The 130,064-nt window shown below is 47.2% G+C and overlaps 2 protein-coding genes and 1 long non-coding RNA gene across 4 annotated transcripts; all 3 read left to right on the forward strand.

Annotated features, from left to right (window-relative positions):
- Nucleotides 1-413: 413 nt before the first annotated feature.
- On the forward strand, nucleotides 414-83,965 carry DDC (dopa decarboxylase). The gene is made up of 15 exons (XM_082632698.1): nucleotides 414-490; nucleotides 19,025-19,253; nucleotides 21,342-21,455; nucleotides 23,533-23,652; nucleotides 38,035-38,169; nucleotides 39,942-40,085; nucleotides 51,089-51,155; nucleotides 56,103-56,197; nucleotides 62,162-62,229; nucleotides 70,171-70,247; nucleotides 73,442-73,461; nucleotides 74,840-74,938; nucleotides 77,320-77,421; nucleotides 80,923-81,130; nucleotides 83,599-83,965. The coding sequence occupies exons 2-15, from the start codon at nucleotides 19,053-19,055 to the stop codon at nucleotides 83,610-83,612; spliced, it is 1,464 nt and encodes a 487-aa protein (XP_082488824.1). The 5' UTR covers nucleotides 414-490; nucleotides 19,025-19,052; the 3' UTR covers nucleotides 83,613-83,965.
- A 9,615-nt stretch (nucleotides 83,966-93,580) lies between these two features.
- On the forward strand, nucleotides 93,581-97,007 carry FIGNL1 (fidgetin like 1). 2 transcript variants are annotated; one of them, XM_082632026.1, is made up of 2 exons: nucleotides 93,581-93,649; nucleotides 94,830-97,007. In XM_082632026.1, the coding sequence occupies exon 2, from the start codon at nucleotides 94,841-94,843 to the stop codon at nucleotides 96,872-96,874; it is 2,034 nt and encodes a 677-aa protein (XP_082488152.1). In that variant the 5' UTR covers nucleotides 93,581-93,649; nucleotides 94,830-94,840; the 3' UTR covers nucleotides 96,875-97,007. The 2 variants fall into 2 exon arrangements, with proteins under 2 accessions (XP_082488152.1, XP_082488151.1); XM_082632025.1 differs by lacking the exon at nucleotides 93,581-93,649 and adding an exon at nucleotides 94,333-94,525.
- A 22,460-nt stretch (nucleotides 97,008-119,467) lies between these two features.
- Nucleotides 119,468-121,441, forward strand: LOC309810463. The gene is made up of 3 exons (XR_014294993.1): nucleotides 119,468-119,582; nucleotides 119,841-119,929; nucleotides 121,320-121,441. It is a non-coding gene; the product is annotated as an uncharacterized lncRNA (long non-coding RNA).
- Nucleotides 121,442-130,064: the final 8,623 nt, after the last annotated feature.

Consider the following 130,064-nt stretch of genomic DNA (forward strand, 5'->3'; position numbering starts at 1 on the left):
CCGTAGCCCTGGCACAGAAATGAAAGAACAATTCCCCAGGACCACAACAAGCTCAAGAAACAGAAATATTTTTCAAAGATACTGTTGGAAGAATTACCTTACTCTATGGGGAAAAACTGAGAACTTTACCCTAAAATAAATTTCAGATGGAGGAAAGCTCTAAAGGTAAATATCTCAAAGTATAAAATGCTAAAAGGAAATAGAAGTCAATGTGTATACATTTTGAGTAGAGGATAGTTTCCTAAATTCCCCAGAGATGAGCTGTTCTCTGTAGGTTTCTCAAGATTTCCTCGACCTTTATCACCATTAGAAATTAATATTTAACCAGCATATGTGGCTGAACAAGCTAGGCCTTGTGGATCTGAAGGGGCAAGAAGTGTGCAGGGCTGCAGCCCGATTCCTGAGCTGCTCCCCCACGTTCTCCTCAAACCCCAGAGCTGGCAAATTCCCGATAGGACCCGAGACCCAGCGGGGCCTGAGTTCCCAGCAGGTAAGTCCTGGCTTTCTGCTTAATCGGTTATGATTGTTGGAAACGGCACCGCCTGGACCTTGACTCTGCTGCCCTGGTGCCGAATGTTGGCGTCAAGGTCAGCTCGCTTGGAGACTGGAGAAAACAGGGTCTATCTACGTGCCGTCTGTGGGGCCACAGGCACCACGCTGTGGGGAGGGATGCTGGCGCTCACAGGTGCTCACACTCACCCATGTGTGATAAGGTGGGGGCGGGGGACCATCTCGGGGCTGCCGCCAACACAGCAAGCACGGGACACACATGTGGATTCCTTTGCTCTCTACCACTTGCCTCCCACGTGGGGGGGGGGCCTCTGAGCCTCTGTTTCTTCCTCTCTAAAATGGGGATTTTAATAGTACCCACCTTGTCAGGTTCCGGTGAGCCCCGACTCTCATAACATATGGAGAATACCCGGCACATGGGAGATGCTGAGTAAATATCAACCCTTCACTTCTTAACATCTGTGACGCTGCACAGGTTCTCCCTTCATGACACATGGTGTAGTCTCCCCACAGGTAAACTCAGAGTCTACCTGTGCAGTGGGATTTGAGAGAATTAAAGGATCTCCCCTGCCAGTTTAGCAGGCTCATTACAGTCCCATCAGAAGATACAATTCTTGAGAAGGAACCTTTGCTTCTCCATCAGGCTGGAGTTAAAGCAATACCTTTTGGTTGTTTGCTGTTGGGATTCACATGCTTGGCCTCTATGGTATCCTCATCTCACAAGGGAGAAAACTGGGACACAGGAGGTGAGGAAGGTGGTCCAAGACCTCACAGCTCGTGACCATGGAGGTAGAACTTGGATCGTTCTTGCTGTACCACCCGGTGCTTTCCGCCCGGCCCTTCTGGGAAAGTGGTGCCTATTGAAGCACTTACCATGTCCCTGGCCCTGTAGTGAGCACCACAGGAAGGGTTAATCTGAGCCCCTTGGAGGTCAGGGAGCACGATGTGGATGGACCAGACAGGAAATGCAGGGCAGTTGATGGGATCGAGGGGGGGATGGAGAGGGTGGGAGGTGGAAAGTGCAGGGCTGCACACAGGGTGGGGGGCTCTGGGCTCCCAGGGTGGGTGAGGGCACAGAGGGCGTGGTCTTCTAGGAAAGCCTGCCCACGCTCCACCTGGGGGGTCCGGTGGTCAGTTCTGAGGGCCTCTCAGTAGCGCAGGCAAGCCCCTGATGGCCTCCTGCCCTGAGGACCTCGGATGGCTCCTGGTCAGCCGAGCGACACAGTGTGATGGGGCCAGATGACAGGTCTGGAAGAGTTCATCCCTGGATGAAGGTGTGGGACAGAGATGCCCCAGAGAACAGTCACTCTGCACGTCCTCAGAGTGGATTTATGACGTTTTAAACCAGGAAAATGTTGGTGCTGCTGAAAATTTAAATCATGACTTCCAGACTTTTAAAAATTCCTAAATAATGTGCAGAGAAATAGAGCCCTGAGCTTCACTGCACCCCCAGCCTCCGACAGCTGAGGGAGAACGGGGGTGATTCACACTGTAACAAGGGCACTAACAAGTAATCTGTTACGTAACAGTACTTTATAAAATGATAAAAGGTTCAGTCCACCAAGAAGCAATACAGTTCTAAACACATACAGACCTAACAGAAAAGCCTTAAATGTATAAAGCAAACCTTGGTACGGCTATGGGGAGAAATTGCCAAATTCACCACCATAATAAAAGATTTCAACACATCTTCAGCAATGGCAGTAAGCTGGGCGATAGAGCAAGCTAACAGAAACATTAGTGAAGATTTAAAGCATTTCAACAAGTGACAATCTCGGTTTATTGGATGTATATGGAACCCTCCACCTAGTAATTAGAAAATATACTTTCTTCTCAAGAGCACATGAAATGTTTATAAAAATTCAGGATGTAGCAGGCTGTAATGCAAGTCTCAGTGTCAATCAGAGAACTGCTATAATTCTAGCTGCTCTCTGACCACAATTCAATTCAATTAATTAAATTATAATTCAAGAAAAAGATAAGTAAAAATTGTTATATGTGTCTGGAAATTTTTGGAAAGATACTACACAACTCATGAATCAATTAAAAAATGTAATAGAAGTTAAATAATACTTAGAAAAAAAGATAATGAAATATGCTAATTTAAAAACGAGCTATGTATTGAAAGAAGTACATAGAAGAAAGTATATAGTTTTAAATGTTTATATTAGAAAGTAAAAAAGGCCAAAAAGTAATGAGAAAATCACTCAACTAAAGATGTTAGGAAAAGAACAACAGGATAAAGATCACTGAATGCAGTCAATAATAAAGACAAAGAGGATAAATTAGTGAAAAAGAAAATAAAGGTAGATGAGGGAGGATCAACGAAGCTCAAGGGCTATTTTTTTTTAAGACTAATAAAATAGACACAGTTCTGGCAATATTAACTAAAGACAAAAAGAGAGCAGAACAGGTTAAAAAAATGATAATAAAAGGGGATATAATTATAGATCCAACAAACTAAAAAGGTAATGAGTATATCATAAAAAAACATTCTTGTCATTAAATCTAAAAAAATTGATGAAATAATATCAAATTGGTTTCCAGGAGAAATAGAAATCTTAAATAGTCCTATAGTAATAAAAAATTGATTTGTTAGTATCAAATATTCCCTCAAAAATGAAAGGAAGGGACAAATGATTTTATATGATTTTTTATACTCTTTTAGTGACCGGACAATTCCAAATTTCAAAATTATATGACTGTTTCAGAGACTCAAAAAAGAAGAAATTACCCTCAGAGCAGTCTATGGTACCATAGAATCTGACACTAAAACCAGAGAAAAAATTCTATGCAAAATGTTAATACACCATAGTTTTATCCCAAGAGTAAAAGGATACTTGAAAATTAGAAAATTTAATGTGATTCATCACATTAACAGTTCAGAGGAGGAAAACCATAAGATTTTCTCTTCTGATGAAGAAAATCTTTCAACAAAATTGAACATCTATTTATTATACAAATAGGAATAGAAGAAATTTTTAAATAAAGAATACCCAATAAAACCCTGTTGTGAATAGTGAATGTTGGAAGATCCCTTCTACAGCCAATGAGATGCGACTTTCACTACCTCCATCAGCACCGTCCCAGAGGCCCTAGGACAGTGCCGGGCACGTACAGAATTTTAAATGCTAAGTTTTCTAGCAGTCACGCTAACAAAATCAAAAATACATGTGCACTGCAATAGCCTATATTATGTAATACAACAAAGTAAAATGCAGTCCTGCACTCAAGTTGTGTAATGGGGGAAATTTCCACACTGCTTCAGTGTTTAGATTTAAATTTAAATTACTAAATAACATTAACTGACGTATTCATTTCCTCAGTAGCACTGGCTGCATTTCAAGGGCTCAGTAGTCAGATGTGGTTCGTGGCTCTGATGCTAGACAGCACAGTCCTAGACAGTGCAATAAGGCAAGAAAAATAAATAAGTAAAGGGACTAGAAAGACAACGTTTTCACAATTCACTAAGGATACTACTCTTTACGTTGAAACCCACCTGAATTAACAGACAAGTTGTTAAAAGTTCTAAGAGAATGTAGGTAGGTGGCCAGAAAAAAAGATCAAACCTACAAAATCCATTGCAATTTCATATGTTGGCAATAAACAGTTATCTTCTTTGATTGCTAAGGAGAAAAATCACTTTTTCACGTATTTATGAGACTCCTTTCCATTTCTGATAAATGCTTGTATTTCTACTGAATTATCTTTTTCTTATTGAAAAGGTCTTTTTATATTATAGAGCCTAACTCATAATTAGCAATATGCATTTCAAATCCCTTCCTCTACCCTGGAAGTTGTCTTTCTAGTTTCCACAGTTGGAAGAACAGATATTCTTAACAATAATGTAGTCAGATTTGTCAGTCTCTTATGGTTGGCTGATTAAGTGAATCATTTAAGAAATCCTTCCTCTCCACAGTAATAAAAATATACTTCTCTGTTGTCCTAAGAAGCTTGCCTTTCACAGTTAAGGATTTAATCTATCCTTACCTTTTTGGTACATGGGGTGAGAAACAGATTCAAGATCATGTTTTTTCCAAGTAGCCAACCAGTTGTTCTAGCACCATTCAATAGTTTATTCTTTCTCACTCGTTCTGTGATTCCACATATGTCCATTTTCCAAATCTTTTGTGGGATTTTTTTCTGGGCTATCTATTCTGTTGGATAGGCCAGATGTCTATCCTTACATCAAAACTGTTACATTTTTACAGCTTCATCTGTCTCATAAGTATAGAGCAAGACTGCAATATTCTTCCTGCTCAAGCGTATGCTGGTCGTTCTCAGACTTTGGCTTCTCCGTTCATATTTTAGAGTCAAATATCTATGTGGGATTTTGATTAAAATACTACTGAATCTGTTCATCAGTTTGAGGAAAAGGGAAATGTTTATGGTACTGGGTGTTCTTTATCCATGACTGGGCATTTATTTCCATTTATTCAGGTCTTCTTTAATGTCCTCCCATGGGCTTTTATAAAAGTCTTGCAGACCTTTTGTAAGGTTTTGTTAGGTCCATTCCTGGTGTCCTGTTCCTAAGTCAGAGCTTGTCACTGTCCCTGGGATGGTGAAGCAGCTGTCCACAGTCACACAGCAGGTCCAGGAGGCAGGTCCACGCCGGAATCTGCAGGCTGATGTCTCAGCCCTGTGCTGCATCTTCAGACCGCTTCACATCTCCTTGTTTCTACTTCCGGATACATCTCAAATCTATCTGTTCTCTCCCCTGCAATTTGCTCTCCAAGCAACAGCTGGCGTGACTTTCAAGCCCTCAGGCACGTCCGTGCTCCGCCCCAGACCCTTCAAGAACTGGATGTCCCCCCAAGGGGAGTCGGACCCTGAGCTGCGGGCTCCCCCCTGGGCTGCTTCCTCTTCACAGGCTTGGCTCGGCAGCCCTGCTCACAGCTGGCCGGTGGCTTTCTCTCTGCGTATTCTTTCACCATCTGCCTCCGACCCTGGATGCCACACAGCAAGCTCACCTGGCAGTGGGGCATGGGGGCCAGCCGGCCTGGTGCGGGACTCCCTGCTCAGCCATGTGCTAGCTGTGTGACCTTGGGCAAACCTCTCTGGGCCTGCGTTTCCTCATCTGTAAACTGCGGATGATGATCATCTACCTTGTGATGCGCGTTGTGAGGGTCTGAGTGATCCTGTGGTAAAAATGCCGGGAAAAGAACCGTGATAAATGCTAATTATTATCGCTGTCACTCTTTACAGAACGGAAAGCGCCATCCTTTTCTCACAGCCCCCTCGCGCAGAGTTCCATCATCACACCTCTACCCCCCGGCACAGCCTCCACGAAAGATGCAGGGTTCCCCTAGGGTCTGCGCTGGGCCGGGCGCTGTGCTGGGTCAGGGGCCCCGCACCGAGGGCACCGCGTCCAGAGCCCGCCGGAGCCCTGCGCAGGCACAGCGCCCGGCCCAGCTCCGGCCACCCCTGCAGCCTCGCCCCCTCCCTCCCCGGCCTCTCGTCCAGCAGAGCGGTGCTGGGCGGTGAGCGCTCCTCTGCGGCCCCCGGCGACGTGGTTCGGAGCTCGGTCGGCCCCGCGCGGAAGGGCCTGATCCCCGCACCAGCCTGCGGTCGTCGCCGGGTGGAGGGAGGGAAGAGCTGCGCGAGGGGCGCGCCCGGGTCCCCGCAGACCCCGCCCAGCCGCCCCACCGGCCCCGCCCAGCCGTCGCGGAGGCCTCGGCCGCTGCCAGCTCCACAGATGCTTCAAGGGGCAGATGCTCCCTTGAAGAGATGCTGCTTCGTTAAAGCCAGGGGGGATGGCTTTCCGTGGGAAGGTCCCAGCTCGTGGCTGTGCTACAGGCCCTGAAACTGTGTTGTGTGTCTGTGTGTGCCTTGTGTGTACGTGTACGTGTACGTGTGCGCGGGTGTGTGCACGTGCGTGTGGCGTGCGTGTGTATATGTGTCCAGGGTGAGTGTGAGTGTTGCTGGAAGCAGGGGAATCTACGTGCCCTGCTGGCCTGGGGGGCTCCCCTGCAGGTCCCCTTTCCAGGCTCTGAGCCCACCTTAACTGAGGAAGGAGCACTGCCGCAGAAGGCCCGGGCCAGCCTGCCCAGCCAGGTGGGTGAGGAGGGAAGCCCAAGTCCAGGTTTGAGGACATCTGTGTTTTGAATGCTGGTCAGCTTCAGGGCTAAAAGAACAGGACTCTGAATCCGGTGAACCCGGTTTCAAATCCTTGCCCGCCTCTGCTGCTCTCTCTGCCTGGGCTCGTGGGCTTGGCACTCGGTGCCTCCTGCGGTCAGGTCAGCCTCCTGCACGGCACAGCAGGTCCCAGGGGCCCCGAGCAGGTACGGGTACAACGTTCGTGGCCCAGCGCTGGCACAGAGCGAGTCTCCTCGCTTGCCTTGCCCAGGCCAGCCCTTCTCCAGCCCTTGAAAGAGCCTGGAGCCTTCCGCTGCCCCGAGGTTACCAGGAGAGACCCCAGGAGAAGTGGCCCCAGCCTGGGTGTCGCACAGGGCACTGGGACACGGAGCCCCTTTCCCTTGTCTTGTAGGCCCGCAGCCCCTGCCGGCTCCACCGTCTCTGGGCCCTGCTCTGCCCGGCCCGACCCTCACGTCCTGTGGAGGATGGGAAGCAGAAGGGCGGGGGTGGGATGTGCTGCCGGGTAAATAAGCAGAGCAAGCCGCTCTGATTGGCTTTGGCGAGGCGGACACTCTGTCTACATAAATGGCAATCGCAGCCTCTGTGCCTTTTAACTGTCACCGAGGAGGAGAGAGAGAGAGACAGACAGAGAACGAGCACCCCGGGCTGCCTGTGAGTACCGCTCTTTGTCCTCAGAGCCTGGGGGACCAGACTCTCGGGGGAAGCCAGCTCCTGGTGGCAGCGCCCCTCCGGTGTGGGGGCTTTGGGGACAGGAGGTTCACCTGTTGATTGCAGCCGGGTGGGTCTCCTCAGGCCAGCTGGGAGGGCGAGCATCCAGCGGTGTGCAGGTATGGCACACCGGAGGAGCTTTCTGAGAAAAGAGGGGTCAACCTAAACCACCTGCTTTTGTGTGTGTCGTGTCTCAGTGACAAGTCAGACAAAGAATCGGAAACTTCTGAGGGTTTTTTAGCCCATGATCTCTGAGCCATAATAGCAACATAACAGAGCGCGTGGAAATTCTTTTCCAGGCTGGTTCATGGTGCATCTGGAGCCCACAGAGGCCGGGAGATGGCGGGGGTGGGGGAAGCAGGTGGACCCCTCCGGTCCTCTGCCGAGAAGGACAGCCTCCCGCACGATGCTTGTAAAAACCAATTGGGTCTGATGTTTACGAAGGCTGAGCACGCAGTAGGTGGTCACGGATGGGACCTATATTATTAATAAGCAAGTAAACTGCAGGTGGGAAAGTGGGAGAGGGGTCCATCTGCCCTGAGTACGTTGTTTTCTCCAGTTTCCAAGGGAAATTCAAGCAGGTGGCTCGGGTTTTCCCCTTCACCCTATTTCTCTGAAAGGCTCCAAGACTTGGGTCTTTACAGTTGGTTTCTCATTTAAATCAGCAGTAGTTTCCTTCTGAGACAGAACCAAAACAAAGGGGACAATTGCGGCATAAAAACTGGCCAGGGCAGTGGTCACCCTGGTACAGTTAACACGTAGGCAAGATGAGGGGCATCTGGGTGTATCTGAAAGAGAAAAAAATCATGACGCTCACAGCAGGCTTTTCTGTCTCTCCTGGGCCCACGGCAGGTGGGCTGCTGCACAACGCCAGTTTGCTTAAAATAATGGATATAAGAGAAAACCCATTTAAACCTCCACAGATTCAACTAAATAGCTGGGGGGTTTATTTACATATTTCGCCCTCTTCAAGCTGTTGTTTATTCTGAAGGTTTTACCCTGTTAACTCTCCATCTGAGTCTGGTGGTAAGTTTGGGGAGAGACCCCAGGAAAATTAGACTCCCTCGATATTTTAAAAGAGTGGTTCCGAGGTTTCTCTGGGTCTCATCGGCATTTCTGGAGGAAGATGCTCGGGGCGTACAGGGGCAGCGAATTGGCACACGGCCTCCGAGGAGAAGCTCAAATCCCCCTGCATTCTCCGAGGGGCTAGGCTCCCTGCAAGCGAGGGTCGTGGGGGACCCCAGGCCAAAGGGAAGTGGTCCGGTCTTCTGAGTGCACAGACCCATGTGGAAACCGTTCATGAGCTGAGTGGCTTAGTCCAGCTCCTGCTTCCCTGAGCCTGTCTCCTTATCGCTAGAGTGGGGATAACTTTGCTTCTTTGCAGAGCGGCTGTGAAGCCAGAGAGAACAGAGATGAAGGGTTACCCCGGGCCCTGTGGACGGTCACCATCCGGCATTTGTCAGGGTTTGGGGGAACTAGGCCAGCAGCACTGCTCCTGGGTCGTTCAGCTTCTGCCTGTTGCCATTTGCGTGGGGACCAGCCCAGGCGGGGGCCTGGTGCCTGCAACCTGGAGCATCCTCTTCTGGTGTGGTGATCGGGGGGACCCCGACCACACTCTGGGTGCCAGGCACTGCCTCCCCAGCCCAGGCAGGGGCCCTGGGGTCTGTGGGCTCTGACCCCTTGGGCCGTGTGAGGGCACAGGTGGCAGACAGCCTGGGTGTGCCCCGGATGCCCGGCCACGGGGGTTAGGGAGAGGCTGGCTTCAGAGTCAGAAATGCCGGCACCGCTGTTCGCATTACTGGTTCTCTGGTCTCCTTTGGGGCACCAGCCCCTCAGAGCCTTGGTGAAACAGCAGTAATAATACTGGCAGGGGTGATGAGAGTGTGAAGGTCATAAGGCCTACGGCAAGCTTAGCAGAAGGTCAGGCGACACGGATTCATTTGGTTTCTTGGACCGTCGGATGTGGCCACCAAAGTCCAAGTGTTCTCGGGATTTGGCTTGTGGGTGGGAGCCTCAGATGCAGGCTTCTTAGCCATGCGGGTGACAGGCCTGCAGCCATGCCCAAGGGGTAAGTGTTCACAGTGAATCCAGGAGTCAGTATTTACTGCTGACCTGACTGGTGAAGAAAAGCGGAGACTCCCCAAAGCATGTGCTGGAGACGTTGCCTAGATGCACAGCGGCAGGTGTCCCGTGTTTACTCTCGCTGTGTCCTATGTGTCGTAGTCACGGGGCATCCCGGCTGTCGTGGAAAGAAGCAACCAACTAGGGCGTCATTTAATAGTCTCAAGTCTATAGAAAAGGCAGGTGGTTGTGACCTTTTATCAACGATGAACGTGACTTCAGTGAGAGAAAGGGGGGAAAGGACTGAGGAAAAGAAAGAGGAAAAAAAGTAAGGGGGAGGAGGTCTAGTCTGACACCAAATTAAAATGGAAACAGGGGAGGAAAGGTCAAATTAAAATGACTGCTCATTCTTATGTAAATGGTTTAGGAGAGCGAACATGAGTGAAAATGATAAACGTGATAAAATTTTAAGCTTAAATGGAAACTGTGAGTGAATGATAAAAGCTGGCAGAGAGGGGGGTGTTCGTCATGCCTACCCAGCCTGGCGGTGGGTGACATTTTTGTATCATTCTGGTTTTTCTGGAAAGAAATTTGGCAACATGCAAAAGAACTGTGAAACTCACACCTCTGGATTCCATTGGGGACTTAGTAATATTTGAGAGACAAAGTCAATAGGGGGATAAAGTGACAAGCGCCGTGATGGGTAGCACACGGCCACTTTCCCCACGGCAGTGCTGTTTGCAACAGTCAATGGTCCTCAGTCCAATGAGGGAGGTGACACTGCGAAATGGGCAGGTATTGATAAGGGTACATATGTGCACGATATTAACGTAATTATGCACAGTGTAATTAGGCTTATGGGAAAAATAACTGAAAAGAGGCTACCGGATGATACACATAGCCTGATGCCAGCTGTTGGAATGGTCTGAGCTCAGGGGTAAATTGGAATAATATCAACTAGTTTAATGTCACTGATATTTATCAACTTTTGAAATTGCTTAAGTTGTGAATTTTTCAGCCAGCTTTATAATCCATCACAATCCGTTTGCAGGGATGTGAGTGGAAATAGTAGTATCTTCCCATGAGAGTAAAATCGAAAATCATGGTATAAACTTCTTCGTGGCTCCATCCCATGGAGACCTGTTGGCCAGGAAAATACTGAGATGACGATTGTTTATTAATCAGGGACCGGATCGGAAACAGACGCAAAGTTCCTCTCACATCAGAGGAGCAAGGCTTTGCCCTTGAAGTTTGATCTGGGTCCAGGGTGGGCCTCCACCCTCCCCATCCCCCGATTCTCTCCTGCTGTCCCGATGCTCTGTCTGACCTCATGATGATCCGACCTGCTTCTTTCCTAACCTCAGGATCCACAAATGCCAGACACAGACAGCTTTACAGTCCTGAGCGGCTCCTGCCTGCAGCATCTCGCTGCCCCGTTACAAGGGGCTAAACTGAGACTCCAGAGGCCACGGAGTCAGCTGACAACAGCCCAGCCTCTTGCAGCAGGGCCAGGGCTCGAGCCTGTTCGCTCTGACCTTACCCCCTGTTCTTTCTAGGCTGCTGGGAGGAGGAGCACCGGCTGAGGAGTGCAGTGTGGAAGAATCTCGTTCTGAAAGGGTAGCAGGGAACCTCTGTAATCCAGACCCAGCTGGCCAGAGAGGAGGAGCTTCCTGGGTGTCCGACCCTGACCGGGGAAAACCCACTGCCTGTCTGCTCAGGCTTCCGTGAGATTTCCCCTCTGACAGCAAACTCCCTAGAGATGCTGCCGTGGCATGGACCACCAACCATACAAGTGATTTTGTACCCTATTTAGAATTCTCTGTAGTACTTAGTGTTAAGGTCATTTTACCAATAGAAGATGGAGGCTCGGACGTCAACTGGCCCGGCCACGGGCACACACCTCACAAACTGTTGCGAGCCCCTTTTCTTCCTAGTTCCCATTTGTCAGGTGCAAGGGAGGCACCCGTGGAGGTGGCCTCGCCCCTCGTGGCCTCTAGGGAGCATCTGGGAAATCATTCCTGGAAGCTCAGGGAGAAACTTGTTTTTCAAGTTTCTAATCTGGAGGGTTAGTCGTACTTTTTTTTCAGGAAACCCCAAAGCTGTTGGAGATGCACTGCGCCTGTGTTTGAGTCCAGTGCATTCGGGACGTGGCAGGTCGGAGGTCAGAGCGCTGGGTCCTGCTTCTCTGAGCCTCAGCCTTTTTCATTTGTTCAGGGGATGATAATAGTCCCGATAAGGTTGTTATGAAGATTAATTAGAGCAAAGAGTTGACATAGCACTTGGTGCGTGGAATTTAATATAAATGTTGACCATGAAAAAAAAACTGTATTGAGCTACAGTTGATTTACCATGTTGTATCAATTTCTGCTGTACAGCAGAGTGACTCAGTTATACACATATAGACATTCTTTTTTAAAAATATTCTTTTCCATTATGGTTTATTACAGGATGTTGAGTATAGTTCCCTCTGCCGTACAGTAGGCCCTGGGGTTTATCCACTCTGTATGTAATAGTTTGCATCTGCTTATCCCAACCTCCCACTGCATCCCTCCCACCCCCCTCCCCCTTGGCAACCACAAGTCTGTTCTCTATGTCTGTGAGTCTGTTTCTGTTTCATAGATAAGTTTATTTGTATCATTTTTTAAGATTCCACATACAAGTGATATTGAAATGGAACAGGAGCCTACGGTCCTTGCCCCATGTCCTCAGCCTGACTTCCGTCTGGGGAAAAATTTTAGCCAAAGAATAAGTTTAATCAGAGAAGTGAGAAAATGCAGAAACAGAGGAAAACAAAGGAGACCAAATCATAATAGTTTAGTCGTTAAGCATAGTCAAGGACTTTTAGTTCCTCCTTAAGGGCTAAAAGGGCTATATACAATTCTGAGCCATGTCCTGTGAGCTGTCTTATAGATACTGAAACCTCCACCAGGTGGAAGAAGTGAACTACGTGATGACCAGGCTGTAGCCATGACATAAGCTACCACAATTCCGAGAATGGGCCTCAAAGAAATGAAAATAAACCGACCCTGGAACTGAAGATTAATTGTACCTAAAACAGTCAAGATGTTGCTGGTCAGACCACTGATGACCAATTTCAAGGTGACGGTCAGAGCTGACGGTGCTGTTTCTGCATGGAGCCCCTCCTTCAACCTATAAAAGCTCTTGCCCACTGGTTGTAGGAGGGAGGGAGTCAGCCTTTGGACAGGTGACTTTCCCCCCACCCCAGCTCCCCTGTTGCTGGCATGCAAAATATAGCAAACTTTGCTTTCCACCAACCTGGCCTCTTTATTGGCTTTTGGGAGGTGAGCAGCTGGACCCCACTTTCAGTTACAATATCGTATGATATTTGTCTTTCTCCGTGTGACCGACTTCACTTAGTATGATAATCTCTAGGTCCATCCATGATGCTGCAAATGACAGTATTTCATTCTTTTTCATGGCTGAGTAATATTCCATTGTATCTATGTACCCCATCTTCTTTATCCTTTCATCTGTCGACGGACACTTAGGTTATTTCCATGTCTTGGCTGTTGTGAATAGAGCTGCTATGAACCTAGGGGTGCATGCATCTTTTTGAACTAGAGATTTGTCTGGATATATGTCCAGGAGCGGAATTGCTGGATCCTAGGGAAGTTTTATTTTGAGTTTTCTGAGGAACCTCCGTCGTGTTCTCCGTAGTGGCTGCAGCAACAGTGTAGGGGGGCTCCCTTTTCTCCACACCCTCTCCGGCACTTCTCAGTCGCAGACGGCTTGGCAGGACACGTGGGCTGTGCCTCAGCTTTGCCACCACTGACTTCACACCTGGGAAGAGCCTAAACGTCTCCTCCTCCTGTAAACCGAGGGTAGCAATAGCGCAGACGTAGTAACGCATGCAGTGAGTTAGGGTAGCCCGTTTGGGTCGCTATTCCTATCTCTCCCTGCCCCACCCTCAGACCCCCACAGGCTGTGTTTCCCCGGCTCCCAGGACACCTGGATCCTGGTAGCCTTTTGCCAATGGGAGGCTCTGGTGGGAGGCTTCAGGGCAGAGGTATCCACCTCCTTGGTGGCGCAGGCTGTCTCCTCTGCGGTGCCAGCTCCTTCTGGGCAAGGCTGACCAAGTGGCCGCTTTGCACAAATGACCCGGGTACCCCTGTCTCTAAGGCTCCTAAATACCACGCTGTTAACTAGAGTCTTAAGATAGACAAAAGATCTTAGGGGGGTGGGGGTTTTTTGTTTTGTTTTGTTTTGAGGCACGTTGACAGACTGCCATCCTTTTTTTTTTTTTTTTTTCGGTACACGGGCCTCTCCCCGCTGTGGCCCCTCCCGTTGCGGAGCCCAGGCTCTGGATGCGCAGGCTCGGCGGCCATGGCTCACGGGCCCAGCCACTCCATGGCACGTGGGATCCTCCCGGACCGGGGCACGAACCCATGTCCCCTGCATCGGCAGGCGGACTCTCAACCACTGCGCCACCAGGGAAGCCCCAGACTGCCATCCTTATTGTTAGAAAGCTCTCATTGTTAGAAACTTCCTGACCTTCCCGGTTAGAAACATTTCTCCTGTTGGGTTTATTTATGCTCTTTGTGCCCACAGAGAAGATGGCCATCAAGAAACCAGTCGATTCAGGGGAAAATCAGCCAATTTAGCTTTGTGCCTAGATTGATACTTATGTGCTTGAGGTTAAAAAATAGAGACAAGGCCTCACAGTCCCAGAGGGAGAAGTGCTTTTTGAAACATAAATTACAGTTTATTTTTCCTGGAATAGTGTAAAAAGAAAATGTAAACACTTTTCTTTTTATCCAGATAGAGAAGGAAAACCAGGAAATGTTGAGTGAAGGGCCCAACGTCCCAGGGTTTGAAACAAGACCAGCGCTTGTCTGTACCGATAGGCAGAACCACGGACAGACACAAAGCATCTTGATCCCGGTCCACTGGCCCCCAGAGGGGTGGCCTCACTCAGACCCTCATACATTGGGCATGGCTGGCCCTGCTCTGACAATGCTGGTGTGCAGTCACCACACAAGCTCTGCCCTGAGGCCATGGGCACCAGTCCCACCCACCTCCACTGCCAGGGAAGCATCAGCTAGAGCCTGGGTTCCAGGGGTCCAGAGAGGGAGATATTTCCAGCCAGGACCACAGGGACTGCTGGGGCCAGAGCAGAGGGAAGCCCAAATCCAAGATGAACTTCCGGGGCCAAGACTGGGGAAACCGAGTCAGTTCTGAGCCTGCAGGGTTAGAGGCTCTGCATGAACCGAACACCAGAGGTCCGGGGTTGGGGTGGAGCGGGTCAGGATTCCCTGGGGAAGGGGCCCATTGTTCTTGAGCCGTGATTGTCCCCTGTGGCCTTTTTGTGGCAGGTATGTGATGGGCTGTTGGCTTAAAGGTAGAGAGTAGGAGCTAATATGTCAGAAAGAAAACGTTCCGAGGACAAAAAGATTTTCCGTTCATTCGCTGGTTCATGCACTCATTCATTTATTCATTCCCTATTCAGCAAACGTTCATAGTGCTAACAGTGGCCAGGGTCTGATTGGTCCTGAGAAAGCAAAGTAAAGAGTTCAGGACTCTGCTTGGAGAGCCAACAGTTAGCAAAGGGTGTCAGTGGAATGATAAAGCACAAAAATGAATGACCCCCCAGGTCAGCCAGGAGGTCCAAGGCCGAGCAGGTGGGGCTCACCAGGCACTTGCGTGTCCCACAGGGGCTGCACGGGAAGTACCGTGGCTGTAGCTGCTGGCGGGGGCTACGATCAGATTATGTCAACAGGCGCCGTTTCAAGGCCTGGAAAGACATCAGTCACAGCCTTTTATCATCATCTACATCTTTCAGCCAATATTTGCCCAGCTTGGAGGCATGAAATATCAAACAGCTCCAAAATGAACACAAGATTCTCTGTGGCTTTGCACCAAAAGCCTTCTGGAAAGGTCTTTGTGGGAAAGAATTGACAAATAAGTGACAGAATGATTCGAAAATAATAATTAGGTCTTGCAATTTGGTAGTATTTCTTTGGGGGGGCAAGTAGGCGTGTCTGTCAGTTTATTTTTTTCACGAGGCATCCCGGTTTGGCCGTCGTGCTCTTGCATTCCCATTAGAAGGAAGCAGCTGATGCTCCGGGAACCCAAGCAACTTTCTTACCGTTTGCACAGCTCCTCCCCTGAGGCTTCAGCTTGTGCAGTGCAGGTGCTACCCTTTAATAGGGCAAACAGAGGTCGCGCGAGTATTTACTCTAAAAGGCGTTTTAAAGAGTCATACGCAAGGAACAAATCACAAAGAAACAGACCCTGGGATGTGACTGCATAAAAACTAAAATTCTCATCGGTCAGAATAAAATTAAAAGCAAAACTAGGTCAAATAAAAATGAGGAAAATGTCTGCAAAATATATCACACACTTAGGGTGCAAGTATTTATTATATTAGAGCTCTTGCAGTTAAATAGGAGGACATCTAACACCCTAGCAGAAAAGAAGGCAATTAACAAGCAATTCATAAAAAAAGAAATGCAAAGAAGTGTGAGAAAACTATTTGACTTCATTAATCAAAGTAAAATGAAATCATGAATGCCTGCCAGACTGGCAAATCTTAAAATGTATCTCAAAGCCTAGTATAAAACTAGGGTTCTCTCACACTCCCTGTGGGAGAGTAATTTGGTAAAAATATGTTCTGGGGACAAGTTTGGCCATAAAATCTTAACACGCTAAAATACATATCTCTATAATAATTTGTTCTAAACAAATGATAAGATAAATGCTTTTTAAAGAAAATTTTAACACAAAATAAAGTGTGCAAAAATAAAAGTAGGAGGTTGTATATTTCAGTGCTTTATAGAAAATCTAACAACTAACATGTGTTGAACGCTTATTTTGTGCCTCTAGTCCTTAGCTGTTCCCACGTACTTACCTAATTATCACACAAAAAACTATTTGAGGTAGAACTTTATTACGGTGTTTGTTTTCAGTTGAGGAAAACAAGGTTTTTACTGCAGTGGCATCCATGTCAGGCTGTGCAGAGTCTTTCAGTTCTTGATCATGAAGCGTTGGCCATTGGGCTACACCAACTCTTCCCACTAACGTAAGTGAGAACCGGAAATGATGTAAATGTTCAACAATAGTGATGCACATCCTGAATATAGCACATTCGCACTGTGAAACACCACGCAATCGGGAAAAGTCATGCAATAGAAAAGTATTTATCAACGTGGGAAATGTACTCGTAATTGCTTTGTGAAAAAAACAAGCTAGCAAAAAGATCTGCCATTTGATGCAGTTTTGGTTGAATTTGAATCAAGTCAACTAAAAATACTTCAATTTGAGGTAAGACCCAGTTTCACTCTATGTGAGACATTTGACATAATCAGAGTCATTCCAAATGAAAAATTAACTTCAAAGCCTGCAGACCCAGGGAATTATAAACCTGAAGCTATATGTATAAAGCTTCATAGCTTTGCACTAAGAGCCTTTGGGAAATCTGGGCATGATATTTTGAATGATAAGCTTCCTTGACCTGCAGCCTATGAAACACAAAGGTGCAATGGAAACTCAAAGACTCACTTTGGTTTTTCTCATGCTGTTATTTTAGCATTCGCTGTTGCTATGATTTAGAATTGTATCCTATATTGTATCTAGTCCCTGTCACTGGGGCATTCACTACCCCCAAACAATAATATGGAAATGGGGGTTTGGTCCAGTCACTGACCTTGAAGAAACCTGGAACCTTCCATGGGATGGCTTTCATGGAGAACATCTGAACAAAGAACATCGGAGAGAATTCTGAGAGAGGAAACATACTGTCAAGCTGATTCCCTTTGATGAAGACTCCCTCCTTGGTCAAACCCAGTCAGGCTCCAATGAACCATCTTCCTGAGTAGGTCCTCACTTCAGTGAGTTGAGCCCAGCTGTAACAGAGAATCATGTGAAGTCGGTTTCTCGAGGAAGCCTCTACCCATGGGGTACAGTCCAGATTACCTTCCTCCACCTGGACACCCAGCCCAGCTGCTCTTAGTAATGTCCCATCTGTTCCCTAACCCTACCTGTCGGCTATACATCCCCACTGGCCCTTGTGATATCGGGAGACAGTCTCACTCCCCTATTGCAATAGTCTTGAATAAAACCTGTCTTGGTGTGTTTAACATTAAAATTGTCAAAAAGCAAAGCAAAGCGAAGCAAAGCAAAGTAGTACAGACAGTGGGAAGCAATGGAAGAAGTATTGGGAACATGATATAAAGGTCAGGGTTTATGCTAATTACAGTGGAGGTAGAATCACCCCCCAGCACTTACTCCCATAGGAAAATTACTCTTGACTTATGAAGTTTTGAACTATGGGAGGAATTCAGAAATGCATCCCTGGCTTAGCACACAATTGTCTCATAAATATAAGAAATGATCTGGAAGGGCGTGTGCCAGAATTTTGAGAGGTGGCATTCTTGATGAATATTTTTCTGTGTGTTGGCCAAGTTTTCTGTTTTGAAAATACAGTCTATGCTTATTATTCGCGGATTTTCTGTATGCAAGTGTCACTCTTTGCTACAATTCATTCGTAATCCCCACATCAGTAGTCGTGGTGCTTTCATGATCACTCAAGGATGAAACATTTGAGTTGCCCAAATGCACTTGTGCCCAGCAGAATCTAACCAGGCAATGCCCTGCCTAGTTGTTTCAACGAGCGGGTCTATTTAGTGCCACATTTTTGTGTTATTCGTGGTTATTTGACTATTTAAAATGACCCCCAAATATAGTGCTAATATGGTGCTGAAGTGCCTTCTAGGGGTCCTCCATGCAAGAAGGTTGCGATGTGCCTTAGGGAGAAATCACGTGTGTCTGATAAGCTTCATGCATGAGTCAGAGAGCTGTTGGCCAGGAGTCCGAAGTTCATGAGTCAGTGCATATTAAAATAAGTGTCTTTAACAAGAAACACATAAAAAAAGATTATGTATTGATTGATTGACAAAAATGTGACCAGAAACGCACAGGAATGTAACCTTGCGTTTCCCCAGTAAAGGTCCAGTGTTTGCTAATTCATGGAGACTTTATGGAATGTTACTACCACAGAGGAACAGGATCACCTGTACATTGTTATGTGATGAGGAAAGAAAGCATGATTTTTGAAAAGCAGGCTGTATGCAGGGGTGCAGTTCCATCTGGTGATGGAGTCAAGGTAACAGAAGAAGACTCACTGATGGGGGTTATGCTGCCCGGGCTCTGGTCTGAGTGCTGTACTCATGCCACGCGACTGCCTTCATATCTTCTGCAGAGATCAGCACTGTCATATGCTTTTCTCAGATAAAGAGAGAGAGAGGCTCAGAGAGTCTCTGTCCCACAGCTAGTAAAGAGCAAGGCAGGACTTGGACCAAGGCTTGTTATTAAAGTTGGGATGGACCATAGAAATTAATGTGTGCCCTGGTCCATTTCACGGATGCAGGTAGAAAAAAACGAGACATGGCATTGTCTTCAGCTGAGTAGCTGGTGAATAGCACAGTAAGCTCTTTGCTGCGGTCTCCAAATCCAGGGTCATTTCTACCCCATCCAGACAAGGAAGGGAAGTGCTGCTGACTTGGGGTCTGGTGGACTCCAGGGTGTTTGGGTCTCCACCCAGGCAGCCCCAGCTGTCAGCTCGCTTGGAACTGCCCTGCTCCAAGTGAGACCTCATCATGTTTTCAGACTGGTTTCTTTTCTCTTTGTGCAGGTTTTGCCTCGGAGGAAGCCCGGTCACCATGAATGCACATGAATTCCGCAGGAGAGGGAAGGAGATGGTGGATTACGTGGCCGACTACTTGGAGGGCATCGAGGGGCGCCAGGTGTACCCTGACGTGGAGCCTGGCTACCTGCGCCCCCTGCTCCCCACCGCCGCCCCCCAGGAGCCAGAAACATTTGAGGACATCATTAAGGACGTCGAGAAGATCATCATGCCAGGGGTAAGCCTGTGTCCAAGATCGGAAAACAGGAGGGCTAGTGCTAATTTAATATTGATACTTACTGGGCGTCAGGCAATTCATATGAATTATTTCACCTAATCCTCACAACCATTTCCTTGGATAGAAACTTTTTTATTTCTATTTTATAACTGAGGCAACTGAAGCCCAGAGAGGTTGGGTGATCAGCCTAAGGTCACACAGCTAGTAAGTGATGGAGCCAGGATTACAACCCAGATCGTGTGGGCTCCAAAGGCAGTGACTGTGCTTTCCCCCCAGCCCCACAGTTTGTCACCGAACCGACTTGGGTCCGCTCACCCATGTGCAGTAAAGCCGATCTACTGACACCAGGTTGTGGTGAAGGAAGGGGCAGCGTTTATTGCAGGTGCCCAGCAAGGAGTCCTGGACAGCTAACGCTCGAAAAACCCCGAGCTCCCCGATGGGTTTCAGCAGAGCATTTTTAAGGCCAGGTGAGGGAGGGGAGTCCCGGGTTAAGTCATCAGCTAGTGCACAGTTCTCTGATTGGTTGATGGTGAGGTAATGGGGCAGGGTTCCAGGGGTTAACGGTAGCAATCCTCAGGCACCAGTAGGTCTGGGGGCTACATGCTCATGGTCACCAGGTAGTTAATATTTTCCGTTTGGTGAGGGTTTTAGCATTGGTAAGACAACTCAGGAAATATGTGCATCAGATACTGTTATCTGGGTACGTCAGAGAGGAGACACAGCAGAGGACATGGGGGAGGGGTCTGTCCCGGGAGGGCCCCAGGGGGTCCTGCTCTCTTACAAGGTTAGACCCCTACCCTGAGACCCTGATAGGTGAGAGAGTCGTCACGTGACTGTTGAGGAAATGAACCCCTAGAGGCTGGTTTCAAGTAAGTTAATTGCTCCAAATAAAGCACACTCTTACTATTTCGTGTCCAGCAGAGGGGAGATCACGCGTGTGGGAGAAACGTTTCCTTTATTTTATTTGAGAAGAGGGGCTGCGTGGTGCTGCGTCCTCTCTGAGGCCAGTGTGCCTCGGTGTGGGGTGCGCCAGGGGCCGCAGACGGGAGTGGGGAGGACCCAGGACAGTCGTCCCCCCAAGAGTCACTTGGCGGGGAGCAGACAGCAAAGGAAACTCCACTGCGGCTTCATGCTTGCGCGGTGCGATGTTGCCTGCCCAGGACTCGCCTAAAAGCACGTTCACTGCTGTGGCAGGAGGGGCCCCAGACCCTCAGCCTTACCCTCTCATCTGCAGTCAGGACCCCGGGGCCTGGGATCTCAGGACCCGGGGCTCAGCCCCTGCCCGCGGGGTACTGGGCCTCCGGCCTCAGCTCCCTGATAGGTCCCTCAAGCCCAGGGCGCCTCCCCTCTCTCGTCCTCCCTGGAGTTCCCGTGACATTTGTGCTTTGAGCGGAGCACAGGATTCCGGTTCTCACCTGCCGGGAGGTTGTCTGTGCAAACATGAGAAGCTGCGCAGCATCAAACGCCTCCCAGGAGTTCGGTTAAATGTCAGGCCCCGGGCTGTCCTGGCTGTTCTGCAGCTGCAAACCCCACCGCTAGCATCTTGGACAGCGCGTCCACTTCTCACGGGGCTGAGGCTGGGCGTCCGAGGTCAGGGTTCCTGCAGATTCCCCTGCTGGGAGGTTCTCATCCTGGCCTCTCCTCCCTGCGGGGGTGAGGTGAGGGGGGCCCACCCTCACCATCTCATCCTACCCATCACTTCCCAAAGGCCCCAGTGCCGGGCACATCGCACAGGGTTAGGGCTTCAACACAGGAATCTGGGGACACACACTACAGACCGTGATGGGGGGGCGCAGGGCGACTGTGGAACCCAGAGGCTTTGCTCCATTAGCAAGGAAGGGATTGTACGGGAGAGTGAGGGGCAGCGGTGAGGCGGCTAAAGAAACCCCAAAAGTCAGACCTCTTTTATTTGGATATAGACTAGTTTTTGGAGTACTTTCAGGAAAAACGGTCTCGTAACAGGAAGAGATTGGGCCCCAGGGGCGGGCCCCTCACTGGCACGTGCTCCTGGCCAGGATTTAAAGCAGGGCTGTTCTGAGAGAATTGGTTGGCCACGGCCGCCCCGAGTGACCGCCGTGTCCCGCACAGGTAACCCACTGGCACAGCCCATACTTCTTCGCCTACTTCCCCACGGCCAGCTCGTACCCGGCCCTGCTCGCGGACATGCTGTGTGGGGCTATCGGCTGCATCGGCTTCTCCTGGGTGAGTGTCGGCAGGGGCGCCCTGGGGGTCCTGCACGGGGACGTGCACCCAGGACTCAGCCGGCGAGCAGGTGGCGGTGCTCCCGCAGGAGGGAGGTGGACTCAGCCCTGGAGTGGGGGTGGGGGGGCTCATGAGGGCATTTGGGGAAACAGAGGGGGAGTGATGTCCACATGCAAAAGCCGGTTCTGCACAGCAGTGTGCTTAGAGGTACGTGGCTTGCATTCCAACCGCAGCCAACGGCCCTGGAGCTTCTGCAGCCCCAGCACGTCTCCCAAGCGGAACAGGGACCCCTGTACAATCTGCAGTGTGAGAAACACTTCTGCCTTCATCCCATCCCCTCTGTTCTCGCCCACGCCTGCCGTCCCGAGAGAGACCCCAGCCCGGCATAGCGGGAAGGAGTCCTGCCTTCCCAAATGCAGAGCGCTTGGAAGGAGGGCTGCCTGCTGACTGCGCCTGAGGCCCCAGGGCTGCCCACGCGCCGGGACTCCTCCCCAGGCCAGGCTCTGCTCTTGGCCTTCTGGGTCCAGAGTGCCTGCCTACTTGCTTGTGCCTTGGAGCCGAGCGGACTCATGACCCCTGCGTGAGGCCTGCAGGAGATGTGGGTCCCTGAACGCACGGGTGGAGCTGCCCGCTGCCCCTGCCACCTTCCCCTTGCCCCCAGCTCCCCACTTCCGCCCCCCACTGCTCCTCTTTAGCTTGGGGTCCGCCGTTGCTGGGGGAGTGGGCCTCGGCGCCCCAAGGAGCAGGGTTGGAGGGTCACACCCAGGTCCTGCTGCAGTTCTCGGCGGACAGCAGCCTGGGGCCGCCTGTGTGGCTTCGGGGACCTTCCTTTGTCTGGGCTGAGCACACCCTCCCCTAAAGGACATGCCTTACATCAGACACCACGGCAGAAGAGCCATCCAGGGTGATGCTAGCATCTTTCCAACTATGTCTGTCCTTCCCGAGGACAGTCTGATGGTCTGGAGCCTTGGAGGGCTTCCTTGCTGTCTCTAAGGTCTGCTGGCCAAGCCCCGGGTTCTGGGCAGTGAGAAAGGTCCCCGTGCCTGGAGCCAGGCTCGGCCAGGATGGAGTGGGACCCTCCGCGTGGGGCTGGCCAGCAGTGCCCGGGGAGCTGGACCACCACAGTGAGACCCACATGGACGGGGAGGTCCGTCCACCCTCAGGCGGAGTCTGGGGCCAAGCTGCCCCTCCCCGCTCCGAGCATGGAAGGCAGGATCAGAGGCCTGCGGGGGCTCCCGGGGCTGCACCTCCTCTGCTCAGCCCGTCTTCGCTCCTCCCACTGTGACTGCAGAGCAGGGTCCACCAGGGAGCCTTTCTGGCTCCTTCTGTAAACGGGTGGCTGAATGAGCTCCCTGCGCGGGCCCAGTGCGGCTGGGGAGCAGGTCATCGCGACGGTCACTGCCTTCCTGCCCAGCCATCCTCCTTGAGGCACCGTCAGAGAGCATGTCTGACACCTTCTGGGGGCATTTGAACAGCATCTTGGATTGGGAGAGTTTAGTCTGGGTGGGATTCAGTGGAAGGTTTTCAGCAAGACCTGGGCCCTTGCTATGGCCCCAGCCCTGAGAGCTTCCTGCTGGAGAAGCGTGGGGTGACGTCAGAGTCAGAGGTGACGTTACCAGGGGCCCGTGCCTACGGGTGGGGCATGTAGAGACCTGCAAACCCCTGCAGGCAGTGACCTTGGACTTCCAGCGGCCGACCTGGGCCCCGGGGATGGTGGCTCCTTCCATGCTTCTCCAGGTGCCGGGGTCGGGGGGCGGAGCCGAAGGTCACGTGTGCCGCTCTCGGCACCAAGCTCCCCCGCAGTGGTCCTCGGTGATGCCTGGGGGTTGCTGGGCGGGGAGGACGGGTCCAGCCTCTGCCCCTGCTTCTCTGGGAAATCTGTGACGGGAGAGCCCACCTCCAAAGGGGTTCCCACCCAGGGAGAGGCCTTTTGAAAATGTTGAGAGCTTTTTGCTAAGTCGCTCCATCAAAGGGAGGGGAGTAAGGAAGCCCCCCTGTTTGCCCCTCCGCTGGACCCCAAGCTGGCGGGAAGCTGCGGGCGGCCAGCCTACGGCTCACCCTCACCTCCCGCCCACAGGCCGCCAGCCCGGCGTGCACAGAGCTGGAAACAGTGATGATGGACTGGCTGGGGAAGATGCTGCAGCTGCCTGGGGTGTTCTTGGCTGGAGAAGCTGGAGAAGGGGGCGGGGTGATCCAGGTAAGGCACAGAGGGCGGGGGTCCCACCTCTGGGGTGCGCGGGCTCCCAGAAGGCAGACAGCAGCAGGTGGGCAAGAGACCCTTGAGCTTCCTGTGTGCTCATGTTTCTTCTGGAGAATAAGCAGAGCTGAGCCTTAGGAAAGCTCTGGATCTGGATTCGGATCCCCGAGCCAGGCCCCTCTCTAGGGTGGGCAGAATAGTGGCCATCGCTTGGCTGGTGCACAGCAATAAAAACAACAGTGGAGCTTTGCGTGGTTCCCCATTGCCCGCCAATGTGCTGGAGCACTTCCCAGGCCTGGACTCACTTAATTCTCACAACGCTATGATTAGGGGCCATTTTAAGATTCCCATTTTACAGGTGAGGAAACTAAGGCTCAGAGCACTCAGGGAACTTACGCCTTGGTTCCCAGCTGGTAAGTTCTAGAGCCAGGGTCTGAGCCTACACCCATGTGACCATCACTCAGGGACATCCTCAGTGGCAGCTGTGGCCACCTGCCGCAGAGGCTACTAGAAACAGCTGCACCTATGGGAACCCACCGTTCACCTAAAGATGCTGCCTTTTCTATGCGTTGATTTAATTCATTCTTCACCTGACATGTACCTTTGAGCGCGACTACGTGCCAGAGGGCCCATCAGGGGACAGGACACACACAATGACAGTCACGGGAACATCTGCGGCACAAATGCCACTAAGAAAACTTGGAGTTCTTAGCTTTCTTCTTTTCTTGCAGGGAAGAGGGATGTTCCCAAACCCACTGCCCTCCTAGGGAAAACAACCTTTACTTTGGAGGAAAAGGAATTTCATTTTTCAGACACCGTCTTCTCTCTAAGAGTCTGTCACGGCAGTTGTGATTCTCTCCACTCAACGATGAGAACTGAGGCGTGTTTGCCTCAGTGTGAGGTCACCTGCTGGAGTGGCCACCTGTGACAGGATGCGAGCCCCAGGCTCCAGGCCCGAGGCTGCTCAACCGACCGGGGTTTTTAAACTCCCATGTGTTTATTTTCTGACAAACCTGTTATCTTACAGTTCTGTAGGTCGGGAGTCTGAGGTGGATCTTACTGGGCTACAATCAGGGTTGACAGCTTGGAGGCCTTTTCTAGTTTCTAGAAGTTTCCCGCATTCCTGGGCGATGGCACCTCCTCCGTCTTCAAGGTGGCTGTGTTGCATCTCTCTGACCCTTCTTTCATGGCCACCTCTCCCTCTGACCACACATGAGACAGGCTCTTCATGTTTCAGGATGCATGAGATTAGATCAGGTCCATGCAGATAATCCAAGATAACCCCCCTCCCCTCCTGTCAAGGTTCTTAAATTAATCACATTGGCAAGGTCCCTCTTCCTTGTCAGGTAGAGGGTCACAGCTTCCAGGATGAAAGCATGACATCTTTGGGAGGCCTTATTCTCCCAAACACAGGCAGTATGGCTCAGGGTCAGGGAGGGAGTCTTCCTCTACCCTCACAGATTCAGATTCAACAAGTCTTAGGTGGGCCCGGGAATTAGCATTCTAACCTGCATGTCAGGTGATTCTGATGCAGAGATGGTGACATGCACTTTGATAAATGAGCCTTGTGCTGTGACCCATGGCTGAGTTCTCTGTGATCCATGGCCTATCTACTCTCTCAAAGTAAATCTTTTGTCAGATTTCTTCTGTTTATGGTGGGATGCCTGAGGTGAGGATGGGTAGTGAGACACGTCAGCAAGGGCAGGTGTTAGTGGTAGGCAGGTTTTTCATAGGGGATATGATATAGGTTGGGTCAGTTGGAGTCCTGGCTGGCATGCTCGGATTCATAAAAGCAACAGTCAGGAGGAGGGTTTTGATAATGAAGTTGGCTGTGTAATTCTGGCACGTAGGGATTATGGAATGCTCCCAGGATTAGGATGGTTGTGAAGATGTTTATGATGATGATATTGGCAGATTCTCTAGGAAAAATAGGGCAAATGGGCGTGCTGCCTGGTCCCCGCTGAAGCCGGAGAAGAATTCTCCCTCTGTCAGATCGACTGGGGCCCGGTGGTTTCTGCCATCGTGGAGATAAATCACATCATGGCTCCAGGTCGGGCTGGGAAGCTCAGTCACAGATGCTCTTAATGATTATGCTTCAGAGTGTCACCGATCCGTCTATCAGTAGGACTGATAAGAGGATAACTGCTGTGTCACCTCATATGAATCAGCCCCACCTCTCTGTCCCCTCCTACCTCACCTCTTTGGTCACAGCACTTTCCCTCCTCCATCAGCGATTCTGAGTGGGGCTGGTGAAAATGAAGCATTAGCCACGGGTGAGCAAAGTTTCCATACGATGCTCTGAAGGGGACTTAGACGTAGCGGCAACAATGATTTTTCTCACAACTGCAAACATTTCAGCCACCCTGGACAGTTTTCTGCTGGTCAGAGGTGAAGCAGCCTGGGCAACCTTGGAAAAACCACACACAAAGATATGAGTTCTCAGCTGCTTCCAGCTTTAGGGAGGGGACTGCTGTACGTGGCCCCCTTCCACGCCCCCGCCCCCCGTCAGTGAGCTGCATCTCACCTTGCAGTGGGGAGGGTTTCCAGTCCCCAGCACATGGGTCCTGATGCTCTGGGGTTCCACTGCCAATGCAGAGCAGAGCCCGGCTGTGGGCAGAACAGAAAGTGGCCATAGTAAGAGCAAGAGAGGGGCTGCGATGGGGGCCTGGGTGTTGAATTCTATTCGACTCAGTTCCGGGCCTGGGGCTGATCTGATAGTTATGACAACCTGGACCCTTGAAGTAAACTTACTTTCTCTTTGTAAGTCCACACATTTTGCCAAGATCTACTTTTTCCATTTGTGCTATTCATCTTGACCCCAACCCCCAGCATCTGGGAAGCCCTATTAATCCAAGGCTCAGATCTTCCCTCACCTGGGGACATTTTAGTCATTGCCTCTGGGCCACTTCACTCTGTTTTTCAGGAGCTTCCATTTTCCACGGATTGGGCACCTCTTCCATAATTTCTAACTTTCTTTTGTCATTTTCTTTTTTTTTTTTCTTGTCATTTCTCTTATGTATTTTTGGGGGACTTTCCCATGGTTTTTTCTACATCATCGTCTCCATTTTCCACGCTGCCAATTGATTGCCTTCCATGTCAATTTTGGTTCTGTTGTTCCACTTAAAAGTATCATCCCCTTTCTACCTATGAAAACTAGACATCCATTAGAAAAATGGAAGAGATGCAGAAACATTTAGGGGCAGCTTCCTCCCAGTGTTATTTTAATACCTATGTGTTTGTGTCTGTGTGTGTGTACCTATATGCGTACGTAATATAAACAAAACTGGGATAATGCAACACATCATACAGGTTTTCTGTGTCGTGTTTTACTTACTATTTTATTGTGAGCATTTCCCATTGTTTAAATAGTCTTTGAGAATATTATTATTGCATGATTTTCTATGATGTGTCACAATTTATATAAATAGGAGATACAGTATATATATGGTGTCACATCTTTCACTCCTATAAATCGTATTTCAAAGGACACCCTTTAGGATGAAGGTTAACAATCTCCTGAGAAGATCCTCAGCTTTCTGCTGGGGCTCCCCTGGTTGAGTCCATATTCACCACACATGCTCCACCCAAAATCAAAACCAAACAAAAAAGTTTTTCTGGGTCACTGGAGATTATAACTAAAATAATTTCACATTCAGTTCTTTTCAGCAGCCCCAGCTGATTCCTCTAGTTTGATACGTCTCAAAAATCTTAACAACTACCCTGTCAATCAAGGTGTGTGTATTATAATAATAGCTACTTTGTGTTGCACACCCACTCTGAGCTAGGCTGTGTTTTAGTTTTATTTCTTGTGTTTAATGTGCTCATTTTTCAACCTCCAAATATTTATCAGGCTTGATTGGATTATCAACAACCTTTTTCATAGATGAGGAAACCGAGGCCCAGGAACGTCACGCATGGGACCCAAGGGCAGGAGCTATTTAGAGGCAAGGCTGTTGTACGTGTGAGCTGGACTCACGAGTGTTCCACCAGCCTGTCCCTGACCCTTTGCTTGGGTGAATGTTCAGAGGTGGGCATGCTGCCATAGGCTCCATCTTTAAATTATCTCTTCTTTGAAAGACAATCCCATTTTCCAGAAACAGCAGAAGCCCCGGCATTTGGTTATAGGAATAATTCTGACATCACTCAGCCCAGGATTCAATTCAGTCCCCCTTGGAGCCCACCCACCCAGTATGAGGCAGGAATCCCGCCCTTCCCACTGACAAGGCTGATTGTCTGTAATTTGCGAGGTCCTGGAGCGCCTGAGCCTGCTGACAGACGGGGGGGGGGCCCGGATGCGGGGGGAGCCCCTCAGAGGCATAATCACAGCTGCTGGGCGTCCGCACCGTGACGGGCGTCTGCATTAAATGGCAAATCATCCTTTGATCTGGACAAACGGGGCCATGAAAATGGTCTCTTAATTGGGTTTGAAAGCTCTCTTGGAAGAAAAGCCCATTTCCCGCCGTGTATGGGGTGACACTTGAAAACCCAGAAGATGAAAGGACATCTCTGCTCCCAGCATTCACAGCCGAGCGCCCGCGCTCACTGCATTTCTTTCTGCCTCTTAGCGGCTTTGCCATGGCAACCTTTGTCTGAGTCAGGAAAGCAAAGGTATCATTACTGTTCTCAGAGCAAGAGCGGCTGCCCCTGCCCCTACCTCGGCCCAGATCTGCTTCCAGCAGAGGCCTGGAGACCCGCTCATTCTCCTGTCCCAGTCCCTGAGCCATGACACTTATGGATGGCTGGCTGACAATTATTTCACTGGGCAATTTTTTGTTTGTTTCGAGTTTTATTTTAAATTCTTCTTGTCAACACATCTCCTTAATGCTGACTATATTTAGTGAAACTTCCTTTAGAAGTGTGTAATGACCCTTTCAGCTATAACTATCCCTGTTAATATTTTTTAAAATATTTTAAAATTCCACATATATGTGATACCATGTGGTATTTGTTTTGCTCTGTCTAGCTTATTTCACTTAGCGTAATGCCCTCTAGGTTTATCCATGTTCCAAGTTTATCCATGATAAGGTTTCCTCTTTTTTTGTTAAGGCTGAAAAATATATATGAATATATATATATATATATATGAATATATATATGTCACATTTTCTTTATTCTTTTTTTATTTTTAAATTTTTATTGGAGTATAGTTGATTTACAATGTTCTGTTAGTTTCTGCTGTACATCAAAGTGAATCAGTTATACATACACCTATATCCCCTCTTTTTTAGATTCTTTTCCCATATAGGTTATCACAGAGTACTGAGTAGACTTTATTTACATCAGGTCCTTATTAGTTATCTATTTTATATATAATAGTGTGTATGTGTCAGTCCCAATCTCCCAATTTATCCCTCCCCCCTTACCCCCTGGTAACCATAAGTTTGTTTTCTACGTCTGTGACTCTATTTCTGTTTTGTAAATAAGTTCATTTGTACCCTCTTTTTTTGGATTCCACATATAAGTGATCATTGGGCATTTTTTTGAAAAAGCACTTTTTGTTGCCTGGAGAAGGGGAGTTTTCTTTCAAGACATGGACCGAGCCCAGAGGAAAACCCGCAGTGAACTGCCGTGGTGATCCAAGCCTTTCCTTAGAGTGTGGTTCAAAGGAGTGCGGCCACTAGGGGGTGATGAGAGATCCAAGCCTTCAGACAGAGGATGGCGTTGGGGGGGAGCTGCACTCACACAGGAGTCAGGTGGGGGGGTGGGTGGTAGGGTGTCGGGGATTCCCCTCCCTGGAGCTATGCCTTTCAATGGGCTTTGCATGTTCCACGTCTAGGGAGAATGAAGGAGACAGTCGACAGGCCCTGACACACAAGATGGGGACACAGGAGGAAAGCAGCCACGCGGGGGGATGTGTGAGGTCCAGTGCCTGCCCTCAGGGAGCTCGGATCTCCTGCCGAGGAGCTTTGCCAGCTGTTTCTTTAACCAGATCTAAAACCGCAGGGTCTAAATCCGTATCTAAAATCATTGCCAGTGAAAATGCGACCTGAAGGAAATGTAAAACCCATTTTAGAGGCTGAATTGAGGAGATTACATATGTGTATATAGGAGTCCATGCATTAGAGCTACACAGCTATACAGAAGTGTGAGTGAATGTCTTTATCTTCCTGGAGGATATAAGTTGGCTTAAAAGAAAAAGTAAAATCATCGAAACAGTAAAAATAAATAAATAAATAAATAAATAAATAAATAATAGGAAATCAGGATCAATGAAAGGGGGAGAAAATATTAACGAGAGGTTAACCTCTTTACTTTATTGTATATTTCTCTGTAAAACTCTAAAATCTTTTTTTAAATAGATCTTTATTGGAGTATAATTGCTTCACAATACCGTGTTAGTTTCTGTTGTACAACAAAGTGAATCAGCCATATGCATACACGTGTCCCCATATCCCCTCCCTCTTGAGCCTCCCTCCCACGCTCCCTATCCCACCGCTCTAGGTCATCACAAAGCACCAAACTGATCTCTCTGTGCTATGTGGCTGCTTCCCACTAGCTATTTTACATTCGGTAGTGTATGTATGTCCATGCCTCTCTCACTTCACCTCAGCTTCCACCTCTCCCCGCACCCATGTCCTCAAGTCCATTCTCTATGCCTACATCTTTATTCCTGCCCTGCCCCTAGGTTCATCAGTACTATTTTTTTTTTTAGATTCCATATATATGTGTTAGCATATGGTATTTGTTTTTCTCCTTCTGACTTACTTCACTCTGTAGGACAGACTCTAGGTCCATCCACCTCACTACAAATAACTCACTTTCGTTCCTTTTTATGGCTGAATAATATTCCATTGTATATATGTACCACATCTTCTTTATCCATTCATCTGTCTGTGGGCATTTAGGTTGCTTCCATTACCTGGCTATTGTAAATAGAGCTGCTATGAACATTTTGGTACATGACTCTTTTTGAATTATGGTTTCCTCAGGGTATATGCCCAGTAGTGGGATTGCTGGGTCATATGGTAGTTCTATTTCTAGTTTTTTTAAGGAACCTCCATACCATTCTCCATAATGGTTTTATCAATTTACATTCCCAGCAGTAATGCAAGAGGGTTCCCTTTTCTCCACACCCTCTCCAGCATTTATTGTTTGTAGATTTTTTGATAATGGCCATTCTGACCTGTGTGAGGTGATACCTCATTGTAGTTTTGACTTGCATTTCTCTAATAATTAGTGATGTTGAGCAGTTTTTCATATGCCTTTTGGCCATCTGTATGTCTTCTTTGGTAAAATGTCTTTGGTAAAATTTAGATCTTCTGACCACTTTTTAATTGAATTGTTTGTTTTATTTATATTGAGCTCCATGAGCTGTTTGTATATTTTGGAGATTAATCCTCTGTCCATTTTTTCATTTGAAGATATTCTCTCCCATTCTGAGGGCTGTCTTTTCATCTTGTTTATGGTTTTCTTTGCTGTGCAAAAGCTTTTAAGTTTAATTAGGTCACATTTGTTTATTTTTGTTTTTATTTCAATTACTCTAGGAGGTGGGTCAAAAAAGATCTTTCTTTGGTTTATGTCAGAGTGTTTTTCCTATGTTTTCCTCTAAGAGTTTTATAGTGTCTGGTCTTACATTTGGGTCTTTAAGCCATTTTGAGTTTATTTTTGTGTATGGTGTTAGGGAGTGTTCTAATTTCATTTTTTTACATGTAGCTGTCCAGTTTTCCCAGCACCACTTACTGAAGTGGCTGTCTTTCCTCCATTGTGTGTTCTTACCTCCTTTGTCATAAATTAGGTGACCATATGTGTGTGGGTTTATCTCTGGGCTCTCTATCCTGTACCATTGATCTATAGTTCTGTTTTTGTGTCAGTACCATACTGTCTTGATTATTGTACCTTTGTATTATAGTTTGAAGTCAGGGAGCCTGATTCCTCCAGCTCCATTTTTCTTTCTCAATATTGCTTTGGCTATTTAGGGTCTACTGTGTTTCCATACAAATTGTAAACTTTTTTGCTCTAATTCTGTGAAGAATGCCACTGGTAGTTTGATAGGGATTGCATTGAATCTGTAGAGTGCTTTGGGTAGTAGAGTCATTTTCACAATGTTGATTCTTCCAATCAAAGAACATGGTATATCTCTCCATATGTTTGTATTATCTTTAATTTCTTTCATCAGTGTCTTATAGTTTTCTGCATACAGGTCTTTTGTCTCCTTAGGTGGGCTTATTCCTAGGTATTTTATTCTTTTTTTTTTCAGTGGTAAATGGGATTGTTTCCTTAATTTCTCTTTCAGATTTATCATTGTTAGTTGTTATAGGAATGCCAGAGATTTCTGTGCATTAATTTTGTATCCTGCAACCTTACCAAATTCATTGGTTAGTTCTAGGTGTTTTCTGGTGGCATCTTTAGGGTTGTCTATGTATAGTATCATGTCATCTGCAAACAGTGACAGTTTTACTTCTTCTTTTCCAATTTGTATTCCTTCTATTTCCTTCTCTTCTCTGATTGCTGTGGCTAGGACTTCCAAAACTATGTTGAATAACAGTGGTTAGTGTGGACATCCTTGTCTTATTCCTGATCTTAGTGGAAATACTTTCAACTTTTCACCATGAGTATGATGTTTGATGTGGGTATGTGATATATGGCCTTTATTATGTTGAGGTATGTTCCCTCTATGCCCATTTTCTGGAGAGTTTTTATCATAAATAGGTGTTGAATCTTGTCGAAAGCTTTTTCTGCATCTATTGAGATGATCACATGGTTTTTATTCCTTACTTTGTTAATATGGTGAATCACACTGATTGATTTGCATATACTGAAGAATCCTTGCATCTCTGTGATAAATCCCACTTGATCGTGGTGTGTGATCCTTTTAATGTGTTGTTGGATTCTGTTTGCTAATATTTTGTTCAGTGTTTTTGCATCTGTATTCATCAGTGATATTGGTCTATAATTTTCTTTTTCTGTGATATCTTTTTCTGGTTTTGGTATCAGGGTGATTGTGGCTTCATAGAATGAATCTGGGAGTGTTCCTCCCTCTGCAATTTTTTGGAAGAGTTTGAGAAGGATGGGTGTTAGCTCTTCTCTAAATATTTGATAGAATTCACCTGTGAAGCCATCTGGTCCTGGACATTTGTTTGTTGGAAGATTTTTAATTACAGTTTTAATTTCATTACTTGTGATAGATCTGTTTATACTTTCTAATTCTTCCTGGTTCAGTCTTGGAAAATTGTACCTTTCCAAGAATTTGTGCATTTCTTTGTGGTTGTCCATTTTATTGACATATAGTGGTTTGTAATAGTCTCTTATAATCCTTTGTATTTCTTTAGTGTCAGTTGTGATTTCTCCTTTTTCATTTCTACTTTTATTGATTTGCGTCATCTCCCTTTTTTTCTTGATGAGTCTGGCTAAGGGTTTATCAATTTTGTTTATCTTCTCAAAGAAGCAGCTTTTAGTTTTATTGATCTTTGCTATTGTTTTCTTCATTTCTATTTCATTTACTTCTGCTCTGATCTTTATGATTTCTTTCCTTCTACTGACTTTGGGGTTTCTTTGTGCTTCTTTCTCTAGTTGCTTTAGGTGTAGGGTTAGATTGTTTATTTGTGAGTTTTCTTGTTTCTAGAGGTGAGATTGAATTGATATAAACTTGTCTCTTAGAACTGCTTTTGCTGCATCCCATAGGTTTTGGGTCATTGTGTTTTCATTGTCATTTGTTTCTAAGTATTTTTTTATTTCTTCTTTGATTTCTTCAGTGATCTCTCAGTTATTTAGTAGTGCACTGTTTGGCTTCCATGTATTTGTGGTTTTTACAATTTTTTTCTTGTGATCGAATTCCAATCTCATAGCATTGTGGTCAGAAAACATGCTTGATATGATTTCAATTTTTTTTAATTTTCCAAGGCTTGATTTGTGACCCAAGATGTGATCTATCCTGGAGAATGTTCCCTGTGCATTTGAGAAGACAGTTTTGGTGCACTTTAGGTGGAATGTTCTATAAAGATCAATTAAATCTATCTCGTCTATTGTGTCTTTTAAAGCTTGTGTTTCCTTATTTATTTTCTGTTTGGATGATCTGTCCATTGGTGTAAGTGGGGGTTTAAAGTCCCCTACTACTACTGTGTTACTGTTGATTTCCCCTTTCATGGTTGTTAGCATTTGCCTTATGTATTGAGGTGCTCCTATGTTGGGTGCATAAACATTTATAATTGTTATAGCATCTTCTTGGATTGATCCCTTGATCATTATATAGTGTCCTTCCTTATCTCTTGTAACTGTCTTCATTTTAAAGTCTATTTTATCTGATAACAATATTGCTACTCCAGCTTTCTTTTGATTTCCATTTGCATGGAATATCTTTTTCCATCCCCTCGCTTTCAGTCTGTATGTGTCGCTAGGTCTGAAGTGGGTCTCTTGTAGACAGCATATATGTAAGTCTTGTTTTTGTATCCATTCAGCCAGTCTGTGTCTTTTGGTTGGGACATTTAATCCATTTACATTCAAGGTTACTATTGATATGTATATTCCTATTACGATTTTCTTAATTGTTTTGGGTTTGTTTTTGTGGGTCTTTTTCTCCTGTTGTGTTTTCTGCCCAGAGAAGTTTCTTTAGCATTTGCTGTAAAGTTGGTTTGGTGGTGCTGAATTCTCTTAGCTTTTGCTTGTCTGTAAAGCTTTTGATTTCTCCGTCGAATCTGAATGAGATACTTGCTTGGTATAGTAATCTTGGTTGTAGGTTTTTCTCTTTCATTACTTTAAATATATCCTGTCACTTCCTTCTGGCCTGCAGAGTTTCTGCTGAAAAATCAGCTGATAACCTTATGGGGATTCTTTTGTGTGTTATTTTTTGTTTTTCCCTTCCTGCATTTACTATTTTTTCTTTGAATTTAATTTTTGTTAGTTTGATTAATACGTGTCTTGGTGTGTTTCTCCTAGGGTTTATCCTGTTTGGGACCTTCTGTGCTTCCAGGACTTGGGTGACTATTTCCTTTCCCATGTTTGGGAAGTTTTCCACTATAATCCTTCAAATATTTTCTCAGACCCTTTTTTTTTCTCTTCTTCTTCTGGGACCTCTATAATTTGAATGTTGGTGCATTTAGTATTGTCCGAGAGGTCTCTGAGATTGTCTTCAATTCTTTTCAGTCTTTTTTCTTTTTTCTGCTCCTTGGAAGTTATTTCCACCGTCTTATCTTCCAGCTCACGTATCCGTTCTTCTGCCTCAGTTGTTCTGTTATGGATTCCTTCTAGTGTATTTTTCATTTCAGTTATTGTGTTGTTCATTTCTGTTTCTTTGTTCTTTATTTCTTCTAGATCTTTGTTAAACATTTCTTGTATTTTCTCAATCCGTGCCTCCATTCTATTTCAGAGATTCTGGGTCATCTTTACTATCATTACTCTGAATTCTTTTTCAGGTGGATTGCCTATTTCCTCTTCACTTTTTTGGTCTTGTAGGTTTTTACCTTGCTCCTTCATCTGTGACATATTTTTTTGCTGTCTCTTTTTTTTTCCCCTTTTTTTATGAGTGGGGTTGTGTTCTTGTCTTACTGATTGTTTGGCCTGAGGCTTCCAACATTGAATTTTGTAGGCTGTTGGGTAGAGCTGTGTCTTGGTGCTGAGATGAGGACCTCCTGGAGACCTCACTCTGATGAATATTCCCTGGGGTCTGAGGTTCTCTTTTAGTCCAGTGGTTTGGACTCAGAGTTCCCACCGCAGGAGCTTCAGCCTGACCCCTGGCTCGTGAACCAAGATCCCACAAGCTGTGCAAGGGTGGCCAAAAAAAAAAAAAAAAAAAAAGAGAGGAGAATGATAAAGTAAAACATAAAATTAGACTAAGAAACTAACAGGTATGTTAGAAAATAAAATAAAAATATAGATGAAACAACAACTGAAGCTAAAACAGAACCACATAGTAAAAAAGAGGAGAATGAAAGGTGGAAAAGGCCTTGGCTGTGGAGGGCGGGGCCTAAGCAGGGGCGAGGTTTAGGCAGTGGGAGGGGCCTATGCTTAGGACCCACAGGGCTGGAAAACGCCAGGGGGATGGGGGCTTAGGCTCAACAGAACAGAAGGGGCCCAGACGTGCCTCCAGCCTCTGGTGTCAGAGGGCGGGAGACCCCACCTGGGAGCCCAGCAGGCTTGCTGGGGTTGAGTGGACATGGCAATCACCCTCCACTCCTCTCCTGCTCCTCGGGTCCTGGAGGGCCCCTCCCACCTGCCTCTCCTGATCTTCCTGGCCTCCCTCCTATGCCCCCAGGACCCACATGGCCTGGAGGGGGCTTTGGAGGGCGGGGGACCAGCCTGGGAGTTCAGCGGGCTGAGTCTGAGTGGGTGGGGCAAACGCCCTCCGCTCCTCTCCCGCTCCTCCTAGTGGGCCCCTCCCACCTGCCTCTCCTGTTCTCTCTGGCCTCCCTCCTATGTCCCCAGGACCAACCCAGCCCAGAGGGGACCTCTGAGGGCTTAGGACCTGGTCCGAGAGCCAGGCAGACTTCCCTGGCCGATTGGGCAGGTAAAAAGTTGGGTGCACTCCCCCCTGATCTGACCCCCCACAAGGGTCCCTTCAGGCATGGGAAACCCTCCCCCCTCTCAGCCACCTCTCAGGGGCATTGGTCCTGTCCAGCCTCCATTTCTCCTCCCCCTTCAGTCCCCCCACGTCCTACTGGTTCCCTTGGGGGTTCTGCCCATTTCCTTGGGCGTCGGGGTCCCCCACCAGCATCCAGCAGCCACCCTAGTTGTGGGGAGGCGTGAACTCTGTGTCTTCCCACACCGCCATCTTGTCTCCGCCCCCCCTAAAATCTTATAAATCTTCTCATAGTCAACAAAACTCTACCTTTTAAATTTTTTCTTTCTAATGGTAATACTGTTCAGCTCCTGGTTTCTTCCAGGATTTACTAAGATTCTGTGATCAAGAGTAGGGGGAACAGGAAATTTGATTATAAATGTGGGGAGGTTCCCGCCGGGCAGATGTGGGCTCACTCCTGACCATGCCACCTCCTAGCTGCTGATTTGGGGCAAGTTACCCTCTCTGAGCATAGTTTCCCACCCTAAGATGATAAAATTTTTTTTTTTAAACAGTTCCTTTTATTTACTTATTTTTTTAAATTATTTATTTATTTATTTATTTATTTATGGCTGTGTTGGCTCCTCGTTTCTGTGTGAGGGCTTTCTCTAGTTGCGGCAAGTGGGGGCCACTCCTCATCGCGGTGCGCGGGCCTCTCACTATCGCGGCCTCTCCCGTTGCGGAGCACAGGCTCCGGATGCGCAGGCTCAGCGGCCATGGCTCATGGGCCCAGCAGCTCCGTGGCATGTGGGATCTTCCCGGACCGGGGCACGACCCCGCGTCCCCTGCATCGGCAGGCGGACTCTCCACCACTGCGCCACCAGGGAAGCCCAGATGATAAAATTTAAAAATGGGATTATTTTGCAAATCAGCTGGGCTAACACGATGGGTGCTGAATCCGTATTCTCTCTCACCTCCTCCCACCCTCAGAAGAGTGAATTTCGCGTCCTTCTTGACGACTTTGCCAAAATAAGTTGCCGACATTCGTTGGGTTAGCTTGCTAAGGCTACCACAACAAACAACCACAGACGGGGCGGCTTAAACCATAGACATTGGTTGTCTCACAGTCCGCAGGCTGGACATCCGCGGTTGAGGTGACAACGGGGCTGATTTCCCGGAGGCCTCTGCCCTTGGCTGGCAGGCGGGCGTCTCCTCCCTGTGTCCTCATGCGGCCTCTCCTGTGTGCATGCGTGTGTGTGTGTGTGTGTGTGTGTGTGCGCGCGCGCGCATCCTCAGCTCCTCTTCTTACAAGGACATCAGCCAGGCTGGATCAGGGCCCCTCTAAAGAGCTCATTTTGACTTACTGATCCCTTTACAGGTCTTGTCTCCAAATATGGTCATGCCCCGAGGTACTAGGAGTTAGGGCTTCAACGTATGAAATTTGGGGGGACACACTTCAGCCTGTACCATCAGTGACTGAGGAATATCCTGCAAGGCAATTTTTGAGTCTCAAAGAAGAGGAATCCCATTTATAGAAACATACAGATGTATCTGTCCAAGTTGCTGTGCACACAGAGCTGGGCTGAGAGCTGTGCCCTGGGCCCCATGTCCTCCTCTTCCCGGGGAAATGGACCAGCACCTCCTGGGTAGACCAGGAAGCGTCCGTGGGAAAGTGCCTGTGAAGTGGGCCCGGTGATGCCTGGTACGCGCTGAGTGCTCAGACATGCTGGAGGTTATCTTATGAAAAACAGACAAAGCAACGTTGAATTGATAATAAGAGCTGCAGTGGCAGTCACAGGTGTGCAGCCTTTTCCCGTTGAAAGGAGAGTGAACTTGACAATTTCAGATGCATCTTTTAAGAAAATATGGGGACCCCAAATTGCATCTCCCAAGTTTAGACATGATTCCCTGGCTGTACTTGGAAGCCCATTTCTACCTTTTCTTTAATTTAGGGAAGTGCCAGTGAAGCCACCCTGGTGGCCCTGCTGGCCGCTCGGACCAAAGTGACACGATGCCTGCAGGCTGCCTCCCCGGGGCTGACACAGGCGACCATCATGGAGAAGCTGGTGGCCTACGCATCTGACCAGGTGGGTGTGGTTGCCCGGATCCCCGTGGAGCCTCACAGAGCAGAAAGATTAGTGTGGTAGCAAGTCAAAACCCAACCAAGCTGTGCAGCATCATTTCCAATCCAAGAACAGTTCCCCAGGGAGACCTATGCTACAGACGAGGTGTGGGCTGCAGGTGGGAACTTAGTAGACCAAGTTGAAAAGAAAATAAATGTACCATGAGGTCACCGTGACCCCACTTGCACCTGCTCGTGGTGAGGTCATCTGGCTGCCTTCAGAGCAGGGCTGTGGAGATACATGTGGGACGTGGGCTCAGAGACCTGGGCTCACACCCCAGCTCTGCTGTTTTAAACTCTGTGACCTCAAGCTCATCACGTCCATTCTCTGAGCCATTATGTTTAACCATCAAACAGGGACAAAAGCGCCTGTCCCCTGCCACTGCTGCTCTGCAGCTAGTGGCTAAACTAAGATGAAGGATACAGTGGTGCTTTGTAAGGTTTAGAGAACTCTGCAAATAGGGGCATGTAGCATATGGTCAATTCCAGTGACCAGCCCACTTAAAAATGTTTAAAAACAAAACCGAATTGTGAGAGAAGGAGCAGGAGGAAAGGACATTGAGCAGTAGCTCCATGAGTGAAAGTGTAGTCAAGAGGGCACTGAAAAATGGTACCACTGAAGGATTTGGTTCCACAAGGAATAGCTGATTTAGCTCTGCTGACATAATATTTGTAACGAATTTCTTAAGCCAGGCATTTCAACTGTGAGAACTTTGTTCTCGTTAATAAATACATGTAGCCTGAAATCAACACAACACCCCTATTTTGACGCTTAATCGGGAGTACTGTCTCTGTGTGTATTCTAACACAAGGCAGTAGAGCTCCCTGCACATCAAGAAGACTATTCACTTCTATTTCTATCTCCCTGGTTTCCCAGAAAGACACGAGGAGACTTGAAAAAAATGCACGTGTAGGTGTTCAGTGAATCTAGGCGAGATAAGTTGCTATGAATGTTAGGGTGCAGCCTTTCCCAATAGGGTTTCCATGAGGGAATTTCGCCCTACAGAAGTGATCTGTGATGCTTCTAGATTCTCCCAAGGGTGGTGCATGGCTAGTACCATCCTAGGCGACGGCAGTCAGGTGGGTTCCTCACGTCTACCCATGGGCTCTAGGATGCAGTTCTTCCTCAGCTCTCAGGCAGGTTCCCCAGGGGGCCACCGTTTCTTGAGTGGTGCTCCCCGGGGAATCCTGTAGGAGTTAGGGAAGCAGAATGGGCAGCAAGGGAGCAAGCAAGGATGTGGCCTCTGAGACGGTCACCGCCCGTCACCTCCTCCTGAATGGAATCTACACTTCAGGAGAGCCTTGGCCTCCGGGAGCACGGGGTCAAGATGCTGGTTGTCAATTAATAACCTGATCACCTCCCTCCTCACCTGAGATTAAAGAGGACACACAAACCACGAGGAGAACTACTTCCGAGAATTGTCTTACGTTTCACAGACGATTTTAGAGCCTCAGAGGAAAAGAGTAGGAACCGGAGCTTATTAAGTGCCCTTAATTAAGGACACATCATTACGTGTCATTATCCCAACTATGCTTTCAAATGGGCATTCACTGCTTTGCTCGAACTCAAACCAGTGGATGAAAACGCCCCTAGTACTGCCGAGCACTTCTCGCTCTAAGTCTGAATCATTAAACTGGGAAGCAGATTCCTCAGGACCTGAAACAGCTCCAGGCCGGAAGGTGGGGGGCAGGAGGGCTGTGAGCTGCTGCAGACTGTACTCCTGCGCTGTCTTGCAGGCACACTCCTCCGTGGAAAGGGCCGGCTTGATTGGTGGAGTGAAATTAAAAGCAATCCCTTCCGATGGCAAGTTTGCCATGCGAGCTTCCGCCCTGCAGGAGGCCCTGGAGAGAGACAAGGCCGAGGGCCTGATTCCATTCTTCGTAAGTTTGTGTGGCTCCACGGGGGTGTCTGGGCCCTGCAGGGGTGGGCCCGCGGTGGCAGGGCCACTTTCCAGGCTGCCGCGGTGGTCACACGCCAGGTGGTACTCAGGTCAGCCCGCCTCTCCTTGAGGGTGGCTGGAGCAAAACTCCATTTATTTTTCCTTCCACTTGTGTGAGTCTCAGGAACGAGTAACACCAGAGAACCCAGGCTGGAGGATGCTGCTAAGCCGTGAAGCCCTGCTTCTGCTTCCTGTTAAAAATGACACCATAGGGTGGCCCCTCGACGTGGTAGATGCATGACGGACAGCCGAGGGAGCCGAATTAAAAATAAAACACTTTCCACCTATATCGGTGTCCTCAGTAGATACTGAGGCGTCATTTGCGAGAGGTGTATTGCAAGCAAGCAGTGACTAATTAAAATACAAATAAATAGGATATAATTAAAATATCTAACTAGCCAAATAGCAGCTAGTTTTCTTGGGCACGGATGGGCTTTTTCCAGTGGGGAAGAAACAGTTGCTGTTACAACTGGAGGCTGGGAGCTGTCATGCCTGGTGTGATCATGGCATCAGCTGGTGTCTGGACTGGGACGTCAGGTGTGATGGCAGCTGAAAGGCTGTGATTGTGGCACTAGCCCCGTGAGGTCATCTGGCTGCACTTTGGGGTCATCTGGGGAGATATAAAGAATGCTGACGCCCAGACCCCGCTCCAGCCTCTCTGGGGATGGGACCAGGCATTGGAGACGCTTCACAACAACTTCCAGATTCTCCTGTGTACCCAGGATTCCATGCTCTGAGTCACACCTGTCAGTATCTGGGTATTTCCTAGTTGTAGAGCAATGTAGGTTCAACAGACTCTAGGGGCCATGTAGTAATAACTTCCACTACTTTTTAAGAGTTAATCTTTGAGACGAGCTTTCTTATCCAAAAAATTGTTTTGATCAATTCAAATTTAGCGCCATTTATTGAATATCTAACATGTAGGCTGGGAGAGGCACAGAGGGTATGATTTTATACACAATTTGATTCTGATTCGAGGAATTCCCAGAGGAATCAGGAGCATAAACAAATAATTGTAGAGACATCAACAAGATTCAGATTGTTGAGTTTTAAGATTTCTTTGTATATTTTGGATACCAGTGCTTTATCAAAAGGTATGATTTGCAAATGTTTTTTCCAAGTCAGTGGCCTGTCCTTTCATTCTCTGAAGTATCTATCACAAAGAATAAGTTTTTATTTTTAATGAAGTCCATCTCATCAATTTTATTTTCATGGAATATGTCATTGGTACCTAAAAACTCATCACAAAACCCAAGATGTTCTAGATCTTCTCCAGTGTTATCTTCTAGGAGTTTTATAGTTTTACATTTTACATTTAGGTCTCTGATCCATTTTGCTCTGGTTTCTGTAAAAGGTGTAATGTCTGTGTCCAAATCCATTTTTTTTTTTTGCATGTGGGTGTCCAGTTGTTCTAGTACCATTTGTTGAAAAGACTATCCTCTCCCCATTAAATTGCCTTTGCTCCTTTGTCAAAGGTCAGGTGACCATATTTGTGTGTGTCTATTTCTGGGCTCTCTATTCTGTTCCATTGATCTGTTGGTCTATTCTTTCCCCAATTTTACACTGCCTTCAATTGCAGTAGCTTTATAGTAAGACTTGAAGTCGGGTAGTGTCAGTCCTCTGACTTTGTTCTTCTCCCTCAGTGTTGCGTTGGGTAGAGAATTCCCTGGTGGTCCAGTGGTTAGAACTCGGCACTTTCACTGCCAGGGCCCAGGGCCCGGTTCAATTCCTGGTTGGGGAACTAAGATCCCGCAAGCTGCGTGGCAAAATATATACATATATATTGTGTTGGATATTCTGGGTCTTTTGCTTCTCTTTATAAACTTTAGACTTGGTTTGTCAATAGCCATAACATGATTGTCTGGAATTTTGAATGGAAGTTTATAGATAAAGTTAGGAAGTACTGAAATCTTGACAATACTGAATCTTCCTATCCATGTACATACAATATTTGTCCATTTATTTAGATTTTTTTTACTTCTTTCCTCAGAATTTTATAGTTTTCCTCATATAGATCTTATACATATTTTGTTAGGTTTTTACCTAAGCATTTCTCTCTCTATCTATCTCTAGTTTGGTGTTAATGTACATGGTATTGTGTTTTTAATTTCAAACGCAAATTTTTCATTGCTGGAATATAAGAAAACAATTGACTTTTGTATATTATCCTTTATTCTGTATCTTCTTATAATTGCTTATTAGTTTCAGGAGGTTTTGGGTTTGATTTTGATTTTGGTTTTTTTGGGGACTGAGGGGGTAGGATATCTATATAGACAATCCTGTCAGCTTCAAACCAAGGTAGTTTCATTTCTCCCTCCCAATCTGTATATCTTTTAGTCCCTTTTCTTGTCTTATTGTAATAGGTAGAATTCCCAGCATCGTGTTGAATAGGAGTGATGGAAGCAAATATCCTTGCCTTGTTTCTGATCTTATCAGGAAATCCTGTAGTTTCTCACTGTTAAGTATGCTGTCAGGTTTTTAATAGATGTTCTTTATCAAGTTGAGGAAATTCCACTCTAATCCTAAATTCGCTAAGAATTTTTTATTATAAATGGATGCTGGATTTTGTTAAATACTTTTTCTGTATCTATTGATATGATTGTGTGATTTTTTTCTTGTTAACCTTTTGATATGATAGGTTATATTAATTGATTTTCAATGCTGAATCAGCCATGCATACCTAGAATAAATCCCACCTGGTTGTTATTTTTTATATATTATTGAATTCAACTTGCTAATATTTTGTTGAGAATTTTCACATCTATATCCATGAGATATTTGTCTACAGTTCTTTCTTGTAATGTCTTTATCTGATTTTGGAACTAGGGTAAGGCTGGCCTCACAGAATGAGTTAGGCAACATTCCCTTTTCTTCAATTTTCTGGAAGAGATTGTAGAGAATTTGTTTAATTTCTTTTTTTTAACTGAAATATAGCTGATTTACAATATTATATTAGTTTCAGTTGTACAACATAGTGATTCAGCATTTTTACGGGTTATATTCCACTAAAATTTATTACCATATAGTGGGTATAATTCCCTGTGTACAATATATCCTTGTTGCTTATCTATTTTATACATAGTAGTTTTTACCTCTTAATACCCTACCCCTATCCTGCCCCCCCCACCACTTCCCTCTCCCTACTGGTAACCACTAGCTTGTTTTCTTTTCTTTTCTTTTTTTTTTAATTAATTAATTTATTTTGGGCTGCATTGGATCTTCGTTGCTGCATGCGGGCTTTCTCTAGTTGCCGCTAGTGGGGGCTACTCTTTGTTGCAGTGCTGCGGGCTTCTCATTGCGGCAGCTTCTCTTGTTGCGGAGCACGGGCTCTAGGTGCGCGGGCTTCAATAGTTGTGGCACGCGGGCTCAGTAGTTATGGCTCGCGGGGTCTAGAGCGCAGACTCAGTAGCTGTGGCGCGTGGGCTTAGTTGCTCCACGGCATGTGGGATCTTCCCGGACCAGGGCTCGAACCCAGGTCCCCGGCATTGGCAAGCGGATTCTTAACCACTGCTCCACCAGGGAGGCCCTAGTTTGTTTTCTATATCTAGTTTAATTCCTTTCTTACATATTTGGTAGATTTTACCAGTGAACAAAACTGGGCCTGCTGCTTTCTGTTATGGAAGGCTATTAATTTACTGACTTTATTTCTTTAATAGATATAGGCCGTCTTAGTCTGTTCAGGCTGCTATAATAAAATACCACAGACTAGGTGCCTTATGAACAACAGAAATTTATTTCCCACAGTTCTGGAGGAAGGAAGTCTGAGATCAGGGTGCCAGGGTGGGCTCTGGTGAGGACCCTCTCCTGGGTGCAGACAGCTGACTTCTTGCCATGTCCTTACATGGAAGAAGGGGAAAGGGAGCTCTGTGTGGTGTCTTTTACAGGAGCACCAATCCTGTTCTCAAGGGCCCCACCCTCACGACCTAAGCACCTGCCAAAGGCCCAGCCTCCTAATACAAACAACTCTGGTTTCAAGGCTTTTGCGGAAGTGAGGGGGGAACAGAAATGTTCAAGCCATGGTATAGGCCTATTGAGAGGATCTATTTTTCTTTATGTGAGTTTTGTAGATTACATCTTTCAAGGAATTGATCCATTTCATTCAGGTTTTCAAATTTGTGGGCATAAAGTTACTCATAATATTCTTTTACTATCCTTTTACCATCCATGGGATCAGTAGTGATGGTCCTTCTTTTATTTCTAATATTAGTAATTTGTGTCCTCTCTTTTTTCTTAGTTAATCTAGTTAGATGTTTATCAATTTTATCAATCTTTTCAAAGTACTGGCATTTGGTTTCGTTGATTCTCTCTATTGATTTCCTGTTCCTAATTTCACTGATGTCTACTCTAATTCTTATTATTATTTCTTTTCTTTTAGTTCCTTTGGATTTAATTTGCTCTTTGTTTTCTAGTTTCCTAAGGTGGAAGCTTACATTATAGATTTAAAATTTCCTTCCTTCTCTGGTATATGTATGCATTTAATGCTATAAATTTCCCTCTAAGCATTATTTTCACTGCCTTCCACAAATTTTGATAAGTTGTATTTTCATTTTCATTGAGTTAAAAAATATTTTTAAAATTTCTCTTGAGACTTTCCCTTTGCCCTATATGGTAATTAAAATCTTTACTATGTTGTCTTTCAAGCCATGAACATGCTATGTCTCTTCATTTATTTAAATCTTCTTTAATTTCTTTCATCATATAAGACTGTGCATGTTTTGCTAGATTTATACCTACAGAATTATTATTTTCGAACAACCGTTAAGTGGTATTGAATGTTTAATTTTTTTTTTTTTTTTTTTTTTTTGCGGTAGGCGGGCCTCTCACTGCTGTGGCCTCTCCCCCCGCGGAGCACAGGCTCCGGACGCGCAGGCCCAGCGGCCATGGCTCACGGGCCCAGCCGCTCCGCGGCACGTGGGATCCTCCCAGACCGGGGCACGAACCCGTGTCCCCTGCATCGGCAGGCGGACTCTCAACCACTGCGCCACCAGGGAAGCCCGAATGTTTAATTTTGATGTCCATGTGTTTATTGTAGCTTATAGAAATAGAATTAATTTTTGTATGTTGATCTTGTATCCTGTAACCCTGCTAAACTAGGAGTTTTTTTTTTTAATGGATTTCTTGGGGGGTTTTCTATCTAGATAATCATGCTATATGCAAATAGGTACAGTTTTATTTCTTCCTTTCTGACCTGTATGCCTTTTATTTCTTCTTCTTGCCTTTTTGCACTGGATAGAATTTCCTGTACTATTTGTATAGCAGTGATGAGAGTGGGCATTCTTACCTTGTTCCCAATGTTAAGTGAAATGTATTTAGTTTTTCACCATTAAGTAAGATGTTATCTTTAGTTTTTTGTAGGTGTTCATTGCCAGGTTAAGAAAGTTTTTCTCTATTCCTAGAGTTCTGAGAATTTTTATCATAAATTCGTGTTGAATTTTGTCAGATGGTTTTTCTACATTGATTGATATGGTCACGTGGTTTTCTTCTTTAGTCTGTTAGCAAGGTGGGTTACATTGAATGTCAAATATTAAACCAGCCTTGCATTCTTGGAATAAATCTCACTTGTTCTTAGTGTGTAATTCCTTTTATATATTGCTGGATTCTAGTTACTAATATTTTTAGGATTTTTGCTTCTCTGGTCATGAGTAATATTGGTTTGTAGTTTTCCTTTTTTATAGTCTTGTTCTGGTTTTGATGTTAGGGTAATACTGGCTTCATAAAAAGGCTGGAGAAGTGGTTCCTTCCTCTTCTATTTTTCTAGAAGAGATTGTATCGACTGTACTTTAAACATCTGGTTTTGAATTTAGCACTTTTCTATGTATGGGAAGATGCAAGAGTCTGGGCTCACTGAAATCATTCCTTTGATGTGCACCTCACCTATCTAGGCTTTTCTCCATCCTGCATTCCTTCAGGGTGCACAGCTGGGGGAGGTGCAGTGCTGATGGCTTGATGGCCACAACATCCTTTGTTTACTGATGTGGCAGGTGACATTCTTGTCCACACTCTCATAATCTTGTGGTGGGACTTCAGAGGTAGTGCTGTGTTTCACTTTGGCTGCTACTCTGTACCTTTGTGTTTATGAGGACTTTGAAACAAGCATCATTTGTGAGCTCTTCAGGGTGGCCAAGACCTCTGTTTTCCCTCCACATTTTGTGTGTGTCCTTTAAGAGGCATCTACACTTCCATCGACTACATTTTACCATCTTCATGGTGGGCTCTCTCAAGCAAAAGGTGACAAGTTCATGGCCTTAGGAGCAGGTGCCAGATACTTCCACTGATTGCATTTCAAAGCTTCTCGTGATGGAATAGCCAACAATTCCATGTTAATTCACTAAGTCATTCACTTGTTTGACAAACGAACACCCTTGAAGTACTGGGCCTGTGGGTGCTGAGATTAAGGTGGGGGGCCTCAAGGATCTTATTTGCTAAAGTGGAGACATTAAGGGAACAGTCGTTTGCGCCAAGGTAAATGTGAGCTGTGTCCGAAGTCCTGTGATTCAGAGCAGAGGTTTCACAGCTCATCAGAACTCATAGTCTGACCTGCATAACGTGCCTGTTTCCTTAGAGCACTTCCTGTACCAGCCCTGGGCATCTGTGGAGAGGTGTGGTCCCTTTCCTCCTGAAATGTTCCTGGAGGGAGACAGATGTATCCCTGATCTTTGTGCCATTTGATGAGGACTCTGCATGTGGACAAAGGGTAGAGGGTACAATGAGTTTAGTAGGGGGTGTCAGTGAAGCCTTTGCTAAGAGGTAGCACATAAGCCCAGTGTCCTGGAGGACATGTGGGCACGTGCCTGTCTTGTGAAAGAAAACAGGACTGTAAGGCACAGAGATGTGAAAGATCATAGATACAGGAGGAGATGCAGCTGGTTGTTTCCTTAAAGGGGCAGTCGAGGGCCTGCGAAGCTGCAGAGAGAAGCCCGCCTGGGTCGGGCAGGAGGGTGGCTTGAGCTTTGACATGTTGCTCGCTTATTCCCATTGAAACGAACTCCTGGTGGTTATCATTCTGCACGTGCGTAACTCTGTGCCCGACCCTGAGTTGCAGACCCTGATGCCTGGATGTCTTAGGACCTTGCTGACCCTGGAGGTCTAGCCAGTTTCCGGAGGTCTGAAAGGCAAGTGAGCCTTTCCTAAGCAAACCAGCCCCTCGCAGCCCACGAGCCCCGCCCACCTCCTTCATGATTTTGCCAAGAGGCTGAGGCCCCTTCCAAGTCAAGACCCGCCGCTCAGATCAGGGGTACGTTGGGCAGATTTGAACTGGGGAAGTCAGAATCACTGTCCCTCCACAAACTCGCTGTGGCTTGTAATAAATTTCCCTTTCTCATCTCGATGGTTTGCCTTCCTGACTTGCTAAGGTCAGGCCCGAGGGGGAGGGCGGAGCCTGCAGGGCTTGTATTATAGCAGATCGGGCCCATGGTGAGGACGGCAGGGGAGGGGGGGAGGGGACAGCGGGGAGTAGCAGGACCGCCCCGGGCTCTCAGAGATGGGGCGCCCACACAGGCCACCCCCCCGCCGTCTCTCCCTCTGCACAAATGTGATTAGGCCCCTGCAGAGCGCCTGAAATCAGGTTAGCATCACTGAGCTGAGCTGGGGTAATCAGAGCCCGGAGCGGAGCAGGTGCTGGGCTTTAAAGCGGTGTCTGAGAGTGAGGACAAGCTGACTCACAGACACTAGAGCACCAAGCACGCAGGCGGTGGGGGGGGGGGCTCGCCAGCCTGGAACAGCCTCGCGAGAGCCTGGATCCCCGAGCCGCCCACGTGCCGCCCGGGGGAGCGGCAAAGGGCTGGGGTCGGTTGGAAGGGCCTCGGGCACCGTCCAGCATGCTGCGTTCTCTAGGCGGCAGGGCCAGAGTTCACGCACCTGGGCTCACCTTGTGGTCTGCTCGTGCCTGCGTGTCCCTGGACCACCCCCCGACCCCGCCACAGGGTACTCACTTAAACCAACTGTAAAGTAGGGGTTCCTGAAGGCATCCAGCTCAGGAGGGTCGTGATGACTGAATATAATCTCTGCAAAGCTCCCAGGCCTGGCTGAGACATGTTCTCTCCTGAGGCCACTCCTAGGACTGGGCAGCATTTTCTTGTTGTTTTTACAGAATGCTCCACGCTCAGAACAAAAGCATCAATAACTACATAAAAAGCTAAGAATATAGGGTTTATATTAATCAAATCTCATCATAAGAGACAAGCAGTACTAATATTTGGTGGAATCGTTCTAGACACACTCCTGTGTACACATTAATGGAAAATAATTTTAACAACAATTTCATAATTTTTAATGTTTAGGTGTAGTTTTAAAAACAGGAGTTATGGCGTTTATTTCCATTAGAATTTAGCTGAGGAAAATGAGATGAAACTGAAGGAATTGCTGAACTATAGAAACGTCATTCCTAAGAGACTTTTAAAATTGAGAAAATAAATTACAAGTGATATTAAGAAGGTTTAGGGCTTCCCTGGTGGCACAGTGGTTGAGAGTCTGCCTGCCGATGCAGGGGACACGGGTTCGTGCCCCGGTCCGGGAAGATCCCACATGCCGCGGAGTGGCTGGGCCCGTGAGCCATGGCCACTGAGCCTGCGCGTCTGGAGCCTGTGCTCCGCAACAGGAGAGGCCACAAAAAAAAAAAAAAAAAAAAAAGGTTTAATCATCCGTTGGTTTTTTGAAGCTACATGGTTTATGACATAGACAAAGCATTTTAAGAGTTCCATACTCTACCTACCAAGCTAGGCCCCTTAGACAAAGCATTTTAACATTCAGTTATATATTGCAAACACCAGAGAAAAATGGCTCACTGACTTGGATTCCCACTAAGTCATTTATCTCGTCAAGATGAAGCAGACGTGGAGAATGCTTGGCACTTGGACCAGGGAGGGGATGGGCACAGAGGTGGGGAGGAAAGGGGCTGAGAAGCCACGGGAAACGTTGAGGCTGAAAAGTCTACACCCGCAGACCTTAGGGTCTGGGCAGGTCCTGGTCTAGTGCATTTGTGTTGTAAGTGAGAAAACAAAAACCCAGCAGGTGCCAATGTGATGCAGAACTGGGCCTCCAACCCCAGCCTTTTTGCCCCAAATGCTCAGCTTCAATGTCTGTGTATTCATCTTGCCTTTTTATTTTCTGTGTTGCTGATGCCTGGATGTCTTAGGACCTTGCTGACCCTGGAGGTCTAGCCAGTTTCCGGAGGTCTGAAAGGCAAGCGAGCCTTTCCTAAGCAAACCCACCACTCGGAGCCCACAAACCCTGCCCTCCTCTCCTTTATGAGTCTCTCACACTCCAGGCCACACTTCTCCTTCCCTGACCCGCCCCCCGAGGCAAGGACCAGACAACCAGAGCAGTCCCTGTGCTTCACAGCCTGCCGAAATAATCTGAAATAATTCACACTTGTCAATCCTAAACCTGCCTGCTCTGACTCACCTGTTCCTTTCTGCAGGGAACCCACAGTTCCCGCCCACCTTTTCCCTTCCCTCTGCCCCCTGACTCACCCTGATGCTTCCCTGTGTGGCTCTGCATGGCATGGCATCCCACTCCCCGTGGGTCTAACGAGCTATCTTTTTAGTGGCAATATCCTCCCAACCTGCTGGCCTCGCCACACCTGAATAGCAAAGCGACACTCTCTCCGGCCCAGGTGACTGTGTCGCCTGAGCCATCACAGAGCATGCCGCCCTGGCCAGAGCACTTTGACTCTCTTTGAAAGACACATTTGGTTTTCAGGTCAAAAGCAGGTGGTTGCAGGCGAAAGGCATCAGAGAGGCCTCCAACTGGGTTCTCAGGTTTCCTAGCTTGCGTGTTTGCGACCCCTGTGTCTCTCTTCTCGGGGCACAGAGCATTGCTGGGGGCTCCATAAAGGCCACACAGATTGAATGAAATTTCACAGGCTTATCACATCGAAAGAGAAATTTCATTATCCAGACTGTACCCGCCATTGTAAATCAATTAGGCTTTTTGGTTTTGGAAACATAAGATGCTTTTTGATCATTTGGAGAGCGTTTGCATGCAGCCAATGTCTCAGCACCTATTCTGTGCCAGCAAAGTGTGAGTTCCTAGCAACACAAAGAAATAAGACGTAGACCCTGGTTTCAAGAGTTTCACGGGTCAGGAGGGAGAGACGGCTTCGTGAGTGGGAATTTACAAGTCAGGTGCGCAGGTGTGATCACAGAGCTGCAGGGCGCTCGCGGAGCATAAGTGAGAGGGCAGAGAATTCGCAGCCACATCTCCCAGCTGGGTGACCAACTGTTCTCAAAGCTTTCTCAGGACCCCCTTTAAGAATTATTTTCAGGGTCCGTAGGGCTTTCTCGTGAGTTTCCTTAGGAGAGCAAAGCTTCATCTTTTGAGGGTTGAAGTTCATTTTTAGGAACAGTATCATTCAGAGAAAAGGACAGCAGATGAAAACCAGTGAGTGATGCTGTTGGTCAGACTCTGCGCTGACCCGGAGGCTGATCCGGAAGAAGCATCCCATGAGGTCTGGAGCAGCCCCAGCCAGGCCGATGACGTGCGCATCATTCTGTGTGCTTGCTCTGAACACACACACACACACACACACACACACACACTCAGCTAAGAAAATCCAGACTCCCTACTTCATGGGAGGAATGATATCCTTATAGTCAATAGATACACTTCTATCAATAAAGCAGAACACAGGGAATGCTGGTCACATGGTCCAGGCCTTCCTTCCCGTCCCTCGGCATCCCGGGAAATCTGTGCCAGTGCCCTTTGTAATCTCACAGCCTAGTTTTCTGTTACCAGCTCTGTTTCTCTCAACCTGTTATGATGCTTCCATGCAAATATTAAATACGTATTCACAGACTCGCCTCTCCATGCAGCGCTCGTTCAGCCAGCATGTGGATTCAGGCTCTGGGCCCCATCTGGGTAGGGGTGGTAGCTGTGTGTGTGTGTGCAGGGTACGGCAGTGACTACGATGCAGGGCTGAAGGGACCTCTGCTTCCTACTCTCCAGGTGGTGGCCACGCTGGGGACCACGTCCTGCTGCTCCTTTGACAACCTCTTAGAAGTGGGTCCCATCTGTAAGTATCTGATTAAAATTTTCTTTTGGGGCTTCCCTGGTGGCGCAGTGGTTGAGAGTCCACCTGCCGATGCAGGGGACGCGGGTTCATGCCCTAGTCCAGGAAGATCCCACGTGCCGTGGAGCGGCTGGGCCCGTGAGCCATGGCTGCTGAGCCTGCGCGTCCGGAGCCTGTGCTCCGCAGCGGGAGAGGCCACGGCAGTGAGAGGCGGGCGTACCGCAAAAACAAACAAACAAACAAAAAACTGGATTTCTCCAAAGAAGAGTGTGTGCTTCGTGTGTTTGCCGGGCCCCCTCACCTCCCCCTCACTGGAGCACTGAGGTTTTCTCCAAGAGACAAGAATTCAGAGACTTCAAAGATGAGCCCTGAATAAGTGGCTTCTTTAAGCTGAGGCCCTGGGAACTCAGCAGGCCCAGGAGGTTTTCTGTGGCCAGAAAGCCTTTCCTCAGGCAGGGGTCCTGGCTTGTGACCCACCCCTCCTCTGTCCTCGGGGCAGGAGGGCCTGTCCCACCGCTGCTGCCCCGGGGAGGGGAGGGCCGGGTGGCCGGAGTCATCAGAAGGGTCTGGGTGTTTCATGGCCGAGCTGTGGCTTGTGCCCCTGGGACCTGGCTCACTGCCCGTCTGTGGAACCCCAGCGGTCTCTCTCCTCTCCTCAGCTGGGTCTGCCTGTGGACCACACTCAGGGGGTGCGGGAGTGGACCCTCTCTCCCCAGGTGTGAGTGAAGTCTGATGGAGTGCGCTGGGCAGGCCTCCGTCACAGGCAGCCGTGGTGAAGCCCGGGCCACCCTTGAAGCCGTGTGCCTCAGTTCTGAGCTGCGTCCCCCATCTGCGAAGTAGAGATGGAAACAACACTTGTTGTAAAGCGATGGGATTCTGAGTGGACGAGTCAATGCACGGAGAGGGCGCGAGACAAGAGCGAGAGAGGAGCCTTTGTGCTTTGGGGGACGTGGAGCCGGTGGCCGGTGGGTCAAGTGGCCGCTGGTGTGGCCTGGCCCGTTCCCATGGGCTCCCCCACTGTGACCATGGCAGACGTCTGTCCGAGCAGCTGGCCGGGGGCGGGGCTGCAGGGTGGGGGCTGGGAGCCGGGGAGGAGGGACAAGCCAGTCGTGGCTGCAGCGGTGGCCTCACAGGCTGCAAACCCTGGTCCCAGGCCAAGGCGCTGAGCCCCTGGACTCAGATGTCAGGCCGGGAACTGGACGTCCTGGCCCGCGGCCGGCTGATGTCACTCCAGGGCCGTCGGATTAGAGGGCCGGGTCGCCTTCTGGGCACAGCCCACCTGGTCCTGACGCCCCAGCGCTGGCTGTCCTGATGTCCTGGGGCTCCCCCTGCTCTCGGGCCTGGGGACCATGGGAAGAACTGGATCGGTGCTGCGTATGGTGCCAGATGCCGAGGCTGTTCTGGGCAGGCGTGGCGAGTGCCACAACGCTCCACTTGCTGCCGAGGTTTATCCGCGAAGTCGATTTGGGCAATTCTATTCATTGCCAGCCATGCTCTTACTAATCATCCGTGGTGACTTCACGGTGAATGAGCGCCTTTCACCTGCTTTCCCTCCTCTGACGTCATTGACTTGAGTCGCCAAATATTTAGCATCCTTTAACTTCAGACAGGACCAGGCCCACCTGTCCTACCGTGTGGTTGGACCACACCATTAAAATAATTCAGATTATTTATTTGTGCACCACTGCGTGACCAAGAGGGCACGTCAAAACTCGGTTTTCTCCCAACTGCTGCTTTAGGAAAGACGCTTCCTGTTTAGCTCCTTTCCAAGCAATTTGCCAGAGAGGCTGTTTCAGTTGGTCCTCTTGGCCCGGTCAGTGGAATTTCCTGGCAGATTTTATTGAGAACAGGATGAGAAACAGAAAGCAGAGAGTGGCAGGTAGACAGGCAGGCGGTGTGAACGTGGGAAGCGGGGGTCCCAGGGATGTGACAGGGGGAGGGGTGCCTGGCGGGTCTGTAGCTGATGGTGCCGGAGGCCTGGCTGCTCCTGTCCACGGGGGCCGCGGAAGGACACAGGCAAGGCACTGTGGGGGCAGTGGGGGGCCCGACAGGAGCAGGGGCCGCCCCTTCCCTCTTGGACACATCAGAAACCTCCCCGTCGAGGCGGCCTTGCCTGCGTGCTGGGTGGGGCTCGTCCTGGGGCACGCGACTCCTGTGCTCTGGCCTTGAGGTCTCAGTGACCCCTGACCCCTACAGATACCCGCCGTATTCGGTGGGCGCCAAAGGCAGGTTGTGCTGACAGCCGGTCACACGTAAGACTTGGGATGCAGAAGTGGTGCTCCCGTACCCTCTTCCCGTGGAGAGAAGAGAAGCCCATTGGGCATCCACTCCCCACGGGCGTCTGGAAGTTCCCCCTGCAGGGGTTTTAGGCCAACTACACGGTTAGAGGGAATCCAGTCCCTCAAAGGCTGGCCCTGGTCCTGACACCAACTCCAAGGTCAGGGCTTCCAAATCTTCCCTCAGGTTTGATGCTCCACACCTGAGCGCATACTTGTGGTTCCGGTTTACGGCAGGGGTAGGTGCCTGGGGCAGAGTAGGGAAGGGTCCAAGCTCGGGGCTTCAGGTCGTGCTCTCCTGTGAAGTCACCCTGGATCCCCCCCACCAGCCCTGATGCGTGAAGGGAGGCCCAGAGAGCGGGCCCTCCCCGCCAGGCAGGGTTGCTGAGGCTTCGGCGTCAGGGTTTGTACTGGGCTGTGTCACACACTGGCCGGGAGGCTGCTCTCCTTCCCCAGCCCCTCCTGGACGTCCAGCTCATACCTTTCGTTCCCAGTCCTCCGGGACTCAGAACTGACATGGAATGGCCATCTGGGGGCCGCAACTCCTCTCAGGCCGGGCCTTCCAGGGGCTAGAGGTCCCCTCCCTGGAGCCGAGGGCAAAGGCCAGAGCTCTTCTGGGGTAAGGCTAGTTCTCTCTGCCACCTTCTTTCTGGTGCCCTGCTTTCGAAACCCTGAGCGGCCCCCCAATCATTCCCCACCCACTGCCCCTCCTGGATCTCCCGTACCCTCTGGAGTGACAGAGCCTTGGGGGCTGGCATCGTCACAGCCCTGTCCTGGGGGTTCAGGGTCAGATCTCCTCCCCTCCATCTGTCCCGGGGTAGGCCCGGCTAAAGTAAGGGGGTGTGGGTTTTACTGTGTTACAAGCATCCCTCTCTCAGGGTGAGGGCCGAGGGGGAAGGAGAGCCCGTCTGCAGCTCCCAGACTCCGTCCCCTCCTCCAGCCCTCACGGCCGTGTCCCTCCTGCCTTGTCTGCCTGACCCTTCGCTGCTCAGTGCTGAGCTGGACGCAGTCAAACTCCACCCAAGCACCTCCATCAGAATATGCAGCTCCCTTAGCAGCTCCCACAGCCCCGAGGAGAGCACAGACCTGCCTTGAGATTTTGTGTCTATCCTGCACGTGCGTCTGAAGCGTCTCCCTCCCCTCAGCGGGTCTGATCTGTAGCAGCAGCAGACGACAGCATTGCTGCAGCGGTGACGGCCATCCTGTCCTTTCCTGATCCCCCTTCTCCCTTCCTGGCTCACAGCCACATCCATGGGGGGCTCCGCAGGCGCCTGGGGAGGCTGGTCTGAGTGTAGCGATGGACCCGTAAAACGTGCTTTAGGGGCTCACTCAGCGTGATTATCTGTGGCAATATCACGTGCCCCCTCTGGACGCATTTGATCCTGATCCACCCGAAGGCTTCCTCCCTTCCATCCTGAAGATCAAACTGAATCGAGGCTTTGAGTTGCCTCTTCTGTCTTTTATCAGCAGAGCTCAGAACCACTCCTCTCCTCACAGCGTCGTGTGTGATGAATCAGCCTCACGCACGCAAAAGTGAGCCGTGAATCCATCCACCAGCACCTGCCAGGGTGCCCTGACCTGGCGCTCCGGGGGCAGCTCCGCCCCCGGGAGGGAAGGACGCCCACCCCTTGCTGCAGACCCACCACCTCTCCTGATTGCGGTTTCACGGCCGTGGGCAGTCTACAGCACGGAGGCGGGAAATAATCACGGGGATCCCGTCGCTCCTCTAGGAGCGAGTCTGTCCTAGTGTCGTGATGGGCACATATGAGTGTTACCTAGTTTGTCCCTCAAGGTCTGGGTGCTGTTTCATCTCCATTTGCTGAGAGGGGAACGAGCTTGCAGGAGGGCAGTAAGACCACACGGCGGCTGGGTGGCTGGAGATGGGAGTGGAGCCCAGATATGCTCGAATGGAGGAAGCACATTTATTTTTTATTTTACTTTTTTTTTTGGCCGCACCATGTAGCATGTGGGATCTTAGATCCCCGACCAGGGATTGAACCCGTGTCCCCTGCGGTGGAAGCTTGGAGCCCTAACCACTGGACCGCCAGGGAAGTCCCAAAAGACCACATTTAGACAGGACTCTATCCCAGCTCAAAGTCAGGCAGGTGCCCTTCCTGCGGGACTTTTCCAGACTTTTCTAGAACACAAAAATCTCATTCATGAAGGGAGTCTAGAATGATCTCAGGAAGCGTAAAGCAGGTGCCTGAACCTCCTGGGGGGCGGGGGTGGAGAGACCAGTGTGGACGTGTGGTCCCAGCCTTAAGAGATGCTTATGGGAAAGACTTCAGAGCCAAGGGAATCGAGGAGAAAGTTCCCTGAGGGTGAGCTGGGGAGGGCAGAGCATGGCACCTACCTGGAGTAGATGTGGGTGGACGGGCTGGTGTGGGGTAGGCTGGTCCCTTGGAGCTCTGCTGGGCGTGAGGGTCAGCGCCAAGAGTCAGGGGTTCTCCTCACCTCCACGCGTTCTCTGAGTTCTGGTCCCCGTGCCAGGCACCGTCGGGGCCGGTAGCACATGGCCTCTGCCTCAGCATCACTGCTTGTCAGGGATGCAGACATCAGGCCAACAAACGCTCTTGACAAACTGTATGTGAGAAGATGCTGGGCTGGGACAGGTGCTCTGACCCCGGGCTGAGGGCGGCCCTCCAAGTGCTCACCGGTCGCTTCTGGGCTTCAGGTCACGAGGAGGACGTGTGGCTGCATGTGGACGCTGCCTACGCGGGCAGCGCCTTCATCTGCCCCGAGTTCCGGCATCTTCTGAACGGAGTGGAGGTGAGTACGCTCTTCCGCAAGAGTGTTTTTAAAAGGTATCCTGTGCCCAGTGACTTCTCCTTACAAGGATGTGACATTTATATTTTTTACTACTGTGGTTCGTTTCAGCAAATGACTTCCAAACCAGTTTCTGTGATGAGTGGAGGTTACACTTCCCTGTGACAAGGGGTGAAAACCTTCCCGATCATACAGCCTTGTCTTCTCAACATACACCTGATGTTTACACTATTTCTCCGTCTGCAAATCCTGGGCAGAGCTGTCATGATAGGATAGAGTTTAGCTTACAAACGGTGGGAAACTGTTTAGGAAGAAAATAAAATCTGAATGCGTTTCAGATCAAGGGATAATTTTTTAAAAAACAACCTGTGATTCCATTTGACCTGGATCAACAGTCAAGTTCTGATCATGCAACTGAGGATATGATGTTCACTTTCAGTGAGATGGAAAAACAGCCACCAGTGGGTTTAAATGTCCTGAGCACTTTCAGAATTTGGAAAACATGGCCTGTAATGCCAGCTAAAGCATCTGCTGCTTTTGAGAAACAGCAGCCAAAACGATGGACAGAGGCCCTGCTTCTCCAGGGAACAGAGATACCACTCAGTAATGATCTTAGGGGTGGACCCTGATGGGTTGTTTCAGGCTGGAGCCGGGTTTCACTGTCCGCAGCTCACGGGGCATTAAGTTCCTCCTTGCCCGGGACTCAGATGTACATGCAATGGAGGGTCCAGGGTGGCAGACTTTGTCAGTGAGCGGGGGAAGAGGGTAGTAAGTCAGAGGAGGCCAGTAATGGTTTCGTGCTCAGAGGCAGGGCTTTCTCGAGACCTTGACCTCACGAGGTGCAGGGATCAAGGGCGTGGTCTTGGGCCTTGGACAGCCTGTTTGCATCCTGGCTTTGCCCTAGGACCAGCCATGTCCCCTCGGGCAGGCTAGTATCCTCTCCCCACCCCACAAGATGGATTTCGTAATCATGCCTCCTTTGAAGGGTTGTTTTAAGGATCAGAGAAGTCCACCATATTTCAAGGGCTGAGAAGCAGCGTCTGCATACAGCAAGCTATGCACGCATTCCACACCATTATCGTTTTCCACCACGACCTGGAGAGACCATCCCTGCAAACCTCCCTCCGCTCTCTTGCCGGCCGCTGGTCAATTTTCTAGTGACTAATTTGGATTCTCATAACACCATAATACCAGCAAAGTGGGTGTCAGAGGCATAGAATACAAAATTCCCATCTTTGGGATGCATAATGCCTTATCGCTAATGAATGAAGGTGCATTCTGGTTTATATCTCCCTCACGTCCATCCATTTATTCACTCATTCATTCAATAATTACTTACTGATCACTGAACGTGTGTGAGGGCTTAGATCAATCCTCGGTGGGTAAATAGAGCTTCCAGAGACCTCTGGAAATCTTGGGAAGGGTTGTAGTACATGAGAAGTTTTGGTAACGGGAAGCTCACACTGGCCTCTATAGTTCATGGCTGGTAGCTAGTTAGGTGGGTGTTTGGTGCTAGGAAGTGGAGAATAAATCTCTGTACCATGTAAATACCTTTTGTTGTGGTCCTGTGGTCTTGTGTGTGATGATACACATCACTGGGAATGTCTGTCTCTGTGGTCTCCAGGGACCAAGGGCAAAGTATTCATCTGGGATGTATGTGCCCCTCCCAAGGCCTGGTCTTTTCTAACTCTGAGTGTCAGGTGTTGAATCTCACAATCTGTCCCCCTTACACTCTTTTTTTTTTTTTTTCAAATCTTTCACTCTTATGTGTGTGTGTGTATATATATATATATATATATATTTACATCTTTATTGGAGTATAATTGCTTTACAATGGTGTGTTAGTTTCTGCTTTATAACAAAGTGAATCAGTTATACATATACATTTGTTCCCATATCCCTTCCCTCTTGCGTCTCCCTCCCTCCCACCCTCCCTATCCCACCCCTCGAGGTGGTCACAAAGCACCGAGCTGATCTCCCTGTGCTACGCGGCTGCTTCCCACTAGCTGTCTATTTTACGTTTGGTACTGTATATATGTCCATGCCACTCTCTCACTTCATCCCAGCTTACCCTTTCCCCTCACCGTTTCCTCAAGTCCATTCTCTAGTAGGTCTGTGTCTTTATTCCTGTCTTACCTCTAGGTTCTTCATGACATTTTTTTCTTAAATTCCATATATATGTGTTAGCATACAGTATTTGTCTTTCTCTTTCTGACTTACTTCACTCTGTATGACAGACTCTAGGTCCATCTATCTCATTACAAATAGCTCAATTTCATTTCTTTTTATGGCTGAGTAATATTCCATTGTATATATGTGCCACATCTTCTTTATCCATTCATCCGATGATGGACACTTAGGTGGTTTCCATCTCCTGGCTATTGTAAAGAGAGCTGCAATGAACATTTTAGTTCATGACTCTTTTTGAATTATGGTTTTCTCAGGGTATATGCCCAGTAGTGGGATTGCTGGGTCATATGGCAGTTCTATTTGTAATTTTTTAAGGAACCTCCATACCGTTCTCCATAGCGGCTGTACCAATTCACATTCCCACCAGCAGTGCAAGAGGGTTCCCTTTTCTCCACACCCTCTCCAGCATTTATTGTTTCTAGATTTCTTGATGATAGCCATTCTGACTGGTGTGAGGTGATACCTCACTGTAGTTTTGATTTGCATTTCTCTAATGATAAGTGATGTTGAGCAACCTTTCATGTGTTTGTTGGCAGTCTGTATGTCTTCTTTGGAGAAATGTCTATTTAGGTCTTCTGCCCATCTTTGGATTGGGTTGTTTGTGTTTTTTGTTATTGAGCTGCATGAGCTACATGTAAATTTTGGAGATTAATCCTTTGTCAGTTCCTTCATTTGCAAATATTTTCTCCCATTCTGAGGGTTGTCTTTTCATCTTGTTTATGGTTTCCTTTGCTGTGCAAAAGCTTTGAAGTTTCATTAGGTCCCATTTGTTTGTTTTTGTTTTTATTTCCATTTCTCTAGGCGGTGGGTCAGAAAGGATCTTGATGTGATTTATGTCATAGAGTGTTCTGCCTATGTTTTCTTCTAAGTTTGATAGTTTCTGGCCTTACATTTAGGTCTTTAATCCATTCTCTTCCCCATGAACCCACAACTCGAGGTTTCACTTTCATGGGGGTGTCCAGTTGTCAGACCACCCCAGTGGTGGGGCTGCAGTGAGATCCTATCAGCAGCAGACAGGATTTCATACCCAACAATGAGTCATTGCCATCCGTCCTCCTGTGGCCACTGGTCCCTGGGCTGGGAGGGCCTGCTGCTCAGCTGGCAGATAAGGGGTGCAATATCCTGTCTGGCCCGGCCCTACCCTACAGATAAGAGCCTTCCTCTCCATCAGCAGGAAGAAAACTGTGGCAGTGGGTAATGAAAGACGTTTACACACATCAGCCCCCAGGAGGGAACTAATAAAATGCCTAGCAAACAAAGCCCCATCTTTCACCTTCTGTTTCCCATTATCAACAAATGAAACTTGTCATTTCCTGTCTCTTTCTCAATATTGCTTTTATTGGAACCTCGAGGGAAATGAATCTGCTCCCCCAGAGCGGGCGGACAGGTGAGGTTTCCTTTGGTGACCATGCATCTCCCTGTCAGCCCCTCCTGGCTACCCCCCCTCCCTTCCCTCGCTGGGATGGAGAAGAGGTATCCCACAGCCTTGGGGAGACTTCGAAGCTTCCCCCCCCACGAGGTTCCTCCCAGCTGGGGCCTTGCCATGGCTGCTGACATCATTCTACTTCAATTATAGATGCAGCCACATAGCCTCCAGGTGGACCCAAGTCCCGTTCATCAGCCAGAGGAGAAGCTAAGAGCCGGGGCTCTGATAATCGTTAAGAGCTTGCCACTTGTGACGGCTCAGTGAAAATGCAGACTGACCTCCTTGGCCAGTCTTGGTGGTTGAAATCTCTCATTTTTCTACTTGAAAATGGGATGACACTTGAACTTGAACCTAGAGCCAGCTGTTGGCATGTGTTACCACTGGCATCCAGGAAGGGACCCTGTTACGGTTATGCGTAAAATGAATGTGGATGGTGTCTTTAGAAATAAAGAAGAAAACATTTAGATAAACAGGAACAGTTGTTGATCTATTACATCAACGTTGGTAAAAGAACAAACCTATTAAATGAAAAAAATGGGCTGATCCTGATTACTGTAGATTAGCTATGAAATTTTCCCTTTCCCATTGCTGATCATGATATACATATATTCTGAGAACTTTGCTAGTTCATAAAGTTGAGGAAACTTATGCATAAAGTATTTCCCAGGCCAAATCGGTCCAGTTGTCTGACATAGCACCTGTGAATTAAAATTTTGATTATTCCGAATTGTCTACTAGTTTGAAATGTGGATACATTTTATGTGAACTCAGACTATGCAAATTTGAAAGCATGCAATGTAAGCCATGCATAACATCTCATTTTATGTGGAAAAGTAGAGCTGTGAATCTCCCCAATTAAAAATGAATTGGGACTCACAGTTTCAAAGCAGGCAAGCCCCGCCCCCAAATATGAACTGTGTCTGTGTTGCTGCCAGGGTGGGTCTCCTCACCATGATAGAAACTTCCCATGACCTTTGTCAGGGTCGGGCTCCAATTATGCTATGAAATTCTGCATATTTTAAATTATCCAGGGTCCTCGAAATGCATCCCTTGATCCAAATGTGATAGCCCTACAGTGAATTAGGATTAACACATACATAATGAGAAGGTTCTAGATACTCTCATTCCAGTCCCTCACTTATAAATTCCTATAGAAAAATGCTGTTACCACATCAGTAGACAAAGGATGTTGCAGCCATCAAGCCATCACGTTACAGCCGCCCTGAAAGTGAGCCCTGAGGGAACTCAGGATGAGAAAGCACAGGACACTGGCCCCAGGTCGCTGAGGTGCCCATCAAAGGGATGATCTCAGTGAGCCCAGACTCGTGCATCTTCCCATAGATGCATAGAAAAGCGCTCAATTCCTTAACTTGAAATGCCTGGTTTTCTTTAATTAACGGTAAACTTCTGATGTTCCCACTACCTGGCCTTTGTTGCAAAAACCCCTCTATATCCTGGCTCCCCCCTTGCCTCTTCAGAGCAGTCCCTCAGAGCTACCTGAGATGCTGTCTTCCGGGCTTGAAGTTCTTGGAAAGTCTGCCAAACAAAGCATAACTCAAATTTTAGGTTGTGCATTTTTTTCAGTTGGCAACCTGGTACCCTTCACGTCCAGCGGACCTCAGCGTCGCTCCGGTTCTGTGGGTGTCTCTCTGCAGGGCGCACCCTCCCCCGAGGCACATCCCAGCCTGGCTCAGCCAGTCCCTTCCCTCCGCCTCTGAGCGGGGAGCCAGCTTGAGGGCTACCCGGCGGTCGTTTTCATAGGGCCCAGGGACTGTTCTCTTGCCAGGTCTCCCCGCTTAACCAGAGCTGCAGGAGGCCAGTAGCCATTTTCTCATCACGTGGTTCCCTGGGCCACCAACCTGGCTGGCTTTACAACCACGGAGCAGCGACAGTCTCAGTGTTTGCACTGGACGGTTTCTGCGTCCCCCTCGGGAGCTGCACTGAAGAGTTTGTGGCTGTGATGGCACGCCTTCCGCACGAAGCAGAACTCCCATCCAGGCCACACGGACAGGCGGCTGTGCCCGGAAGCCAACCCCGATTCTCTGGCTCCAAAGCTCTCTTCCTCCCCTTGTGCATCAGCCCAGAATCAGATCTATATTAGCTTCATGTTTCACGAGACAGGATTTGACAATGAAAGAAAAGAACTCAGGTAGGCGCGGTGGCTGCCCAGAACTTCCCAAGTGCCCTCGAGCCCCAAACCCCAGGGTTCAGCTGCGTCCCTCTCCTCTGTCTGGTCACGCGGGTTTTCATCTGAGACTGCACACTGTTAACTACTATGTACGAGGTCTTGTTTTATAGCTACACATTAATAACTGAAGTGTTTTCTTCCTGTTGTTATTGTTCCTTGGCAGTATGCAGATTCATTTAACTTTAACCCCCACAAATGGCTCTTGGTGAATTTTGACTGCTCCGCCATGTGGTAAGTTGCCCTGTTCGTTACATGTCAATTACCCTACAATTACGTTGCTCCTTAGAATAGTTTCTATGAAAGAAACCTGGCAGGTGAGGTGCCCTTGCTGGCGAAGCACATGCATCACTTACTGCTTGCCTGCGTTTCTGAGCCACGGGTGGAATTCTTGCTAAATCTTACCCTGTTGTGTGCTGTTATCTAGAACGTATTGGCACAAGAAAAGAGGACAACAGAGAAAATCTCTGGTCTAATCTATCTAGCATTCGTAAAAAACGGTGCTTCGTAACCTTAGCACATATTTCTAAATCATTTGCTTCTGTGCTTTTATTCTGAAATGTTTAATAAATGCTTAAAAGCATTTGCTAAGGAAAAATACAAGGAATTCTGTTTTCTAAGCAGTTCCCTGAAACTTCTTACCAGCAGTACCGGCCTCACATGGGTTATCTCTAGAGCAAGAAAAGAGAATTCCAGTCTTCCAAAATGAAAGTGGTTGGTATTTCGCTACATTGATAACATTTAAAGAAATGATGATGCCTGGGAGTGGAATGGGATTCCTAGAAACTCGTTCTTCTGAGCTTTGTCGAGTAAGAAGGTGGTGAATGAATCTTGAGATCAGGAGGCGTTGCATGAAGTTTGTGCAGAATTGTTCACTGTGTAGTTCAGTGAATGGTTTTCCACCTTAGAAAGGTGAGGAAAGCAGCTTTCACATAATCCGGCTAAAGTCCGTTCACCAAGTAATCAGTTTCCCTTGAACTCTAGCTAAAGATAAACTACATGTTCAGTGCTTCACTTCTGTTTAAATCACATTCTCTTTTTGGTCAGTCTTTGACCCAAACTCTGATGCATGATTTTAAAACCCATTCATATTTGGGCTACAGTTTTTCTGAAATGTTAATAAGAGCTGATAAAAGCTACGGCTTTTATGAATGTTAGTATTCTCGTGGCTGTGTTTGTCTACTTTACCTGGATTGGAACACTTTAAGGATAGTTTATGCAGCGTGTCAAAACTCCCTTTTTTCAAACTTTACTTCGGGTTGAGATGTAATTCTATTTTGCTGGGGTATTGGGTCAGGAGGTTCAAACACTGTCCAAGGGAGGTGACAGGTGGATTGTGGGCCCAGAGCACCCAGCTGGCATGGGGCCGGCAGGGGTCCCCGACGCCCCTGTTCTGTGAGGCAGGGGCTGGCCTCAGAGCAGGTTAACTGGCAGCTAAGGGGTCCTCAGCTAAGGCATTCGGCAGAGGAAAACCACAGAGCCAGGCTGGACAGACCGGCTGACGGCTGATGGGGGATGGAGCGAGGTGACCCCAGAGGGGCTTGTGGTAAGCTGTGACGTTCCATCCATTTCCTGGGTAAAATAATAGCAAAAATGGATGTGCAAGGAGCCCCCGTAAGTGCAGGCTGCCGTCATCACACGCGATTTAACCGACGTCACTGCCCCCCGCAGGCAGCCTTGCAAGGAGGACACTGACATCGCTGTCCCCTCTTCCAGACGGGGAAACTGCAGCTGTCAGGGCCCCCTGAGGTATGACCCAAAAGCTGAGATGTGATAAGGATGAATACAATAAATGTAGCATCTGCCTTTGCATCCAGAAAGCCAGGGAGCAAGTTAAGGATGAGAGAAATGGTGCTTTATCCGTGGCCTTTCCCAGAGCCTGGTGTGACGGCCGAGGCTGCTGGAAGATGCAGCCAGAGCTGGGGGCTGTGTGTTAACCTGTCTCAGTCGGATCCCTTCTGGCATCTTCTGTTCAGGACCAGCCCGTAGAGGGGGATTTGGCAAAGAGGAGGTGATGTATGGGAGGAGACGGGAAATGTAGGGATGAGGCCACGTCGTTTGGAGATGGAAAACGGACCTGAGCGTTATGAGCCTGTAGGAGAAACTTACACCTGAGCCACGAGACACAAGAGCAGCCTCCAGTATTTGAAATTTTGCCAAAGAGAAGGGTGATTAGTTATCCCCTCGGAGTGGGGAATTGAGGGGTGGGAGCCTCCCACCTGCCTGTGGGTTTGAAAGGCTAAATAAATAGAGTAAAAATTTAAATTATAATAGAGGATGTGCCTTCTCTCTCCTGAGCTGTTGAGGTCCTGGCCAGAATGATTGTCAAGTGTTTTGAGGTGATTTCACACATCTGGGAGAATCAGCTCTCTCCCAAACCCAGGGGTTCGTCCCATGATATGGTAATGATGATACGAATGTTGATTGATGGAATTTGATCTTGAAGGATTCGGGTTTTAACATAAAAATTACCCATGTCTACTATTTTGGGCGCTGTGCTTATCTTACCTTGCTAGGGCTGCGGTAACAGAGTACCACACACTGGGCGGCTTAAAAAACAGAAATCTAATTCTGGAGGCTAGAAGCCCGAGGCCAAGGTGTCTGCAGGGCTGGTTCCTCCCGAGGCCTCTCTCCTCAGCGTGTAGACAGCCTTCTCCTCCCTGGGTTTTCATATGGTTGTCCCTCTGTGCATGTCTGTGTCCAAATTTCCTATTCTTAGAAGGACACCGGTCATATGGGATCAGGGCCCAGACATAGGACCACATTTTAATTTAATTACCTCTTTGAAGACCCTGTCTCCAAATGCAGTCACTTTCTAAGGTCCCAGGGGTTAGAGCTTCAGTGTATAAATTTGGGGGGTGGTGACACACTTCAGCCCAGAACGGTGTTCATAAGAAATTACTAGTTAAAGCCAGAAGGCTAAAATTGAGGGAATTAACCCAGGTCAGCTTACTTTAAACCCTATCATCTTAATTATGCCACCTACTACTTTCTGATTTTTTGATTCTTATCAAACGTAGGTTTTCCTTTGACCCCACTGCACCAAGCACCCCTTCCCTGCAAAGAAGTTCTCTCTCCTTGCCCACAGGGGCATGTTGAGCACTTCCCAGCCTGCGGGGTTCTCAGCACAAGGTCCTTCACACACCCGCCCAGACCCCCACCCCAGGGGTTGCCCTGGGTGCTGCTAGTGAAGCAGCACCTGCACCTGGGGGCAGCCCCGTCCAAACCAAGACCTGCGAGGAGAAGGGAAGGTCAGGATTTAGTTGGAAAACATTTTGTTTTGAGCGCTGTGGACTGAAACCAGAGCGCTATCATTCCTGGACTCAAGGAGTCTCAGCCATGGGATAGAGTTTTCAGTAAATAAAATACAACCAAAGGAAACTGAGAACCTAAATGAAATCAAGTCTAGTCCAGTGCAAACCGAGATCCATGGGGTGAGGCGGTGCAGGGCAGGGAAGGACATAGGGGAGCGGTTCCGGGGAGAAGCCTGGGGAGCTGGGGGTAGAGGCGGGTGTGCGGGCGAGACCCCTTGGTCAGACCCTTTGTTCATTGCCCAGAAGCCTGTCTGGTGAAGCGGCGTTTGACAGAGGGCGTGTGAGGAGGGTCCATTCAATGCGGGGGCGGGGGCGTGGGGCAGCGGCCAGTGCAAAGGCCCTGAGACACACGTGTGCACAACAGCAAACTCAGAAGAGGTGACAGCTGCCGAAGATGGTTTCCTGTGGTCCATGTAGGTTTAAATTCCTTTTAAATAAGCTGCCCACATTGGAAAGTTGGTGTTTTTACATAAACATGCAATTTTCCGATGTCTCATCCATTCTTGAGTGCCTTTAAAGCATCATTTCTGCCTGTCTGGGATCCTGGGGCATCCTTCCCACCTGGCACAGCCCCGTGCACCTGTGAGCACCAGGCTCCTCGAGCATGCACACGTGAAAAATTATAGTTGCTCTCCAAATATTCCTGGTTTGAAGAAATGAGGTACCAAGTTAAATCACAGCACCAGATTCTATGAAGAAGTGAGATGGAAAGTGAGATGTTCTTGGGCTGTGTGAAGAGAATTCCCCCTGCCCTTGCTGGAATGGGCAAAGCAAATGCACCTAAACCCTCATCCAGGGGTGCCTGATTCTTTGGTTTACAGCAGTAATGATGCTTCGAGTACAAATTTTACATTCAAGATATTACCTGCTAGTAGATGGCCTTTTACTTCCTCATACACCACCTCACCTAATCCTATTGCAGCCTTACTGGTATAGGAATTATCATCCCTCATCCAGATGAGGCAACTGGAGTTCTAAGATGTGCATGGGTTTGCTAATGGCACACAGCCATCCATGCTACAGCCATGTGTCTGATGCAATAGGGGTGAAGGTTCAAAAACTATAACTGAGTAAAAAGAGTCAGATACAGAATTATGTATCTCCCAGGATGCAAATGAAGACATGCACACAAGGCAATATCCATTTCACAAACACACAGGTAAACAAAAGGATGCACAGAGAACACGTTGGAATTGTGCCGGATGGATACAGAAGAAATTGGAGAATGAGAGCTGTTTTTAGTGTGAATGAGGCAAAACTGGGCCCTGATTCTATGTCCACTTTTATTCAATCTGACTCTGATTCCACTTTCTCTCTGAATACTGAAAATAATCCTGGATTTTAGCCCTGGAACATACAGCCTAAAGTCCAAAGGAGAGTGAATGGACCACAGCATTCCTCTCCTGGTTCAAGGCAGCTACCCCTTTGCCTACCTGAGCTGCGGGTCCACTGGACAAGCTGGGCCCAGGTTGGGGGCCCCTGCGTGTTTGCAGAGTATGTAAGCGAGCCTTGCAGCCTGGTGACAGGGAGCAGGGAGAGAAGGAGGGCTAAGAGTCTACTCAGAGGCTTTTTTGTCCTGTTGTGAAAATCCAGGGAATCGCATACTTATATTTTGCTATTCTAAGAGGTTATTGCAGTAAAAAATGAGGTGTCCCAACACAGTAGAACACAGATAATAAGGATGATCATAAGAGCTGGATTTCAGAAAAGGCCAGGCATCCTTCCACCCTGCAGAGTTGAAAACAAGCAAGCAAACAGTCCTAAGTTGTGAATTTTTTTTTTTTTCGGTACATGGGCCTCTCACTGTTGTGGCCTCTCCCGTTGCGGAGCACAGGCTCCGGACGCGCAGGCTCAGCGGCCATGGCTCACAGGCCCAGCTGCTCCGCGGCATGTGGGATCTTCCCGGACCGGGGCACGAACCCGTGTCCCCTGCATCGGCAGGCAGACTCTCAACCACTGCGCCACCAGGGAAGCCCTAAGTTGTGAATTTTTTATAGATGTGTTTAAAGGTTTTGCTAATACAACAAACAAGGTGTAAATGGATTTTTTTTCTTTTTTGCTCTCACTGGCTTTTTTGTATTCCTCAAAATCAGAAGGATCTCTCTTTTGTTTAATGAAGTTTTATCAATGGTTAGTCCATAATTTAAACTCAATTCGTTGGTTATATTCTATACATATTAAAACGGACAAGATAATAGAAGTTTTAAAAACGTGACCTCATTACAAGCCCAGTAAATACGTTTTATAATGATTTCATTATTCTCTTCATAAGTTCTTTATTGTTCATTTGGGTATTTTGAATCTTTTATATGTAAATATGAACCATTCCGCTCTGACCTCAATGTCCCTTAATATCAGATCTTCTCCAAAGAAAGCCTCAAATTCCACCAAGGGCGTGTTTTACTCTGCCTTTAGAAAAGAGGGTTAATTTTTTCCAAATAAAATTAAATTTTTTTAGTTTTATAGCTTTTGTACCCCCCTGTTATATTGGATTTTTTGAAAAATTCAGTTACTTGGGAAGATTTTAAATCACTCTGGTTATGGTAAGACGTAATTCTAGAACCTGTGCATGACAGCACAGTTTTCTCTGAATCTCCTTTGTTTCTTTGCACTTTGGTCCTGGTGCTTTTGGCATCTTGAATTCTTTATACTGTTTCTGGCACCAAGAGGTAACAGGAGCCCTTCACACACAGTGTTGTAGATTTCTTAAAAAGACAACTTAAGAAGCCATGCTTTCTGCACAGGACAGGCGTCCCATGCCCCCTCCTCCGTCAGGACCATCCCTCAGGAATGTGTCCGGTGACAGGGAGAGGCTTTCCTCACCATGAGGCCCATCAGGGGTGAGATGACGTTGATGACTAGAGGGGGTGTTTCTGTGCATGTGTGTGTGTGTGCAAGCGTGTGTCTGCGTATGTGCGTGCACATCCATTTGCTTGTTTAAATAAAGTTTTCTTCTTTGTAGTATCATTAAACTTCACAAGGAAAAGCAAAGCTGGTACCTAAATTTTGAAGAGCAAACCACCACAGACCCACTGGAGCCATGGATCAATGAACAAAGGGAAACTGGAAATCCTAGGACCTGAATGAATGTGAAGATGTGACAGAATTCATGGGCATGCAGTAAAGCAGGACTTGGAGAACAGACTTAAACAGAAAACATGAAAGCCAGAAAATAATTAGCTAAGGGCCCAAAGGAAGCCAGAAAACAGCGACAGAATAAACCCTCAAAACTAGAAGGAGGGAAATAATGAAGATGAAGAGACAGACATGAGATAGGAAATAAGGAAACAGGAACACAGATCAAGAGAGCCGCACGCTGGTCCTTGACTTGCCTGAGAAAATAGATGATCTCCAGAAAGAAGGACCAGAAATAGAGGATAAGGCACAGTAAACTGTACTGGAAATATAAGAAAGACAAAACCACAGACACAGCAGGCATTTGAAAAACTAGTCAGCACTATGAATTACATCATTCCAGAATTGCCTACAAATGTACATATTCAATAACTACAAAAAATATGTCATCAAAACTGACTCAAGAATAAATAGAAAACCTGAAATGTCTCATAGCTGTAAAGACTATGTCCAATAGTTACATTTCACACAACAGAAACATCCAAATTCTTCTAGCAGCAAGTTCTACCAACTGTCAAGGCATCTATAGGTCTAATTATAAATGTAATTCAAAGACCAGCAAGGGGGACATATATCATGAGCTCAGTGTCACTTTGATCCCAAAACCAGATGAGAAGCTGAGAAAGAAAAGCTACAGGACAAGCTCACAAAATTACATGTGGAAATTCCAAGTAAATTTTAGCAAAGAAAATTCAGTAATGTTTAAGGGGAAAATAAAGATGGTATATCGTGACTAAAATGTGTTCATTCCAGGCATCCCTGGGTGGTTTGAAAATATTAAAAGATTTTAAAATGTTATGACCATGTTTAATAGTAAAGGAGAAAAAAAAGTTATCATCTCATTAGATACGGAAAAAGCATTAGATAAAATTCTAACCCAAGCAAAACAAAAGCTCTAGTAAGAGAGGAACAGAAGAGAACTTTCCAAATCTGATAAAAAAATATATCGTCCAAAAAATACAGCAAACCTATTCTTAGGGGTGAAATATTAGAAAAACTGCCTTTAACATCGGGAAAAATATTTACAATTCCCTTAATACACGCCCTATTCAGTGCTGTGCTTTCCTAACCTGTGCAGTAAGACATGACAGAGAAGTAAAAGTAAGGATTACAGTGGAAGCCACAAAACTCATGATTCTCAGATGGTGTGAGAGTCTTCAATGAAAACAGAATCTTCCGGGAAAGTATTAATAAGAGAACACAGCAAGATTTCTAGATACACAGAACTTTTAAGGTTGCATTTATTTGCATATACGATAAGTAGCACGTGTAAAATTTTTAAAAGAAATATACTTTTATAATAGCAAGAAAAGTTGTAAGGTTACTGTGAATAAATATATCAAAACCTGTGTAGATTTGTATGAAGAAAAGTGTACGATTTTTTGGAAGCCATTCCAGAAGTCCTAACTAAATGAGGATGGAGACTCAGTGTCAGGTCTCAGCTCAGTTCTAGTCGAACCAGGAATAAAGACCGAAGACTTATTTTTATTATACCCCATACCCCCAACCTCAGGGGCCCAGAGCTCTGGAGGTTAATGCCGTGCTACAGCCGAGCCAGGGGACGGGGAGTGAGGTGAGGGGCATGCGTGCCGGGTGGGGTGTTGGGGTGTCAGGGAGGGGACTGGGGAGCAGGGGCGCCTGAACCTGGCGGGAGAAGGAACAGGTGGCGTGCAGGCCCCCCTGAGATGCCTCCTTGTTAAGCCCCTTGGTTTGTTCTCTAAAACAGGGTGAAAAAGAGAACTGACCTGACCGGAGCCTTTAAACTGGACCCCGTGTACCTAAAGCACAGCCACCAGGACTCAGGTAAGCCGCTGGCTTTGCTTTCTCCAGTCGTTCCCATCAGAGCTGCACCCATGGTACCCAGGAGCCAGGGAGGAGAGTCATGTCTACAGACTGGTCCTGGGGGCGGGCCGCAGAGCCAGGACGAGGGGCTCCCTGAGGCGGGGTGCTGATGGTGACGTGGCCTTGCCCCTTCACCGTGTGGGGCAGGGTTGGGGGAGGCGCCCATAGGGCCTCAACACGGGCGTGGGCCCCTCCTGCACTGAGCCTTTGAAATGATGACTGCCCTAAAGAGAGTTTGCATCGCTTAGACCAGTAGCACCCGGGGAAGAAACAGCTGGGCCAGGGGCCTGGGGAGGGAAGAGAAAATTGGGTAAGGCTGAGGCAGGAACCACACACAAATGAGGATCTCTAAAAATTAAGTCTCCTAGAAAAAAAAAATCTTACAGACAACTTGAGATCCTGATCAGTAAAATGCATGAGGCGACCTGCACAGACTCCCCCGTCCCTCTGTGCCCGCTCGCTGTAATCCATGCGCTGGGGACAGTGATGTACATGCCTGTCTGTCCCTATAGGACAAAGCCTCCCGGTGGGAGAGGGTTCTCTCATTCTCCGAAGCCCTCATGGCCAGCAGCAGGTGCCATGCCGGCCACCACGGGGTCCGGGGCCCCTGGGGACGGAAGGACAGGCCAAGTCTTTGGGAACTTCTGCCACTGTCTTGTTGAGTTTCCTTAGACAACAGTGGATGTTAGTGATGGGAGGGACGCCGGAGATCACGTGACCCCACCCTCCACGTACTGAGCAGGAATTGGGCTGGATGGAAGATGAGGCAGTTTTGATGACTGCGGCAGAAACGCTGAACAGTAGTGACACAAGTCAAGGCACAGCCCCTTCCCTCCCATGTGGACCCCAGCCTGCACGGTCTCCACGGAAAGATCAGACCTGGGTTTTTCCCTCTTAAACTTGCCCACCGTCCCATGGGGCGCATTGGATACAAACACCCACCCCCTGCTCAGTTGTGCTCAGAACCTAAAACTGCTCTAGAAAATAAAGTCTAGTTTTTAAAAATGGCGTTGGCATAAAGCCATGAGAAATTAGGAACCAGCTGCCAAAGCTCTTCTATTTAAAAATGCATTTCGTGTTTGAATAATGGAAACCACAGTCGTCATGACAGTTAGCAAAATGCTGCTCTTAAACAATGAAGGAATTCTCGGGACTTCCCTGGCAGTCCAGAGGTTAGGACCCAGCGCTTTCACTACCAGGGCCTGGATTCAATCCCCGACCACCGGAGAACTAGGATCCCGCAAGCCATGTGGCATGGCCAAAAAAAAAAAAAAAGGAAGGAATTCTTAGAATGAGTTTAAGCCATCTCAGCAAAGTTCATTGCTCCAGGAATTTTTAAAAAGTGTAATTTTATTCCACTTTTATAGAAAGGCAGTTTCTGATTGAAATATTGGCTATGGCTATTAAAGATGAACAATCTTTGTTATTTGTACTTTTTCCCTAAAAAAAATCTATGAATCAACAAAAGCAATGACCTATATTTTGTGCTTACCAAGTAAATCACCCAATATCAACTTTAAACTTCTATGGCCACTGGATATAAGGGTATATTTTATCTGGATGGATCTCACTTTCCTGCTAAGCCTGCTGTAATTTGAAATGAAATATGTTTAGAGTGTTTTTTTAAAAGATCATTTCTATTCAATAAAGAAATCTCTTCATTATTTAACTATTAAAAAACCCACTCAGGACTGCCCATGGGGACTGCCCCTCACCCGACACCCCTGCAGCTCCCCAGGCTGCAGCCCAGTCCCTCCTGTGGGTCACTGGGACGCCTCCCTCTCATCACTGGGATCCAGGACCAAAGTCTCCCACTCAGGGGTCCTCCCAGGCCTCTCGATGTGAGCAGGTGCCCTCCGCCTGCTGTCTGCCCCTAACCCACATCTCCCCACGTCTCCTTCACTGCACGTGAAGACATCAAGCTCACTGGTCATGTGTCTCCTGCTAGAACCTGAGACCCCTGGAGTTGGGGGGACTCTCCCTCCTGTTCCCCTGACGGGTCAGCTCTGTGGCAGCAACAGTGGGAGTGATTACGGCTCCTGTACACCCCTATGTTTGCTTTGCACTTTTACATATGTTGTCTCATTGGACTTGTACCAAAGAGTGACCCAAAAAAGTGGGATTTTTTTTTCTATGACAGAAATTTCTGTCACAATGCAGATGATAGGAAAAGAGCAGCCACACCTGGTATGTAGACTTTTCAGATGAATTCTTTCATTATAAAAACTGTACATTTGGAAGATAGGAAAGAGGTGAGCCAGAACCCTAACCCTTAACCCTAAATCCTAAACCCTAACCCTAACGCTGTGCCCAGTGGACCCAATGCAGTCTATCAGAGTGGGTGGCAGATTGCGGTAGGTGGACGGCTCCTGCCAGCTGACCTCGGTGAGGGCCCGCCAGGCCATGCCACAGCTGATCTGACCTGGGAAGCCGGGGATGCTCACCAGCCACAGCGAACCTCCTCTGGACGACACTGGAGGATCAGGTGTCCAAAACGCATCTTTCTAATCCCCACCTGATTCTGCGCCCAAGAAACTTAGAAGCTTCTGTCCATGAAATTCTTTGTCCAGAGTTCTTTCCTCCATACCGTCCTTGGCTTTACAGCTTTGGGCACAGGGGGAGACTAAAATGCAAACCAGTTCATAACCCCTGTGAAGCCATTTGAATCCCAGATAATGAAGCTGACTCGAAAATACCCACTGGGTATTTGCTCAGTGCCAGGACCCAGACTACGATCTGAGAATACAGAGATGAACACCCATCAAAAGTTTGATTCTTTACATTCTAATTGCTCTTTCTACCACAAATTCACCTTCCCACGCATGAATGAATGCATGATGAAGGCTGTATATGATCTGAATGCCAATTTACCACCGAGCACAAGGAGAAAGCTCAGATTTTCATGCTTATCTAAGTGTGGAAAGTGGAATGAATGGGAATCCATTCATAATTTGGCGCTTCCATCTATGCTTTGCTCTCTGGAATCCCCCCGACCCTGCCCTTGAATCTGTTACCTTGGGAAGTGGCTCAAAGAACACCCAGCCCTGCCCGCGGTTTTATGTCTGGTTCAGGAGATGATGGAAAAGACTTGGACATGTAATCAACTAATGTGTCTAATGGTTCCTTTTTGTTTCCCTTTTCTTTCTCTTTTCCAGGACTTATCACTGACTACAGGGTAAGTGGAGATTTGTCCCCCTGAGTCCGGGTCCGTGGTAATCCAAAATGTGAACGCAGTGCGGGACACTGTCATGCGCGGTAGCTCCTGCAGCCTTCCGGTCCTCTCAGGATCAGGGCCCCACAAGAGGACACCCTCTAACTGGGTCTTAACTAGCGACTGGGCCTGGCAGTGGGCAGCTCTGCTGAGCCCACGGATGGCAGGTCTCAGGTTAGGAGGAAACGATGCCGCCCCTGCTCGTTGGAAGATTCCTCTTTAAGGCGGGGCGGTCCGTCCATTGTGTGCTCAGGCTGTGTGCCAGGAGCTGGCAGCCCCAGGACAGTGGGAGAGCAAAGGGTCAGAGGGCATAAGAAGCGCTCAGACGACAGCCTCTTAACTGGCTGCTCTGGTGACAAGCCTCCTTCCCCAGGCAGGAGCCGTGCACTGCTCTGGCAGCTGCGGTGAGCCGGGAGATGGGCTGGGAATCAAATGGCAGACAAGCCTGGGCCCCCTCCTCTCCGAACTCACGTCTGGTCGGGGGTGAGGGGAAAAGGCTGGGTGCACAGGGCACCTCTGCCCCCGGGGAATCTACCCCACTCCAGAGAGGTAGTGACAGCCTTTTAGGGTGACGGTGGAATGAACACTCAAACTGTGTGCCTTTTTACTCCGGTAAACAAAGATGGAGGAAAGTCACCCCCGGCACCTCCTTTATAAGTTCCAGTAGGACGTGCCTATGTGTAAAATCGCACCGAAGAGCCACTATTTTATCTTCCCTACTGTCCCCTCACTTCTCTCCCCTCTGTGTCCTCTGTTGCTTGCTTTGGTACATTTACAACCATTGGAGATTGTCACAGCCGGGCAGCTGACAAATTCAGGAAAACCTAGGGAAAGCTCATGACACATCCCGCATGTTGACAGATGTGTTTTCTGCTGACAGCATCTGGCAGGTCGTTCCACGGCGGCCTGCGGGGCAGGAAGAGTCCTGGGTGCTGAGGCGTCGCGGGGAGCGCGCTGCAGAGGGTGTGGGCTTTTGCTGGCCCCGTCCTCTTTCCTGTAGGCAGAAAAACCAGTGAACAGCCCCCCCTCCCAGCCCCACTGGGTCGTACGCCCCGTGGGGCAGGCCCGTACCTCCCCGCATCTGCTCACGATGGCTCCCGAGCCTAGCACCGGCCTGGTCCCCGTGTGCCCCGCACGAGCATCTTGGAGCTTTGTAAAGACAGCCTCCGGCTGCCGGACCGCTTACTCCACTGCTGTCAGCTTTGCCATCCAGGATGGGGCATGGCAGCCAGAGGGCTTGGCCTCCAGGGCCCTCCAGACAAACAGACGAGGCCATGAGTCAAAAAGGAAAGCAGCCCTTAGCGTAGCCCTCACGGATGTGCCGTGTTGTGTCTTATTCCAGCACTGGCAGCTGCCGCTGGGTCGGAGGTTCCGCTCTTTGAAGATGTGGTTTGTTTTTAGGATGTACGGAGTCAAGGGACTGCAGGCCTATATCCGCAAGGTGAGTTTGTTTTCATTATTTATCCGGGTGACATTAGGCAGGTCTTAGACTTTAGAAAGGAAGTAAGATGGCTTCATAAACCTCTATAACGGAAAGTTTGGGTTGTTGAGAGTGGGGCATTTATAAGATGCTCAATGCACGATTCTGGGTGTTTTAGACACTTTCATGTGGACTGAAGGCTATCACTCCAGGAGGCTGTCGAAGTGACAAACACTCTTAGCTGCCAGTGGAGCCACTGCTGGCCCACAGTGAGGTGCAGTCCACAATGGCAGTGATGAGAATGCAGTAGGTTTTCCTCCAGAAACTTCCAGAACGGGAGAGACTGGGCTGCGTGGGCTGCACGTCCTCCTACACCCCCCAGCCAGAAGCACGTGCACGGCCTTGGTCTCTCGGAGTGGGTTTCAGTAACCTCTACTTAACAAGCAAACAGGTGGCTGTGATGGATGTACGCTAAAATGTGAGAACCATGGATCGACTTAAGCCTCACGACCCTGCTTTGTTTTTAAAAATTTTTTTTTTTTTTGGTGGTACGCGGGCCTCTCACTGCTGTGGTCTCTCCCGTTGCGGAGCACAGGCTCTGGACGCGCAGGCTCAGTGGCCATGGCTCATGGGCCCAGCTGCTCTGCGGCATGTGGGATCTTCCCGGACCGGGGCACAAACCCGTGTCCCCTGCATCAGCAGGCGGACTCTCAACCACTGCGCCACCAGGGAAGCCCTGTTTTTAAAAATTTTATTGAAGTAAAGTTTGTTTACAATGTTGTGTTAGTTTCAGGTGCACAGCAAAGTGATTCAGTTATACATATATATCTATTTTTTTTCAGATTCTCTTCCATTATAGGTTATTACAAGATATTGAGTAGAGTTCCCTGTGCTATACAGTAGGATCTTCTTGTTTATTTTATATAGAGTAGTGTGTATACCCTTTTTTTTTTTTTTTTTTAACAATCGAGGACACTGCTCCCTTAACTGGCTGCGGAAGGCCTGCCGATTTCCAGCTGGTTGCTCCCATCTGGCCATCCTTCCTCACCTGTGGGCCCACCTTGATGGACAGAGGTCCTCAGACATCAAGGGGACAGGGCACCCTGCAGTGTCTCATTCTGGTGGCAGTGCAGCTTCGGGTAGGGGGGCGGCCCCAGGCCCCTCCCCTGCGCCAGGGCACGTGGCAGCGATCAGAGGCCCTGGGCCCCTGCGGTGCCGCACACGCGAGCATCCATCTGTCTTACGAGGCTGCTCTGGGGGCCATGAAGCACCTGGAGGCCCTCCGTGGGGAAGAGAACTAGGAGGGACGTGTGCGTGAGTCCACGAGTTCTCGCCCACTGCAGGGCCCGTGCTCAAAAGTGATGAGGACGCAGCTGCTCTGGGGAAAGGAGGCAAAACACAGGTGGTTTAGCCACAGTGATTCCAGCTGGAAGCTCAGGGGAAGCTGGGTGTGATCACATCGCCGCTTCCTGAAAAGCCCTGCAAGCCTCCCTGAGAGGGACCGGCCCTGCCTTCCCAGGAGGGGACGGAGTGGCCGGAGCCGGATACACCCCGGCAGGTGGGCATCTCCTCAGGACCCAGCTCGAGGGCACCCCAGCCAGCACAGTCTCTGGAGCCCTCTAGTTTGTCCCGGGCCCGGGGACCACTCATTCCAGCGGTGTGTCTGTCCCAACACTTGGAGCAGCACGGTCTCTGCTCAGGTGCTCCCGGGGCCCCTGCCAGTGACCCCGCGCTGGATACCGGGGTTTAGGACGTGCTCCATGTGTGCCGAGACCCGCGCCAGCTGGCTCTCAGATCACATACTATGTGAAGCAGCTTTTGGTTTCTGTAGACATTGAGCCGTTTAGTAAGGGGGTGGGTCCAGGGGGAGCAGGCAGCCCTGGACAGATGAGGTTCTCAGCTCCGGTGGCAGATGTTGTGGTCGAACAAACAGCGGCAGACCTGGAGCTCTGGTATCTGAATCAGCTTCGGTCTCCTGGTCTGCAGAATGGGCGTGGTTGCGGTGTCATTCCCTGTGTCGCGGGTCAGCACGACAGCAGGATGGTGAAGTGCCCAGCTCCCCGGCCAACGTCGGCCACTGTTTCTCTTCTGGAATGTTTAAATCCCTCTTGACAGCATTTATCCTAAAATTATAAAAGATTATTTGGTAGGATGAAAACGGTCCCCTGAGCAGAAGATGAGGAGGGGTGTTTTTCTGAAGACTTCCGCCCTTTTCTTCTTGTAACCAGTTTCTCAAGCTGCACGGGGAAAGCTGGGGAGTGGGTGATGTCAGTGCTGAAGAAAATGGCTAAAGCTTATCAAGGAATGATATTAGACGTGTGGTCTAATATGGTTTTCTAGGTGGCTAAGCTCTGAACCAAGTGGTGATGAGAAACTCAGACAGATGTCCCTTCCCTTTGCAGCACGTCCAGCTGTCCCACGAATTCGAGGCCTTGGTGAGCCAGGACCCCCGCTTTGAAATCTGTGCAGAAGTCACTCTGGGGCTGGTCTGTTTCCGGCTAAAGGTACATCTAAGTCGACTTAGTTGTCTGAATTTTCTTTGAGCATGACAGAGAGGAAACTCTCATTCATTATGTCCGTGCTCCAAAACTCGCCCGAGCTCCCCAGAGACTGTGGATTCCCCCCGAATTTTCCAGCCTGCTGTTCCCATCTCCCTGCCTTGACTTCCTGGGACACCTATTCTTCTCACTGGTGCTCAGACTTCTTGCCTGTGTAGACCCGGCCCGAGGATGCTTGCCTTCTTCTCTATCCATCCATCCCTGCCACTGGAACCCTCCAAGGACTGACCCACCCACGGGCTCACTTGTCTGAGCAAGGTCCCTAGACAAGCATGGGCATCACCTGGGAGTCTGTGAGAAGCCAGTCTCGGGCCCACCGGGGACCCGCTGACCCCTCCATGGCCCTCAGGCTGCTGGTGTGCACACAGGGGCTGGAGGAGTGCTGGTCCCTGGGGCTTTGTAATTCAGCTGCCTGAGGGTCTCAGCCACCTTTGCTGGGAATCATGACGACATTGCTCCAAAGACCCCCAGAGGAGCTGCACGCATAGGACCCTTAGTAACCTGCCCTGTGTGAAGGAAGCTGGGTTGGGGCCTAACGCCCTGCCTGCTCTCTGGCTAGCGTTCTGTTTGCAGAGCTGATGCCACCCACAGGCCTTCTTGTCCAAGCCCACAGAGGGCAGCAGGAGAAGGAACCACGGGCTCAGTCACCTGGCAAGTGCTGCCCGGCCAAACGTGGCCCTTTGCTCCTCCTTCCCCTCCCTGCAGAGATCCTTGGGGCTTTGAAGGCTGGCAGGAACCAGCCATGGAAAAGCCTGGAAGCAGGAGAGAGAGAGCAGAGTCCGGACACAAGAGCTGGCAGGGAGACGTGAGGTCCCTGCGGCGCGTCACTCAGAGACGCCTGAGCACAGGTGTGCAGAGGCTGGCGCAAGGTCCCTGGGGTGACCGGATGGGGCAGTTCAGTCCGCGCTGGCGGACTTTGTGTGCTTTGACTTGCTTGTCATCAATCAGTTGTTTTTGCTTCTACTGCCAGGGTTCCTGTAGGATTTAAATTCTTTAATGTTTAGCCATTTTATTGAGATATAATCCACGTGACATACACTGTGTCCATACAAAGTATACATTTCAATGAGTTTTAGGCTATCCACGGGGTTGCCCAGCCTTCACAACAATCTAACTTCAGAACATCTTCATTTTCCCCCAAAGAGAGCCCACACCCACCAGCAGTCACCCCAGCCCCCATCCTTCGGGCCACGGATCCATTTCCTGTCCCTGTGCGTCTGTCTGCTCTGGACAGTCATATCCATGGGATCATCAATATGCTGCCTTTTGTGACTGGCTTCTTTCACTGAGTGTAATGTTGTCAAAGTCAAGACTTTTATTTTCTCCTGCTCATTTACGAGGGCACCAAAGCCACCTGTGTGTGCCCTGCCCACCCTTCTCCTGGGCAGCATGGTGTGCCCTCCCGCCCAGGAAGCCCAGGGGCTTTTCAGAAAGAAAAATATGTCTTTTGTGAAACTTGTTACTTCCATTGCACGAATCCAGTTTCTTCTCAGGGAGGAAGTTATCCAGGCGTCGTGGCTCACTTTCCTGCTCCCCACATCGGCTATCTTGTTATTCTGTTCTTTGCCCCGTGGCTGCCCATTCTGGATGTCAAGTCCTCTCCATCATCCATGGCTCAACGTGTGCATGGTCTTTATTTGACCTGAAGGGGATAAGCTGTTGCCATGGCACCAAGTTCCTTCCCCCGCCTCATCTCAGCCAGCCTCCCCGATCCCACTCTGCACCTGCTCAGTCCGTCTTTGCTGTTACTTCTGTTGTTACATCTCAGACGGATTTCTCTGTTTGGCTTTTTGCCTCCATCTCGTGGAAAATATATCTTGTCCAATCCATTCGAAAATGGCAAGCAAATTTTTCCCAAGTGACTTGCTTTTACTTCCTACATACGTCATTTTCAGGTTTTTGCTCTTCTGTGAAGTCTTCCTGGTGAGAGTCCATCCTTTTGTACCACCGTTTCTTCTTTCTCATCCTCATCCTCGAGCAGGTCCAGCTCTGTCTGGGCCTGGTGCACGTCAGCAGTTTCTGAGTGGCCTTTGGCCCATGCGCTGTCCACGGGGCATCAGCTGGAGCGCCGTGCAGGCCATCAGCCAGCGGCCACAAGGCCGGTGTCTGGCATCCGGCCGACCAGGACACTTCCCTTCCCGCCATCCTCCCTGCCCTTGAGATGGAGCAAGAAGAGGAACAGTGTAATCCACTGAGGGTCACATGACCCAGGACTCTGGGCCCCACTTCCAGGCCCTTCGGCAACAACTATAAGGCGCATGGGGGTGGAGTCACTGCCTGGAAACAGAATGAAGACCGAGAGGGCTGGGGGCAACTATGACGGATAACGGGACTGACCAGGCAGGAGAGGGACGGCTTCCAGGTCTGTGTGATACGTGCCTCCCATGTGGTCCAGTTAGTGTGAGGCGTGGGCCCCCAGTCTCCCTGCCCAAAGTTGCTGGGTTGCTCCTTTCCAGAGGGAGGTCCACCAGTGGTCCCTTGGTCCATAGTTCATGGACAGTTTTCCCAGGTCCTAGCAAGAAGTTGACTATTACGCTTCATTTTCTATACAGGTAAGTCCCCTACATAGGAACAAGCTCTGTTCAGAGAGCACATTCGAAAGTCCAGTTTGACCATAAGTCCAACAAAGTTAGCCTAGGTACCCAACTAACACAGTTGGCTGTATACCGCTGCTCTTAGGCTTGCTTGCAGACATCCTGGGCTTGAAATAAAGATACTGTACTATTGTACACTGTACAGTCCTGTACAGTAAAGTACACAGAAGCACAGCCACTTGTAGAGGATGCACGCACTTGACGATGTACGCGAGACACATGATCTAACTTACGTGATTGGACATGCACGTTTGCATCTTTGACAGTTCGTACGTAGGGGACTTACTGTATTGTTGAGAATTCTTCTGAATGTTTCTCTTCACTGGTGCCGTTAAACAGTTCTACTCTTTAATCTCATCAATTTGTAGATAGCATGTCTCGGAATCTTCCTTTTTTCTTTAAAAACCTGGATCACGGAAGGCTCCTCTTTTTTTTTTTTTTTTTTTTTTTTTTTGTGGTATGCGGGCCTCTCACTGCCGCGGCCTCTCCCGTTGCGGAGCACAGGCTCCGGATGCGCAGGCCCAGCGGCCATGGCTCACGGGCCCAGCCGCTCCGCGGCATATGGGATCCTCCCAGACCGGGGCACGAACCCGCATCCCCTGCATCGGCAGGAAGGCTCCTCTTTTGACAGCACGCTAGAACATGAAGAAGTTGTCTTGTGGGAGGGCTGCCCTCTTTCAGGGCCACGTAATGATTGCTGAGTTGAATTTTCTACCATTGCAGGTGAAAGGCCAGTGGTGAGGCGACTCCCTCACTGTTCTGGGGCTGTGTCACCCAACGCTGGCCTCACTTGGTGGTGAGTGTTTGGGTCCCCACAGATCTGAGCACTGCCCCTCTCTCTCAATCCCTGCAGGGCTCCAACAAACTGAACGAAGCTCTTCTGGAAAGAATAAACAGTGCCAGGAAAATCCACTTGGTTCCCTGTCACCTGAGAGACCAGTTTGTGCTGCGTTTTGCGCTCTGCTCACGCACGGTGGAGTCGGCCCACGTGCAGCTGGCCTGGGAGCACATCCGAGGGCTGGCGACCGACCTGCTGGGAGCACAGAAGGAGGAAAAGGCGGGTAAGCCGTGCTGCGGGGTCAGATTTCCTCCACCATATAAAGACGGGGCTAAACCCAGGCCCTATCGGGACTTCTCTGGTGGCCCAGTGGTTAGGACTCCACACTTCCAATTCAGTGGGCGTGGGTTCGATCCCTGGTTGGGGAACTAAGATCCCACGTGCCGTGCAGTGCCGCCAAAAACTAAATAAAATAAAATAAAATACTCTCCATTAAAAAAGAAAAAACAACCACCAGGCCCTGTCTGGTCTGGAGAAGTGGAGGGAACATAGCCTGTAGTGAATCTTGAGTAACTTTGATAGATTTCTGCTTTGTATGCTTTTATTCGAGACCATCAGTCACATATGCCTATGATTTCCCCTCAGCTTTCTTCAGTTTGCATTGAGGCAACTTACGATCGCAACAAGCTTATACATTAAACTGGCAAATGGTAGATAACTGTAAATGAATGAAAACATTCAAAGAGGAATTTGACATGACGGCTGGTTTGCTGTCAGGAAGGACCAAATTCATGATGGTTCAGAGAAAGGAAATGTCTAGAATACTGGGCATCCGTTACAGGAACCCTGAAGACAGCAGGCAGGCGACTTCTAAGGAAAATATCTGCACAAAGGCAGTGTTGGCAACAGGTTGGAATGATGTCTATTGAATCGTAAGAGTCTTCAGAGCCTTGGCATTAAGCTATTTTAGGAATCATTCCACTAGAGTTTGTCCACCGTCTTGCTTTCTGTCTCTTTGCCTTTCGCCCCTCTTGGAGGAGGCAGGTGGTGGGAGCTTCTGCTTCTCTTTCTCTCTCTCCCTGCTCACTGCCCATCTGTCGTCACCCACAGGGGATGCAGAACCTCAGTGCGCAATGGGATGAGTCTACTGACTGCACACAACTTGATCTTCTGGGCTCTTAACTTTAACTGTGAATATCGGAGATACTACAGTGCTCAAAAAAATCAAAAGCTAAATACTGTTACATTTATGGGAGAGGTCCATCCAGGCTTCTGACCTGTGAGGTCAGAGACCCACCTCCTCTGTCAGGACATGTCCTGAAACACCAGGTCCTCCTCCTGGCTCGGCAAAGCCCTTTCCTAAAGGTCGGATGCTCGTAAGCTGAGGGGCCGCCCTTCCCAGAGCAATGCCACAGTTACAGCTTGAGCATCTCTGAAAGGTGTTGGGGAGCGGCCCATAGTTCCAGATTATTCCACTCCTCCGCAATAAGCCTGAGTGTGTGTGGTGTGTGTGTGGGGGGGGAGGGGAATAAGATATATTCAAAACAAAATCACATCAGGCAAACGCTCCAGAGGAACATATCTGCAGCCCTATGTTTGTGTATCTCGTCATATCTTATTCCCATATGCTCCAAACAACACAGAAAGAGACTGTAGCTCAGAAAAATAATCAGAAACAGAGGCACGTTTCCAACAGAAGCCACAATTACTGTGGAGTCATTATACTTGCTGTGAATTGCAAAGCTAAAAACAAAAGGATTTAATTTTTTTTAAATGTAGGATACAATAGTAAATCACCATGCATGTATGTTGTTTTGGCCAGATTAATTAGAGTGATGAAAATCTTAATACCTTGGCTTTACTTGTGCTTATGTAAGGCTATATCAAATCTAGTGGTCATAGTTCTGAGAGAAAGAAGGAACTATTTCCATTTGACAAAAGGTAGGAAATTGGACCAAGATTCTAGTTGACTTTAATAAAATGTATCATAGAGAAGCCAGATTGGCAATAAAAGCTCATTTCTTCCAGTTCAAACTCTTTTCCATTGTACAGTTGGAGAAAAAGTATACTCCTTCTCTGTGTTCAAATGAGGAGTATACAAAGTTCTAATTTTTACATTTTTTTTTGTGTGTGTGTGTGCAATTACACTATTTTCTTTAGTATTTTAAAATTAGGTGTTATTTGCTTCATTGTTAAAGGTACATGCTCGGAGAAAACAAAAAAGATGATAATGAGTATTTTGGCCAAGTTTACCCACAGTAGCCTGACTCAATCAACCAGTCAGTTGAATCCTTTAAAAATCACTTTTTAAATGTGATATATAACCTATTATATATATGTTACTTTATTACAGCATGATCAAACTAATCTATTCAACCATTTAGCCAATAAACATCCATTCTGCCAGGAATTGTGCAAAATCTGGGGGAAATAAAGATGAATAAGAGTCTGATGGAGATGGAGATGTCCTCTTCCAGCAGTACATTATACAGTGCCTAAAAGAGACATAAGCACATATTAAGAGCTCAGTAAACAATTAAAAGTATTTAACTTAATTTTCATTTTATTTTGTGTTATGGACAGTGCTAAGTCTTCCAAACGTTTATTGCATGTAATCAGTGTTGTACTGGTAAAAGCCTCTCCCGGGGGAAGAGAGCCTGATTTGTAGTGTTTGCTGATCTCAGTGGCAGAAATGATTTTTGCATTTTTTTGAATACAGCCATATATTCATGTTCTTTTTTTTCCCTGTAGAGATCAAAACTTGAAGTGATCTGAATACTGGAATGAGAGGAAAAGATGTATCATCCCAGCTCCATGGAACCAAGTCTGAATGTGGCCCATGCTTCTTTCTCCCAAGTTATCCAGGAAGAACCTCGTGATTACATCTGTTCAGCTTCTCATCAATGAAGAAATATTTGCTATAAATTAACCCCAGTGGATATAGCTTGTATTCATTATTTGGTTGTGACTTTTGTTGATTAAAAAATCATCAGTTTCTGTGCCCCTGAAGTTGTCAGTGGTGGTAAATAAAGGGTTATTGAAATATTTTCCAGGGTGATCTATAATTATGGGACTTGAGATTATACCCATGGTCTTTAAATTGTTCTGCCATGTGACTTAATGCTTAATAAACAATGTGAAGTGTAATGGTAATTGTGTCTGGTAAGCATCCTGTTCTACATTGTAGCAAATTGTTTCAAAACAGCCAACAATGCGGCATTCTTGGGTATTTTTAAACGGCATTCATTTAGTCAGCAAATGTTTATGGAGTGCCTAGTATATGTCAGGCACTCTTCTTGATGCAATAACAACACACAAGTTTTATGTGGAGATGACTCCAACTTCTAAAGAAATGAATTCAGAACCAAGACATAGCCAGAGACCAAGTTCTGCTGGTGTGATGGGAAAGGCTTCTGGAGCCTTGGTTTCTTCATCTGATCAGTCCACCTGCCCTGTGGTGTCATGACTAATAAACACCCGAAGATGCTCTTTACACATAAATATCAAGAAAATGAAGTTTTTATTCAAGTAACCAATCTTTATTTGAAATCATTTTTGTTCTTAGAAATGTGTATTTTAATCCCAAGACTAGTTCTTGTCATTTGGAGATTATAGAATTATTAAAAACAGTCTCAGGGGCTTCCCTGGTGGTGGAGTGGTTGAGAGTCCGCCTGCCGATGCGGGGGACATGGGTTCGTGCCCCGGTCCGGGAAGGTCCCACATGCCGCGGAGCGGCTGGGCCTGTGAGCCATGGGCGCTGAGCCTGCGCGTCCGGAGCCTGTGCTCCGCAACGGGAGAGGCCACAACAGTGAGAGGCCCGCGTACCACAAAACAAACAAACAAACAAAAACACTCTCAGAATGGGTCCTTGGATTATTAATATGGATATTTGAATTTCAAAGACCTCTGTTATCTGTGTGAGGTAATGATCTGTTTTTTGGAAATCTGGAAATACGTCAGCTGCCATGTGGTCCCATCTCATTTGTTCAGGTGGTTTGTTCTCTACCCATCAGTGGAGCAGACCTGACCTCCAGCACAGTGCGGGGATGTGGGATGGGCCACTGGGACCCACTGGGGCCACCACATTAGGAGCTGTAGGAGGCCGAGCGATCAGGCCACTGCGTCGGGGCTGAGGTGCCTGCATTTTACAGTGAGGTTGTCTGCACCTGAGTGTGCTCTTGAGTTGAGATTGCTGCAGGGCCCCCAGATGGGGCCACAGACTCACCAATGCAGCCTCAGCCTTTTGGGAGCAGCTCCACCCAGCCCATGCACAAATGCACCTTGTGATGACTGAGATTTAGTTGGAGGCAGGAGACCAGGCGGCAGATGACAGTAGGTTTGCTGCTGGGAGATGTGCACAGACAGGGGGCAGGAAGTTAGCCCCCCTCTGAAGGGGCTGGATTACTTCGTCGGGGATTCTCAGACATCAGCTCAGGTGTAGACCCAGCAGGGATAGAAACTTGCCCGACTTCTGGCTCATTTCTAGGTAACTCATGACAATTCGCCCCACCTCCAGACCTCTCTAGGCATCTCCATAACATAGCGATCAGACCCAAAACCACCCAGCCTAGAAACAGGAGGACTTACTACCCCCCAATTTATTTAACACACATCCTCCTGCCATGTGCTCTATGCCAGGCACCGTTGTAAATATTTGTAATATTAACTTATTTAATACTTATTTTAAGGTCCTCAACTATTATTCCCATTTTATAGATGAGGAAACTGAGACAAAACTGAAACCGGTTGACTTGTCCGCGTGAGGACTGGAATGCGGCACCCTTCCCCACCCCCCTCTGCTGTCAAGTGTCCTGTCTGCTCCCTGGGATGAGCCTTTTTTCAGGATAACTGGTAGTGAGGACATTCACTCCCTTCTGGGAGAAGCCCGCCTTCGCCTCCCAGGGTAGAGTTCTGGACCCTGACCCTAACCAGATGATCCCCAAATAGCCCAATGGGGGGAAGTTTTTGAAGGTCTGGATTACACAGCCTAATCCATCTGTACAGCATCTTCATCTAAACCTATATTCAATCTAGTGTCACGATGTAGCACACAGACCACCGCTGCTACTGGGGACAGATAGCGTCTCCCGATAACGGCACCTCCAGTTAGTGCTGGGAAAATCCCAGATCAATCTGGACACAACTAACCTCTTGATACCAAGAAAACGGTTTTTACTTATGACACTTCTGACACCAAATGAAACGGTTTTCCCTCCTGGCACCAAAAACATGGAGTCTTTTCTAACATCACTTCTCCATCTGTCTGACAGCACCTGCCCGGAGTGAGTGTCGTACTGCACAGGTTAAAGGCTTGGTCCCACAAAACACTCTCGCCTCACCACAAGCCCGGGACCTCCTGTACTCCTGACTGACCCGCTGTAGACTGGGGGTTCCCATCATGCCCTCATCAGGGTCTACAATTGGCCAGAACAGATCACAGAACTCAGGAAGTCACTTTGCTTACGTTTACCAGTTTATTATGAAGGATACAACTCAGGAACAGCCAGAGAGAAGAGAGGCATAGGGCAGGGCAGGGGGTGGTGTGGAACTCCCATGCCCTCCCAGAGGGCACACTCTCTAAGCAGCCTGATGTGCTCACCAACCTGTCCTCCAAACCCTGTCGATTAGGGGTGTTTATGGGGGTTCCAGTAAATCACCGGTTGATTAAATCATTGGCCATTGTGATTCACTCAGTCTCTGGTCCCTCTCCCTGCTCCAAGGTTGGGGCTGGGATGGGGCTAAATGTTCCAACCCTCTCACCATGGTGACCGCCTCCATCCTTACCCTCTCTAGCGACCTGCCAAAAGTAGCCTCCTTAGAACAAAAGAGGTTCCTCTTACCCACAGATCCCAAGGGATTTAGGAGCTCTGTGTCAGGAACCGGGACACAAACCAAATACATAGTTCTTATAATATCAGACCTAAGGGATCTCCTGGAATCATATGCCTCCTCCCTGACATGCAGCAAACAGCCAAACTTCCTGAAGCCAGAGACTGGCATTCATCTGACTCCATGCCAGTCACAAGAGGAATCTGTAGAACAGCCCAGATAAAATGGAGAAGCAGGAATATTACTCAGCCATAAAAAAGAATGAAATAATGCCATTTGCAGCAACATGGATGGACCTAGAGATCATCACACCGAGTGAAGTAAGTCTGACAGAAAAAGACAAATATCGTATGATATCACTTATATGTGGAATCTAGAAAGATGATACAAATGAACTTATTTACAAAACAGAAACAGACTCACAGACTTCTAAAACAAACTTGTGGTTAACAAAGGGTAAAAGTGGGGGTGGGGGGAGGATAAATTACAAGTTTGGGATTAAAACACACACACTACTATGGATAAAGTAGATAACCAACAAGCACCAATGGTATAGCACAGGGAACTCTATTCAATACTCTGTAATAGTCTATATGGGAAAAGAATCTGAAAAAGAATAGAACTGAATCACTGTGCTGTACACCTGAAAGTAACACAACATTGTACATCAACTATACCCCAATATAAAATAAGAATTAAATTAAAAAATAATAAATTTTAAAAACGAGAGGCAGTTTGTCACTGGGTGGCCCCTTGATCATCACAGGGGAAACAGAGGAAGACCCCAGAGGAAGCGGGTATCAATCATCCATCGACCTCACACCTGTGCCCCTTAACCTGGGAGTCCAACAGACTCAGCAAATTAGCAACAAATATTGCTGATCTTTTATTCAGAAAGCCTGTTTTTGAGGAAATTGCCTGATGGCTTTTTGAGCTAAGGATTGTTTTATTGCTTCTCTGAATCATGTAAATCCCTACATATCAAATATTCTTTTGTGCTTTTTTTTACTGCATTTGATATTGAAATCTATTTCTTCAGTATCTCTGTGTCATTTGCCATCACCTATACTTGTAATAAGTAATAGAAAAAATTAATAAGAAAGCAGTGAGAGTAATTTGCTTGCATAAACTGGATAAATTTGGAACTATCACTTCAGAGAAAGTTGAGTGTGATACAGGCAGAGATGCAAATTGGATGGATCCAAAAACGTCCAGAATGTTGAAGTCAAATCCAGACCCTGCCATAGGTAAGAGATGGCAATATCCCCAGGTGTCACAGAGGAACCAAGTCACATGAGGAGGGTTAAAACGAAGGATGTCTACTGGGAGAGACACAGAGAGGCCTTAGTTGGTAGCTGTCTTCAAATTTTACACTCACTCTGACATGAAGGGCCTTTGTGCCTCCAAAGAGCAAGTGGTACAGAGGGGGACAGATTTTTCCAACGTGAAAATTAGCCAGTCGTCAAATAGAATGTGGTTTCTTACAGGGCAGTAAATTCTCCACCACTGTGGGTGTTCATTGGTGACAGGAAAGTCAACGGTTGAGAAATGGTGCAGGAAACATCTCCAAGGGACTGAAAACTACAGTACATGACCATTAAGCTGTCTTCTGTATCTGAGATTCCAACAGTCTATGAAAATAAAAGAATCTGGCTAAATTACAAAGTAGAAACACCACCATCAGTGTGGGTTATTTTTCAGTGACAAGTTCTAATCTGGGCAACCCGTGTTGAGCAAAGGGCTCGACCTGCGATAACAACGCCCGACACTTGGGCAGTGTTTCCGGGGCCCAGGCTCTGGACTGAATGCCCTTCAGATGTCAAGTCCATTTATCCTCCCAATGGCCCTTGGAAGTAGATCATGAGTAGTGGAGCCAGGATTTGAACTCTGGAAAGCTGACTCCACCACCCCTCTGCCATAGCAGTACATTGTGTTAGTTTCCTAGGGCTGCTAAAAGGAACAGAAATTTACTCTCTCAGAGTTCTGGAAGCCAGGACCCCGAAGTGAAGGTGTCAGCCCGGCCATGCTCCATCCAGAGCCTCCAGGGAGGGTCCCTCTTTTCCTATTCCAGCCTCTGGCACCCCAGATGTTGCCTGACTTGTGGCTGCATAATTTCCACCTCTGCCTCTGTTTTCACTTGGTTGTCTTCTCTCTGTGTCTCCACTCTTCTTCTTTATAAAAACATCAGTCACACTGGATTAGAGTTCATCTCAATCCCGTATAATCTCGTGTTAACTCGATTACATCTGCACAGACCCTGTTTCCAAGTAAGGTGACATTCACAGGTACTGGAGGTTAGGACGTGGACGTGTCTTTTGGGGAGATACGATTCAACTCACAACATATGGTATCAAACCGGAAGCACCAGAAGTACGGACTCAGGTTGGCAGTGACGCTCTGGAGGAAGACAACCGAAGCAGATGGTTCCTTCCCTGCTCTGCCCGCCCCGTTTCAGGGGAGGCCCATCTCCCCACTCACCAGCTCTGTTTATGATGGTGATGCCAGGGAGGCCATCAGAGCCCTCACGGGTCATTCAGTGCAGTCAGGGAAAACCTGCTGGCATTGCACATCTTAGTCACGCCAGGTCCACACAGCCCTTACTCCTCCGATGGAGGCGGGAACCCATCCCCTCGGTCCTCCACCCTCATTCTGCCTTCTTCCTTAACGCTGGACATCAGTCAGAGTCTAGCCACACTCAGGAGCCCCGCCAAGAAGGAATTTACTCTTGTCCTGTCTGCTTCCACATCCCCTCCACCCCATCCACCTCCTTGGACCTACAAACACACCTCTTTTAAAATTAAAGTGACTCTCCTTGTACACGGGGATGCCCATTATTTGGGGCCATAGTCTCCCTCTGCTCAAAAACAAATGAGATCACTGAAGTGTGCATTGGCATCTGTTGGAGACCATGTTTATAATATTCATGAATATGGAAATGAGCAGCCAGTTCCCAGAATCCCTTGCGCCAAGAACTGGCACTCTGTTTGCTGTAAGTGAAAACTTCCCTTGCAGGTTCAAAAATTTCTCCCCAGGAGAAAACAACAAAACAACCTATGGTCTCAGAACGAAAGTTCAAGACCTGCATAGCTCAAGTGCTAAACTCCTACAAATTACGCTAAAGTATTATAACATTATTCTAAAATATCCCATTTGTAGATAGATAGTGGGAAGCAGCCGCAGAGCACAGGGAGATCAGCTCGGTGCTCTGTGACCGCCTGGAGGGGTGGGATGGGGAGGGTGGGAGGGAGGGAGATGCATGAGGGAAGGGATGTGGGAACAGATGTATATGTATGACTGAGTCACTTTGTTATAAAGCAGAAACTAATAAAAAAAATAAATAAAAAATAAATAAATAAAATATCCCATTTGTAAAAGAAGAAAAAGTCTTGCTATGGTTTAAGGGTTTGGATCCCCCAAATAGCATTAATAGCGGCAATAAATATAGCATCCCAGCTTCTGTTGAATGTCTGCAATGCGCCAGCTCCTGCTTTGATAATTCAATCATTAGATCTCATATTAACCATAACTCTTACGATAGCATCCTGAGTTAGAGACGCTTAGTCCTGTTTTATAGGTGAGGAGGAGGTTACGTTTCAGAGAGGGTACGGAATTGAGTTAGATTTTGACAGCTACGCAGGAAGAAAAAACTGCCGGATTGGGAAATGCTTTTCTATCAAACACACAAAAGTAAAGTGGCAACGCGAGTGTCACTTGTTGGAAAAATTTTAATACCGGCAACAATAAATGTACTTCAGTATGTGAACAATACTCTTAGGAGGACAAGACGGTGGTCCACATGAATTCTCCAAAATGCTCTCACTAAAATTTTGGTGATAAAAAAACCAAAAATTGCTAATTACCCAAAGATTATTTATATGGTGATTTCTAAACATACAAGTAAAAAAATAGCTAGCAAGCATACAACTGAGCTGGTTTTGAGATAATGGTTTTCATTTTCTTTTTCTTTTATTTTTATTCTGGGTAATTATAATAATTAGCAAATTAGTTAATAAATCATGAAGAGTTAGAATAAAAAAGTCTTTTATTACTATCTAAGCCAAGAGATGAAGTGTAAGCTGTCATTTTCCCTTGTCTATTTTTAAAAAGGTATTGTCTAATCATTCCCTTTTGTTTAGTTTGTGCCCATTTTTAAAAATCTTAAAAGAAAGGTCTTAAGAAATGTTCTGCCTCACACTTCTTAGGTCTTGCATTTCAATGTCATGTGCTGTTAATTGCTCCTGGACAGTCATTTTCTCCATGCCCGGTGCCACTCACTTTCCGGGGAAGGGGTACCCACAGGACCCGGGAGCCAAGGAGAGGAGAAGGCACTGGGGCTCTCCGAGGAATGGCTCCTCCTTTTCCCAGGGGAAAGGTTCTTCCCCAGTCCGGCCCCTCCTTCTCGCTTTAAACAGGGTTGTGTGAGCTGGTTCCCTGGGTTGCTGGGGACGCCCTTGGGACACGGAGGCGACCAGCCGGGGAGGAAGACGGCAGGGTGACAAGGTGGGAAGACGGTCCTTCGGGACCCTCTCAGGTCACGCCATCAGACCTCCACATTTCCCAGGTGACGCGGTGACACGAACGACCCGTAGGCCTCTGTGAGGGCTATTCCGTTCCTCGTCCTGCCCCAGGACACAGTCCGCTGGAAGAAGGGCGCGCTTCCCGGTCTTCCAGGACCGTGTCCCCAGGGCAGCAGGGAGGAAAAGGACGCGCCAGCCGGACGAGGGCGCGAACCGAGGTGCAGATTCCAATTCCCCGATTTGGTCTAAAAATGTGTGTGGGGGAGGAGCCCCTCCCGAGGGGCAAGCGCTCACCTACGTACGCGCCTGTAGGGGCGCTCGGCCGCGGAGCCTCTGGGGCGCGTCTGGGGGCGTGCCTGGGGCTCGGACCCCTTCCGGGGGAGCAGCGCTGCCCCGCCCCTGCGCCCCGCCCACCGCGCGCTCGCGCCCCGCCCACCGCGCGCTCACGCCCCCGCCCACCGTGCGCTCACGCCCCGCCGCGCTCCCCCGCCCCGCCGCACGCTCACGCTCGTACAGACGTATGAATGCACGCACGCACGCACAGTAGGGCCGAGCCGGCACCAGCGCGCAGGCGCAAGCGGTCCGTGCGCTTTTCGGAAGCAGCAGGTCGGCGGGCAGCGGGAGGGGGGCGGCGGGCTGGTGTTTGCGGGGGTCGGCGAGGGGGGCTGAGGCCCGGGAGGGGCGCGGGGCCGGAGGGCTGAGGGGCTTCGCTGGCGGGCGAACGGGCAGACCGTCCCGGGAATGTGTTCTCGCGGCGGGCGCGCTCCCGGCGGCGTCGGGTTCGGAGGCGGCCTGTGGGGAGGGGCGTCCCGGCGGGCGGGCGCCGCGCTCGCGGAGGCTCCGCGGGGGGCGGCCTGGCGAGCCCTGGGCCGGGAGCCAGGCCGGAGGGGAGGGGCTGCACCCGGGGTCCCGGCCGGCGGGCGGTGGGCCGTCCCGCCCCGTGAGCGCCGGGCCGTCCCGCCCCGTGAGCGCCGCAGGGTCCCCAGCCCTGTCAGCGCGGTGACTGCTGTCCCCGGGGGCGCCCTGCGCCGGGTGCGGGGAGGCAGTCGGTGTGGCGGGGAGCATGTACTGTCTGGACGAACGCCACGTCCTACATCAGGCAGGGAAAACCCCAGAAGATGGGAATGCAGCTCGTGCGTCGCTGCCGCCGAGAAACTTTAGTGATACAGACCTAGGAAGTGGTACTCGGGACCCGGCTGTGCCGCTGACGGGCGTGGCCAAGCCGTCCTTGGTCACCTGTGTCCATATTTTTTGGGTGAATGCGCCGAAAGGACGAAGTAAGGCTTGGGAACAGTGACTAGAACTCTGTCTGAGCCTTTGTAGGAATCCCAGTTTTGCGGATGATAAAATGGGATGAAGCCGTGGAGAGGAACAGGATGTTCATAGTAACAGGAAAGTTGGTGATAAATGGTTTCCAAGTTACCTCATTTGCAATTTCTCATTTCAGCTGTTGCATAAAAGATTAAAATAGGGTAAAATGGAATAGTGGAAAGAGGGATGAATTGTTTGTCAGGAGATGTCAGTTCTAGCTTTGACTTTATGGCTTTAAGCAAATTAGGATCTCACTAGGCCTTACGTTTATTTTTTTCAAAAATAATTACAAAGATTTATGAACACCTACCTACGACGTGACAGATTTTTTGTAGGGTTTATGGGAGAAACAAAGCTGTATTAAGCATGGGTCTTGCACCAAAAGAACTGCTGATTATTAAGCTATATTTATAGGTAATTTGGAAGGTAAATTTTAGCATACACGAGTTCTTGGTTATTACTTGACTTCAATACCCTTAGGAAGCTTCATAGTTTTCTTACAAATTTTTCTTCTGGTTTGGCAGGTAAATTCTACACATCTGTCAACATGATACATCCATTTACAGTCCTGTTAAAATCATTTTAACTTAATGTAAGGAGGCTTATAAAAGTAACATGAGGGTAAAAATCTAAAATAAGCCACTTTAATAACACACTTGTTCTCCTATTTCATTTATCACGACAGCTTTACTTTTTAATACTTCCTGTGAAATTGGGAAATTGTGAGAGATTCTGAGGCATCCTGTTGTAAGTGTTCATTTACAATTGAAAACATTTAGTATATGACTAAATACTGTTGTTCGTGTTTGTGATCCATGCTGCAGTGACCTTTGGTGGCAGCATGAAGGGGCATTTACGTGGTGAAGTGCACACTACACGCAGTGAAACCGCTCGTGTGCGAATTCTGGCACCATTGCTCACTGGCTGTGTGACCTCAACCAAGCTTCTGAACTCTGTCTGCCTCGGTTTCTACATTTGTGCAGTAGAGATGATAATAGTAATTTTTAGGTATTTCATGTTCATTATTTGACTTGATTCTCATAATGACTTCTCTCATTTTACAGATAAAACTGAAGGCCCAGCGATGTGAAGAGGCTTGCATGAGATCGTTCGTCTGATTTTCCTAAGGGACGGAGCTTGGCTTGGTTTGTTTTGCTTTGCTTGTCTCTAGATCCCTTGTTCTTCCGTGTTGCCTTTCGTTTGCTGATTAATTTTAAATCCTCTCCATCTAAACCTTTCCCTAATCACTGGGAAAATTATTATATAACTAAAACAGTTTAACCCATAATAGAGCATTATTATTATTATTATTTTTGGCTGCGTTGGGTCTTCGTTGCTGCGCACAGGCTTTCTCTAGTTGCGGTGAGCAGGGGCTACTCTTCGTTGAGGTGCGCGGGCTTCTCATTGTGGTGGCTTCTCTTATTAAGAGCATGGGCTCTAGGTGCACGGGCTTCAGTAGTTGCAGCACCCGGGCTCAGTAGTTGTGGCTCGTGGGCTCTAGAGGCTCAATAGTTGTGGCACATGGGCTTAGTTGCTCCGTGGCATGTGGGATCTTCCCGGACCAGGGATTGAACCCGTTTTCCCTGCATTGGCAGGCAGATTCTTAACCAGGGAAGTCCCTGCACCACCAGGGACGTCCCTAGAGCATTATTAAGTCAAGTCTTTAATCTTTTATATCTTGAATGCCTGAAAGCTATGGTTAACTAGATGTTCCCCTATAAACGGTCTTTCCTTATAAATTTACCTTATAAATGAAAAGTCCAGTGTACCTTCCTTCAGAAAGGCAGAGTTTTTTTTTTTTTTTTTTTTTTTGCGGTACGCGGGCCTCTCACTGCTGTGGCCTCTCCCATTGTGGAGCACAGGCTCCGGACGTGCAGGCTCAGCGGCCATGGCTCATGGGCCCAGCCGCTCCGCGGCATGTGGGATCTTCCTGGACCAGCTCACGAACCCGTGTCCCCTGCATCGGCAGGCGGACTCTCAACCATTGCGCCACCAAGGAAGCCCAGGCAGAGATTTTAAAAGTATGTTTATTTATTTATTTATTTATATATTTTTTGCGGTACGCGGGCCTCTCACTGCTGCGGCCTCTCCCATTGCGGAGCACAGGCTCCGGACGCACAGGCTCAGCGGCCATGGCTCACGGGCCCAGCCGCTCCGCAGCATGTGGGATCCTCCTGGACCAGGGCACGAACCCGTGTCCCCTGCATCGGCAGGCGGACTCTCAACCACTGCGCCACCAGGGAAGCCCTAAAAGTATGTTTAAAGTATTATGTCTTTGTTTCCTTCTGGATACTGAATCTTCTTCATCTTTGTCGTTTGTTATAGAAACTCTAAAAATGCAGGTCTCTAGCTCCAGGTCTGTACACTTGAGTGAATGGCAGAAGAATTACTTTGCAATTACGTCTGGCACGTGTACATCAGGAGAGAAGGCAGATGCGTACCGAGCACAGATTCTCCGCATTCAGTATGCATGGGCAAACTCTGAGATCTCCCAGGTCTGTGCTGCCAGACTGTTCAGAATATATGCAGAGAAATATTCTGCAGTTATCGATTCTGACAGTGTTGAAACTGGCTTGAATAACTATGCAGAAAACATTTTAACTCTAGCAAGATCTCGGCAAACTGACAGTGACAAGTGGAAGTCTGGATTGTCAATAAATAACGTGTTCAAAATGAGTAATGTTCAGGAGATGATGCACGCTGGCAGAAAATCCAGAGACTCTCTGTTGGCACCTGCTGATGAGTCAGTAGTCATCCATAGAGTGGCCGCTGTCTGTGATCTTCCTAAATTTAGTGTTTGTGGTGGTTCTGGGGAGAGTGACCCGTTAACTAACTCAGCCCATGGTGCCAATAGGACCAAAGACTTCCCAGAGGGCAGTCCTTTTTTGAAGTGCCCTCAGAATGCCCAGCCACCTCTGGTCACTGACACCGCTAAGACATGTCCTACAGTCTCAGGACCTTTCGGTGAGTCAGCCACTGCAAAATTCCATGCCACACCATTATTTGGAAATGTCAAAAAGGAAAATTACAGCTTCCCGAAAGCCAACATAGGACTAAGTGAGTTCTCATCTAATCAGTCTTGTTTTCCTTCTGGCTTTGAAAATCCACGGGAAATGAAAGCTTTTTATGGTTCTGGCACCATTGATGCACTTTCCACTCCAGTAATGAATAAGGCTTTTAGTAAAACAGAAGATAATGGCCAAAGAGAGGAGAGCAGCCTGCCTACTTTTAAAACTGCAAAAGAACAGCTATGGGTCGATCAGCAGAAAAAGTACCACCAGCCCCAGCGTGCATCAGGGTCTTCACATGGTGGTGTCAAAAAGTCTCTGGGAGCTAGTAGGTCCCGAGGGATATTTGGAAAGTTTGTTCCCCCCGTACCTAAGCAAGATGGGGGAGGTCAGGGTGGGGGGACACAGTGTAAGCCTCATGGCGCAGGAGCTGCAGACCCAGCACATCCCGTGGATGAGCGTCTGAAGAACTTGGAGCCCAAAATGATTGAACTTATTATGCATGAGATTATGGACCAGGGACCGCCAGTAAATTGGGACGATATCGCAGGAGTGGAATTTGCCAAAACCACAATAAAGGAGATAGTTGTGTGGCCCATGATGCGGCCAGACATCTTCACTGGCTTACGAGGACCCCCTAAAGGAATTCTGCTCTTTGGTCCTCCTGGGACTGGTAAAACTCTGATTGGCAAGTGCATCGCTAGTCAGTCTGGGGCAACATTCTTTAGCATCTCTGCTTCCTCCTTGACTTCTAAGTGGGTGGGCGAGGGAGAGAAAATGGTCCGTGCATTGTTTGCTGTTGCACGATGTCAGCAACCAGCTGTGATATTTATTGATGAGATTGATTCCCTATTATCTCAGCGGGCAGATGGCGAGCATGAATCTTCTAGAAGGATAAAAACCGAATTTCTAGTTCAGTTGGATGGAGCAGCCACATCTTCTGAAGATCGTATTCTAGTGGTAGGAGCAACCAATCGGCCACAGGAGATTGACGAGGCCGCCCGGAGAAGGTTGGTGAAAAGGCTGTATATTCCCCTCCCAGAGGCCTCAGCCAGGAAGCAGATAGTCATGAATCTGATGTCCGAGGAGCATTGCTGCCTCAGTGAGGAGGAGGTCGACCTGGTGGTGCGGCACTCTGGGGGGTTCTCGGGGGCTGACATGACGCAGCTCTGCCGGGAGGCGTCTCTGGGTCCTATTCGCAGTTTACAGGCTGCCGACATTGCCACGGTAACGCCGGATCAAGTTCGACCAATAGCTTACAGTGACTTTGAAGATGCCTTCAGAACTGTGCGACCTAGTGTGTCTCCAGAAGATTTAGAGCTTTATGAAAACTGGAACAGGACTTTTGGTTGTGGAAAGTAAATGGGAAGCTTGAAATTAAAAGATGGCATTTTTGTAGCCCAGTCTGCCCCTTTTTTTAGCATAGGAAATTGATTAAGTGTACATCACATGTATATTCTGAATTCTGTACCTCAAATAAAATAGAAGAACAATAGCTCAACTTTTACAATTGATTGACTTAGACTATGTTAATATAAGCTCAATTTTCCTTCCAGTCACCACCTGATACGTAAGCCTATTCATGCGGAATGGGAATGCACTTTTTTTGTTTTGTTCCTAAGAGGTCTTTTCAAGATGTATAGGATGAACAGTGAACTCAAATTGAAACTTAAAATCTGATTTGTATATGAGGATGTATCTGACTTACATGTGTCTTTTATTGAAGAAAGTTTCTTCTGAGGATCACATAATTCTTAGTATTGCCTAGTATAGTGGTTTACATTTGAAACCGAGTGTTGCTTACTGTTGTTTAATAGATTTAAAATCTCAACCAAAGCTAAAGTGAAAGTGCCAGTTTTTACTTTGTTCTGGCTTGTAACTGCTTACGGTTTTCTTCCCTTCCCAAGACTAATTAATCAAAACATGTTCAGAAATAGCAAAGTGTAATCTAACATCAGACAGGTCCACAGAACTGAAAGGGGAAGAATGTTGTGTTTCTCCAGGGGGTAGGTGATGTTTGAAAGTAGTAGTTTATTTGGCACTACTTTACAACCTGTAGGGTTGGTCTCTTTCAAAAATAAATGTTTTCAGGTTTTTAGAACAGACTTGTTTTCTAAATAGTGCATGTTCTATGTAGAAACATTGGAAAATAGAGGTGAACAAAAGGAAGAAGAAGTCAGTTACCCTACCATTTTGAGGAACACAGTGTTAACATTTCAGCGTCACTTCTTCCAGATGTTTTATACAGGAGTGGGGTTGTGCTGTGCCTTTTCATTTGCAGCTGTTTTCTTTAAAGTCCCTCATCATCATCTTCCACATTGACGTACTTCTGCATCGTCCTGTATGTGAGTGCCTGGGATTCCGTGATATGAGGGGGCCTATAATTTAGTCAGCCCTCTGTTACAGGGCATTCAGGGCAGTTCCTTAGGTTCGCCTTTTGTATATAGTAAATAAAATATGTTAAATGCCTTAGTTATCTTTTTAAAAAACATATACATTTCTTGAGTAAAATTCTTGGATTAACAATTTTTAATGCTTTTGGCATGTGTTCTAAATTGTCTTCTGGAACAGTGGTACTTGCATAGCATTCCTGTCTGCATTGAGTCAAAGTGCCTGTTTACCTGAACCTGGTGGTCATGGACACTGTCCAGCTGCCAGTTGGACAGTATGCAGGTTTTGCATCCATCCATCCATTCAAAAAATATTTATTAGGTGCCAGGCAGTGTTCCAGGCGCTGAAAGTAGACCAGTGAACAATAGACAAAAGTCCTTGGTCTCATGGAGATTACGTTCAAGTTCTAATGCTTTGAGAACAATTCACCTTAAGAAATGGAATTTGAAACTTTTAGTAGATGAATTTAGGCAATTTATGTATTGTTTTAATTTTTATTCTTGGTCTGTCTGCTGTTTTTATGCTCTTTTAAAAGCTCTATTCAACTTTTAGTTTTTCCCTTTGAAATATGAAATTGTCTTTTATTAGAATTTGGATGTTAAATCTCGTCTTAATCTTTTGTTGTATCTTTTAAAATCTTTAAGCATTTCACCATATTCATTACTATCTTATTTGCAGATCAGTTCCACCCACTTGGATCTTACAATTACTGTAGTTATTTAGATTTATCATCAATTGCCCAGGAGGTGTTAGCGTTTTATTTAACTTTGTAACTTGGTCTTAATGTTTATTATCAGTTTTTTCTCGACAGCAACTTCTACCAGTTCTGACTTTCAGCTCCATTGATCACCAACCATGGGGCCATGTCCCTCTGTAGAACTTCTTTTTTCTTTTTTTTAAAAAAATTTTTATTGGAGTGTAGTTGCTTTACAATATTTTGTTAGTTTATACTGTATAGTAAAGTGAATCAGCTGTACTTCTTTTAGATTTTGTCCAAGAGAAAAAAAATCTCATTGGCCCAGCTTATCTTGGACTAGGCAGAGCCATGTCCCTGTTAGATTGTGAAATGGCCCCTCCTGAATTAAGGTCTTCTCTGTTCAAGTGAGACTCTAAGCCTGAAAGGAGCAAGCAAGTAGGATATTTTAAAGCTGGAGAGAAAACAGGAGATAGGGAGTCACTTGGCAGTTTCTTCTATTTTATACCACATTAGAAGCATCCTTTCTCTCAGTGTTTTGTGATTTACAGTACGTTTCTGAAGCATTTGGGTAGGAAATTTCCTGAAACTTAGACTTGAGATTTCTGTTTCTGCATTATGAATATTCTCGATTGAATATGATAATTTTGGGTTGAATTCTTTGCTCCCAAGTGTTTTGTGCTGCAGTGTCTTTAGTCATTGTTTTTGAGAAGGGAATATTTACCTGTTTTTTGTTTGTTTTGTTGTTTTTTTATGTCATTGAAAGATACACTTCCTTTGTAGAAATACACACATTTTACCAACACATGTAACTTGTTTATATATTAATGCTTAAAAATGTTGGTAAGAATACAGAAATTTATCTGAGTTTTTAATGTCAGGACTTTTTAAATGTTTTTGTTATACATCTAATTATAGTTTCTGGTTCTTTTGATGAGTATTCTTTGGGAAATTCTATTCCAATTTACGGTGTTTGCCATTCTTTTGAAATTCTAATTCATTTTCTCAGTTCCAAAATATCAAGTCTGTCTGTACATCAACAAGTTGTTAGGATGGAATCCGTGTGCAGGGCATGGACTTTGGCACCAAATGGACATGTTAGACTCTGTCATTTACTAGTTGGGACTGTAGCCTACCTCCTTGTTCAGTCTCAGTTATGAAATTAGAGTAGTCTGTACCTATCTTGTTGGAGAATGAGAATGACACAGTAAAATACAGGTTTGAAAAGTCTGACTGCTCAACAATTGTGCACCCTCCTCTGTCCATCCAGCTGGATTCTGCCTTCATTGCTTTGAAGAATCATTTTCTTTTCAACTATTTCATGTGGTTGTCTATTCCAGCTTATTATTCTTAATTCTACCTTAATCCAGCATAGTACTGGCACAAAAATAGACACATAGATCAATGGAACAGAATAGAGAGCCCAGAAAGAAACTCACACATCTATGGTCAATTAATCTTTGACAAAGGAGGCAAGGATATACAATGGAAAAAAGATAGTCTCTTCAGCAGGTGGTGCTGGGAAAACTGGACAGCTACATGTAAAAGAATGAAATTAGAACATTTCCTCACACCATATACAAAAATAAACTCAAAATGATTAAAGACTTAAACATTAAGACATGACACCATAGAAGAAGAGAACATAGGCAAAACATTCTCTGACACAAGTCGTACAAAGGTTTTCTTAGGTCAGTCTCCCAAGGCAATAGAAATAAAAACAAATGGGAACTAATCAAGCTTAAAAGCTTTTGCACAGCAAAGGAAACCATAAACAAAAAGCCAACCTACAGAATGGGAGAAAATACTTGCAAATGATGTGACTGACAAGGGCTTAACTTCTGAAATACACAAACAGCTCATACAGCTCATGGCTGACAGGCGCATGAAAAAATGCTCAACATCGCTAATTATTAGAGAAAAGCAAATGAAAACTGCAATGAGGTATCACACCAGTCAGAATGGCCATCACCCAAAAGTCAACAAATAAATGCTGGAGAGGGTGTGGAGAAAAAGGAACCCTCCTATACTGTTGGTGGGAATGTGAATTGGTGCAGCCACTGTGGAGAACAGTATGAATGTGTCTTTAAAGATAGAGCTACCATATGATTCAGGAATCCCACTCCAGGGCGTATATCCAGAAAAGACAAAAACTCTAATTTGAAAAAGATGCACGCACTCCTGTGTTCATAGCAGCACTACTCACAATAGCCAAGACGTGGAAGCCACCTAATGTCCATCGACAGAGGAACGGATAAAGAAGATGTGCTACCTGTATACAATGGAATATTACTCAGCCATAAAAAGAGAATGAGGGCTTCCCTGGTGGCGCAGTGGTTGAGAGTCCGCCTGCCGATGCAGGGGACATGGGTTCATGCCCCGCTCCGGAAGGATCCCACATGCCGCGGAGCGGCTGGGCCCGTGAGCCGTGGCTGCTGGGCCTGCGTGTCCAGAGCCTGTGCTCCGCAATGGAAGAGGCCACAATGGTGAGAGGCCCACGTACTGCAAAGAAAAAAAGAAAGAATGACATTTGCATCAACATGGATGGACTAGAGATTATCATACTAAATGAAGTAACTCAGAAAAAGACATATCACATGATATCAGTTATATGTGGAATCTAAAATACGTGATACAAATGAACTTATCTACGAAAGAGAAACAGACTCACAGACATAGAAAACAAACTTATGGTACCAAAGGGGAAGAGGGAGGAGGGATACATTAGGAGTATGGGATTAACAGATACCTACTACTGTATATAAAACATGACAAGGACCTACTGTATAGCAGAGGGAATTATACTCAATATTTTGTAATAGCCTATAAGGGAAAAGACATTCATATGTATATGAATCTCTGTGCTATATACAACATTGTAGATCAATTATACTTCAATCAAAAAAAAAAGATAGGATTAACATAGTGCAAAACTGAAATGAATCCAGAGTCAGAAGCTCAGCCACTGGTCCCATTCCTGGGCCACGTGATGAATTTGGGACCTAAGCTAATAGACCGAATAAAGGCAGCTCCACCTTTTCTAGGAAGATCATGTCAGTAGACATTGATCTCATTAAAGAGAGGAAACTGTTTCCTGTGTTTTCAGAGAATCCCTGCTGAAATTCCTGCTGAAATCCTTGGGATGGAAGTAAAACTAAGCAGGCCTGAAACAATCACAGATGTTGCCAAAACAGAATTATTGGTGTTTTAGTAAACTGATAACCAACCCACCAATTCCAGGCAGAGCAGACATGATTCAGTAAAGCAACACGTGGGGTTGTAAAGCGCCTACTGTAAATGAGCCAGGGGCCCTACCAAGAACTGATGCTCTTCCTGCAATCCCTATGTCAGCAGCTCATGGGAATAGTTTTTCCTTTGTAATCACACTTTTCCCAGCCTTTCATCTGTTGAATGGGTGCAGGACATCTAGAACAGGGCTGTTCAATGTATATATATATAATGAGGACCACATATGTAATTTAAAAATTTCCAGTAACAACAGTTAAAAAGAACCAGGTGAAATTAATATCTAATTATTGTCATTCCAATATGCAATCAATGTAAGAATTATTCATGATATTCTACTTTCTTCTTATACTGAGTCTTTGAAATCAGTGAGTATTTTTCATTCACATCACGTCTCGATCTAAGTGACCACATCCAAATACTAGACGGTCACATGTGGCCGCCACACTGGACAGGGCAGGTCCACAGATGGTATATTCAGCCCCATACTTGTAATTAAGGTAAGTAGTTCTCTTAAACTCTGTGTTGTATATATGCAGTCAGCCTTTTTGTTTTTTTAACATCTTTATTGGAGTATAATTGCTTTACATTGTTGTGTTAGTCAGCCTTGTAGGAAATAATTTCTATACCATTAAAGCTAACGTTAAGAATCTGGCTTCAGGAATTGGTGAACTTCATACAGTGTCGGCTTCTGGGCAAACAGTTCCTCATCATGTTACCTCAGTGCTGCAGCAAATGTGACAATGATCTTTAAACTCTCCCAGGCTTCATTGTCAGGCATTTTGTTGCAGCCCAGGCTCATTCTGTCATCCAAAATCACTGTCAAGAGGAAAAATTAAGTGATTTTATCTATAAGTAATTTAGAAGTACTTACTATAAAAAAAAGAGAAGGTACATAAAAATAGAAATGCTTAAAAAAATAATGCTTTTATTCACATAAATTTCCGTTTAAAAATGTCTCTAAAATTGTTGATATTGAAGTTCGGAACTCATAGAGTAGTGTGTATTTAATATTGCATTTAACTTCTTGTATCATGTTCTTATGTTCTCTAATTCTTAGAGTAGATGACTGAGTATTGATGAATGTTTCATATTAAATCACTCCTTTAGAATAAATGGCAAATTATTATTCAATCAGCACTGATTAAACATCTAACTATGTAATATATGAATATATATGCATATTTAAATATATATCCCAGTTAAATTAAGGTAAAAACAAAACATATATATATGATATATGTGTGTATATGTTTGTATATATATTTTAAATACATCTGTCTAAAATGTAAGTGAAAATGATAGTAAGAAATAGGACAAAGATAAGAAATGAGACATAAAACCTCCAAATCACCAGAGAAAAATAAAAGCAAGGAAAACCTGATCAATCCAATGAAAGGGAAAAAAAGGCTTTTTAAAAAAGGATGAAGAAAAAAAAGAATAAAAGCTTAATAACAGAACATTTTAAGTAAGATGTCAAAAGAAAGATTAAATACTTCAGGTTCAAAATAAATGGGAAGAACTTGATTAATAATCAGAGCCTCATAGATTAGCTAAAAAAGGCAAAGTCCGATGATATTATCTTTATGAAGTGAAACAGGAACGGTGACAATAAAGGGATGGAGAGAGATGCAAGCAGGAAAGTGCTGACAGCAGCAGGAGTGGCACCCTTACTCCCAAGGAGAGAGGAATCGGGGTCAAAAGCAGTAAACCTGGTGAGAAAAAATATTTCATGTTGATAAAAGTTTCCTACCTTTCACACCATTCGTGAACCTTTATACGTGGAGCCAAAAGCATCAAAATAAACAATTAACGACTACAAACGATTAAAGCACCAGCAACAATGTGAAATATCCATGGTGCTCCGCGCTGGTAAAGCTTTGGAGAGCAGGCATTGCGCACACTGCTGGGGGAGAGTAGAGATGAGTCCAGCCGTGCAGGAAGGCAGTCTGATCACAGCTGCCTAGAAATGCCTCCACTGCTAGGTACGTATTACATAAATACGTTCATGGGAACATTTTAATATGTGAAAACGAGTGCAGACATCTATCAATGGAGAATCGTTAATCTGGTCCACGGGGTTTTAGTAGTGGTTTTTAAGAATCAAGTAGATGTCTGCATATACACTGATGGAGAGAGCGCGCCAGGCCCCATTGTTCGTTGAAACGGGCAAGTTGCACGGTAATTCATGTGTCTCTGCGTAAGCAAGGGAATGCAAAAATGCTCCAGAAGGGTATGCAGTGACCATTAAGACTGCTTACCTCTTGGAGTGAGGTTGGAGGAGGTGGCCAATCTCCATATCTGACAAAAATAATGTACTCTTTTTGTAATTTTAAAAAACTCAGTGAAATAGTATTTTTAAGGTGTTGAACTTGGCTTTGTTGAATAAAGTTTTTTTTTTTTTTTTTTTTTTTTTTAATTAGAGGAGCCATGAAGTTTGCTAGTAAGGAAGAGACAAGGGGTGAGAACTGAAAACCCTATTATAAATTCCTTTTAGAAAATATTATGCATTTCATATGGAAAATGAGGCTGAAAAGATGATGACCAAACAGAAAATAAATCTTTAAAAATCAGGGTGGAAGTCTCCCCGTTTTGCACATACATATAATTGTATTTAGAAGTAAACCTCTCAGAATCAGAATTTGTAGCAAATAGTCATTCATCCCACTCCAAATTGAGCAAAACCATCAAAATTGCTTTAAAAAGTAGCTGTGAGACAAATACAGATTTCATCTGCATTTTAAGAAACGGAATGCTCAGAAACCCATTATACAAAGGAATCTTTGAGAAAGCAACATACATGCATAACGTCAAAACAATGACCACGGAAGTGGTTAAATTCTATTTTATCACAGTTTGGGGTGCAGATAATGTTGGTCCTCACATCTGGAAGAAACGGCATGGCCATAAATATGCTTCTGACCCTGTGGGTCATAGCAGCCTGAATGTATGAAATTTTGAGACATAATTTCACAAAATATAGAAAATTGCTGTAAAACTAGGGCGCAATTGCAATTTAAGGGAAATGGTGCAGATAAATCTATTTTAGTGGATAAGCTTAGTAGATGCAAAATAAATATGTCAGTACTTCATTATTTATTCCTCTCAACTGGCCTAAATTAGAGTGGAAAATGCACATAATATCCAGCCTGCAATTGTACACAGAAATGAAAAAAATGTGTTTTCCCTAAACCATTTTAGTATTTAGGAGAAACTTAATCCTACTGTATAACTAATTTCAAAGGCTCTTTCTGACTCAACTTCACTACATGATCTATTATGTATCTTTTTGTGTCACACATTACCTAGGCTCACCACTGAATGAAGTTCACAAATGCCCTTCGGATCAAGTTTGTCTCTCTGGACTCTAAGGTATTTTCATTCAGCAAAATTTAGGTTAGTGAATTGGACAGAAGGAGCTGCCTGTCATTACTACCAGACAAAAGGGCAAATGGGGATGAGGCCAACACAAAACGCTGTGATACCTTCCAATTTGGTAACTCTTGGTTTATTGAGCAATGTGATTAATTCATGAGCAAGGCTTGTCTTTCTTGCAGCCAACACAACAGATAGATTAAGAAGGGGACCTAAAAGTCTAAGTAAACTTTTACGATTCCAGACGCTCCTAAAATTCTACCTAAGTTGAGAAATCAATTCATAGATATTTATCCTAAGAAATGGGGAATTCAGTATAATATTTCCTTTATTATATTAAATTTTCTAATTTATGTAAAAAATAATACACATTTTATCATGTCCTAGAGAAAATAAGACTTTTTAAAGGCAAAGAAACAAATTCCCTGATAAAATTCTGTAAGTAGTGTTATCCACTTAAGATAAATGAACTCCTCTAAGTTTAGTTATCAACTTGAAACAGGAGAAAGTATATTAAAAAGACAAAGCTGAATTTTGCCTGAGAAAAAAGCCCAACACATTTTCTAAGGAAACCATAAAAGTATGTACAGGTCCAGGGTCAAAAAGTGAAACAACTGAAATTGGGTCTTTCAAGCATAAAAATCAAGAATATAAAATTCTAGGTACTGGGATTTAAGAATACTTGCTTTCCTTCTCTCTTCTTGATATTTTATGTTTTATTTTTCATAAGGGTAATCAGAGACATGCTCAATAGACATTAAAACATTTTTTTTCTTTTTCTTCCATTTTCCCCCATTTTTTATTTTTTCTTCAAGTATTAATTTAAGCTTTCTGATTACTATTTGGATACATAAGGAGCTTTTTAAAAATTTTTATTTATTTATTTTTATACAGCAAGTTCTTATTAGTTATCTATTTTATACATATTAGTGTATATATGGCAATCCCAATCTCCCAATTCATCACACCACCACCACCCCCCACCACTTTCCCCCCTTGGTGTCCATACGTTTGTTCTCTACATCTGTGTCTCTATTTCTGCCTTGCAAACTGGTTCATCTGTACCATTTCTCTAGATTCGACATATATGCATTAATATACGATATTTGTTTTTCTCTCTCTGACTTACTTCACTCTGTTTGACAGTCTCTAGGTTCATCCACATCTCTACAAATGACCCGATTTCGTTTCTTTTTATGGCTGAGTAATATTCCATTGTATATATGTGCCACATCTTCTTTATCCGTTCGTCTGTCTGTGGGCATTTAGGTTGCTTCCATGGCCTGGCTATTGTAAATAGTGCTGCAATGAACATTAGGGTACATGTGTCTTTTGGAATTATGGTTTTCTCTGGGTATATGCCCAGTAGTGGGATTGCTGGGTCATATGGTAATTCTATTTTTAGTTCTTTAAGAAACCTCCATACTGTTCTCCATAGTGGCTGTATCAATTTACATTCCCACCAACAGTGCAAGAGGGTTCCCTTTTCTCCACACCCTCTCCAGCATTTGTTGTTTGTAGATTTTCTGATGATGCCCATTCTAACTGGTGTGAGGTGATACCTCATTGTAGTTTTGATTTGCATTTCTCTAATAATTAGTGATGTTGAGCAGCTTTTCATGTGCCTCTTGGCCATCTGTATGTCTTCTTTGGAGAAATGTCTATTTAGGTCTTCTGCCCATCTTTGGACTGGGTTCTTAGTTTTTTTTTTATATTGAGCTGCATGAACTGTTTATATATTTTGGAGATTAATCCTTTGTCATTTGCTTCATTTGAAAATATTTTCTTCCATTCTGAGGACTGTCTTTTCATCTTATTTATGGTTTCCTTTGCTGTGCAAAACCTTTTAAGTTTCATTAGGTCCCATTTGTTTGTTTTTATTTCCATTTCTCTAGGAGGTGGGTTAAAAAGGATCTTGCTGTGATTTATGTCATAGAGTGTTCTGCCTATGTTTTCCTCTAAGAGTTTTAGAGTGTCTGGCCTTACATTTAGGTCTTTAATCCATTTTGAGTTTATGTTTGTGTATGGTATTAGGTAGTGTTCTAATTTCATTCTCTTACATGTAGCTGTCCAATTTTCCCAGCACCACTTATTGAAGAGACTGTCTTTTCTCCATAGTATATTGTTGCCTCCTTTGTCATAGATTAGTTGACCATAGGTGCATGAGTTTATCTCTGGGCTTTCTATCTTGTTCCATTGATCTCTATTTCTATTTTTGTGCCAGTACCATATTGCCTTGATTACTGTAGCTTTGTAGTATAGTCTGAAGTCAGGGAGTCTGATTCCTCCAGCTCCGTTTTTTTCCCTCAAGATTGCTTTGGCTGTTGGGGATCTTTTCTGTCTCCATACAAATTGTGAAATTTTTTGTTCTAGTTCTGTAAAAAAATGCCATTAGTAATTTGATAGGCATTGCATTGAATCTGTAGATTGCTTTGGGTAGTATAGTTATTTTCACAATATTGATTCTTCCAATCCAAGAACATGGCATATCTCTCCATCTGTTTGTGTCATCTGTGATTTCTTTCATCAGTGTCTTATAGTTTTTTGAGTACAGGTCTTTTACCTCCTTAGGTAGATTTATTCCTAGGTATTTTATTCTTTTTGTTGCAGTGGTGAATGGGATTGTTTCCTTAATTTCTCTTTCTGATCTTTTGTTTTTAGTGTATAGGAATGCAAGAGATTTCTGTGCATTAATTTTGTATCCTGCAACTTTACCACATTCATTGATTAGTTCTAGTAGTTTTCTGGTGGCATCTTTAGGATTCTCTATGTACAGTATCATGTCATCTGCAAACAGTGACAGTTTTACTTCTTCCTTTCCAATGTGTATTCCTTTTATTTCTTTTTCTTTTCTGATTTCTGTGGCTAGGACGTCTGAAACTATGTTGCATAAGAGTGGTGAGAGTGGACATCCTTGTCTTGTTCCTGATCTTAGAGGAAATACTTTCAGTTTTTCACCATAGAGAATGATGTTGGCTGTGAGTTTGTCATATTTGGCCTTTATTATGTTGAGATAGGTTCCCTCTATGCTCATTTTCTGGAGAGTTTTTATCATAAATGGGTGTTGAGTTTTGTAAAAGCTTTTTCTGCATCTATTGAGTTGATCATATGGTTTTTATTCTTCAATTTGTTAATATGGTGTATCACATTGATTGATTTGCAAATATTGAAGAATCCTTGATTCCCTGGGATAAATCCCACTTGATCATGGTGTATGATCCTATTAATGTGTTGTTGGTTTCTGTTTGCTTGTATTTTCTTGAGGATCTTTGCATTTATATACATCAGTGATATTGGTCTGTAGTTTTCTTTTTTTTGTAGTATCTTTGTCTGGTTTTGGCATCAGGGTGATGGTGGCCTCATAGATTGAGTTTGGGAGTGTTCCTTCCTCTGCAATTTTTTGGAAGAGTTTGAGAAGGATGGGTGTTAGCTCTTCTCCAAATGTTTGATAGAATTCACCTGTTAAACCATGTGGTCCTGGACTTTTTTTTGTTGGAAGATGTTTTTTTTAATAGAAATCCATTTTTAATTTATTTAATTTATTTAATTTTTGGCTGTGTTGAGTCTTCATTGCTGCACGCAGGCTTTCTCTAGTTGTGTGGAGTGGGGGCTACTCTTCTCTGCAGTATGCATGCTTCTCATTGCGGTGGCTTCTTTTATGGTGGAGCACGGGCTCTAGGCACATGGGCTCAGTAGTTGTGGCTCACGGGCTTTGTTGCTCCATGGCATGTGGGATCTTCCAGGACCAGGGCTCCAACCCATGTCCCCTGCATTGGCAGGTGGGTTCTTAACTACTGTGCCACCAGGGAAGCCCTTGTTGGAAGATTTTTAATCACAGTTTCAATTTCATTACTTGTGATTGGTCTGTTCATATTTTCTATTTCTTCCTTGTTCAGTCTTGGAAGGTTATACCTTTCTAAGAATTTGTCCATTTCTTCCAGGTTGTCCATTTTATTGGCATAGGGTTACTTGTAGTAGTCTCTTAGGATGCTTTGTATTTCTCCAGTGTCTGTTGTTAACTTCTCCTTTTTCATTTCTAATTTTATTGATTTGAGTCCTCTCCCTCTTTTTTTTGATGAGTCTGGCTAATGATTTATCAATTATGTTTATCTTCTCAAAGAACAGGCTTTTAGTTTTATTGATCTTTGCTATTGTTTTGTTTCAATTTCATTTATTTCTGCTCTGATCTTTATGATTTCTTTCCTTCTACTAACTTTGAGTTTTGTTTGTTCTTCTTTCTCTAGTTCCTTTAGGTGTAAGGTTAGATTTTTTATTTGATATTTTTCTTGTTTCTTGAGGTAGGCTTGTATTGCTATAAACTTCCCTCTTAGAACTGCTTTTGCTGCATCCCATAGGTTTTGGATTATCTTGTTTTCATTGTCATTTGTCTCTAGGTATTTTTTGATTCCCTCTTTGATTTCTTCAGTGATTTCTTAGTTATTTAGTAATGTATTGTTTAGCCTCCATGTGTTTGTATTTTTTATGTTTTTTTCACTGTAATTTATTTCTAATCTCATAACGTTGTGGTCAGAAAAGATGCTTGATATGATTTCAGTTTTCTTAAATTTACCAAGGCTTGATTTGTGACCCAAGATGTGATGTATCCTGGAGAATGTTCCATGTGCATTTGAGAAGAAAGTGTAATCTGTTCTTTTCGGATGGAATGTCCTCTAAATATCAATTAAATCTATCTGGTCTATTGTGTCATTTAAAGCTTTTGTTTCCTTATTAATTTTCTGTCTGGATGATCTGTCCATTGGTGTAAGTGAGCTGTTAAAGTCCCCCACTATTATTGTGTTACTGTCAATTTCCTCTTTAATAGCTGTTAGCATTTGCCTTATGTATTGAGGTGCTTCCTATGTTGGATGCATATATATTTATAATTGTTATATCTTCTCCTTGGATTGATCCCTTGGTCACTATGTAGTGTCCTTCCTTGTCTCTTGTAACATTGTGTATTTTAAAGTGTATTTTATGTGATACAAGTATTGCTACTCCAGCTTTCTTTTGATTTCTATTTGCATGGAGTACCTTTTTCTGTCCCCTAACTTTCAGTCTGTATGTGTCCCTAGGTCTGAAGTGGGTCTCTTGTAGACAGTGTATATATCCATTCAGCAAGCCTGTGTGTTTTGGTTGGAGCATTTAATTCATTCACATTTAAGGTAATTGTCGATATGTATGTTCCTATTACTATTTTCTTAATTGTTTTGGGTTTGTTTTTGTAGGTCCTTTTCTTCTCTTGTGTTTCCCACTTAGAGAAGTTCCTTTAGCATTTGTTGTAGAGCTGGTTTGGTGGTGCTGAATTCTCTTAGCTTTTGTTTGTCTGTAAAGCTTTTGATTTCTCCATCGAATCTGAATGAGATCCTTGCCAGGTAGAGTAATCTTGGTTGTAGGTTCTTGCCTTTCATTACTTTAAATATATCAAGCTGCTCCATTCTGGCTTGTAGAGTTTCTGCTGCGAAATCAGCTGTTAACCTTATGGGAGTTCCCTTTTATGTTATTTGTCATTTTTCCTTTTAATAATATTTGTTGATTTTAATAATTTTTCATTGTCTTTAATTTTTGTCAGTTTGATTACTATGTGTCTTGGCATGTTTCTCCTTGGGTGTATCCTGCCTGGGATTCTGCACTTCTTGGACTTGGGTGGCTATTTCCTTTCCCATGTTAGGGAAGTTTTTGACTATTATCTCTTCAAATATTTTCTCAGGTCCTTTCTCTCTCTCTTCTCCTTCTGGGACCCCATAATGTGAATGTTGGTGTGTTTAATGTTGTCCCAGTGGTCTCTTAGGCTGTCTTCATTTCCTTTCATTCTTTTTTCTTTATTCTGTTCCATGTCAGTGATTTCCACCATTCTGTCTTCCAGGTCACTTATCTGTTCTTCTGCCTCAGTTATTCTGCTATTGATTCCTTCTAGTGTAGTTTTCGTTTCAGTTATTGTATTGGTCATCTCTATTTGTTTGTTCTTTAATTCTTCTAGGTCTTTGTTAAACATTTCTTGCATCTTCTCAGTCTTTGCCTCCATTCTTTTTCCAAGGTCCTGGATCATCTTCACTATCATTATTGTTAATTCTTTTTCTGCAAGGTTGCGTATCTCCACTTCATTTAGTTGTTTTTCTGGTGTTTTATCTTGTTCCTTCATCTGGTACATATTCCTCTGCCTTTTCATTTTGTCTATCTTTCTGTGAATGTGGTTTTTGTTCCACAGGCTGCAGGATTGTAGTTTTTCTTGCTTCTGCTGTCTGCTCTCTGGTGGATGAGGCTATCTCACATAAGGAACTTTTAATGTCTTTTTAAAACAAACAACTGCAACTCAGAAAATTTACCTTTGCAAATATCTCATCTTGAGACTAGAGTTAAAGTTTTCTGTATGGATCTTAGTGATAAATTCCCAGCTGGAATTCCTGCCACAGATTCTGCCACTTCAGACCATTAGAACAATCTTAATTTTTAGAAACATTTTAATGCATATAACAAATTTAATTATTATAATATATGCTCACTGAAGAAAATTTGAAAAGTACAGAATGTAAAGGGAAACAAAACATACACAATTCCACAACCCCGAATGTTTTGGTCATTCTCTCTATGATGTACACAGTATATAGCTAGAATTATATAGCTAGAATTGTACTGCAGACACAATTAGCATAAACCTTAACAGTACACTGTAAGTGGACCTCTCTATTTCTACAAATTTTTCAGGGTTGCATAGTATTCCACCGAATGCATGAACCAAGCTTTACTCAACTCAGCACCTGATGTTGGCCTGTTGTCTAGGACAAGATTGTTAAATGTTGAGAAAATTCTTATAAGAACAGCAGAAAACTATATGGCCTTAGGAGAAATAGGAGGTGACAACCTTAACAATGCAACTGCAGAACCAGCCCCAAACTAACTGGTCCTATCCTGTTTCTAACATGATATTGAGTTGTTTTTTAGAGACAACAGAACAAAACCACAAGTCATGCAGCCAAAGCATGAACAGAGAGGAAATTTTGACCTCAAATAACACCCAGAGCCAAAGTTTCTCCCCACACAGACCAAAGAACCAGGACATGACCAGAACCTGGACACCAGAGCCCTTTCAGAAGTGAAGGTTCTGCTGTCCAGGAGATCTGGTGCTGAAACCCCTTCACACACCTTACCATGAACGGCCACTTCCAAAGCCCTCCCATTGAAACCTGCCCCACACCTCACGGTGCTTCTGCACACCAACCCTCCTTCCCTAACTCATACAGGTGTGACCCAGATCAAGGACACACATTTGAGCTTTGTCTTCTTGCCAGTTGACCTTGAAGTAAAGCTCTTTCTCTCCCCAAGAGCTGGTGCCATAGTTCTGGCTTCTGTGTGCATCGAGCAGTGACCCCCTTGGCTCAGTAACAACAAGAGACCCCCACATTTCATTTCTCCAGCCCCTGAGTCAGTGGAGAATGGGATATGTTTCCATGGATCACAGCCGAGCATCCCCTGGGCCCCACCCCAGACCCATTCATAGTTTAAGAAGCTTTGCTTCGTGCAACAGAGGAAATTATGTAATTGGTGATGCTGAGTGCTATTTTCAAAGAGTATAAATAGCCGCCTTTGGATAGGATTCTTGAAATCATTCCCAGTGGTGATGCTGTTTCCCAGTATTTCAGGCTAGACATAGGAAATGGGAGTTGAGGTTTGGACTATCTCAGAGAAAAGTTGGATTGAGAAAGAAGGTAAATGTCATGGAAATGGTTTTTTTTTTTTTTGGAATTCTAATAAATTTTATTTTTTCTTAGTTTTTAAAAAATTTTATACAATTTTTAAAGGTTACTTTCCATTTACAGTTGGAAATTGATTTTTTTATTAGCCAAATCTTCAAATCTGTATTCTGTGATTTCTACTCTAGCTTTCAGTTCAGAAAGCCTCTTTCCAGACAGAGATGAGAGACTCTGCAGAGATCTTATAGTTACATTTACATTCCGGGTCAGAGGACCCAGCTGCCCTGTGTCTACACTCTGTACGCACAGACACTGTGTCATTTAGAGGCAAGTTTGTGGTAGTCTGTTATGCAACAGTAGATAGTAAGACAGACGTCATGATGGTTTTGGAAGCAGACCATGGGGAGGCTGAGAGAATTTGGGGGAGTATAAGAGAAGTCCTGAACTATCTTGAGCAACAGTTATTAGAGACATGGCCTTGGACCCTGTTGTTGAGGACCTAACAGAAGTGAGGACTGTGTTACTGTAAACTAGAAGAACGGGCATCCTTTTATGTAGGGACAGAAAGCTTAGCAGAACTGTCTCCTGTCATTGCAGGGGAAGCAGGACTTGTAAGTGACTAACTCGTCATTGTGGCCAGACACGGGGCTTCCAAGCAAAGTGTGGAAGGTGCTAACTGGTTCCTGCTCGTAGTGAAACACGGGAGGAGAGATGGGTACCGAGAGAAGAACCATCAGACAAAACAGAACCAGGGCTTGATGATTCTGAAAATCCTCAGCCTCACCAGATGGCAAAGGTGCTAAAATTAAGAGATTTATTGTCAGGAAAATGTCTCGAGGAAAAGCAGAGGGTGTGACTTCAGAAGGATGAAAAGTTCAGAACACTCACACAAAAGACACTTTGGTGCCCCACAGACCACCCCCCCCCGACCCCGTTCAGCTGGCTGACCTCTGTCCTTTGGCCGTGCTCAGGGGCCATGGAGCAGGAGGGATGATCTGAGGGCGTGAACATCCCTCAGATGTCTGATAGGGTGAACCCACCAGAATCCACAGAAGGCTCATAAAGTATCTGAGAAACACTGTTTTAGTGGAAACGCTGTCAGCTTAGATTTACAGGGACAAAGAATAAAAATGAAGGCAGATGGCACACTCAAACACTTCTGGCAGAAAACAGGCTGATGAAACTGCTCACCTGTCAGTACCTTCCATGAGAAAGGAAGGATGGCTCAGAGGGCAGAACCCGAGACTCCGAGGGCAGGGCCAGGGCCACAGGATCTTGTACTCAGGCCTTGAAACAGAAGCCCCTCCCAACGTTAGCCTGGTGGAATTTCAGAACCTCTTGGGGTCAGTGCCACCCACCTGTGTGCCTCTCCCGTGTGCCCATTTGGAGTGAGGGTGTGTGTAGCTGCTGTCCTACCATTGTACTCAGGTTGTGATGGGGTAGACAGCTTGTCTCTCATTTGCAGGCTCTCAGATCAAGAGATTTTGAACCCCAGGAACTTGCTCAGGGGCCACATCTGGACCTGGACTTGACTTAGGTGATAAGAGTTTGGACTTTGATTTGAATGGGTTGAGACTTTTCAAGGGGTGACTGTATCTTACAGGTGTCAGGATAGAATCACTGGGGCCAGTGGGAGGATTCTGGTGGATGGACTACAAGGCAGTTCCCACGATTCTGACTTCTTTTGTTCATGGTTTCCTGTAATCCCCTCTCCTTGAGGGGATTACAGGAAACTATGAATACAATATAGAAAGTCCAGTACATACAAACCTTCAAGTTGCGAACTTTCAAAGATGCGAACATGCGTTCCATCAACGTCAGGCGTGAGTGAAATTGCAGCCTGCCCTCCGTCTCCTGTTGCTGACGATCCTTCAGCTCTACCATCTCCCACCTCCTCTCCCTTCTCTAGTCAGTAAGTCTTCTTGCCTGTTTACTCGATGCCAGCCCGTGTGCCAGCTGTTGTACTGGACTACTGTACTTTTCAAGGTACTGTGCTGTAAGATTAAAAGTGTTTATTTTTTGTGTTTGTTTTTTTATGTACATATTATTTGTGTGAAAAGTATTATAAACCTATTACAGTACAGTACTATATACCATGGTTAGTGTGTACCTAGGCTAACTGTGTTGGTTGGGTACCTAGGCTAATTTTGTTGGACTTATGAACAAATTGGACTTAGGAATGTGCTCTCAGAACGGAATTCGTTCATATGTAGGGGACTTACTGTATAGCACAAGTGAGCAGATGTCACCTCCATGATTAGTTCTCAAAGCCGGTTTCTAGCTCACTCACTCTCTATTGCTGCCTCACTCTGTGGGTGGACGGCTGCCATGTGTGAGCTGCCCTGTGGAGGCCCACGCAGCAAGGACAGAGGCCTTTAGCCCATGGTCAGTAAGGAGCTGGGGTTCTCCATCCAACATCCCGAGAGGAATTGCATCAAAAAGTTCATTTGCATCCCATAAATGAACTTGAGTGAATCTCCCCCATTTGAGCCTTCAGACAAGACCTCAGCCCAGGCAAACCTTGTTTGCAGTCTTGTTGGATGCCTTGAACCAGGAAACCCAGCTAAGCTGCACACCTGCATTCCTGACCTCCAGAAACTGTTAGAGAACAAATGTTTCCCGTTTGAAGCTGCTAAGTTTTGGGATAAGGTGTGTGTAGCAATAGATAACCAATAAGGCCTGTAAATTGATATTTCTTGCACACTTGAGTTTGTGGCCTGAAATTCAAACATATTATAGTATGCATAATTTCACTGCTAACCATATACGTTTACCCCTAAAAGGCTTGCAGTAAAAGGAAGACTTATGATTTGCTTTCATAGATTTCGTGGTGTCTTTCCCATAGCTACTATTTATTTAAAAACTCAGGGATCCCACTCCTTATTTGAAACTTTCTAGCTCACCCACTTTTTTTTTTTGTTCTGATTAAAACATCTCCTATTTTATTCACTTAAAAATACTTCCTATTTAAAAATTTCAGACTTACAAGAAGTTGCAAAAATAGTACAGGTTTTGTACCCTCTCCCAGTTTCCCCTGTGATAACATCATACATAACTGTAATTCATCATAAACATCATCTGCTCTATTTTTTGAATAGAAGAATAAGTCTATCTGGAAGGTTTATAAGTAGGAGTTCCCCCTCCATGGAAAGTCTCTCTGTCACTGGAGCCTTCCCCCAGATGTGGCTTCAGGTCGTCATTTTTCTCTTGTTTAACAGAAATTATTCCAAAGATTGATGGGAACCAATACCTCTGTGCAGGCCTTACACTAGGCTGAATCCCACAAATTTGCCCACATTGGACCACTTTTTACCTAAACCGTGGAACTTCACAGGGTACAAGCCGATAGGAAGATGATTCTACTGCTTCCCAGGCCTCGGGTCATCACTGGTCAGCGGTGCTAGATATGCCCGTCCTCAGCCTCCAACCTGCTCTCGGGCCTCCCCCACCCCCGCGACCCTCACAACCAGGATGCTTCTTGGAGGAAGCCGGGCATGGATGGTGCTTCCAGCGGGTTCTCCATCTTGGGGTCTCCGGTTTATGGGCCCAGTGCAAGGAGCAGTTCCTGGCACTGTGTCCTTCCAGGCTGAAGGGAGAACGACTTCGCTGCTCCAGGTCGGTGTTTATGCTGAGGCTCTAGAGCAGAGTTCTCGGGTTCTTCACCATTTTACTGACTTTCAGTCCTCTGTCAGCCTTGGCTTTCCAGCCGTAGATCCAGACTCAGCGTGTCTCTTATTCGGCATCCTGATTGCTTTGGGTGCTTTTGTACAGGGAGCAGGGTTGGGTGAAGAGTTTACATAGTTAAATGAGAGAGACAGAGACAGACAGCAGAGAGAGCTGGGGAGGGGGTGAGGGACAGAGAGACAGACAGAGACAGGAGAGAGCTGGGGAGGGAGTGAGAGACAGACGGAGACAGGAGAGAGCTGGGGAGGGAGTGAGAGACGGAGACAGAGAGCTGGGGAGGGGGTGAGGGACAGAGAGACAGGGAGAGACAGGAGGGAGAGCTGGGGAGGGGGTGAGGGACAGAGAGACAGGAGGGAGAGCTGGAGAGGGGGTGAGAGACAGACGGAGACAGGAGAGAGAGCTGGGGAGGGGGTGAGGGACAGACGGAGACAGGAGAGAGAGCTGGGGAGGGGGTGAGGGACAGAGAGACAGAGGGAGACGCAGAGAGAGACTCCTACGTGTCCACCTTGCAAGGAAAAGCCTGTTCCCAGACGCCCAGCAAATTGGTCTCCTTGCCCTCTTCCTCTCCAGTCCTGGTTCCTATCTGTTTATGTACCAGACCGTGCCAACTCGGTGTTTTAATGGACCTTTCTCTTGTCTCGCTATATAACAGCTCTTTCCTGTAAACTTAGGGTTGGACCTGCTGCTCTCAGATCCCTCTGGTGCTCATGCACGCGGAGGGAGATGACCTAGGAGTGAGTCTTTGCACCGGATTGCAAGTTCTGAAATTGCACAACCAAATTTCACCACCACATTTTGTGCGGCAAAATGTTGCACTTTGTTTGGGGAAGATCTGCATCTTAATGAACTAAAAATTTGCCTTTTTAAAGATAAAGTTTTAAAGTGGCAACTTGCATCTCAGTGGGGCTTTGGGATAAGTCTTGGGCTTTAACCCCAACTCAGTCCCAATGAGGACTTTGGATGCGGCCTAACTGCTCTGAACCAAGTCTCCTTATCTGTAAAATGGGTCTGATTGTACCTACTGCGTGTGCCTCACTCGTAGCACTGTGCTAAAAACAACTGAAATGGCATATTTAAAAGTACACAGTACCAGTTACATGTGAAACATTAGAAAAAATTCTATAACTGAATGTCACTTTTTAATATAATAATATAGTATATGAAATAGTATATTGTTGTTTAAACTTGATGAAGTAATATATGTAATGGGCTGGTGAAAGGAAATAATTGTAAAGGTTTATAAAGTATTTTGCTGTGGTGAAATGAAACACTTTGCCATCAAGACAGATGATGGAGTAGAAGTATATTCACTGATGTGGGGAGGGTCTCAGGATGGGCAGGGGTGGAGTGAGGGGGTCCTCAGGCTTCCTGGTTCCACCCAGAGGGACGTCACAGGGCAGGAGAAGTCCTCAGAGAGCAGGACAGAAAAGTGAGGACCATCTCATGCTTTTGACTTTATCTTGCTTTACCTTATTTTATCTTTATTCTATTCTATTCTGTTCTATTCTTGCTATACAGAGAGTGCTTCGTGCAAAGATAAGGACCCAAGCTCGCAGGGCCATGCTTTCCTAGGGCAGCTTTCCAAGTCCATCTTTCCTTCAAAGAAGAAAGGCGTTACCGTGGTGAATGGCCAAGAGTCCAAAGTCTCCTGAGACTGGAAAAGGAGGAATTAGAAATATCAGTGGGGAAGAAATATTACTCAAAAATTTTGCAGAGATACTTGGTGAGTTATTTGGAAACATCCATCTAAACACCCCATGACATTTAACAGCATCAAAGGACCATGCTGCAGTTCACGTGCCACGTCACATCTGGTCTCACATCCCATGTTCTCTTTCCTTCCAGATCCTTGCATTGTCTAGACCAGCTGTCCCAAAGAACTTTCTGTGGTGCTGGACATGTTCTGTGTCTACACCGTCCCACACAAAATCCTTTGGCCACGTGTGCTACTGAGCACTTGAAATGTGGCCAGTGTAACTAAGGACCTGAATGTTTCATTTCATTTCATTTTAATTAATGTGAAGTTAAAGCCACACGTGGATGGTGGCTACTGTTTGAGATAGCACAGGTCTACATGCCACTGGAAAAACTGTTTATTATCCCGTGTCTCCTGAGCAGATCATTTCCTAAATGGTCTCTACTTATCTAATGGCTTTGCCACATTAATGTTCTGAGTTTTTGCTGGGGACTGCACTGTGAGGTTGATTCCACACTTACTCTTAAGTGAAACACCTACAGGGTTTTAAACTTGGAAATTGTTGACAAGAGCCCTTGCCTATCCTGAGAGGTGTGAATCAAGAACAAGTCTGTCATTTAGCTGAAAGGATCTTGTGACGTCTCACGCTTAGGTGCCCAGAGCCACGATTGAAGTGATGCTTGCTGTTGCCTGAATCCGAGTAGCAGTGCCCCCTTCCTCCTGGAATCTGTTGTGTATATCACCATGCTGCTGCTGCTATTATTTTGGTGGTGTGGCTTTCCCCTGAAGCCTAGGGCTGTTGGGCCCCTCTCAGGAGCTCTCCTGAGAGCCCAGCGCCTTCTGCGGGGCAGGCTCATCAGGGCTGCAGTAGGCAGGCCAGGTTGATGCTGCTCTACCTTTGCTGACGAGCACAGATCCCCACAGAGATGCTGTGGGGTTTGGGCTGTGCTCCCTGTACAAAGGTACCAAAAGCAATCGGAGGCTGGACAAGATGCACAAGTGGACAAACAACTTCCCAGAACCTGGGCTGAATCCACAGCAGCAGCATAAATAATAAGTTAAACACAGATAGTCTCTCCTAGAGAATTAAGTGACCCTTGGTGGATCTGTGCGCCTGGGCCCCGGTGTGATCCTAAAAAGACACACCATCCTTTGCTTTTCGCCACGTTTTGGATCATTGTCCTGAGTAGTCACTGTCACTGTCTTACACACGAGGAGGACACTTAGCGAGATGAGGTCGCCTCACTGCCGAGATCACACCAGCGACTCAGCCAGCGAATCCAAGCCCATTTCAAGGTGAGTCTGAATTTAGAGCCAACATCTTGGCTAAATATCTTCCTTCAGTTCTTCAGTTTTCAGACTTCTCACAATAGCGGTTTATTATTTATTGTTGCCTGTGCCATTAGCAGAGTGAGGCAGAATGAATTAAATAAGTTGAAGGGCTATCATTTCCCTTTTACCTTTAGAATGACTACTAAATACAAGGAATGCGACCCTGTTTCCAGCAAATCCTACATGTGGGGTTAAATATTTGTGATTTTGACAATTTCCAAGGGTCCCAGATGCCAGGACGGGCAGTGATGGTATCTGCACTGGATCCTAACGGATGCGTCGTGTACGGAGGCCGGTCTCCCGGCCCCAAGGTGAGTCTGGGCTGAAGGACACCACGGGCTTGTCAGTCTTCCCTCCTCGTTCCTCACGCGTGTTGGGAGGACCCTTGTGAAGCTGGGGACCCACGAGTCTCCTGAGGCAAAGTTGCCTGTGAATGCCAAGGGTCCGATCTGCTCTAGGACACGGCTGCCCTCCAGGCATCAGAGGTCACCGGTTTGCTCTGACGTTCACACTTTCCCAAATAGACCATCCTAGCACAGACCAAGAATCCGTAAACGTCAGGGAGCCTCCCGGTTTCCAGGACTCTGGGGATCCCCGATCGTCTCCAAGGACCAGAATGCAGTCAGTTCCCAGGCAATCCGGCACAGCCCTCAGCAATCAATCTCCCGCTGTTGGCAGGTTTTCTCCCACCCTCGGGTTTCCGTGCGTTGTTGCAGCCTCCTGTCTGGCCTCAGCCCTTCTTCACAGACATTTATTCAATAAACACATAGGGACAATCGCTGGTGACAGTGGGGTTACAAGTATGGACGGGACGTGAGGCCTGACCTAAAGGAGCCCGCCGTCTGGAGGCCAACAGACCTCATGCATCAGGGCTAGAGCTCCAGAGCCGGGATCTCCCAAGCACTTTCTCCCATTCCTCCTCACATGGTGGCATTGCCCTTTCTTAAGCACGTGGGCGCCTTCATAAAGACCCTGGACCCAACTCCAATGTGTGTGGGGCAGGGGAATTCCCACAGCACCAGGTGCTTCTCGGACACCAGCTGGGGGTCCTACAGTTTAACTCAGTTCTGACACTGTCTGCCTGGAGGCAGGATCAGATGCCACAGGTGAAGGGCTCCGTCCCACAAGATCACCCTCCACTTCAGGGGCCGGTCCCAAACCCAGACTATTACCTGTGCTTCTAACCAACTGGCTATACATCAGAGGTTCCCACAGCCCCTCCTTGGGTCCGATTCATTGGTTAGAAGAGCTCACAAAACTCACGGAGACATTTTGCTGAGTTACTGACTTATTATAAAAGGACATAAGGGATACAGAGGGACATCCAGATGGAGGAGATGCATAGGACAAGGTGGGGGAGAGGTTGTGAGGCTCCCATGCTTTTTCTGGGTGCTGCCATCCCCTCAACCTCCACGTGGTCACCAACCCAGAAGCTCTATGAACCCTGTTTTGGGATTTTATGGAGGCTTCATGGCACAGGCAGGATGGAGTCAACCATTGACTATTGTGAGAGATTCAACCTCCAGCGCTTCTCTCCTCCTGGGAAATAGCGGGGTGGGGGGAGGGGTAGGACTGAAAGTTCCAACTGTCTGATCACATGGTTGGTTCTCCTGGCAACGAGCCCCATCCTTAGTTGGGACCCCAAAAGTCACCTTCCCTGAAGGGTTTTCTGGAGCTGATGCCATTGCTTTTATCACTCAGGTCAGCCCGAGGGTGTCGGGATCTGTGAGCCAAGGATGGCCCCTGAAGACCAATCGTATAGGAGAAACGTGCGTGGTGATTCAGGTGAATGAGCAAAAGTATATATGTGTTTCTTTTTTTTTTTTTTTGTGGTACGCGGGCCTCTCACTGTTGTGGCCTCTCCCGTTGCGGAGCACAGGCTCCGGATGCGCAAGCTCAGCGGCCATGGCTCACGGGCCCAGCCGCTCCGCGGCATGTGGGATCTTCCCGGACTGGGGCATGAACCCGTGTCCCCTGCATCGGCAGGTGGACTCTCAACCACTGCACCACCAGGGAAGCCCTGTGTGTTTCTTATGAATCACAATATCACATTACCTGCACCAACCTTACTAGCCAACCCTTAGGTACTGTTGCCTTCCCACAAACTGCCAGCCCCAGACATTGAGTCCCTTTCCTCAGTCTTGGCCCTTCTCATTCAATTGATCTTTCTTTGTCTGGATGGTTCAACAGCCCGCAAGCCTCACTGTTTCTTGGGAGAGGGGTGGTTCTCTCCTTTCTATGAAGTCCCTTGTGCCACGTAAAACTTTTAACACCAAATAAAATTGTGTGCCTTTTCTCCTGTTGACCTATTGTTAGCTTATTTCGCAGACTCAGCCACTGAACTTAAGTGGGTAGAGGCCAATGTTTCCTTCCCTACAGACATCAGGCATCTTGGTTACAGGGACCCAGAGGCCCCGGGTTAAGGGCCAGTGGGAAGAAGAATCACTCCTGAGCAGGTGAGCTCCCGAGACCCCTTGCTCAGGCCAGGGGGAAGCGCCACATAGGTGGAGGTGGGATCCCAGGTAGGGGTCGGATAGGAGCACCCATCAAGTTAGAAGATTTCTGGGCTAGAGTGAGGACCCCCCTCTGGGTGAGGGAGGTCCCTGCACTTGGTGTTGACAGAGTTTATGCCAGAACTGATTTCAGGGGGCATAACATCTGAATAACAGATTTTAAGGGTATTGAACATCAAACTATAAGCTAATGATACTGAGAGAACGCATTTCCAGCCTTAACATGCTAAGTGACCAGTTCAGTTTTCACTGCTCCAGGGCTCCGTTTGTCCTCGTCGCAGTGGCGAGCTGGGTTCAGGGTGCAGAAACGCTCTCCCCTGGTAGGTGCTGTGGGACCCTGTCCTGGAAGCAGGGGGTTGGCGGCTGCACTCTCTGCCTTCACCACTAGGGGGCGCGCGTCTCCCGCTTTCCTTGGGGCTCTGGGTGGGCTCTGGAGTTGCCTGTATCCAGCCAGCCCTTGACATTTTTTTTTTTTTAATTTCATTTGTGAGCTCTTTTTTGTTTTATTTTACTTCTTAATTTTTATTGGAGTATAGTTGATTTACAATGTTGTGTTAGTTTCAGGTGTACAGCATAGTACTTCAGTTATAGGTATACAATGTATCTATTCTTTTTCAGATTCTTTTCCCATATAAGTTGTTACAGAGTATTGAGCAGAGCTCCCCGAGCTCTACAGCAGGTCCGTATTAGGTATCTATTTTATACATAGCACTGCGTGTATGTGTCAACCCCAATCTCCTAATTTATCACTCCCCCCGCCCCCCACGTTGCCCTTTTGGTAACCAGCAATTTGATTTTGAGATCTGTGAGTCCATTTCTGTTTTGTAAATAAGTTCATTGGTATCATTTTTTTAAATTAGATTCCACATATAAGCGATATCATATGGTATTTGTCTTTCTATTTGAAGTTTGATACTATTTTAAGGAATTCCAACTCAGATGTTAGAGAATGTTCAGCTAGTTTGCCACAAAACTCAAATATTGAGTTTCTTCACTTTTGTATTTCAATTAAAAACAAATTATGCTTACTGAATTGGCTTTTAAAAATGCTCTGGCCTATAGTGTTCCTGGGAGCTTTCCAGCTGGATTGCTTTACTGATGCTGGCTTCTGTGTACACAGAAAGGGCCTCGAGTCCCTTCCAAGGGACCTGTTCTTTCTTGGGCCAAGCAGACGTGTGAACCGGTGGAGATGGGGTAAGGCGGCCAGTCGGTTCCTTCCACCATTCCAGCCTCTGTGCTTTCCCAGCTCGGTCGCCTGCCAGTGTCCCCAGGTCCTCAGCCCAGACACTGAACACACACACGCCCGCAATGGCTCCCTGGGAGGGCCATGCACATGTCCTCTCTTGTCGTCTAGCGTCTTCTTGAACCCCTCCCTCTGCTCTCAGGACGAGTATTTTCAATCTTGATCGTTACAAAGGAGGCAGGTTAGAGTGAGTTGCTAACCAAGGGGTCCCCCCAGCCCCCCAGCACACACAGAGGCCTTCACTTTGTCCATTTGCAGCAGGGCCACAGAGAGGCCTGGGCCTTCGGGAGGCTGCTGCTGGCTGACGTGGTGGCGGTCCACCCTGGGAGGCCCCCAGTTCTCGGGTGAAACCTTCCAGAGCTCCCAGAGCTGCATCCCGTCCCACCCTGGAGTCCAGCAGAGATGAGCACACACCATCAAAGGAAGAGCTGGATGGCTCGAGCTGGCGTTTGTCTTCCAACAGAGATGCAGGGACTTTAGTCAAAGTCCAGGGATGGGGGAGCCAGGCCCGGGGAGGAAGCTGCCATACAAATCCCTACTGGAGGCCGGGGCGGCACAGCGTGTGGATGTGTGGAAATCGCCTTCACGAGGAACATTTCTCTAACTGCAAAGGAAATGAGACAAGCAGTTTATCGAGGAGAAGCAGAAGCAGGAGGAAAGTGATTTGCCTTTTTTTCCTCTTTTTCTCCTGAGAGGAGAACGGTCCTGCAAGAATCTACCAGCAGGGCGTCCGGGTCCTTCCCTATTTGCTGGAAATCCCACCCTCCCGCGGCTGCTCAGCAGGTCACCACTGCCAGGAGGGGACTGGAGGTCACAGGAGGTGCCGCCGGGGCACAGACCCAGGGGAAGCAGGGTGGAAGTCTGGGAGATATCCGTGGGGCATCAGGGAAGAGCAGCCCTACCCCAGAGACACCTTGAGGGGCCCGTGAGCCTGCGTTATTAAAGGCACATGGTCTCAGGCAAATGCGGTGTCCCTGCTGGCAGAGTGGAAGGCCTGATTCCCCAAGGGGAAGTGAAAGTTGCTGCATAATTTGAATATTGACGGCAGCCTTCAGGATTCGGTACCCCAGGGCAGGCTTCCTCAGGAACAAGCTAGGAGCCCATGGTTTTTTGGGGGGAGGGAGTTAAGGTGTCCCCCTCCAGGCGCTGGACGCTGAGGGGCTGCTCGGCACGCTAGGACAGAGCTGCCGCTGCGATGGGAAGCTTTCCTATCTGCTCTGTCCAGCATGGCAGCCAGAAGCCCCACGTGGCTTATGGGGCATTTAGAATGAGGCTATTGCAATGGACAGGCTGAATTTTCTAATTTATATGGTTCTGATGATTTTAAGTTTAAATCGCCGGGGGTGGCTGGTGGCTAACGTGTGGGACACCATCGTTCTGTGTAGAACTTCTCTCTGGGGAAGGATATCAATACTCTGTTCTGGCATTTCCAAGCTGCAGGTGTGGAAAAGGATGCCCTGTTCCTCGAAGCAAACAGGCGAGAAGCAGAATTGCTCTTGGTTTCTGTGCGCCTTTGTTTCCGTGCTCCTTTTCGACCGCTCTGTGTTTATTCTCTCAGTGCAGCCTGCGTGGGGCTGGGCGTGCACCCAGAGTGTGTGGCAGTGACCAGGTAATCCTCAGGGTAAGACACTGTTACCTGTTTTCCTTTCTGGTGGTTTAACACGATCCTGTTGTACGTGAGTTCCCGCCCAGGTCACCAGGAGTCTGAGCTGCCCCACGGCCTCGTAGTGTGGTGACAGCTCCCCCCAGCTGGGGGACCCCAGGCCAGGTGGGGCCCTCTAAGCCTCTTTCACATCGTCTCCAGGGCACGGGGATAGCGACACCTTTGTTTCAGGATTGCTATCCGCGTTGCCCTGCAGTATTATTCTTTTTCCTATGTGTCTGGCCCAGAGAAATGTTCATTCAGGGACTGTGTATCCTGGGCATAAGGGGCGTCAGGAAGTGTGGTTCAGGGGTGACCCTCTGTAACCTTGAACAAGTCTCTCTGCTTCCCTGGCCTGCGCTCCACTACCTGAAGCTACTGATAAGCCCCCACCCTGCGCTTCCTCCGAAGTCCCTTGACAGCCGGGCAGTTCCAGGACCAGGACGGGGGCTCGTTTCCTGCTTCTCTCCCCAAGCCTCTGCTTAGCATTGAGAAGGCCCTTCTCAGGCTCAGCGTGGATGCCCCACTTCCTGCTGGCCCCTCAGCACCACGGAGGGTGCAGACCCCCAAAGCCTTCCGGGTCCCTCTGGCCAAACTCAGTGGCGTGGCCATCCCCAAACACATGGCCGTGTTCTGGCCTCTGGGCCTGGGCTCACCTGTCCCCCTGCCCCAAGTGCCTTCACACCTTCTTCACCCAAACACCTTCTGTCTTTCTGATCAGCCCGTCCTTCCTGGATTTCTGTCTGCTGGATCTGTCTGCTTCTGATGGAGGGTGCGGACGTCTCCAACCGTGAGTGGGTTTGTCTATGTCTCCCTGTGGTCCTATGGCATATTTGGATGCTCTGTTTCCAGGTGCATACACGATAAGAATTGTTCTGTCCTCCCAGAGGACTGACCCCTTTACCGTGACACAAGGCCCCTCTTTACCCCTGGAAGTCTCCCTGGCTCTGAAGTCCGCTGTGTCTGAACATAATGTAGGCTCTCCTCCTGCTTTCTTCCGACTGGCGTGAGCAGGGTGTGGCCTTCTTCGTCCCTTCACTTCAATCTATGTGTCTTACATTTCGAGTGAATTGCTCATGGACCACGTGTACTTGGGTCTTGTCTGTGGATCCACCCTGACAGTCGCTGTGTTTTAACCGGTGCAGGCAGATCAATGCCATTTAGAATGAGGATCGATGCAGTTGGACGAGTGTCACCGCATCTGTTACTGTGGTCTGTTTGTTGCCTTTGTTCCTCTCCTTTTTTAAAATGTATTGTCTTCCACTCCTTCTGCCTTCCCTGTTTTTTGTTTTTTTTGCTGTACGCGGGCCTCTCACTGCTGTGGCCTCTCCCGTTGCCGAGCACAGGCTCCGGACGCGCAGGCTCAGCGGCCATGGCTCACGGGCCCAGCCGCTCCGCGGCATGTGGGGCCTTCCCAGACGGGGGCACGAACCCGTGTCCCCTGCATCGGCAGGCGGACCCTCAACCACTGCGCCCCCAGGGAAGCCCTGCCTTCCCTGGTTTTAATGGAGTGTTTCTGTCTCTTCTCTTTCTGCCTCTGTCTCTCCTGACTCAGCTGAGACACACTTGGTCAGTGGAACCTGGCTGCCGTGCCTCCAGTCCTTGCTGCTCTCTGAGCAGCACCCACCCAGGGACGAGACGCCCCTGCCAGGGCCTGAACGCCAGGACCCACGAGAGAGGACCCTCCTGGAGACCCCAGGAGCATGGGCCCTGTGTCCCATTGCCTCCTGCTTTTCTCTGGGGAGACAACGTTGGCCCTGAAGCAAGTGGAAAGATGGGAGGGGGCTTCAGAAAGAAGAGCCGCGGGCTGGGGTCCAGGCCACCATCTTGGGTGAGATAAGACTTCACAGACTTCCAGAAGCAGGGGAGGAGAGTCCATCCTGCATGCTACGTGCCATTCCTGGGGCCACAGGGGCATGACCCCAGCTTGGATTGGAGGTTTGGGGGTGATGAGGTAAGACCCATGACTCATAGTCTGACAGGGGAGGCCGGCACTGAACGCAGCACCGTGAGGGCCCGACACGGACTTAAACATGCTGCTCCAGGAGCCCAGAGGACTGGCCTGTAGAAAACTCCAAAAATTAGCCAGAGACAAGGGCTCAGCCTTGTCACACGCCTAGTTCAGCAGCCGGCAAGGCTCGGGGGGCATCCCAGAGCCAGCGGGCCCGTGGTGAGAGGGAGCCTGGGTACCAGGCTGCCTTGAAGGCTGGAAGGAGCCTGGAGAGAGGCCGGGGCTCAGGTCTTGGTCAGGCTGGATGCCATTCTGGAGGGGGTGGACTTGAACCCCAGACCCGTCTCCCTGACCACCAGGCCCACGGTGATGGCAACAGACCCCTAAGCTCATACCCGTGACTATTTTAGTTTTGTAGCACTGGATATACACGTATGATTGCTTTCTTGTAAGATGGTTCAAAGGCAACTTAGAAAAGGAATTGTGATGCCTTAAGGGGTGGGGTCCGGGTGCGGGCAGGGGGAGCCGCGACGGGTTTTGTGGAAGGCAGTGCCCAGAAGGGAGGAGGGCCCTGAAAGGGGAATCGAACTGAGGGCTTGAAACCGCACGCCCCCCTTGCTGTGGGGCCTCGCCTGCCCGTGCCCACAGGAAGCGGGAGGGATGATGCAGCCGCAGGTGTGGGGATGGGGTGAGCTGTCCGGGAAGAGCTGCTGCCAGGAGCATGGGGCCCTGCCACGGGGTCCCTCTGAGAGGGAGCGAGCTTCTGCGTGGGCAGGGGCACTGCTGGGTTGCCCACGGGGGCCATGGACCAGCCGGGGAGGGGACCCTGGGAGAGTAAAATCGGGGGAGAGGGAGGAGGCCTGACTCACGCAGGGAGAAAGAAGACATCTTTGGACAATTCACACACTCAATGTCATATCTAGTTGGCTTGACAAAACATGGGAAAGAAGAAGTGAAATTTGTTAACTGTACCGAGATCCAGGCAGTTCACTTCAGGGGACAGCTTAGGTACCAAATTATCCTTATTATGCAAATGTCCTCCCCAAGCGGCTGGGTCCCAGTTGTGCACAGGGGACCACGGTGGCCGCATCTGCTTCCGGTCCTGCAATCCCCCGGGCAGCCACAGCCCATCTGCTCTGCCGGGGAGGCACCCCGCTGCCAGGGAAGGGGGGCATGGGCTGCTTGAGTTGGGGAGGGATGTGAGGCTGGCTCCCCAGGGGTGGCCAGGGCCCCAGAAAAGGGTGGCCATAGGAGACATTGCGCAGGGATGGTGCCTTGTTCCTGTCCTTGGCTTTGCCAAAAAGCAGAAAAAGTGAGGGGACTTCACACTGAGGTTTTCACCTTCCTCCTTAGGAAAGTTCAGCCCAGTACTTGGCATTTTGAAGCATCAGGTCCCAGCTGAGGCCTGAGGCCTGTGCTTCAGCGAGTCCCCATTTCTTCTCTGCCAGTGTCTCGGGTCCCAGCTGTCCTCCGCCCATCCTTGCCTCTTGAACCCACCTGCCCGACCTGCCACATGTCACTGCAAGAGTCCTGGACACTCAGCCTCCTCCTCATTTCAGCTGCTTTATTGCACCTGCTTTTTGGCCTCTTCTTCATAGAGGAGACCCAGGTCCTGGACTCAGTGTGCTTTCCTTCTGTCTGGAACAATTGCCCTCTTCTGCAGTTCCAAAGCGTCTCCCACCCTCCCACCTGGCTCTCCCCTCGGGCACCTTCCTGTGTCCATCCCGCTTTCCTTGCTGTTGTCCACATGACTCTCAAACTCTGACCTGTCTTCACAGCTGACCTACTCTTGTCATCCAATGGCTTCAATTAAACGAAACCGAGCTTCCTTCCCCAATCCCTCTGCCCAGCCTCCCTGCTAACTGCTCATACAGGACCAGAGACTTGGGGTCAACGCCTCATGATTCCTTCATGTACAGTCACTTTAATCATCTTCAGTAGATGATTATGCACACATGGTTATTGACCTCCGTCTCACTCTGTGAGCTGCTATAACAAAATGCCAAAGACTGAATGGTTTATAAACAACAGCAATTTATTTCCCCCAGTTCTGGAAGCTGGACGTCTGAGATCAGGGTCGGGTGAGGACCCCCTCCCGGGTGGCAGACTTCTCACTGTGTCCTCACGTTCGAAAGGGTGAGGGAGCTCCTTGAAGCCTCTTTATAAGGGCGCTAATCCCATCACAAGGGCATCACCCATATGACTTCATCACCCGCCAAAGGTCCACATTCAAATACCATCACCTTTGGGGGCATAGGATTTCTGCATCTGAATTCTGGGGGGACACAAACATTCAGACAATAGCAAGCACCTACTATGTGCCAGGTACTCTTCTTGACACTGTGGATATGACAGTAAATTACAAAAAATTGTCCCTGTTCCTGGAGATTGCATTCCAGTGGCAGAGATTCATGTCCTCCCCTCTCTGCTGCTGCTCCAGCCCTGCTGCTGTACAGGTTACAGCCATGTCTCTCCTGCCAGGACTGCTGCCTGGCCCTCCCATCACTCTCCCTGGCTCCCACGACATCACTCTCTTCTCTGTCTCCAGTGGCTCGCCTGCACCTGCTTCTCTATCTTTCCACACTTGTCTGGCTGCAGGAACTGAGCTTGCTTTCTGCTGCTTTCCTGGGTTCTGCTGCCTGCAGGATGTGGGCTCTGGCCCACCTCCCCTTTCTTGCAGGGCAGGGGCTGAGCCTCTTCATGGGGTGCCCGAGTTTAAATCCTGCCTGCGTCCAGCAGAGCAAGTCTGCCTGAGGTTTGCAAGCCCGCTGTGGTGCATGCACTGAAGCCGTGTCCTCTAATCTAGGTTTCTATGGGTAGCACGGATAGGATTTTGACTTCCTACTCTCTGACTCTCTTGTCTATATCTGAGTTGTTTCAAACTTAAGAGGGGGAAGGGAGAGATGTTATTAATTTTTAATAATTATTCATTTTTAAGTAATTATTAATTTTCTTCCTCTGTCAAAAAAGAGGGGCGTGATTGAGCTGGAGGAGAGGGTGAAGGCTGTACCTGCCTTGACGGCCAGGGGGCTGGGGGGAGTCAGCTTATCCAGACTTGGGGAGCTGGTCCCACACCTGGTGGGGGAGCTCCACGCAG

This window comes from Mesoplodon mirus (genome assembly GCF_964341445.2).
Source record: "Mesoplodon mirus genome assembly, chromosome: 9".
Lineage (NCBI taxonomy): Eukaryota > Metazoa > Chordata > Mammalia > Artiodactyla > Ziphiidae > Mesoplodon > Mesoplodon mirus.

Bases quoted from the DNA above. Each gene is read 5' to 3' on its own strand.
- FIGNL1 (XM_082632025.1), top strand. From the start codon at position 94,393: ATGGCTCATGGGCCCAGCCGCTCCGCGGCATGTGGGATCTTCCTGGAC. The intron at 94,526-94,829 runs GTATGTTTATTT...CGTTTGTTATAG, and splicing joins CCCAGGCAGAGATTTTAAAA to AAACTCTAAAAATGCAGGTC.
- DDC (XM_082632698.1), top strand. From the start codon at position 19,053: ATGAATGCACATGAATTCCGCAGGAGAGGGAAGGAGATGGTGGATTAC. The intron at 38,170-39,941 runs GTGGGTGTGGTT...GCTGTCTTGCAG, and splicing joins TGGCCTACGCATCTGACCAG to GCACACTCCTCCGTGGAAAG. The intron at 70,248-73,441 runs GTAAGCCGCTGG...TCTCTTTTCCAG, and splicing joins GCACAGCCACCAGGACTCAG to GACTTATCACTGACTACAGG.